The 143353-nt window shown below is 27.9% G+C and overlaps 19 protein-coding genes and 3 long non-coding RNA genes across 30 annotated transcripts in view; 12 read left to right on the forward strand and 10 right to left on the reverse strand.

The window, feature by feature from the left end:
- LOC112691541 overlaps positions 1 to 15 on the forward strand; it is a 1570-nt gene extending 1555 nt beyond the window's left edge. The window contains exon 2 of the mRNA XM_025565822.1: positions 1 to 15. This exon is cut by the window's left edge and continues 68 nt beyond it. Within this exon, the coding sequence (XP_025421607.1) occupies positions 1 to 15 (15 nt within the window).
- A 1468-nt stretch (positions 16 to 1483) lies between these two features.
- Positions 1484 to 2799, forward strand: LOC112691575 (odorant receptor 46a). The gene is made up of 5 exons (XM_025565870.1): positions 1484 to 1545; positions 1901 to 2000; positions 2067 to 2186; positions 2284 to 2442; positions 2745 to 2799. The coding sequence occupies exons 2-5, from the start codon at positions 1977 to 1979 to the stop codon at positions 2796 to 2798; spliced, it is 357 nt and encodes a 118-aa protein (XP_025421655.1). The 5' UTR covers positions 1484 to 1545; positions 1901 to 1976; the 3' UTR covers position 2799.
- A 2244-nt stretch (positions 2800 to 5043) lies between these two features.
- On the reverse strand, positions 5044 to 7031 carry LOC112691557 (NADH-quinone oxidoreductase subunit B 2-like). The gene is made up of 6 exons (XM_025565844.1): positions 6875 to 7031; positions 6230 to 6364; positions 6072 to 6169; positions 5806 to 5997; positions 5625 to 5748; positions 5044 to 5282 (listed from the first exon to the last, which is right to left on the reverse strand). The coding sequence occupies exons 1-6, from the start codon at positions 6879 to 6881 to the stop codon at positions 5185 to 5187; spliced, it is 654 nt and encodes a 217-aa protein (XP_025421629.1). The 5' UTR covers positions 6882 to 7031; the 3' UTR covers positions 5044 to 5184.
- A 5368-nt stretch (positions 7032 to 12399) lies between these two features.
- LOC112691576 (REST corepressor 1) lies at positions 12400 to 18356 on the reverse strand. 2 transcript variants are annotated; one of them, XM_025565872.1, is made up of 11 exons: positions 18075 to 18356; positions 17642 to 17757; positions 17223 to 17285; positions 17045 to 17119; positions 16760 to 16974; positions 16495 to 16671; positions 15344 to 15459; positions 15046 to 15229; positions 14814 to 14952; positions 13005 to 13189; positions 12400 to 12676 (listed from the first exon to the last, which is right to left on the reverse strand). In XM_025565872.1, exons 2-11 carry the CDS (start codon positions 17736 to 17738, stop codon positions 12542 to 12544), a joined length of 1386 nt encoding a protein of 461 aa, XP_025421657.1. In that variant the 5' UTR covers positions 17739 to 17757; positions 18075 to 18356; the 3' UTR covers positions 12400 to 12541. The 2 variants fall into 2 exon arrangements, with proteins under 2 accessions (XP_025421657.1, XP_025421656.1); XM_025565871.1 differs by having other exon boundaries at positions 12401 to 12676; positions 15025 to 15229; positions 18075 to 18355.
- A 2909-nt stretch (positions 18357 to 21265) lies between these two features.
- Positions 21266 to 23038, forward strand: LOC112691577. The gene is made up of 3 exons (XR_003149319.1): positions 21266 to 21337; positions 21464 to 21624; positions 22859 to 23038. It is a non-coding gene; the product is annotated as an uncharacterized LOC112691577 (long non-coding RNA).
- A 4634-nt stretch (positions 23039 to 27672) lies between these two features.
- LOC112691579 (40S ribosomal protein S3a) lies at positions 27673 to 30319 on the reverse strand. Of its 2 annotated transcripts, XM_025565875.1 has the most exons (6): positions 30225 to 30319; positions 30085 to 30166; positions 29851 to 29954; positions 28259 to 28581; positions 27940 to 28101; positions 27673 to 27861 (listed from the first exon to the last, which is right to left on the reverse strand). In XM_025565875.1, the coding sequence occupies exons 2-6, from the start codon at positions 30144 to 30146 to the stop codon at positions 27712 to 27714; spliced, it is 801 nt and encodes a 266-aa protein (XP_025421660.1). In that variant the 5' UTR covers positions 30147 to 30166; positions 30225 to 30319; the 3' UTR covers positions 27673 to 27711. The 2 variants fall into 2 exon arrangements, with proteins under 2 accessions (XP_025421660.1, XP_025421659.1); XM_025565874.1 differs by having other exon boundaries at positions 30085 to 30283.
- Positions 30320 to 33370: 3051 nt separating this feature from the next.
- Positions 33371 to 36986, forward strand: LOC112691551 (nuclear pore complex protein Nup50). Its single transcript, XM_025565837.1, has 3 exons — positions 33371 to 33621; positions 34781 to 35360; positions 35956 to 36986. The coding sequence occupies exons 2-3, from the start codon at positions 34805 to 34807 to the stop codon at positions 36933 to 36935; spliced, it is 1536 nt and encodes a 511-aa protein (XP_025421622.1). The 5' UTR covers positions 33371 to 33621; positions 34781 to 34804; the 3' UTR covers positions 36936 to 36986.
- Positions 36987 to 37101: 115 nt separating this feature from the next.
- Positions 37102 to 37519, reverse strand: LOC112691552 (ubiquitin-related modifier 1). The gene has a single exon (XM_025565838.1). It carries the CDS (start codon positions 37443 to 37445, stop codon positions 37125 to 37127), a length of 321 nt encoding a protein of 106 aa, XP_025421623.1. The 5' UTR covers positions 37446 to 37519; the 3' UTR covers positions 37102 to 37124.
- Positions 37520 to 37585: 66 nt separating this feature from the next.
- Positions 37586 to 41494, forward strand: LOC112691553 (DNA repair protein XRCC1). Its single transcript, XM_025565839.1, has 9 exons — positions 37586 to 38021; positions 38082 to 38273; positions 38334 to 38886; positions 39783 to 40011; positions 40566 to 40685; positions 40748 to 40864; positions 40934 to 41173; positions 41254 to 41314; positions 41374 to 41494. The coding sequence occupies exons 1-9, from the start codon at positions 37971 to 37973 to the stop codon at positions 41455 to 41457; spliced, it is 1647 nt and encodes a 548-aa protein (XP_025421624.1). The 5' UTR covers positions 37586 to 37970; the 3' UTR covers positions 41458 to 41494.
- Positions 41495 to 43321: 1827 nt separating this feature from the next.
- Positions 43322 to 47499, forward strand: LOC112691560 (myb-like protein X). Its single transcript, XM_025565847.1, has 6 exons — positions 43322 to 43692; positions 45263 to 46091; positions 46564 to 46850; positions 46927 to 47019; positions 47089 to 47207; positions 47273 to 47499. Exons 1-6 carry the CDS (start codon positions 43506 to 43508, stop codon positions 47444 to 47446), a joined length of 1689 nt encoding a protein of 562 aa, XP_025421632.1. The 5' UTR covers positions 43322 to 43505; the 3' UTR covers positions 47447 to 47499.
- Positions 47500 to 47977: 478 nt separating this feature from the next.
- LOC112691561 lies at positions 47978 to 50384 on the reverse strand. Of its 2 annotated transcripts, none has more exons than XM_025565848.1 (5): positions 49754 to 50384; positions 49336 to 49623; positions 49195 to 49254; positions 48815 to 48939; positions 47978 to 48294 (listed from the first exon to the last, which is right to left on the reverse strand). In XM_025565848.1, the coding sequence occupies exons 2-5, from the start codon at positions 49619 to 49621 to the stop codon at positions 48046 to 48048; spliced, it is 720 nt and encodes a 239-aa protein (XP_025421633.1). In that variant the 5' UTR covers positions 49622 to 49623; positions 49754 to 50384; the 3' UTR covers positions 47978 to 48045. The 2 variants fall into 2 exon arrangements, with proteins under 2 accessions (XP_025421633.1, XP_025421634.1); XM_025565849.1 differs by having other exon boundaries at positions 49198 to 49254; positions 49754 to 50382.
- Positions 50385 to 51014: 630 nt separating this feature from the next.
- LOC112691574 lies at positions 51015 to 56039 on the reverse strand. 2 transcript variants are annotated; one of them, XR_003149318.1, is made up of 4 exons: positions 55352 to 56039; positions 54704 to 54783; positions 53020 to 53233; positions 51015 to 52946 (listed from the first exon to the last, which is right to left on the reverse strand). It is a non-coding gene; the product is annotated as an uncharacterized LOC112691574 (long non-coding RNA). The 2 variants fall into 2 exon arrangements; XR_003149317.1 differs by having other exon boundaries at positions 51015 to 53233.
- A 2281-nt stretch (positions 56040 to 58320) lies between these two features.
- Positions 58321 to 63280, reverse strand: LOC112691595. The gene is made up of 3 exons (XR_003149327.1): positions 63245 to 63280; positions 63115 to 63176; positions 58321 to 58840 (listed from the first exon to the last, which is right to left on the reverse strand). It is a non-coding gene; the product is annotated as an uncharacterized LOC112691595 (long non-coding RNA).
- Positions 63281 to 65711: 2431 nt separating this feature from the next.
- On the forward strand, positions 65712 to 67399 carry LOC112691556 (endocuticle structural glycoprotein SgAbd-1-like). The gene is made up of 4 exons (XM_025565842.1): positions 65712 to 65821; positions 65902 to 66257; positions 66363 to 66481; positions 67169 to 67399. The coding sequence occupies exons 1-4, from the start codon at positions 65804 to 65806 to the stop codon at positions 67309 to 67311; spliced, it is 636 nt and encodes a 211-aa protein (XP_025421627.1). The 5' UTR covers positions 65712 to 65803; the 3' UTR covers positions 67312 to 67399.
- A 7641-nt stretch (positions 67400 to 75040) lies between these two features.
- Positions 75041 to 81265, reverse strand: LOC112691558 (vacuolar protein sorting-associated protein 16 homolog). The gene is made up of 16 exons (XM_025565845.1): positions 81030 to 81265; positions 80543 to 80735; positions 80322 to 80450; positions 80085 to 80229; positions 79669 to 79784; positions 79405 to 79604; positions 79070 to 79322; positions 78886 to 79011; positions 78677 to 78804; positions 78316 to 78460; positions 78111 to 78245; positions 76955 to 77116; positions 75846 to 75995; positions 75526 to 75773; positions 75349 to 75445; positions 75041 to 75280 (listed from the first exon to the last, which is right to left on the reverse strand). Exons 1-16 carry the CDS (start codon positions 81080 to 81082, stop codon positions 75164 to 75166), a joined length of 2397 nt encoding a protein of 798 aa, XP_025421630.1. The 5' UTR covers positions 81083 to 81265; the 3' UTR covers positions 75041 to 75163.
- Positions 81266 to 81401: 136 nt separating this feature from the next.
- LOC112691559 (mannose-6-phosphate isomerase) lies at positions 81402 to 84168 on the forward strand. The gene is made up of 7 exons (XM_025565846.1): positions 81402 to 81698; positions 81763 to 82112; positions 82165 to 82306; positions 82381 to 82551; positions 82851 to 83018; positions 83236 to 83438; positions 83515 to 84168. Exons 2-7 carry the CDS (start codon positions 81783 to 81785, stop codon positions 83716 to 83718), a joined length of 1218 nt encoding a protein of 405 aa, XP_025421631.1. The 5' UTR covers positions 81402 to 81698; positions 81763 to 81782; the 3' UTR covers positions 83719 to 84168.
- Positions 84169 to 88749: 4581 nt separating this feature from the next.
- LOC112691538 (metallophosphoesterase domain-containing protein 1) lies at positions 88750 to 91178 on the forward strand. Of its 3 annotated transcripts, none has more exons than XM_025565817.1 (5): positions 88750 to 89406; positions 89617 to 89943; positions 90028 to 90410; positions 90503 to 90729; positions 91030 to 91178. In XM_025565817.1, the coding sequence occupies exons 2-5, from the start codon at positions 89800 to 89802 to the stop codon at positions 91161 to 91163; spliced, it is 888 nt and encodes a 295-aa protein (XP_025421602.1). In that variant the 5' UTR covers positions 88750 to 89406; positions 89617 to 89799; the 3' UTR covers positions 91164 to 91178. The 3 variants fall into 3 exon arrangements, with proteins under 3 accessions (XP_025421602.1, XP_025421604.1, XP_025421603.1); XM_025565819.1 differs by lacking the exon at positions 88750 to 89406 and adding an exon at positions 89427 to 89490; XM_025565818.1 differs by lacking the exon at positions 88750 to 89406 and adding an exon at positions 89464 to 89552.
- Positions 91179 to 91905: 727 nt separating this feature from the next.
- Positions 91906 to 97242, reverse strand: LOC112691540 (engulfment and cell motility protein 1). 2 transcript variants are annotated; one of them, XM_025565820.1, is made up of 9 exons: positions 96928 to 97242; positions 96250 to 96722; positions 95639 to 96183; positions 95192 to 95401; positions 94693 to 94938; positions 94340 to 94618; positions 94067 to 94242; positions 93772 to 93908; positions 92340 to 92509 (listed from the first exon to the last, which is right to left on the reverse strand). In XM_025565820.1, the coding sequence occupies exons 2-9, from the start codon at positions 96692 to 96694 to the stop codon at positions 92340 to 92342; spliced, it is 2208 nt and encodes a 735-aa protein (XP_025421605.1). In that variant the 5' UTR covers positions 96695 to 96722; positions 96928 to 97242. The 2 variants fall into 2 exon arrangements, with proteins under 2 accessions (XP_025421606.1, XP_025421605.1); XM_025565821.1 differs by lacking the exon at positions 96928 to 97242 and having other exon boundaries at positions 91906 to 92509; positions 96250 to 96694.
- Positions 97243 to 97430: 188 nt separating this feature from the next.
- LOC112691581 (ubiquinone biosynthesis monooxygenase COQ6, mitochondrial) lies at positions 97431 to 99963 on the forward strand. The gene is made up of 11 exons (XM_025565876.1): positions 97431 to 97595; positions 97667 to 97814; positions 97885 to 98099; positions 98154 to 98405; positions 98502 to 98618; positions 98676 to 98744; positions 98804 to 98914; positions 98979 to 99208; positions 99294 to 99409; positions 99479 to 99660; positions 99729 to 99963. The coding sequence occupies exons 2-11, from the start codon at positions 97688 to 97690 to the stop codon at positions 99765 to 99767; spliced, it is 1458 nt and encodes a 485-aa protein (XP_025421661.1). The 5' UTR covers positions 97431 to 97595; positions 97667 to 97687; the 3' UTR covers positions 99768 to 99963.
- Positions 99964 to 100620: 657 nt separating this feature from the next.
- On the reverse strand, positions 100621 to 101630 carry LOC112691582 (magnesium-dependent phosphatase 1-like). Its single transcript, XM_025565877.1, has 4 exons — positions 101511 to 101630; positions 101184 to 101244; positions 100910 to 101125; positions 100621 to 100836 (listed from the first exon to the last, which is right to left on the reverse strand). The coding sequence occupies exons 1-4, from the start codon at positions 101545 to 101547 to the stop codon at positions 100665 to 100667; spliced, it is 486 nt and encodes a 161-aa protein (XP_025421662.1). The 5' UTR covers positions 101548 to 101630; the 3' UTR covers positions 100621 to 100664.
- A 218-nt stretch (positions 101631 to 101848) lies between these two features.
- LOC112691583 (U6 snRNA-associated Sm-like protein LSm8) lies at positions 101849 to 103579 on the forward strand. Of its 2 annotated transcripts, none has more exons than XM_025565880.1 (5): positions 101849 to 102058; positions 102196 to 102269; positions 102721 to 102761; positions 102832 to 102959; positions 103285 to 103579. In XM_025565880.1, the coding sequence occupies exons 2-5, from the start codon at positions 102239 to 102241 to the stop codon at positions 103373 to 103375; spliced, it is 291 nt and encodes a 96-aa protein (XP_025421665.1). In that variant the 5' UTR covers positions 101849 to 102058; positions 102196 to 102238; the 3' UTR covers positions 103376 to 103579. The 2 variants fall into 2 exon arrangements, with proteins under 2 accessions (XP_025421665.1, XP_025421663.1); XM_025565878.1 differs by having other exon boundaries at positions 101849 to 102049.
- A 1441-nt stretch (positions 103580 to 105020) lies between these two features.
- Positions 105021 to 107304, forward strand: LOC112691537 (PP2C-like domain-containing protein CG9801). The gene is made up of 6 exons (XM_025565816.1): positions 105021 to 105380; positions 105451 to 105662; positions 105750 to 105866; positions 105929 to 106221; positions 106431 to 106821; positions 106903 to 107304. Exons 1-6 carry the CDS (start codon positions 105268 to 105270, stop codon positions 107235 to 107237), a joined length of 1461 nt encoding a protein of 486 aa, XP_025421601.1. The 5' UTR covers positions 105021 to 105267; the 3' UTR covers positions 107238 to 107304.
- Positions 107305 to 143353: the final 36049 nt, after the last annotated feature.

Consider the following 143353-nt stretch of genomic DNA (forward strand, 5'->3'; position numbering starts at 1 on the left):
AAAATAATCGAGTGAGTATGAAATAACAGTAATCATGACCTTAGAAAAAAATATACATAAGTACCGGATATAGGGGAAGTTTAGGTCTGACCCACAATTAATTTTTTTTTTGACAAAATTAGCCTCTTGAAATGTTCTTAAATTTTTTAAGCATGCTGACTATAGGTTGATACTAGACTGGAGCAGATGTCCCAATTGCCATCCCTCCCAAATGACGCCACTGGTTTGATAATTAAACAATTATTGCATAGTACAGTAAGATCTATATGTTGGGCTCCATGTAAGATGGAATCCTCCGTAAAATAAAATGAATGTTAATATTTTCAATGATGATTATGAATAAAGTTAAAATCACGTTATATGATCATATTGTGATTTTTTTTTTATTACAAGGTATATACATTTATAATCCAATTTCAGCTCTCGGGTGGCCTTTTAAAATAGCCTGACACACAGTTCTTTAAAATCTCTAAATCTAACCTGGGCATGCGTGGAATAGTGTATTGGTGCATCTGCCGTAAAATATTTTACCATCATATGTGGTATTCATACATATCAATTGATGATTTGATCACGCAACCCGGTTGCTCTTGGATCGTATATGGTGCATTTGAAAAATATATTATTATCGATAGTATCGTCCCTTAGAGTCTAAGGCTTATACAAAACACTCACAAACGTTGGACCCGGCAAACAAATAATCCGACAACCTGTTAAAACGCATATGCAAAAAATCCGCCACGCCTCAATACTACTACAGTGATTTTCAGAGATAATGTAAGATCGATGTTTAACGCGAGATCCAGGTTTACGGCCGAAACTGTACGAGTCACGTGGACGTCCGGACGTCCGTACGGAGGTTAGACCAACGAGTCAGGGTCGTCGTCGTGGACCACCGCCTCGGCCCGTACCTGTCTAGAACGCGCATTGCCGAATCTAGGGGTCGGGGCAAGTGAGTACGCTTGCCCTAGGCGCTGTTGGTATATATGTTACGAACATATCCAGTACTTCCACCTTACATAGGGGTACTGAATTTTCATTAGCCCAGGGTGTCAGATTCCCTAGGCCCGGCGCAGCGGACACGAGAACCGTGTTGCGAATCTCCACACTCGTCAGTGGTTTTGATTACCATCCAGCACTGGCTCCCCGAAGTCACCACGTTTCAACCCAAACAGGCACTTCAAACCTCGGAGGGGGGGGGGGTCACACAATTTCCGGCTAGCCAATCCGGCATGTGGGGAGGGCACCCCGTCCTGTGGAACCAACTAGTTTTGCAGTTGACGTTGATTGATGACCTCGGGTCGTTGCATCCGCCTCTGCCATTATTTTGGCTTCTCCAGCCGATCCGTAGTGAGCCGCTTCGATGTTTAACAGTAAGCGATGAGAATAGAAAAAAGCTGCTTTTGTGTTTTGTTTTCTTGTCGCGTGGTTTTCGTCACACGGACGACAACATCATCAACAGCTTGACGATTGCGATTGCTAAGGACAAAACCATGAAACTTTTTAGAATAATACGCGACACGTGTACACCAAAAATAAAAACAAGTACGTAATGTATTCATTTCGTATTGTTGTTGAACGGAAATAAAAATTTCTCAACCGAATAAAACATTTCTGCTATAGTAAAAACGTTTACGGAATCATTATATCGTCTTATCTACATCACTTAACGGTGACCCACTTAAATCGGTTAGATCGGATCAACTCGGCGATCCATAAATTAATTATTAAATCGATTTCCCTCACATTCCCCCAACCATTATGATGTAAAATCCGCAGTTCTTCGGCCACGACTGAACGCAAAATCGTCTGGCGCACACACAGACGATGTGTCTATTTTATAATTTTCAAGAAATAAAACGATTTTATTGTGTTTTACTTTAAATTAATTAATTTTTAGAAAATACAATGAGTTTGTCGACGTTTTTCGGCCCGTGGTCTTGGTTCAGATAACTAGTGGTTCGTATACAGTTATCATGTTGGTGTTTCTTCTTTTATTGGTAAGTATTACACGACCTCGGCGAATTGTCTGCGGCGCTGAATTTTTATTTAGATTTTTTTTCAAGACTAATCTCAAGGGCCGTTCTATTATATCCGGGCCGTCTTTGAAATTGTTTAGCGGCGGCGCGTCACTCGCTATTGAGATCTTCATATACTGTTACATATTTGACCACATAGAAACCGCGGTAATAGCATAATGCATTATGGTTACATCGCACTGCACGCGGTATACGGAACTGCTTTGTTTAATAATTTGCCGGTTCCGCATGTGTATGTCACCAGAAGTCGAAGGTGAATTTCGGATTGTACAGTAGCGACTGGACCGCGAAGGATTTGAAGTTTAAAAAGACACTGTTGCTGGTCATGAACATGAACTCTGCACACAATCGATTGATGAAAATAAAACCCGAATCAGTTGTTAATCTAGAATTGTTTGCCAAGGTAATTATCGTAACTCTAAACGATAAACTTGTAAAATCTGTGTAAATTATGAATTAATAATTAAATTAAATAATAAGATAATACATAAAATAAAAAATTAAAATAACAAGTGATTTTTAAGGACATTTTTTTGGTAAAATTAATTGTTCACTATTTTATAGATCATTTTTCGATGGTTTTTAGGGCATTTAAATTCGGATCATGCCAATTGCTAAAAATGAATGGGCGGCTTTGTGTGCCGAGACAGAATAATTTTATTATTACTTGAATTGTTATATTCAAAAGTGTTATGATCATTTCAGGTGGTGAAACTGTCATACTCGATAGTGTCTGTACTGCTCAAGACGAATTCTTAAAGAAAAAAAATCAATTGCAACATGCATTTTATATTATACACAGGTTTAATTGATACTATTTTATTTGTAACACAAACGGGTAGCACACGCTTATGTACACGTTATACGTACAATAATAATTTACAAAACAATCAGAATTGAACGTATCGAAACAAATGTCGTAAATTTTTAAATTATCTTGCAGTAAAATTAATTTAACTCGTTTGTTTAAAATAAAGTTTGTGAATTCTTATTTTTTTTTAAAATTAACAAAAACTTTAAAGACAGAGAGAAACAAAAAAATCAAAAACAACAGTTAACAGTTGTATGATAAAAATTAATCCCAATAATCAAAATGGTATATATTAGAAATATATAATATACACTTTTTAATTGTTCGTGTATTTAGAGTATATCCAATAACTTTTTGTGTGTATAACATTATAATATAATGATCGAAAAAATATCAAAATACAGACAGATCAACTCACTACTTGGTTTAATGATTGCTTGTCTGAAAATAAGATTTATTCATGTCAGCAACTAATTTTATATAATTGTATGTAAAACAAAAAAATAAGAATTGTATATTGTATACTGTATATTCGTCATCACTTTAAATTTAATAAAATATCAAATCATACGGTTTATTTTATTTTTACATGTTAATTAGTGTATATAGTTGATTACACCTACAGCCGTGGAATTAACGTTGAAAAAATAAAGAAAATATAATAATAATAATATAAAGAAAAAAAATAAAGATACCAAAATGAGAAAAATCTATTATTATATTGGTTTTGTGATTTAAAAGTTTTCTCGGTCAAGTGAAAATACTACTCGTATTAATTTGTGTTTGAATCGATTTAATCATAATATGATTATCATTATATTATAAATATATATATTATAATTCGATCCAAACTTAAAACTTAAATTTATATCGATTGAAGTTCGAACTTATAATATTTCTTATAATATTTGTATAGCTTAACTATTATTTTATGTGATAGTGTTTTGCAATATAAGAATATATATATAAATAATGTATCATTTTAACGATATATTTTATTGTCAAATGGTTTGTAAAATATATCACGTAATCATTGATATAAAATAATAATATTCGCAATGCAATAGTGTTCTTATATTATTCACTGAATTATTTGTTGTTACAATGGAAACTAGGATGAAGAAAAACTAAGAAATCGAAAAAAGCCGTTGAAGAATTCCGGCCGGATATCCCATATCCGTCACTGACGGCATGCTTTTATAATACGGAAATTTAAAATTCTGGAATATTTGAGCAAATCAGCCCAGCCGTTCTCGATTGATAAAATGTTATACATTTTTGGCTCCATTTTTATATATATAGATATGGAAATTCAAGACCGTAATATTGTGCAATCATTGCGGTGTAATACATATAACGGTATTGTAATCGATGTAATCGAAATAATTATCGTAAACAATTTTACTCTCTCCACCACGACCCGCGAATAATACCGAGGCTTGAAATCAGGGACCTTGGTGCAAATCAAAATTCTTGGGCCTTTTTTGAAAAGAAATTTACTTTAGATCATTATATTTTTACTAAAATGCAAGTTGCATTATAAATATATAACCCTATTTTAATATGTTAAATAATAAATATCAAAACGAACCTTAAATAACTGGTATTAAAAATTAATTTTAATAAATCATTTATTTAATATAATCATTACTAAATCTATTTTTGGTTCTTGTATTTCAAGAAATGAAATTTCTAATTTTTGGAACCAATTTTAATGCTAAAATATGTGTAAGAAACAGGAATACATATATTATGATTTTTTAATGACTTCTAAGCACTTTCTTAGCTTGTTTAAGAGTTAATGTAATTTCTATTATTAGAAATGTTACACTTCTTCTGTTTCCAGATTTAAACAATTTAGATGTTACAGCATATTTTAATTTCGGAAAAGTATAAATGTTGTCTTCATGTTTTCTTCGATAAATTTATCAAAATATATTTGTTAAATATATATGACTGGAAACAAATTGAATATCACAGTTAAAGTTATTTGAATCGCATATTTATTTTTGTTGTTAAAAAAAAAAAAAAATAAATAAAATAAAATATTTTTAAATATTTCAAAGTAAAAATACTAAATATGTTTGATTATATGATTTTAAAATTTTACTGTACATTAACTTACTGTATATTAAAAGGATAAATGTTTTAATTTGATGACGAACAATTTAGGAATTGGTAATAACATGAAGATTAACACAGCGAATTGATATATTTCAATACACTAAACTAGTATCTAGAGTACATAACACGAAACTGTGCTATATAAACATTTTCAATTTAACAAAAAGTAAAATATGTAATACACAATACAAATGTTATAAGTAATTACAATTACTTTCTGTACCAGCTCTGAGTAAGCGTCATTCTCTTAATTTTTTTTTGCAACTGTAAGATACCATACATCAATGCTTCTGCAGTTGGAGGACAACCTAAAAAGTACAAAAATATCATTAAACAGGGTTAGAAAACTAAGAACATTCCACAATTTGTTATCAGTTGAAAATCTATAATATTATATGTATAAAACATGTAGAATAAAATATATTGATTAATTGAAATTGAAACTAGGTTAAACATTATTTTATATATAATATAATTTTGCAGTAAGACAATAATTATTTAACAAAAAAGTCCAAAATATAAATTTATGTTTTCATTAGAAACAATGTGAACTGTACATTTAATAAATTTAATAAACAAAATTATCAATTTAATATTATTTAAAAGAGTTATACTGAAAATATTGTATTAAAATAAAAATATCTATTTACCGGGTACATAAATATCAACTGGAATAATCCTATCACATCCTCTTACAACTGAGTACGAATAGTGATAATAACCACCGCCATTTGCACAGCTTCCCATTGAAATGACCCATTTTGGATCAGGCATCTAAACAAGTCTCAAGTTGAATAACAATCCTTGAGTATTATTCAAAGGTTGACTCACTTGATCATAAACCCTCCTTAGAGCTGGGGCCATTTTATTTGTCAACGTTCCTGCAACTATAATAAGATCAGCTTGACGAGGTGATGCACGAAAAACAACACCATATCGATCCATATCATATCGAGGAGCAGCTATGTGCATCATTTCCACGGCACAACAAGCCAATCCAAAAGTTAAAGGCCAAAGTGAATGCTGGAAATCAAATGAATATTAAATTAAAATAACAACAATATAGAAAAAAAAATAGTAATTGTTTCATTGGGTACCTTACGGCCCCAGTTCAAAATATCGTCTAAACGAGCAACAGCATATTCAGCCTTACTATTTGTATTTTGAAATGGAGAATACGGACGATATGGTCTTTCTGTAATAAAAATATAATTAAAATGTATTACAAACTAGAGAAATATATGTTACAACTAACCTTCTACTTTAGTGCTTTCTTGTGATACTGGTTGAGCATTGGAAGATCCATTTCTAAGACAAATTTGAGTGATTGCTGGATTCTTCAGAAGACTAGTTATGTTCTTAGAGGCCAATATAATTTGACTAGGACGTCCTAAATTAATTCATGATCAGTATAAGTATAAGCATTATTCCTTAAAAACTAACAAAAGAATCATAAATCTGTATAATATAACAATGTTGTAATAAATGAATTACTAATCAAATAATAACAATAAACAATACCTAACAAGTATAATTTTATAGATATATCATTATAATTTATAGATAAATGGCAAAATCAACTGATAACAAATACTAAAATATTTAAAAAGAATTAATAAAACACTGTACTTGTAGATTATTTAAATAAAAATATTATCTTATTAAAAATATTACAATTAATGGTGCAATTTTATTCTCTTAAAGCGAGAAAATTGAGCGTTTGGTAACAATCTTATCTTTTATTTGATTGATTGAAGTTAATCAGTAGATCTGTTTAACAAGAAAAATGATTTTGAATATAATAAACCTAAGCCATTTACTTTAACTGAAGACCAAAGTAATTATTTAACTTACAGAAGACGAAAAAATACAATAACGCAAATTGATATCGATTACTTACCAATCATTTTAATTTTTCAATAGAACAAATTAACTTCAATTAATATTCAACACGATACTATAAGGAAGATTTTACTTTAGTAGAAAAGCTAATACGAGAACCTGCGACAAGCAATGATACAAGATACAAGTAAACGACCTCACTAGGAAATAAGCTGTTATCATCACCTATTGTTTTCTTGATAACAATTTTAGTAAACAGCTGGAACAATTATAATATTTTGAGCGGGCATGACGTCATATCTCAAACAAGCAAGGAAGCAAAATTATACTATAAATATAAATCTGGGTTTCACAACTCTATTAGACAGAATTTATCGTCCCCAGACAACTTTCTAAATTGCCAAAACAGTAAAACGCGTGGAATCAGGGCCGCACTCAGCTTCGGCAGGCCCCGGACAAACTAAACCTTCTGGGCTCCCTATTTTTCAAAGGGGTTTTCCTGTTTTTCGTTAAGAAAATTTGTCTAATTATGTATAAAACTAATGATTAAATTATTTTAACATCAAATATTATTGCAACCATGCTATTTTAATATTTTTTATTTTTATCTAACCAATGTTGAAACTTTTTCAAAGAAAATTTAAATACTCAAATACATAAATGATAATGTACAAAACGACATAATAATATTATACGTAATATTAATAACCATAAATTATATAATTAATTACCCTAAATTTAAAATAGTGTTTTTCTTCTTGCGTTTCTCACTGCGAAATCATCAATGACCCCATCCATGTCAATCAGTTAAGCCTCAGTTGAGCCTCCACTGCTAAAACACCTAAGTTTGAGAGTCTGTTGTGTCATTGTTGATCGTAATACATTCTTCACTTTCTTCAATGTTGAGAAAGATCGTTCCACACTCGCAACAGTTGCAGGAATAAAGATTCGTAATGCAATACATAAATTAGGAAACATGTTTGCCATATTATTTTTTTGCAAATGATTCAGTTTAGTTGTTTATGTCCAGTTTAGTAGCATAAAATATATTAAGACTTTGTAGCTCATCTACTAAATCTTCTTGTAAATCATCATTTTACTTCAAAACCAGATTTCTAGATTTTAATTTAATTTCTCCTTTCATATATTTAAACTCCCAAAGAATTGAGAAAATATCAATAACTTTTTTCAGTCATTCAAATCGTTTGTTTATGTCTGCAATTACTTCATCCAAAATGACATAAAATACATTCCTTGATAAGATTAAAGTAGAATATAAGTATTCGGTCACTATAAATGGTTTTCAAATAATTGAGTTGTTTCGAATGTTTTCGATGTATCGAATGATTTACAATTATCATTTATCATTGCAATAATACACGAATATACAGTATTAATATATGAATAAAAATTTAACCAAGAGGTAATGACCATTGGTCGATACCTAAGCTCCAGCAGGGGCCCTTTAAAATTTAAATTTCTTGTAGATCCGAGCCAGTCATGATTTAAAAGGCCGTAACACGTTTGGGTATAGTAGACCCTAAACGCAACACGTTTGGGTACAAATGAATACACCGTTTGGGTACACCATATCTCTAAAAAAATAACACGTTTGGGTACATAGGACATAGGTATTAATATAACATTTAGAAACACCTAGAAAAATAACGAAAAACTTTAGTCGTATCTTTGTTTTCTCTAAACTCACTAAATTTATAGCTGTTAATCGCAACACACTTTTTCCCACGTCGGGTTTCAAAAACATCGGAAATGTTCACGTCCATAATTACAAAGAATAAAATAATCTTGCCGTTTGAAAATCCAAATCGGAACTGAACATTGAAACGTTGAAACATTTACTCATAAACCATAATATCTTATAAAGATAGTTAATCTTTTTTTTCGTGATAATTACAAAGAATAAAATAATCTTGCCGATTGAAAATCCAAATCGGAACTGAACATTGAAACATTTACTCTTAAACCATATCTTATAAAGATAGTTAATCTTTTTTTTCGTGATAACCTATTGGCCATAATATTAGTGTATGTACCCAAACGTGCTATGTGTTTGTGTACCCAAACGTGTTCCAAATTTACAGGTAAAAATAATGTAATGTACCCAAACGTGCTTCGCCCATTTAAAAGTTGTTTTTTTATAAACCCAGGCCCCTCAAAAATAGGTTCAGGGTCGGGCCCCGAACAAATGACCCGAGAAAACCGGTCTGAGTACGGCCCTGCGTGGAATTAGTATTCAAAGTCACGTGCTATTATTAATAGCGGTGACCATAGGCGCCAATAGGGGGGAGCTTAGGGGTATTAGCACCCCCTATTTTACAATTAACACCCTCAAATAATGTTTGTGTTTATGTATCAAAAATTTATTTTTGTCATCAGACATTTGACTATTAGAGTATAAAACTGTAATGAAATATAAATGAAAATAATGTTACTCGACAAAGGTCAATTCACATTTTGTCGAGTTCACTGAAACCCTAATTTAAATTAATTTTAAAACCGGAACCTTTATTTGTATTTATTTAAAAATTAGTTCATTAAATCCTTATAGTTTTAATATAAATTAAATACCCAATAAATACAGAGCTTAAGCTCCCTCAGTTTTTTTATTGAAATTGCGCCTATAGCGGTGACTTATTTTTAGAGAGGGAGTTTAAAATTTTTCTAAAAATTAAAAGTGATTTTATAATATTATAAAAATACAAATAGGTTTTGAATTAATAATTATATTATCATACAAATATTTTTATAAAAACATTACACAACCACATGATAAAAATTGATGTTCTCTTATTGTGCATCTTCGTAGCAAGTAATATATGAATTTTGAACCTTTTTTTTTTCTTCTGAGAGGTCGAGACCCGGAAACCCTCTTCGAAAATATGTAACTAAGTATTAGTATCGCGCGATCAGAGCGAGTGGCGTGTTTTTAACATATTCGCACTATCGACTTTCACGCTCACTTCCCTGTTTACTGCCACTGAAGTGGGCTGAATGTAAACGAAGTATAAAGAAAAAAAAATACATTGATTTGTACAACATAATGGTAATTTCCTATTAAACATAAATTGATTTATTTTTATTGTTTAATGATACTTTATTTATGAATAAATATATTATAAAATAATAGAAATACAGTAAAAATTAAAAATGATTAATTGGTTAATATTCTTACTTTACAAATATAATAATACTCCAGGTTAAGCTTTCATTTATTTAATTCAATTTATAACTATTTGTTTGTTCATTTATATAAGTATCAAAAATAATATATTGTTAATCGTTGTATTATTTAATGATATCCTGTATTTTTCGACTTACCTACGTTTAGTTCTGTAATATTTAATTTTTTCTGTTTGATAAAATTTATAAATTTTAAATTATTATTTGACATGTAAAACGTTATATTCAAGCGCAAATATAAAAATTAAAAATGGGGACGAAAAAATTTACTTTAATTACATAAAATCAAAGTTTAAGTTTTTAAAGTTAATAAAATAATAATTATATAAGGATATTATAATAAAATAACCTTTTATTGCATACATTATATAATAAAAGGCAAGAATGCAAGATATTTAGTAGTTAAAATTAATTTACAGTTTATTAACATATTAATTTGACCAATCCTATTTTTATCCTTCTATATAAGGACTATATGAATAATCACCATATTAATCACTTTTAAATGAAAATGAACAATATAAGTTGATTTCGGATTTAGTTGCATTAAAATATTTGTAATGAGTGTTTGATGGGAGTAAAAAATATGGACGTTTTTCGTAAATAAATGCATACGAAAAAGTTTATTTTGTATATAAATGCATATTTTAGGAGTGGCGATATATTTGAAGAATTTTTCATATTTAAGCATATTTTGTATAAAAGTTCATTAAACTAATTATTTTTTTTCTATATCACAGTAGAAATTAAATTATAATTTATCAAATACACAAAGTGAATAAGTTTCAACTATAAAAACTAAAATTCTTAATTGTACTACACAAATAAAGTAATTGAAGTATTAGAACAAATCGGATTAATTATATCAGGAAGCAATGAAATAACTTTCAGAAAATTTCATTATTTGCTCTGTGGCCAATATGAAATGTGTCACTAATATCAGAAGATGTGGAAAATTTATTTAGTTTCTATGAACATGTAATAAAGACAAATATAACTGAATACATGGAAAAATCAATTACTGTGAATCAATTTTAAAAAAGTAAATATTATAAATGATATTTATTAATAAATAAATTGTATTTAATATTTTTTATTAAATTTCAATATTTCTTATGTTTCATACATATTTACTAGAGAAATGGTATAAAACAATTTGATATTTTTTTATTTTTTTATTATTATTCCTAACTAAAATATTTGTTCTACTTGTTAAATATATATATGTATTTGCTATTCTTTAATTAATGTTATAAGTTGATATCGGTACTTGAGATATTAAGTTTATATAATTGAGTTGCATAAATATTTACTGAAGAAAAATATACATATGAACATATTTATTTTGATATGTAAGATGTATTCATGGATGGGACCATATTTTTGGACATTATTAAAAAAATAATAAAAGGATATCAAGTGCATATTTAAAGATTTTTTGATACATAAAAATACATACTATTTTAAGCTTTTTAAGTGTATATAATTCTTAACTCTATTTATAAATATGATATTGCTCCTCTTTAATTAATTGAAAATTAAGGTACTCTTTGAAATATTTTAAGTACCTAAGGCTAAGGGAGAGGGGGCTGAAGCTCTCCCATAGAATTCTTTTTTGTATCCGCACATGATTGTAACATTATTATAATGTTTGCAAACCCTGCAATGAAAAGATTGTCTTCTTCTTCTACTTCGTTTTTCTTCCAATTGGGGTTAGCCACCCTTGACCTAAACCTCCACTCATCTCGATTTTCTACATACATTACACACAACGGCCCTCATATCATTCTCGATGATATTCAACTATCTATTTAATGGTCTTCCTCTTCATCTTTTTCCAAAAAGAGCAAAAAAATATAAATATTGTGTTGTGTACCAATAATGAATCAAACTTGATCACAATTACTTCACAAATTCTACAAGACAATTGACGAGTTTACATAATTTACTATGGCTTTCAGAAACTTTACAAATATCTAATTGCCATCTTAAAAACAATACACAGCACTAATAAATCGGACCACTTTTATTTTTATTATTCTATGTTTAGTTTATCCTTATAATTCGGAAAAGAAAATTTAATAGCAAAATAGAAATATTTGACATTAACATTAAATCAATTATATTTGTTCATCTCTATAACAATTACTTTTGAGTATCATTAAAATTATTATAATAATTGATACAGTACTAATCCAAAAAATTATACATCAACAGCAGTAGTTATTTTAATTAAATCAATATTTACAATCAAAATGTACAAATTTACTTATTATTACATTATATAAATACTAATTTTTAACATACAAATTGAACTAATTAAAAGTCGTCATTTGTTAGTTAAAAATGCAATGAAAAAATAAATCCAATAATTTTTAATTAAAATAAAAATAATATTATGTTTTATACATAGCATTCTATGATGCAATTGATATTATTAATTAGATAAGTAGGGCAATAATAAGGTAAATAAAGGCAGTGAGAAATAATAAAAGCCCAATATGTTATGACCATAATTTGAGTATCACTTTGCAGCAGCAGCCGTTTGATGTGCTTTAGGAGTAGACAATGAAAGATTAATAAGTCGAGTTCCTGAAGCCATGGATGATAGTGTAGTGGGTCTAGATACGGAAGGTGGCGCTTCTTCTTTGATAGAGACCTAAAACAAAATACACTTAACTGTACACTAAAAGTTAATTAATTAAATTAAAAGTTGTATTAAAAAACTGTCAAATTCAGAAATTAATATTTATTTTTAAATGTTAATATCAAACTATTACAGAAACTACATAAATATTAGGGTGATCCTTTAATCATCTCAATACTTAACAGAGTTTGACAAAGAAAAATGAATAGAAAATGAATAATTTATTTACTGATTTACTCATTATAGAATCATAAAATAAATATATAAAATATATTAAACATAATTGTTAATTTCATTTTTATTAAAAAGAAAGAAAAAGCATAAATTTTAGATTACTGACCTGTTCGTCATCATCATCACTTAGTTCAATAATTGTATTGCATTGATCAGCTCTATATTGTTTAATTAAATCATCTAATTTATAACGTTTACGATATTGAGCATAAAATGTTTTCAAGTGAGTTTGACTCTTGGTTCCCATTGTTTCAGCAATAGCTTTGAAATCTTTTCCATACCTACGGATTCCTGATTAAGCAATACAAATAATTAATTAATATATAGTTCTTAAAATAATTCTAAATAAATACAAATTAAAAATAATATCCAGTTTTAAATTAATTTAATCAACATTTAAAGTAACTCATCTTTTATTTAATATTATATTATAATTTTTAACCAGACATCAGTGGCATGATTTAAAAACACATGAAAAATAGCATTTGTCTTTTTAACCGAAGAATACAAAATTATAAATTTTGATCTATTATCCGTCAACTAAAATGATTAATATTGTTATTTTTCATGCAAACATAATATTAATTTGATATGATGTATATTTTCCTTAGATCTAATTTTTTGCATTTCGTTTTTTAAAATTTAAAATAATGAGATAAGTTTTCAAAATCCCAAAACCAAATATAAAAATATATATTAATATATATCATATTAATAAATAAAAAATTATAAATAATTTCATTCATCGATACATTTATTTGAAATCAAAATTCTGCAGTTTTGAAATAACAAGATAAATTATTGAAATTAAAAATAGATTCGATTTAAAAAAAATATTATTTTATAAAATGAGTGACTTAACACATATTCGTTCGAATTTTCAGTTTCGTCTACTGCCATGCTTCTAGAACATTTGGGACATGCTGGTACAGTATGTTCTCGGTAGATGGGTGAATTACAATGAAAACAGCGGCTAAAATTTTAGTAGGTACTGAACAGTCAAATATCAATATAATCTTGGAAAGCGTAAACATGTGGTGACTGATAATACCTATTATCTACTATAATAAAAATAGTATAATATATCTATGGGTTGAGCCACATTGCTTATAAATAGACAAGTTATAACTGTGTATACAATACATTGATGTCAAAATTAAATATATTATAAATAAATAAAAATAATTATAAAACCAAGAAAACAATTTTAAAATCATATGAACGAAAATAGTGGCATCTGTGATTTTAACCATAATTTTATCAATAAGGGATACAAGTTCATGTTAACGATATAAATTTATATTAAAACACAAAACAACTACTCTTTATGGTTCAAAGAAAAGGTACTGAGTAGAAAAAAGACAGATATGGTTCCAATTATAAATTATTAAAGAAATTAAAAAACTGTCGGTCAAAAAGACTGAAGCCACTGAATGCCAGGTTAATAAATGTATTTTGCTCAAATACGCAATAGGTAAATTATGATAAAATCAGTTAAAATAATATAAATTTAATAAAATGTGTTCTATGTTCAAACATTTTTAAGTTCAAATAGACAAAACTTTGTAGTTTTGTATAACAATATATTTTGATAGTACCATTCATGTTTATATATTCTGATCCAAAATATTATTTTGAGTGTATGCAAGCACTAACTTAAATAACTATTACTAACAATTAATACACTCACTTTGATGTGGTTTAACAAGTTATGTTGTAATTTATTTGTTACAGAATATAAATTTATTTGTACTACATACATCATAAGTGAGTTTTTAATTATTTTAATAGTTGATAATTTGTTCATTTGTATAATAAATAAAACATAAATTATAAGAATATCTGAAGTTAATATCTATAATTCTTATATGAGATAAAGTACAAAAAATCATTAGAATTGAGAACACCATTTTACCTTCAATAGCTAGCATTATTTCATCATTGGACCATCGTGGAACAATACGAGGCGATATTGGTTCACTGTTTCTGTACTCATTGATATTTAGTTTAATCTTCTTTTGCAACTGTCCAATGTCTTGTTTGTTTGACTGAATCTATCATTAAAAATCACAGTTCGAAAAAAAAAAAAACAAAAAAATATAAAAATTGAGTAAATCTGCACATACTTTACATTTTAATGATACAACCTCATCATCCACTGCTGATAAAATATTATCTCCTTTGGCATCTGGACTAGATGCAATGGCTTGAAGATCATCATGATTAACATACATACCACGAGGTGGCAAACGTTTATTACGAGCAACATTTAAGTGACGATTATTTGGACGTGGAGGACCTAATGTTGGTCTAATACCTCCATTAGTTCTCCTAAATCAAAAAAAATACTCTTTATTAATATATTATATTTATACAAAATTATGAAATAGTTACTATCCACAACTAAATAACAATATCAATTTAAAATTATAATTAATCGTATACCTAAAATGTGTATAACATGTTCCACACATTGATCCTTTAGGTGTCTGTTGAAGCATAGTAACAAAAACTCCACAAACAGAACATGACTGTTTTGAACTTCCTTCTCCAAGATCCTTCTGAAAATAAAAAGTCTTATTGAAACTAAAATAGTTATTATAAATCAATAATTAATATTCAAATTTTTAAGTTCTGTACATTTTAGATAACTTACAATAAAAACTAATGTTATACTTTTACTACAAGAAAATTAATTTATCTTCATAAAAAATAGTCTCTGGCAAATTATTAAAATTGCATGAACAAATAGCTAATACATAATTAACAAATCTAATATATTTTTTAATGAAGATTAAATAGCATACATTTTATATTAGTAGAACATGTTCAATTTTTGTAAAACAAATAATTGCTATTTCCTTTATTATTTTTTAAATACTCAAAATTTATCAATATTATTATAAGTTTTAAATAAATACTTTTATACCTAAATAATTAGTGTTATTTAATCTAAATTGTTTTACATTTTTCTGATATATTATTAAAATCTCATTAATAATGCACCAATACCAAGATTGACCTAAAAATATTGAATTAAATGACTCACTCTTTTAAATATCAGTAAATCTTATTCAAATTTTCTAAAATAATCACTATTACTTCAAAATATAATTGAAAAAAATGATCTAATTGCCTATAAGATTTATATCTTTACAATAAAACCATTACAATGCCATCTACATCGTTCTGTATATTTATACAATATTTTTTTATACTTCCAATATTAATAAAAATTTATAATAAACATTTCATAAAATTATATTTTTTTTTTATTTTACATTTTATTTACAATTTGATAAAATAATTGAATTATCAGACATCAAAGTATGTATTATATTACAATTAACAAATAACATGATTTTAGCTTCATTAACTGAACTGAAAATAACATCTTGTTCTGTACAATATTGTTTACCCATAACCAATTAATTTGTACGATGTAGTGCAATAAGTATCACTTACTTATTAATATTTTATGTTGAATTCAGTTCAATAGTAACATGGTAAGATCTTTTAGTTTAATGTCTCACCCTACAAATACATGTTCAAATTCATGGTATGATTTTGGTGACTAAAAAAGCAATTTACTGTACCTTGTCATCAGGATCGGATTCTGCTGAACTAGATCCTTCTCTACTGCCATTTTGATTCTCATTTGCACGGACATTAGCTAATTTCTTGGCTTGTCGATCAATCACACTGCTCTTCTTTCTTTTATTTTTCCATAAATAATAATACTTTACCAATGATGCTATTGGCTTGTCAGGCATCTATAAAATAATTAAAAATGTTAACATTAATTTCAAAATTTCAAACATAATGTTAAAATTGATGTAAAAAAAAAATTATTGTAAATACCATTTGTTTAATGCGCAAGAAATTTTTCCCAATACTATTAAAAGCTGATTCAAATGTTAGTTTGTCTTCAGTTGTCCAATCATCAGGTAAAGGTGCAAAATTTGCTAGATCACTTAGGGCCTTATCCATATCATGATGGTGCCAGTACAACATTCCTAATGCCTGTTCACTATTGTAGCCATATTTTTCTTTAGAAAGTAATATATATTCATTTACTATAATCAAAAATAAGAAATAAATATTTAAATGATAAAAAGTAAAAAATTAATGATAAAGGATAATTACATTTAACTTCTGAAATATTTTCAGTAGGAGCCCAGACTAATAATGCTTTTTTGTTAAGTCGTTCACGCCTATGTGCTGAAATAAGAGACTTTAATTAAACACTTTTGCATAAAGACAAAATTGTAAAAAATAAATTTTAAAATTCAAGATATAAAACAGTATTAATTATGAAACATACTTGGGAGAACCAGTAATTTTGGAATAACAGCTTGGTAATCACGTCCTACTCTGATTTTTTCAGCTAGAAAATAAAAAAACAATAAAAACATTTTTAAAATCATATTTTAAATAAGACAAATGAGGAAAAGATGATCATAAATTCCATAGCTAATGACCTTTTGAGGAACCTTGATAGCCAGTACATTGTGTACAAAAACAAATACGCCTAAGCAAAGATGTTATCAATAAATGCCTAATATGGATAGCATCTTTGTTATTTCAACATCACATGCGTTTTAGAAACAAAATATCATAGAAAACAATATATGAAAGAAATTACTAATATTCTATTAAAGAATTTTAAGATACATTTGGTTAATTTATTCAGAAATATTTTACACTTTGTAAATATTTCCAAACCTCTAATACTATGCTTACCATTTTCCTGTATTAGATCATCAATGTCTGCAGCTATATCAGATGGAGCAGGTCGTTTGCCATTGCCGTTTTTCAAATCTGAATTGTCGTTAGCCATGTTTCCTAGGAAAAAAAAACTAACAACACATACTATGAGTATAAAATCAACAGCAAAGCTGACCGCTGGGCGAACAAATAGACATGGGCACCAATGAACGGAACAGCGGACGATAAGAGTTTGCCCGTGTAATAGTAAGCGAGTAACGAAGGAAAAATTAAAAATTAATTAAAAATATAAAATTTGAGTACTGAACGAACGGCATCATAATATAAAATATGGGATTTGGAAAATGGCACGTTTTTCTCCTCCATGACGGTATTTGAATTTTTTTCCCTTTATTAACCAACCACGGGCAAAAGAACGAGGATTTTAATAAAACAATGTCATACTTACGTCTAGACGTTAATTTTGTACCGCAGGAACGCGGGTACACAGGTGATCCGCGGCAGGCTCAACTCGGCCGAGCACGGCTGGGATCGAAAAATACGCGCCCGCGTCGAAACGGACAGCGAGACGTGATAGTTTTAAAAGGTGTATTTTCAAATTGAAATACTTGGAACAGAAAAACGACGACGGTGGGACGTCATTGCATCTCGCGATACGACGCCAACAATGATGTTCACGGCCAGCGAGCGGTGCGCGCGGACGTGCGCCGCACGGTGTGAGTTCGTCGTCGGCGCGGCTGCACTGGTTTTCAACATGCGGGGGAAAAAAAATCAAATCGTCAAACATGGCGTCTCCGGCGGAGGGTTATTAAACTTTTATAATAACGTTTTTGAATAACGTACACGCGCTGGTGTGCGTGCGTGTAAGTGTGTGTGTGTACGTGTGAAACCGCGTACATATGCGCGCTGGTGAGTGCGAGTGCGTACGGCAACCACTGGCGCGTCATACCCGTCGATGACTAACCCGCGGAGACCGTGTACATTGTACGTACGTGCTTAATGTTATGCATACAACATGCATGTGTATTTCACCGTACGCTGTACGTGCGATGCGGTCACCACGAACAGGTGAACGTGTGTATCGTACATACGCAATAACTTGTATACTCGTATGGCTACAAACTTAACTAATTAACCGTATATGCGTGCACGTGTGATGCGCGCAACACTTCGTTACAGGACTATAATCATCAACTGTTATTATTTTTGTTTTTCATATTGAATTATATCGCAATCGTTTACCGTACGTGAGAATATCGCTGGAGGGTCGTTTCCGGCTGACGAGGGTTTTTCGCCGTCGCTTGGAAATTTTAATGATTAAAAAATTGAGCCTCGTATAACGACGTCGAACGTTTATGTCGAACGCACGGGGGTGTGGAGGCTGTACGTGAGGACCGCGGTTTTTGGTTTCGGATCGTCCGCATTTCACGCCGAACCTTTTCAAACCGATGGTACGCTAACCGATACCCCTGGTTAAAGGTTTATACCACGAGTTTCGAACGCGCATAACCACGCCGATGGACAGAAATCGTTTTTCTTTTTTTCCCGCGGGGAGTACACGTGGCCATCGGTCAGCCGGTGAAACACGTTGAGGATAATTCATTGGAAACCAATGGCTGTCGATCTCATCGCTCCCTCAATCGATGTCTATGCGGAAAACTAAGCGAGCGGTGATTCCGATATCGTCGTAGTTATTGCGGTGACTGTGGGGGCTGCAGCCGTTCCCCCTCCCCCAAAATAAGAGAATGGATTGTTATGAAAAAAACAACAGTTATTACAGTACAGTTGTATTTTACCATTACCATTAAAAAATTAATATTGATAAAACTGTTTTGAAAAAATGTATTATGATTAAAGTATGATGTGTCTTTGAACGACTTTTTTGATAAACGATAATATTTAATGATTGTTTGAATTTAGGCATGGGTGTACACCCTCGCGGGAATACAACTGAAAACGCGCCTGACCCGTGATGCTGATATCTTGAGTTCCGAGTCTCCCTTCCCCTATTCTAATCGTCGAACGTTATATAACTAGAAGATAGACTAACAAATGTAGAATAGTGTAGAACAGACACACACAAGACATGCAACAACGAATATTTATTTTATTATGATAACCAAAGATTTTTTGTAAACAAATAGAAATCAAAACGATTTTTTATCAAAAAAGATGTGCAATTTGTGACGGGGCTCATGTGTTCGAGTCTTTTAGAACAATGTTTTTCAACTGCTTTTACCCACCGAACCTTTGCGGGACTTGAATATTTTTGCGGCACCCCCTATTTTTTAAAATAAGATTAATGAATACCAAATTTTAAATATCTCGGGCCACGGCCAAAACAATTATTATACAACAAATATTTTATAATAAGACACAGCATCGTCCCAAAGAGGAGAGGGTTAGTTCTCGTTCATAGTTCGAATCCTTGTTCATATCGAAAATGTTATTTATTTTTTCCCTAATTTATAACGGAACCCTTATCGCTGGCTTACGGAACTTACAGATTCTGCGGAATACCAGTTGAGAAACATTCTTCTAGAATCTAGACCGCCGTGTACGTGTATAGTAATTTTTAAAAAAAATTTCTGCTTTCGATCGCAATAAACTTTACCGTTTGCTTGAATGACCCATTTAATTGTATAACGTTTACATCGGTAATCATCCACATCTGTTGCGGCGCTGCTTATGCACACGTATATTTCTGAGATTAAAATCCCCCGTGGTGTCCAAAATCGTTAAAATAAAGTGCAAAAAAATATAATAAAATAAACGATTGAATACTGAAGTCCATACTGAATATATATAGTACATATTATATTTATGTATACACACCGCACGAATTATATTATATACGGCGCAGAACACTTAATGCGAAACGTCTGAAAGGACACATTTTATGTGAAACTACGTTTTATTTTTTTATTATACATTAATAATATGCTTGCGCTACACCATTCGCCCCTCTTATCACCATTAGGAAATCCGTACATGGGTGTAAATATAAAAATGTACACTTATCTCATTGTTGGTTTTAAAAATACTTTATTGCTTACGCTTTATTCTAAATACTTATGAATTTATAATATTATTGTAGAATCCATCAATGATTCAAACGAGAAGCAGAGTGGGAGTTGAGTTCACTTCTACGAAATTCTAAGCTGCTTGTAAAAATGCATTGCAAACGTTTTCCTTGGACCCGACGTTTTAACAAGTTCTACACAGTGCCGGATCTAAGTCTCAGAAGTTCGGGATAAAAATACCAATTGGGGGCCCTTTAAAAATGTTTTTCTGTATATAAATATATATATATGCCCATAATTAGTTTAATTTAAAAGCAACAAGATAAAATTAAAAAAATGTTCTTAAAATAGTTTAGATGATTCGTACGTATATAAACATCAAATAATTACTTATATTATAGAGATGCGTATATTATGTTTTTGCAACTGTTACATTTTGAGTTTAAAAATAATTAACCTCAAGTTTTAAGAATAAAAATATTAGTACCTACAATATTGTGTATGGAACAAAAAAAGCAACGACTAACGAGTGTGTATTGCACAACTGTATATATCTATATATATTATATATTATATGTGTACATTCACCAATCTCTCGCATTGTAACGCAGTTTCTCGTTTGAATACCTATCACATATGCAACATGCATAATCCATTGCATTTATTATTTCGATGTATTATTTTTCAGGTATTACATGTCTTACTCACCAATATGCATGTATAAATTTGTATGTGTATATGAATAATATATAGATATAAACTTGCACAAAAATTGGTAGCGTGTATGAACTATTTAATATTTATTTATTTACAGAAACGTTATTTCGCTTGTCTTAATGCTGAAGATTCACTACGACGATTGTAAAAATACAAATGCAGTGTTCCTACTAATGTACTATATAAATGTCGTTTGAACGTTACACGAACGTGAAAATAACTATTCTGGAGAAACTATATTGTCCACGTATATTGTAGGTATTTATCAACTTCTTGTTTATAGCAAAGTAACTGCTGTTATTTAAAATACCTTATAATTACAATACATACTAAATATGTTTGAAAAACCACCTCCTTAAATACTTGGTTTGACCCTCCTCTTTTAAATATCCTCATAATTTCAAATATAAAAAATAATGGTAAACATTAAAAATGAAAATATTATATATTTTATTTAAAAAAAAACCGCGTAGAACAAAAGTCGCCAAAGCTGTTCTCGAAATAGGTATTTGCTATAATAAAGATTATTATTTTAAAGAACTTGGGCTTTATAATTTATATTATTTATATTTAAAAAATTTAAAATGGTCGATACTTGTGTTCATTGTGGTGGCACAGCATCAAAATATGTGCCATTGATTTTATTATGTATTATATTTTTTTTATATATATTATTATAAAATCAATGGAAGTACAGAGGTACTACAAACTTGGAAATATGTAAATAATAATTATGAAAAAAATTATTTAAATATATGAGAACTTGTATTTTTAATTTTTTTTTTTTAGATAAGGCTAGACTATAGAAAGTAGACTAGGTACTCTTTAATAAAGAAATATATAACATAACCTCCCTTAAAAAATATAACTCGATCACTGAGTCAAGTAAGTTTATGTTAAAATATTATAAAAACAAATAATTAGTAACACGTCAATATCGCGAAATCAAAAGTAAACCGAATGTTTAGAATCTTAATGTAATATGATTAGGGTCATAGCGGAGAGTAGTTGATTTACGTAAAGCAAGTAATAAATTACTATATAAAATCATTGTGTAAATAATGGTAATGATTTGTCATAATTTTCAAGTTTATAATAAGGTTATTTTTAACATTTTGCGTACTGTACGTTTTTTTTTTTTAGAAAATAAAAGCTGATTGGTAAATATTATACATATAAAAGTTCTACATAAAGTATACAACTACGTTTGTTGGAAAAAAAGGTCTTTGATCAATTAATTGATATACTTATTTTATGTTAGTATATAAATTTTCTTATAAGATGATTTATGATATATACCTATTGAAATCCGTCGGTCAGTTGATAAAAGTAAATAATAATGGTTTTTAATATTTATTCGTACTCTATAGATAGTAAACAACTAATATTTTACGTTATACACTAGAATACCAAATTATATATTCATATTGACTATTATAGTGTAAATTATTTTTTGAATAAGCATTCACATATAAACAAATATAATTTGCAGGATAGTACAGGCGAAAAGATCCTTTCAAGACAAAAGCCACATATTAACTACCAATAGTGTCAGATTGGAGTTAAGGAAAAAATTCCTAAAAAATTATATATGGAGTGCAAGCAGGGGCGTATATAGACTTACTTTTAGGGGGTAAATCAAATTTTTTCTTTAATTCAGGATCCACTTAGGATCGACTTTTGTGTAGTTCTTTTTTAACACCTGTGTTTTGAAAGTTACGCTTGTGTTTTATTTGATTTTCACTAAGTATGGACCCGACAAAAAGCCCAATTCAGTATTCATAGCCACGCGTAATTTGATTTCGTTATAAAATAATCCACATTAAAAAAATTTGAAATGTGTATCTCAAATATAATCAATTCCTTAAATATGGAATCAGGGGAGGGGTGATCGCCCCTTCGCCCTTCCCCTAAAATACGCCAGTAAGTGTAGCACTTTTTGGATCCGAAACATGTACAGTAAAATCAATGGAAAAAAATAGGTTAGAAGCCTTTGAGATGTAGTGCTTCAGGAAAATACTTAAAATATTATGGACCGAGAAGGTAACGAATAAAGAAGTATAAGATAAAATAAAGAAACAATGAAAAATATGGAAAAGTATCAAATTAAAAAGAGGCAAGATGATAGGACACATATGTTATAAAGGCATGAAAGTTTAATAAAGAAAATAATTAATGGAGATGTTAAAGGTCACATTGCAAGAGGAAGACCAAGGGCGGAATACATGACACAGATAACGCAGGATACGAATAAGAGAAATTTCAAAAACCTGAAAGAATCGTGCTACGATAAAGAAGCATGGAAAGCTGCAACAAACACATCTACGAATGTATAATAAAAAAATAAATGCGTTCACATAATCATGACTAATATTATACTAAGCATAGTTAGTCAGGCAATCTGTTATCATCAAAATTGAATTACAAATTACTACACTAAGTTTTTTTGTATAGATATAATATAAAATAATAATATTTATCATTTTTTATAATAATAATAATAATAAAGTAACCACGATTATAACTAAAAACTGAAAAAAATTTAAGAAAATAAATCACTAGTAATTTTTTTTACTAATTTCACATGTGAGGACTAATGTTAATTCCTCTTTACCACAAAAAATGGAAAATATATACTTATTTTTTATTAGTGGATTTATGTTCATTTCAAACAAGTAACCTAATTGTACTTTCATGTTTATATACTACAACATACAATTCGTTGATATATGTAATCTTACTATAAACTCATAGAAAATAGAAGTCAAAATACTCCGACCTTTTTTTGCACTAAGTGATAGATCAAGTGGTTTTTTTTTTAATCGAAACGTTTATCTTTTAATATAAATAATTTTCTCTGTTAATTATACTTCAATTATATTAAACAAGTGAATGAAGAAAACAATCATATATTAATGAAAATAATTTCATAAAAGGACCGACGGTCTTTACATTACGCTCTTTAACCTTTAAAATGCACACGATTAAAAAGAAAAAGTGTTATCATTAAACACAGTTTTCTCTATAGGGGGTCACATACTGTGGGGCGGATAGGTATGTGGTGGATATTTTTTCTATTTTAGACATAATAAATAATTACCGAGTAATCAGCTTAATCATTCGTATGATTTTACGAAACGAATTTAACTTTTAAAGTAGAAAAATATTATAATTTTGGTCACGCTCAGGGACGCCCGAAGGGGGGTAGTTGGAGCCATTGCCCCCCAGCGATTTTTTATGTTATTTACAAAATGAGAAATTTCTTTCTATAAAGCCGTTTAGGTTAGCCAGATTCGATTCATATCGGATACTCAATGATACCTCTCCTCCTGTTACATTTCTGCGAGCGTCCCTGGTCACGTTTATTACACTTAGCACTAATAAGCAGTATTAAGACCTTTTAAATTAATAAATAATGAAAATAATATTTTATGCTTACGAGTTTTTTTTCTATCAGATTCAAAACTTTGCAGTTTCTTTAACAACTTGCAAATTTTTGTATGCTTAGCGTTTGTGAAATTATATTTGAACAGTTGGAACTGAAAAATATTAATTCAAAACACTCGATACGGATAAGGTAAACTACGTTCAATGTCAGAAATGACAAATTAAACATCAACACCTCTTACAAATACATATAAAAGATAAACAGTAACAATTCATTTGCCGGTAACCGGGCAACAGCTATACAGTTACTCATATAGTATTCTAGTGTATCAGTTACATATAAGCCAACTCTTAAATTTTCAAAAGTGATTACCTCTAGTTATTTATACTTCGTATTTATAACTAAAAAATTAAAAAAAAAATTTAAACGTTATCCCATAGATACCGAGGAGGTGGTGATGGTAGCAGCCTATAACCTATAGCCTATATATATATATATATATATTATTAACCAAATTTTACTCAATATCTTCCTGTTGTTGGCTATGAACCAGAAAAGAAATGAAGACGTTTTGTTTTGCAGCAATCTTTAATTTATAAAAAAACAAAGTGTAGTACAAAACTACATTCTTCAACACAACATTTTTTGTATTTATAATGAGCGTACTGCTGTTATATTAACTTAACAATGAAAACACGATTTTTTTCCATAAATTATTTAACATTAACAGTTCAAACTTTTCAAGAATATTTTTTTATAACATTGTTGGAATTTGGACTCTAAATTTATTCTTGTTTATATTGGTTATTTATATTCTATCGGGTCCACTAAAAAAATACTCTCTATCCTAGATGAATATTCTAAGAATTTAAGTATATTTCAAGGAAAACAGCTTTCTAGACTAATCTACTAGTGAATACATATATTAGTTTACCATAGATGATACATTATGATATATGAATATTAATATAAAAGTTAACATATTACATAATTTAAAACTCAATTTTTAGTGTTATAATAGGTCACATTAAACATATTTTATCAGTTTACAGATAGTGAATTCTCAAAAAATTACCATTTATAGAATTATTGTTTTACTTCAATAAACAGTATTTTAAATTGTTATAAGATTTCTGCAGCTGCAGTCATAATTGTTGGCTATCACATTTTAGGTGCAATAAGCCAAATAATTAAATACTCAAGTGATACACTCCAAGTACGTGACACAGATATAGTCAGTCACAGGCGCGTAGTTAGTTATTTCAAAAGGGGTTTGTTAATCAAAATGATACACACACAACAAAATGAATACTTTACGTATACCTACTTAATTTTACAAGAATACAATCACATAAGCACATTACATATGAATATCTATTCATGTGTAAGTACTATTGTATGGAAAAGTATTTAAATATTTTATTAAAATTTCAAATGTACATTTTTGTCATATGTACCTATTTTAAATCGCGCATATGACATAAAACCACAACTTTGGTTTATGAGACAAAACGATGTAATGAGAAGCAGAATCCCAGCTTAATTCTGGCAAAACGAAAAACTTTGACAACTGCAGTTCCAAAAATGTTAATGAGAAATACTTTTTAGTTTGTACATTACTTATTATGTGGAAAATAGATAAACATTAGGGGGCTAAGTTCTACTATCACCCATCTTAATGCACTAATGCATTTGTTAGAACCCATAGTGAAATTTCAAATTTAAGTAAATTTTATAAAATATTAACTTATAAAATAATATAAATTATAAGTAGGTGTCAGTGCCTTAAAAACTGAGTTGTTTGATTAGGGGGCCTCAAGGTTGCTATTCATACACGGAACTCGAGTAGTCTAGTTACGGAACTGGTAAGTACAAAAAAAAAATCCGATACAACATAATACAACATACATTACTTGTACATAGATACCACAACTGCAAATAATTCATGGAAATCGATTTTATTGTACAATTTATGGATACCGTATAAAAATTAGAAAACACTAAAATTGATGATATGCGGCATGAGTACATTTAAATTACTGCCGCAACACTGAATGCAAGATATAATCAAAACCAATTTAAAGGGCTTGAAATAGGTGTACAACTGAAAAATATTTAAGTATTATAGGAACTTCTATTGGTTTAATTTAAAAAAATTAAAGATATTTGAATTGGTTAACTATTTTACTTTGCGTCAGTCCGAGCACTTTTTTAATTTTGGCAAATTCTTGATGAAAATAAATATTTTACATTTTATAAATTAGTCAATTTTTAATGTTAAATGTAATAAAAAAATTAAATATATTCTCAGGCCAAAGCAAAATCGACTTGTTTACCAATTTAAACAGCTTTACATTTATTAAATTGAATAAGTAGTATCATAATTTTTGTCAAACGCTAAGGTTGTTTTGATAAAAAATTAATAATGAATGCTGGGGCCTTAAATACAGTTAAAAATATTTAATTACAAAAATTTTATAGCCAAATTCAAACTTCAGCAGTCACCACTTCCAAATTTGGAGACTAATATTATAGAATACTTAAAGGTCTTTAAGAACCTTTAATTTTTTTAAATTTACAGCCATTAAAAATGTTATTCAAACATTAAGAGCTCCTAGTTTAATTAATTTAAAAAAATATTCTTTAGTAAATGAATCATGTTTACATCAAATTAAGCTTTGTGACTAACATGAAAAATTAGAATTATATGTATACATTTTTTATAAAGTACATGTTTTTAAAATAAAAAAGTGGAATATTTCACTATTAAATAGTGAATTAAATATTTGTCATTCAAATATAATAATATAGGAATAAATTTGAATTAGTCACTTAAAACCCGGGATCAAATATACTAAAGAACTATTTTTTAACTGTAGATTGATAAAAGAAAATTGAAAAAAATAATAGAATAGAAATAATAGAACTGAATAGTTTTATTTATAAAAATCCATGAATTAAACAGATTCTTGGACTGGTGGTTCATAACCTTCAGGTCTATCTACTTGAACACCCGTTTCTTCATCAATAACTGTAGTTACACCTTCATCACTATGGAATTCCATCAGTTTACCAATATCCATACGTGGTTTCTTTAAAACTTTAACCTAAAATACAAAATAAATAAAGTAAAAATAAAGTATAATATTATAGATAAAAATCAACTGATAGGCAAATTTAAATACCTTGCGAATGAAGACATCGTGTAATGGATAAATATTCTGGCATTTCTTTTCAATTTCTTTAGCGATGGAGTCAGGTCGAAGCTTGTTCACTACTTCTTTCAAGTCAGATTTAACGATTTCTTCGGTGATAGTATCTACCATCTTCTTTCTGATAGCTCTTACCTAAATAAACAAATTACATATTATTTTAAAAATCAGAAATTATTAAATTTCAGAAAATCATAAAAATCATCAAATAAATTGTAGAAATGTTGGTTGAATTTATTTTTTTAAAACTATTACATTACATTTTATATTAAAATTGTTATAACATTCTTACTTGAGTATGTTGAGCGTAACATGTTTTTCTTGTAGATGATTGATCTTTGGATGTAAATCCAATACAGAATACACGTAATAAGTATCCATCAGTGGTTTTTACATCAACATTAGCTTCAATAAGAGTTTGCCATTTCTTAACCATTGAACGCAATTTGTCAGTGGTAAGGTCCATTCCGTGGAAATTTGTTAGAACATTTCTGCCCTTAACATCTTCAGCAATTAATTTGAATTTACGGAAACTCCTTTCAGCTCCATCATCTTCTTGCAAATCAGCAAGAGATACTTCAAAAACACGATGTTTTAAACCTTCCGATGCAATTTCTGAAGATAAAATAAAAATTATTATAATCAAAAGTTTTAGTGAGAATAGATACTGTATCCATGTTTATAATTTTACTGGTAAAAAGTTATAATCGTACCTAGATATGATATTGAGAATAGTACAAAAAGCTAATCAAAGACAGCTACAATATAAGGGTAGTAGAAAATGAAAACAAGAAAATATGTAAACCTACAACAACTGAAAGATAAACCAAATAAATATTAAAAATGTTAACAGGAAAAGACTGAGAATACCTCAGCAAAGATGGTACAATAGGAAAACATTTTAAGAGAATAGTACAACTTAAAATAGGGTGATGGGGTGGGGAGAGATGTGAAAGAATATATCAACTGGTAAGACACAAAAGAACCATTGGTATATACTATAATAAAATCAACAGCTTAAGTATTATATATACTCAAACACTAATGGTCAGAGGACTATTTAGAAATGAGATATTAATTTAAAAATATATGAACAGAAATGTTATAATAGTAGGATTTAAGCATATTTTTTAAGGTATAAATTCTAAGAAATGGTAGGTTTTAACCATATTTATAATGACTAATAATTAACTCAACATTCCAATATATAAGTAATATAATAAAGATGAAAAAACAATGAAATCAAAATTTGTAATAAGATCATTCCAGAAGCTTAATTAAATACTAAAGTACTACTATCAAATAAAACAAAGACATTTTGTTTTTGCTCATCTGAAAATTAGAAAACTAGCACTTGTTTTTAAGTATGTTATTAGCATTCCCTTTTTTTAACTTAATAGTTGATAAAGAAATAGCTATTATTCTAAACGGTCCATTAATAGATATGCTTAGTTTATTTATAATGGCAATTTAGAATTCACTAATAATATTAGGAAGAAAATAAAATAATGATTAAATAAAATTAACACTAGTAAAGAAAAGTGTTATTACTCACAATACACATCTTATGTACATTTATGTACACTAATTTTATTAAAAATGCAATGGATGATGGATGAAAACAATTATGGATTTAAAACTTAAAAATTGATACATAAAAAAATGAATAAAAATAAAAAGTGATTAAAACATATTCTTTTAATAAAATCGAGTTCTTTTTTGAAGTGTAATTACTTGATGCAACTTTTTTAAACAGTTTCATGCATCTAATTAACATACCTCGACGTTTTAGAGTAATTTTAAAATTACTACATTTTGAATACATACATACATATAAATATAGCCGAAAAAAAAAAATTGCATTTAATGTTCTACAACACTTACTCGTTCCCTGTGTACGATTGACGAGTGTTTTGCCGACATCGCGGTTTGTAAACATACATGGAGCACGGACATTGTACCAATCCTTGCGGGTGAACGGGTCGATACTTAACACATAAAGTTGAAAAGAGTTAAAATATAATACATACTTTTAACGTTCAGAAATAAATAAATTTCTTAATCAATCGCGTATGTGCGTAATCACACTACGGCCGATACGAAATGTTATGTACTTACATCTTCTTCTTTAATCCCTTCTTTCCACCTTTAGACAGACCTTTGTTTTTACCGACAGCCATAGTAATTTGGTTAAGCGATCCTGAAAAACCCGAATATCAACAAAATTATTTGAAAGAAATAGAATCAGAATACAGTACGGCGTTTCCAACGTGGTTTGAAAAAGGAAGATATCGTCACGCTCTCACTCAATGGCGAAAAGGAGTATTGCAGGACGTCATGCGCATGCGTAACAAGTTATAGGCCAAAGAAATTCTAAATATTTTGAGGTTACTTTATCGCTTATTTTATGAAAAAAGAGAGTATTTATTTTTGTTGATAAATTAATGATAAATTGAAGCGCCAAATAATGAAATTTGAAAATGAAATAAATAACAATAATAATATAATAAATAATATTAACATGAATAGTACTTTTTTAACAAATAAACGTTAGTCACCGACAAATATTTGTTTCCCATCCGATTCGGAAAAATTTGTCAATATTTATAAATATAGTAAACGAATATATATATATATATATATATTGACAAACCCAGTCAAATTTGATCAATGCACTTACAATACATTCATACTCCAGATCAATCGATAGTATCACGTTTCATATAAAATTCGCTTAAGATTCGAATTCAGTCATCATTGGTTTCACTTTCACTCAACGAGAGATGACCATTCTAAAAGAAGAAATTAATATCACATCACCTCTTGTCCCCTTTCAAACAAATAATTGTATTTTATAAAAAATTACTCTTGAAGTAATACTAGAGCGGATGCTTAAACTCCCAACATATCTCTTAATATATATCTCCAACAAAAACAGTACCTTTATCTTCAATAATAACTTACATTTTATTATGTTATTTATTAGTTCATAAAGATATTTGTTTATATATATATACCTATACATGTATAGTTATGTTAGAAGAGTTTACATTTAGATTATAATTATTTTACCATTAATTGTTAGAAAGGAGTTATAGTGATTTTTTTTTTTTATTTTTGAATGATCCCTGGGCCAGAAAGTGAAATGGTGATATTGTTTTTAGTTCTATTTTTTTTTTTTTAATTTTAATTTTAATGAGCCTTTGCTATAATATATATTAACTGATATATTTTACAGACATTTTTACTGATTGATCAAAGGGAAAATATGAGTTAAAATACAAAAACCAATCAAATTAATAGAATTTACTATTTTGAGTATTTTACTACATAATTAGTGCATTATATAATTAGAGGAATATTTTCGGAGGGGGCTGATCTCAAATCTCTCCCTCGAAAGAATAAAAGGTTCAAAAGTCATAAATGATTTGAAAATATCAATATATAATTAATTGAATGAAAGCAATCCTTCTAGGTTATTGCATTATTTTCTCATATCTAAATCATATTATGAATAGGTATTATATAATATTAGAGAGATGGCGTGACATATGTTTATCATTTGTTCTTAAAGACCATCAACTAAGAATTATGAATATTATAAAAAAAATAATATACAAATAATGTGCAATAGTTTTTTTAAAAATAAATATAATATTTATTTTCTCTTGTATATTATGTTTTTAATGATTAGATATTCTAGTAAACTAGTAGTTTTTGAACAATAACATTGGTACCTACCAGTATTATGTATAATAACTTAAGTAGAGTTTAATTATGTTACATTTTTTAACATTCCTTTGGTATAATAGTATAAAGTAAATTATTTATTTAAATAATTAATTATCATATTTATTTAGATATTAAGTATTGTATTTATTCAAACTTTTAAATTTAAAAAATCCGTCTCCCCTTTAAAAACTAAATTGTTTAGTTGTTATTGAAAAATGTAGGTATTATAATAAGGTGCACCAAGAATTTGATTTGCATACAGGTTTTAAGTATTCTAATTACGAACACTATCATGGTCCATCATGTTTACTAATGTAAATATGTATCGCCGTAAACAGTTTCGTCCAATGCCATAACTACCATAGGGCAAAGTGGGGTAATGCCCCGGAGCACAAAGGGCCTTGGAATCTTTGGACAATTCTGAGACTATAATTATTTCAAATAATTAAAAATGTTTATAATTTTAATTCCTAAATTATACATTATATGTCAGGGAAAATAGTGTATATAATGTTATAAAGAACAAGACGGAAAATAATAAGAGTAACTATAGAATATTGAGAATATTAATTATGGAATGTTAAGAATAGTAATTATTAAATATTAAAATTAAATAGTACGTGACAATTATTTATTAGAAATCAATTCTAGGATTATGATGGAGTATTTAAGTAGAATAATAATTTTTTATAGTTGATTTTCTTTTTACTTTGTATAATTATTAATTAGATATCCGTTAATTATTTTTATTTATCATTTCATAATAAGTATTCTTATTTGAAAGAGCTATGTAACGTATATATTTTGAATTTTTACGTTAAGATAATATTAGAGAGGGGCCCAATTATTTTTACTGCACAGGAGTTCTTTCCTACCTAGCTACGCCACTGTTTCCGTTTTTATCCTATGGACAGGAAGGGCACGTGCCCAAGGCCCCCCCCATTTAGCTGGGAGCACCAAATAATAGAAATTACAATTTTAATTTTGATGCAGTAACTTATTATTATGAATGTCAATAAAAAAAAAATAATTCTAAATTCTTGAAAAAAAAAAATCTTAGTTAAATGGTAATGTTAAAATATTAAATAAATTATAAATGCTTCATTGGCTGCAATTACATTAGGTATATTTTATACCATTATTTAAACAGGATTTTCTTTAAAATTAATAACCCATATTGCCTAGCCACACAAGTCATTATCATAAGCGTGCGCACGAGGTAGTCAGGGTGGTCACTCGACTACTTTGTAAACCTTCTCACCCTCGATAAAATATTTAATATTATCACAATAATAAATAACCATATTATGTTCAACCACTTCGAAACGCCCGTAAACGATAAATACATGTATAAGAATATTGGAAAAATATAGTTATTAAGTTAATCGAAATTACTCCATCCAAATTTGTTGTAATTAATGTTAATGTGTTGTATATGACTACCCTGCCAATAATGTCAGCACACGCTTATGGTTAAAAATTATATTTTGCTCAACTTATGATTTATTGACTACTTAAACATAACATCATAAATAACAATCTTTAAAGAGCATAGAACATTTTTAAGAAATAGGTCGAATATAAGTCATATTTAACGGAACAAAAACAATCAACATTTACAGTGCAACCAACTTATTTCATTATCATTTTCTATGTCACATTATCATTTGTTTTCGATTTTATAAATATGAGCATGGGAGTTGTGATTTTGTTGTTTGGTTCGTTTAGGGTATTGCACTATTGGGTTAATGCTGTCTTCCTGATGAATTGTGTACAACTTTGAAGTATTACTTAATCTCCCAAAATTTAACCGTTATTCCGTATTGAATACCTATTCCAATTTATAAATGATATATTGCTGCTTGAGTTACTATAATACGAACTGGACACATTAATCGGTATTCCAATTGTGTTACAAAAAAGGTGAGTAAGAATTAAATTTTTATGGTTTAGTCGCTAGATTGAATTTATTAACTAGTAGGGATTGTACCATTAAGAAATATACAAATACTTGTTCACTTATAATACTATATTTTTATTATTAGCCAGATTTGTTCAGTAAATATTTGTAAAATAACTTGAATAACCCTATTATGTCATAAATGCTATTGCCAATCACTAGATTATTAAATTAAATTATCGCTGTATGTATTTAAATCCTAGTACTAAAGTTTCTTATACAAACATACTAATCCTAACTAACTTTCAATAGTTTTCTTTATATTATACTTTCCACTTAATATACTGATAATGTAGTTACATTTTGAAACCAATCTGAATCAATTCCCAACTTCCAGTATTTAATAACATTTATTTTATATTTAGTGTATACTATCATCATCAACAATTGAATATATATGTATAATAAACAATTTAAATTAAAGATTATATGATGTAAATTAAAATAAAAAGCTTAGCAGATTTATCTAATGTTGGCTATTGTTTTCAAATTATTTATTTATTTTCATGTAATAAAAATATAGTATGTCCATATGTCAAATTATAATTTTATTAGTAATTTTTCATTATTTACTTATAGTTTAAGTTTATGAATAAATTATTCCATGTTATTTATATATAGATAAATCAAATGGGAATTGAGTTATAAAAAATATATAATTTCAGTTGAAATTAACTATTAATTTTTTTGTTCAACCAAATTAATATTTTTACTTTCATTCATAATTCGCTATTTAATAATTACAAATTTAACATTTTTGGAGTATAAATGTTTTACTATTTTTTAACTAATTATGCTATTATGGTGAAATCTGCAGTTGCTATAAATGTACTTTACTTAAATATGAAACACATGATACGCGTCATCACATTTTAATAAAACGTATTGTATTTTTTCTAATTTTTAAAATATTTTATATTTTTTTATACCTATACATATTAGGTATGTATTTTATTATATAAAAAAATATGGTATATTATTATATAATATATATATATATATATATATATATATTTTATTTATTATATTTATATTATTATTATTATATTTACATATTTTGATTTTGAAACTTAAATATCAATTATATAATGCATTTTAAAATTGTAATTCTGATGATTTTAGTTTAAAAGTATTGGAATATTCATCATGAGTAAGCGGAGGGCTGGTTCTGAATTGACCAGAGATAATTGGGATGAAGAAGAAGAAAAAGTTGAAACTGGTGTATTCAAAGTAGCAGATGAGACTGTGTTAAAGAATAGAGTTATGAAAAAAGCTAAAAGGACAATACAAAGAGATGAATCTGAAATAAAACCAATATTCTCTGGATTTTCTGGATTTAACAATATCAATAGCAATTCAAATTCAAAACAAGCATTTTCTTTTCTATCAAAATGCAATGAAATACCTAGTGAAAGTGGAAACCATCCATCAGCATCCACAATAAATTCAATGTCAGTATCAAGCAGTTTACAATTTTCAGATAATAATTATTCCAAAAGTTCAGCTCCAAATATTATTAATCCTGTTAAAGTGATGAAACTTAATGAAGCATTTGTTAAATTTGTTACTAATGCAGTACAACAAAATCCATACTGTGTGTTAACTCCAACATTAAAAGATTATGAAAAACAAATAAGCAAATTTGTTAATCTATTTGGCTGCAAGACAAACACTTCCGATTCTTCAATGGCTACAACTAAAAGTTTGTTTATTTATATATTTTGTAAAGTATGTATATTAGGTGATGAAAATTGGGGTTTATCTGCAAAAAGTAATGAAAAGTGTTGGGAATATATGTAATATGTGTATGCAGATATTATTATATTTAGTTCAAATGAATAATACCTTTTTGAATACAAAAATTAATTAAAATTTGATTTAATTTTAAAACTTTAAATTAATTCTGAATTAAATTTCAAATGTTTTAATATTATTAAAGTTTCCTTTATTAAATTTTACACTTATTTGAGATTTAAAAAAATCATAGCATTAAATATTCTCATTTGTATTAATATTGAAGGAGAACATTTTTTATGTAGTTGCTTCCGCTTCTTATAATCGAGATAAATGTTTTTTTTAAATATATTATTATTTTATAATTTTTTTTTCTTGATTACTTAAAAATAAAACTTAAATAATAATACCATATTGTTTAGTAATGGTTTATTTAAATTAAAGTTCTAAAGGAAAAAAATATGAAGACAATTTTAATTTCTAATGCAAATATTTTATAATATTATTGAGATTGTTAATATTTATTTATTATTATTTTAAAATATTGTAATTAAAATTTTCAGATTCTCCTCAAATATCATCATTTGAAAATACTGAAAAACGTGTTAAGGATTCTGATGAAGTAAAGAATAATTCTGTTAATGTTCAAAAAACTCCTACTAGTTTTACAAATCCAATTAGTAATACTTCTAACAATGGACTATTATTTAATTTTGGTAACAAAAGTCCAGTTACTGATGCCAATGAATCAAAAAAAAGTGATGTGAAACTTGATAATACCAATGAAAAACTTAAGGAAGAGAGTCTAGAACCTAAAACCCAAAATGTTTTATCAGAACCAATAAAAACCCCTACAACTGCTGGTGAATTTAAATTGAGCAATTTTAAATTTAATCATGAACAGTCATTTTCATCTACGCTCAATAACAAGTCTTCTGATTTTGTATTTGGTGATAAAAAAACTTCACCTTTAAGTAAAACGCCTGAAATGAAATTCAGTACACCTTCATTTAATTTTGGTACTAATGCAACATTTTCATTTAAACCTACGGAGCAACAAAATGATAACAAGCCTTTTTTTTCTTTTGGTTCAAATCCATCTAATACAAATTCTGTACCTGATTCAAGTAAAAATACTGAAATTCAAAAGCCAAAAGATGAAGAAGAAGATGAAGATCAACCACCTATTGTGAATTTCACACCTGTTAAGGAAAACGATGCAATTTTTGAGACTAAAAGTAAACTATATTGCTTGCAAAATGGTAAATACGAAGAACGTGGAGTGGGCCAGTTGTATTTGAAACCTATTGATGATAAAAAAATTCAATTGATCATGAGAAATGATAGTGCCTTGGGTACTATTATGGCTAATACATTACTTAATGAATCAGTTAATTTTACTAAGCGTAATGCAAAAAATGTTCAACTGATTTGTGTTCTTGATGCTACCAAAAGTACTAAACCACAAACTGTTCTATTCAAATTTAAAGATTCACAAATTGCTGATGCATTCGAAAATGAACTTTTAAAATTAAAAAAGTAAACAAAGTGAACCCTTGAAATCAATGAATTTTCCATAATTTATAACTAATTTTTTTTTTAAATTATTTCGTTGACCATGGTAGGAAAAATATATAATGTGTATAATTGTATTGTTCCAAAATATGTAGAAGTATCAATGTATTAATCTTCAATAAACAAACATGAAATTAAAACTTATACATTGTATTTATTAACCACCATGTAATGTTGATATAAAGGTTATGTTATCATTGTTCTTAATTTGGTATTTCACATTGCCTAAAAGTTCCCAATCTTGGTCATTGACTGCTACTATAATGCCAGGTCTTACAGTATTGCCTTTCAAAAACAAATCGCATTTCTCTTTTTCGACCAACAAATTGTCCTTGATCCAGATCAGGAGTAAGCCCAGGGTCCAGGGCTCATCTGTTTCTGGCAATACAACGTTGTGTTTCTTAACATTGTTGAATAAGATCTGAAGTCCGCTCGTAAACTCTGCAGTTATGTTCAGACTTTTGCTGCAGATATCCATTGTATATTATTTCTAAAATATCACATAAGATAGAAAAAAAACCAAGCAAAAGTAATCGTAGTATTAAATTTGAAACAATATAACAAATAAAAAATCAATTTTTCAAATACTTCAGTTAATATAAAAAAAATAATAAAACTAATTTCTTTAATATCTGTGCAGGAAAAAAATGTTAACTATGCGTGTTATGTGATTATACGTGTTTGTGATGTATATTGCCGTTTGGAAATTATGGATGATAAAGAATGGTTGAGAATCGTGTTCACGCGGTATTTAATGGTGATAACAGAACAATATACCAACAAAGTTGGTCATTTTTTATCAAAATTTGTATTTGAATTTTAAAGTTGACCATCGTCTTATTTGACCGTTTTGCTATTACTTAACATGTGAAAAATCATGGTAATTGTGTGCAACCGAATGTAAAATAATTCGTGGCAATTTATTAGAATTCTGTATTTATTTTATTTTGCATGTGACATTATTAAATCTGTATAAATTGTTAGTTTAAACAGAACAACAGACATGGGACCGATTCTTGTCGATCGCATTATAAGCATAAGTAGTGAAGATCAAGTCAGTATTTTTGCTTTTCAGTTTTAAATTCGATTTAACCATATTAAACTTTCCAAATAGGCTCATAAGGCAGAAAACATTCTACATAATTCGGATTCGCATCATACATGGCGTTGTAAAGCTGGAGAAAAACAAGCTACGGTAATTCTTCAATTGCTTAAATCATCAGTCATTAGTTCCATTGACGTGGGAAATGACAATTCTGCTTTCATTGAAATACTTGTTGGAAAATCTACTTCAGATGAATTTCAAGTAAATTTAGACATGAATAATTACTTTTGTTATATTATACTAATTTTATTAATTATATAGGTTCTATTGGTAACTTCTTCTTTGATGTCTTTGCACGAATGTAAAAACGGACTAAATGTAAACAAAGTTCGTTTTTTTAACTCTGATCAATTATCACCTGCTTGTAAGGAATCATGGGATAGAGTAAAAATTGTATGTACGCAACCTTATATTAAGCAAGCAAAGTTTGGCTTATCGTTCATAACATTTCATACTAAAGATGAACCTAAAAAAAAACCTATTGAACCAGAGTCTATTCAACTGGGAGCATTTACATTAAGAAATTATGATGATCCTGATGATTTAACATCTGTTGGTAGATTGTTTTCCAAACGACATGAAAATAGAGAAATGGTCAGAATGCCAGAATCACCGGTTAATCGTTTACTTGCACTTCATAAAAGAAACTTAAATGCTGAAAAACACAAAAATACAGATTATAAAACTAATATTAATTCACCTTCAACAAGTCAGAAGATTTCCAAAACTCCAAAAGATTCTTTAAAAACTAATAAAATTGAATTAGACGTTAAAAAAAAACCCTCAAGTACTTCACTAGCTATTCAAAAAAAAGGTATGGTCAATATTTTCACAATGCAAATTGTTGATTAGGTGTTGCAATAAAAATAAAAAAATTATTTTCATTATCACTTATGAAAGTATTTTTCATAAATGATAAATTAGTATATTAGAGTATATTTTTTTGACTTATGTGTTTAACAGAGCCATTAACCCATAAATATAAGGGTTAATAATTTTACTGACTTTTTTGTTATACAACAAAACAACTTTAAATTACATGTTCAAAAAATAAATAAATAAAATATGTATTTTTGTTAGATGATCTGCATTAAAAATACATATTTTATTTATATTACCATTACTAATATTGTTATTTCCAATCTACAATAATATTTTGTATATTACTAATATTAATAAAATAATTTTAATTACAAGAACTAACACCTAGTAAATTATCATCTATTAATTGTCCAAAAATTCAAATAAGTTTGTGGTTTACTGTGCTTACCTTGACAGTCCATGCTTATAGATGTAAATTATTGTAATCTAATTATAAATTTTGTATTATCTTTTATTTATTACTTCGTAAAATTTTCAAAATAATTTATTATTTAATTACATACCAAATAATTTAACTCATTCATTATTACTAAATTAAATTCTTAACAATTTAATCTTTGATTTCAAAAATTGATATTTTCATGAAAATGGTATATCATTGATGTTAACCAATTTATAATAATAAATTATTTGAATAACTTTTTGTTTATTAATTGTTTTATGTTATGTAAAAATATTAAAACTAAAAAACTCAATTCTATAATTAAGAGTAAAAATATTATGCTTGAGTTGTTACACAATTAACAATTAATATTAGTAATTATCTTACATAATTTTGAGCAATGTAGAAATTATAAACTTATTTATACATTTATTTTTATTTTTTAGTTGACAAAAGAAAAGAGTCTGATTTGTCAGGCTCAGAACCTGCCAAAAAGAAAATTAAGTTGAATAAAAATCCATTACCAAACACAAAACCATTTAGTAAATTATTTAACGATGTAGTATTTGCTATGAGTGGTTATGAAAATCCTTATAGAGGTATAATACGTTCAAAAGCTTTAGAAATGGGTGCAATTTATAAACATAATTGGGACCAGTCATGTACTCATTTAATGTAAGTAATAATGTTTTAATTATTTACTCTACAATAGCTCAATGTTTAGTAGTATAGTTTATATAATTTTTATTATAGGAAGATACTAAAATAATTCTTTTCAAATTTTATATATTAACTAATACAGCCCTAGATTACGATGCTTTAAAATAATTTATAAAAAAATGTATTTGTTAATGACGTAAACATTTAAAAATTTCTCATAATACTATTAAAGTTATAGATAGATTTTTAGAAAATGCAGTTTATAAGGCACTAAAAAAACAAAATTAAAAACAATACTCATACTAGATACTTGATATGAAAAATTATAAACATCACTTAAACTATTACTGTCAAATCTAGATATTACAATTACCAGCATAATTTATATCAATAAAGATTAAAGAAGTATTAGATTAAAATGTAATTCACCTATGAAAGATTATCGGTCTTATTCTTTTGTTATTTTCACTGAAATTATAATGGAATTATGCAAAAGTTAGGTGTAGAAAGCTTGACTTAAATCCGATTTTTAGTTGTTTTTCACAGAATTTTTTTTTTATGTTTTATAGATGTGCTTTTATTAAAACACCTAAGTATCAAGAAGCCAAAAAACAAGGAGCATATCGTATTACAACGAGTGATTGGATTGATAAATGCTATTCAAATAGATGTCGATTTCCATGGAGAAGGTATTATTAGTCACAAATGTGTTTCACTTCATTTATTTTATATACAATCAAAATTGTTATAGATTTGCTCTAGATAAACAGGAACAAAATAAACCTGAGAGTGAAGATGAAATCCATGAAATTGTTGAATCAGTTCCTGCTGAAAACTCCGATGATGAATGGAACAATATTCCTTCGAAGTAATTTAACATAATATTCTGAAAATTTTATTTACTAACTTTTGTGTTCTTATTTTTACTCAACATTAGGTCGCCAGAACCATCAACATCACAAACAAATATTTTAGAAACTCAAGAAAACAGTATTTTTGATGCGGATACTGATATTGATTCAGATTTAGATGTTCCTTCTGATATATTAACTGACAAAAGCAATGTACCATTACCTTTTCTAAATAATGTGTTTCATAATTATTCATTTTATTTATCTAGCAGTTTAAAACATTCACTTAAAAAAGAATGTTATCGCTATATAATAGCACTTGACGGGTAAATATATTATTTTTATTTTCAATCATCAATTACTTTTTTGTGGGTATCATGGGTATCATTTTTTTTTTTTTTTTTAGAAAATTGAGTTCAAGAGATAAATGTGATTATATTGTTTCATCTGATACAAAAGATTTAAAGGTAAACCATTATTTCCTTTGCATCTCATATTTTATACTTATTTTAATATATATTTTTAGTTGAAAAATACTGTTCCTCCACAGTGGATTTGGGACTGTTATGATGCAGAAAAAATTCTACCTCTGAAAAATAAATTTAATTAAGTTCTAACTTTTTAATATTAAACAGTTTTCAACATTTTATCTATTCTATTGTGTATTTTTAAAATATTACATAATACCTTTAAGGTAATTCAAAATAAATTGTTATGTAATGTATCATACATTTTACTCAATATTGTTCATTTATTATTCTCTAAGAATAATTAAAGTAATAAATGATAATAAAGCTGTTTTGCTTTGCTCTGAACATTTAAAAAAATATCCTACATAAGCAGTTATTTTTTTTATTTTCATTTTTTTGTATAACTATTTCAATTTTTCACCGACCTTTATTTAGAATTTTTTTTACTAAGTAGTTATTAATTTACTCATGATACATTAAAGTTTTCAAATTCGAACAAATGTACCAGTAACATCTGATTGCAATACTCTGTCAGCTAATGATCAGACAAATTTTTATTTCTCCTAATAAAATAAATAAAATGGTATTTTATTATTATTAATATTATTAGTATTAATTTTTTATAACCGCTCGGTAGGCATAAACTTTTAAAACTTGATAATCAAAAAAAAATAATTATTTTAATAATTTTAGAACTTTTAGAAGAATTGTTTATTTCTAGTAGTTTGTCAATATTTGTGTCTTATTGTCATAGTCATTTATATTAGGTAATCAATATTTTCATGAAATGTTTATTCAGTTAGAGAAAAACAATCAGATTGTGTATTGGCTATCACTTTCAAAGTTATAAAATACTTGCTCAGTTCACTATCATAAATTAATAATTATGACCAGTGGTGTATTGGATAGTATACGGCGGTATATGGCGTATACCCAATACACTATTTTTATCCATGGCGTATAGCTTATGAGAAATTGATGATACGCGGATATACGGCCGTATCTATCGTAAAGCTTGAAATTTGACAAATATAAATAATAAAATTTGTGATTATATGTATGACGTGATTCGGTATCGGTTATATTACTATTATTTTTCTTTTTTTAATGAAAAATTCAAATTTGTTATCAATTAAAATCAAGTTTTTGCTATCAAACAGTTATAATTAAGAATGTGTAGTTCATGAATGAGTTTTTTGGATTTCTACCATATGACGGTTAACTACATGAAATAAAGCGTATTCATATGGTTTATTTTAGTAATACATCACTGATTATGACCATAAGACTGGACATGGTTTGAAATAATGGTTGAAATAAAATTATATTACGAACACATAGAAGCAAACATGGGTGGATCCAGAGATAGGGGTTAGTACCATCGCTGTTGGAAAAAAAAATATATTGAAAAATAAAGTATATTAAAAAAAAACTAAATAATAGACAAGAAAAATAAATGTTGACAGTCTTAGTACAATATTGTCACATTTGGTGGGGGAGGGTGTAAGTCCTCAAGACATCCCTACGTATGTCTATGAACAGCTTTATTGTATGATTTCTCCTATAAAATGTCCCAATCGTAAACAGATCCGCCCTCGGTAGCAAATCTATATTTCCATAACAAATGGCTCGGCGGGGTCTCCGGAGGAAGTGCACGTTTGCAACTTGGGTGGGGTGCTAATGCCAATCACCCTCCACTAACGTGCATCTACGATTCGTAACGATAGGTGTGCAACATCGCGCGAGGTACGCGTCGCCGGCGAAACATTTTTGCGCAAGAGAACGGGAGGCAACGCCACACCGCTGGTACATGCCTAACGGACATCGTGTACGTGTGTGCGATTTGTGGTTTTCGTGCGATTCGTCCTCGCCTAACACCGTGTGTCACCGTAAAGCGCGCGCACGTACATGGTACACAACAGCCGAAGTCCCCCCCCCCCGCCATAGACCCTGCGGTACTGTGCCGGTCGATCCTCCGCCCCACGGGTAGCGCCCCGAGGGCACGAGGAGATCGTCTATTGATTTATTCCGCTTCGTGCGCAGTTCGTTCTCCGTCCCATTGCCTGGCAACCACCACCTGTAACGTCGTCGTACCCTTTCGGTTTCTCCGACGGGATCTTACATGCGCTGTTCGTCGTTCCGAAACGGTCAGTAGCCCGTGCCCCGCCGAGACATTCACCGCCGGAAAATGAAACGGCCCGTCGCGCCGCCGTTCAACGTCATCAACGCTCGCCGTGCGCTGGCGGTGTGCGTGGTCGCCGCGATATGGACGCCGGGCCGCGTCCAGTGTTCCGACGACAGCCTGCGATCCGCGCTGGAAGCCATTTCCGACAAAATTGGAGCGACGCCGTCCCGGGTGGTTTACTTGGGCCCAGGTAATGACTCCAGCACTACGCGTCGATGCCCGCCACAGGCTCACCTACCCCCGTTCGATAGGCGCAAAATATTGTTACGGTGACGCGTGCCTGGACCGACGACGAATGATGATTTCGACGTGGATCAGCTACATCGCGATCCATGGGTGCGACTAACAAGGGCATAGTCCCAGTGCTCGACTTGAGGGGGGACGCAGTACCTCAACTAATTTTCAGACATTTTAGCACCCCTCTACTATTATTGTTATAATTATAACGCTTAACAAGTTGTGGGGACGCTTTTTTTTTTAAAAGTAAATAGAGTCCCCCAATATTGGCGTTCAGGTGTAGCGATTTTCATAATCTAATGCATCCCGAGGAAGCGAAAATATGTACGAATCTAAAGTCATCCCAAAGACAATAAGGCGCAGTAGGTGTGATCTATAAGATAAGTAATATAAAGGTGCCCATTTTCTTATTGCAGTAACGATGAAACATTTAATCTTAGTTCGCATGAACTGAAATTCAAAATATTATATCCATGCGCCAGGTTTCTTTTTCCTTTCAATATATTGTAACGTAATATGTTGAACTTTTTAAAAGTATACCTACGCTTGTTTTTGTTAGAATTATTATGGAGATTCTAGGGGGCAAAGTTCCCATTAATAATTATTCGGCTGGTGTAGTCAGTCATGTGTGCCAAACAACGCCTACGATGCGGCTGTTCGATAGTTCTTCGTATTTGTTTTTTTTTTTACAGAAGTATACAATATAATCGACCAATTAAATTTAATATTATTCCCGATTTTCGTTTCGTCATAAGTGTCTACGGTGAAAATCGAAATAAATCATGGTACTAAGAAGGTATATAGAATATCGAGTATACCAATACAGTAAATACTTACGCCCAAATGTTTTCGTTGAAAACTACGCGTTAAAATTCATCGCTCAAATGAAGAATATTCTTACAATTAATAGCTAATTTAATTGCAGAAAACAAATAGTAATTTTTTTTAACAATGCGTATAATGTTACACTGGTTTTGTTTTAAAATAAATGTAAATAGATAATAATAAAGTTAAGCTTTTCTTGCTGTAATGTGCGAACAAATGCAAATAAAAAAAAAAAAAAAGTTAAGCTAGAATATAAATCGAGTAATAAGAATGGAATCACCTATTATAATTTACTATTTATTTATTCACGGACAGTACCGAAGTCAGTTAAATATCAATGTTTGATACATAAGACCATCGGGCAAGTTTATAGGAATAAATCACAATTCATTATCTGAGATAACTGTAACTCTTTTTTACTAATAGTTTTATTTGTTCCAACATACCCTTTCAAACATTAGCAACACATTTATACTTTAGAATATTTGAGCCTTATTTATATTATATACCTATACTTATTGACTGTTATTTACACTGCGATTAAATATTACCATTGATAAACTATTAATTACAATTAAAATGAAATCAACTAATTAACGTATAAAATATATAAACATATACTTATGTATTGTGTACAAACTATTGAATTGTACAATATTACTTGAAAATTAATTATTTTATTGATTTTTTATTTTTAGATGATGGCCAACCCGAAGACATTGGCTACGGTTATCAGAAGAATTTAAGAAATTTAGAAAATATATTCGAACAAGGAGCGCCGTCAAAAAGCAAGGTATCTAAAGATGGAATGGCTGAAAAATTCCTCAGCTATTTATCTAGAGAAAATCCGCAATACAATCAAAAACCTTGGAGTAAAAAATCGATTTTCCGTGAAAGAGAAGATTCCGATGTGCCGGATAATTTACAACAATTAAAATACGATCGATATGCAATGCCTTCTGCTTTCCGTGAACGATACAAGACTGATCCCAGAATTGTGCAAGATTACAAGAACAATATGGAAGAACAAGACAATTATTTGTATGCGTTGAATTCACTTATAGACAAATACATCGAAGAAAACGTGCAAGGGATGTCGGATGAAGAACTGGAGAATTTTCTCAAGTCCCGAGAAGACAAACGTAACATACCAGAAGAATACCAACATTTAAACGATCCTTATAAAAGATCGCACTCAATGAAAAGGCAATATTTGTTTATCCCGAGATATCAGGCGAGGAAGTACAACAAAAACCAAATCAAATGGACAAAACCGAGATTAACGAAAAGGTCAAAAAAAAATATTTCGTTGAACGAATCGCACACCGACCCAAAAGTAGCCGCAGAACTCAACAATATTTTTCTTGGATCAGAATCAGACTCGAATGCCAATGAAAACGCCACTGTAGTCATAAACAATAATAATGTTAATAAAACATTAACGTCGGGAGAGGATAATATGGAGTCCAAAATAGAATTGAAGAAAAAGTCTATTGATTGGAGTAATTATTTTGGATACGATCGAAAGTATGTTAACATAATATATAGGTACACTACGTTAACTGGAAATTTGCACTAACTTATGATCTTGTATCAATTATGTATTCAAAATTTCGATTTGGTTATTCTGTAAAGTTGTATAGCAATGATATTTTGGAGAAAAAAAAATTTGAAATCATTTTAATTTTCAATGAATGAGGGAAATTCATAGTTTTAAAAATACAGTCAATTTTATAATGTTTATTAACTACGGGACATTATGCTCGTAATGCTAAGGACTAGTTCCTTGAAAATTGATAAAAAAAAAAATGCCTGATTACAAGATTTCACTTATGGATTTTAATTTTTGTATAATTTTTAAGAACTTCACAAGGCCATAATTATTAGCGTGCGTGAGATATTCAATATAGATCATGAATTACAAAGACCAATTTTCCAATTAATTGATATACTTGTATATTTATAATTTATGAATATTGTGCTTTTTAATTATTTTCAGAAAAAAATCCATTGAAAACATTCCTTCTGACGACACTATTTTAAATCAATACATGCGTACCTATGGTAAAGAAATTGAAGTTCCAGAAAACAATGTGAACAATTTAAAGGACGATACATTAATGTGGTTGGAAGATACATTGATAAATGATGCATTAAAATATACAGGAGCTAATCAAGGAACTAATGACCCAGAAGAAATAAATAATGTAAAAAATCAAGTAATAGAAAATTTGAACCAAGCCTACAACATTGAAAAGCTCAGACAAGAAAATAATGAGATACAAGGTATCCATTAAAAAAAAATTACCAGCATACAATTACTATTTTATAATATTAATTTTATTTTATTTATTTTTAATAGAAAAGCAATATGAAAAATCTGATTTTGTTATACCTACAGAAAATAACAGTCAATCAATAAATTCTTTAGATACAGCAGACCTACATAAAGAAAGTAATATATTGAGTCAATTTAAATAAGAAAAAATAAAACATGTGTAACATATGTATTATTTATTATTAGCTGATCACAAGGAATGTACTCAACTTATGCAAATAACTCAAGACTGTTTGGATCTGGGTGGCTCAGCAGGGGATTTGATGTTACCTGTCTGTACGCTTTATCGTGTTTGCCGTACTTGTGTAAGTAAAATTGAACTTGGGACATTTTATATAGCCTTTAAAATATAAATTATATAATTTTTTAGGAATCTGAACGTTCGGAATGTGAAGAAAAATTTGTGCAAGGTTCTCATGAATTGTGCAGCAAAGCTCCATTGTGTAGATATTTTTCACGACGTATGTTACAACTTATGCAGGATCATCCATTACATATGGAATGTCATAAATGCATGGTTAACTTTTTACAGAATGAAGATTAATAGATGAATCTAATCTAACTATTACATTAATTAAAATTAACTATAAAAGGAAATTTTGCGTATAACATTATATACATATATATATATATATATATATATATATATGAAGTATATATTAATAAATATATATTTACCTAAGCTTACGGTTATAGTAACTTAGACGGTGCTAATCTGTCTCAGAGTTACCAACTTTTTTCTTGCGACTATGTGCAAGTTAAAATTATAAATAAGTAGTTCAATACATCTGTTAAAAATAAATATAGCATTATCATAAATATATATATTATATATTAAAAAAAAAAAAAAAATTAGTTAATTTATTATTGTCATTAATATTATTCTAATTATAATAAACTTAAGTTGGCTCTATCTTCTTTAAATGTTTTCTAATACTATTTATAAAATAAGTATAATGTTTATATAAGAACAAATGTATACTATAGGATATCTCCAAGAAAATAAAAAATAAAAAAACAACCTTGAAATATAACAAAAATTATTTTTAACTTAAAAATAATACTGGTAGTTTAAAATTTTAGTAAACAATAAAAATTAAATTATAACATACACTATTGATCACAGATTAAAAAAAAAAAAAATTACAATAGTTTAACTAAGCCTAGATATGTATGAGAAACTCTACGGCTAAGGTTTATGTTTAAAGACATTTCCCTGAGCCTAATTAAAATTGAATCTCCAGTCTTGAAATGTTCCATTAAAGATGTAAAACAAGAAATTTCTGTTCCATAAACACCCATTGCACTACATACTGATAGTGTTTCATTTACATCAGATGTTATTTTTGTTATAGCAAAACTGTTTCTCTTAGAAGATGACAAATAATATACCTAATAATTAAAATTTATTAAATTCAAAAGTATTGTTTTTGTCTTTTTTTCACTCATTTATATCATAAAAAAATTACAATATTTAACTGTTACTAAATTATAAAACTTTAAGACTAAAAATATATTGTTATAAAATAATATTATTTTTTATTAATAGACAATTTACAATATTAATTAAATTTTCTTTCAAATAAACGATCATTGAGATTTTATAAATTTCTAATTAAAAACAAGATCATACATATCTGATGATATAGGAACACACATACAAATTTTAAATCACTAATAATCTTAAGTTTAATTTAAAAAAAGAAAATACTATTAATATTTTTGCAAATTGAAAATATTTCAAATATAACCATTGGTTCTGGTTAAACTAGATTGAAAAATTATATAGGTATAACAGTATTGCTCTGAAAATGAAATATTTTGCCAAACAATCTAAAAATGTTGATCCAAACCATCAACTGAGACAGTGGGCCTTTTAATCATTAAGTTTATCAGATAGAAAATATATTACCTGTATGTAAAGTAAATAAAACCCTTCATCAACAATTTCAAGTAAAGTTCTTCTTGAAGTCAGCTTAATGGGATGATTGTCAACTGATACACTTTTGTTAGACAAAATCCAAGGTCCCAAAATACCTATTACAAAATATACAATTAATTTCTAAAATATATGAAGTATTATGTTTACACTAAGGTTGTTATTCGACTCATTAAAGCAATAAAAGTATAAAAAGCATCAAATTATCTTTTATGACTTATCCTATATACTGACAGCATTATATTGAGATGAAAATTACAGTAATTATTTAAATCTCAATTTCAAATTGTGGCAGAGGTGTAAATATAGTAAATTATAAATTGTTATGTTATATTAAAAGTAATTGTACAAACTACCATTTTGTTCAAAATCTGTGTTTGGTTGAGCCAAAAAGAATAAAGACGAATGTTGAACTAGAAAACAGAAAATTTTACTTGAATTATTAAATATATACAACAATATTTTTATAAGAATTTAATAAAATTATAAATCACATTTGACAGAATCACTGGACCGAGTGTGTCGGCTCTTTACATATTGATTGGCTGATTTGAATTTATCAAAATAAAGTTCATCTATATTATCATCAGTTAAAGTTCTCATTGAAGATGGTTTTAACACACACAGCTTTTCTTTTGAAAATAGAGTTCTCAATTCATCAACAACATAATAAATATATACAACTAAGAATAGCACCGTAAAGTTAATAAATATCACAATAATATCTTTCTTCTTCCAATAGTTCTTATTATTCATCTTTTCCTTTATCTGAATACCCATAACTGAAAATTAGCACAACTATTAGTTCGTTCGACCGGTCAAAATGCATATAAACAATGGTAATAATTATTGGTTAATCGCTGAAGATAATGACAATTCAGCAACGAAATAACGATAAAACGATCCAATTACCTCGACAACGAAATTCACATTCGATCCTATATGTTAATTAATATCAATCTGCAATCATCCAATCGGATTTCTAACATTGAATACAATATTGGATCCGTTTCATAATTAAATATTGGAAAATCGAATTGTCGTTGTCACGAACACGTGTTGTACGCAACGATGGAATAAACGTACATCATAACCGTGAGATAGGTACTCGTGAATTGAGACGACGGTTGACGGTTCACTTAATTACTAGTCCGGATCCTGGAAGTTTTAAGATGTCACATGTTCGAACGTCCGAACGTTTTGACGAAATGAACATTGTGCTGATAGCACCGGATGAAAATCGTCATTTTATCGCCGGGTCGGGGTATAATGTTTGAAAAAAAAAAAAAAAGGTTTATTATCATTTATCACGCGAAGATGGCAGCTGCTGACCCCCAAAGACTCGTCCGGTGACAATGGGCGTCAATGTGTCGCGATAAGACAATGGGAGCGGGCGCACAATGTGTTTTTATTATCTACGGACGGAGCAGAGCAGCTGGTGGTCGTGTACACAAACCGGCCACAATGTTTCGGATGCACCTGCATGCTGTTGGATTTAAGGAATGGTCCGCACAACGACATAAGGCTAATAATTACTGATACGAAGTAAGAAAAATAATAATAATAAAAATGGTCGCCCCAGTGATCCCGATGGTAATGTCTCCGCGGGTATTACATTTTTGTTGTTAAACTATTTGCTTTGGTAAAATGCAGCACAACAGGGTCCCTTGAACGGTCGGTAAACCAAGTTTGGTCATTTACACTTAAAGATTACCAAATGGCCAATATTCGGTGTACAAGTGATCGTGAAATATTTCAAATTGAAAATCGAACGACGGTTGGTTTCAAATTGTTAGCTATATTATTAGTTCTGTTAATGTTCATTGGAGAGGGTAAGCTTATCTGGTGGCGATATTGGCTAATTAAAAACGAATGAATTAAATGAACAATATTAGCTATATAAACACAATATAATATTTTATGTTGTGAATTATGACTTAATTGTTCGGTATGTTACCGTAAATAATAAATTGGTAAATAGTAATAATAGTATGTAAGTAATGTACACTTCAAGAACGTAACTGGGGGGGGGTCCTGGGGTCCGGAACCCCCCGAAATTTTCAAAAGTAGAAACATTTTAGCGATGAATATAGGTTATTAACTATAAATTGTATTAAATAATAATGTTTGGCCCCCCCCCCCCCCCGAAATTTTTTTCCAGTTACGGCCTTGGTACACTTATATAATTGTGGATATAAAAATATACAATAATGATAAAAATTCTGCAAACTGTACAAAAGTAAGGTATTGTTTGTTTAATATTTTTAGGGGGACTTTAACTTCAAATTATTTATTTTGGGGGGGCAACTAAGCCCCCGTGATCCCCCCACCTCCACCTATGATGGGATGATTGATTTATGTAAACAAATCCTCCACCACGCGCGCGAACCATTTTACTAGAAAATAATTATTGTTCGATACCAGTTTTTTTTTATCGATTTGAGTAAAGTATCGAAACCATGGTATTGATACAATAAGTATCGAAAAAAAAAGTATTGATACTTTATTGGTATCGGTAGTATCGCAACGTCCCACAAGGACGATGTGGAAAAAGACCAGGTCGGAATTTTAGTTTTCGGGGTTCACAAGACACGACCAACGACTGAATTGTATTAAAACGATTGGGGAACATTGTTCGTTTAGCTTTCAATTGCTTTTCCCGCTGAATTAGTCAGGGATCAGATCAGACTTGACCGACCTAAAACACCATACGCGACAACTCACAATTGCTGCGGCCAGTCACCACCGTCCTTCCGTGAGCAAACCGGATCCGCGATTTCGATCACTTCCATTCCGTCTATGTAAATTTGAAGGGTGTCTGAGTCCGCCGGCGGCCTTTTGATATCCAAATCGTTGTCCGTCGCGTTTTGCTCTCCGATTGCGTTCAGACCTTCCCATAGGTATTCGTCCCGCGACGACTTTGCAGCCGTCCATCGATTTCACCTGTAATCCAATAGTAATAATAAACAAATACCATATATAAGAACGCTCCAGGCACGCTCGAATATTGACGCTTTACTAAAATTGTACTCTATAGCACCTGGACATTTACAGTTGTACGTTTTTCAGTTTCCATATAATGCCACTTTGTCAAACCGTGACAGTATATGATCGTGAAGCGAATTGCGACATCTCATAACGATATCGGCGACATTTGTTAAATCAAGAAGACGATAAATTGTAAAAGAACTGTACTTGTGTCAGTTTACATCTCTTCGAATACAGCATTAGAAAGAATTTTCCGTCTTAAATCTAATGACGTACACTGTACGGCGTACAGTCCTAAATTAAAATTAATGTTCGAGATGCTCGAAAAGTATAATAATCACGATTTACCCATGCTTGTTGGCGGAGACGGAATTTATCGAAAAATTATGCGTACCGAACTAGGATTACAATTAAGTAACGTTCTCGTAACAAAAAAACGGCCTCGCGCAATTCGACTTGTATTAACGCCGTATTTTATCGACACATCGAGCAGCTTGAAACACATGAGTACGTTTCGTATTTCAGTACACACCGTCCTTTATTATCAACACTAAAAGTGTTGTAAATGACGATTCTGTCATTTAAATTAAATTCAAAAAAAAAATTATATTCAATAAATAATTATCATGCGGTCATTGAAACATGTTTATTTTTTACGCGAGTTAAAAAAGTTACCTACAATTTAATTCTCGTCTCCTTGTATCTAATAACTAATAATCGTCGTCGACATTCTTATGTCAATTTTATTCAAGTAGAAACAAGACATATACATGTAGCCTATATACTCTTTGAATTTTTATTATAAACGAATACATTTGTAACGGTACAGAATTGTTTATCTGTCGTTAACCATCAACCGTGTCATCCTCACGGCATAATAATAAACCAAAATGGTCATGGATCCAATCTCAGCACTCATTGACTGCGCCCGGAGTTTTACGCTAGAGTCTCATTGAGATTACAATCGAAGGGTAGTATAGACTGCTACCACATTGACGACGACGACAACGACGATTGCTGCGACCGCGACCATCATCACTACTGCGACGAAATCGACCACGGACAACGATCTTTGCTACGACGACTGCGGCAACACGGTTACGGTGACGAAGAATATCTGTCACAGTTAAATATCCAACGTATATATAAATTAAAACGGCCCTTGTTAGGGCCACCAAATTCCCATCCACCTCCAATGATTTGATCGACGAGGTTCCGGGTCCGCGTTGGCATATTGACGAAAACTCTTTTGAGTTCTTCCGATTATTGTCAACGACCATCCCTTGCATGATTGTAAATATAATAATCAGCCCCACTGTATTCTCGGAACCCGATGAGCCGCTTATTTGAGCCTGTTGATCGGGATCCAGACATGGAAAGTATACCCCATGATCTCAACATGTACTATTGGAATAAAAACAATGAAGTCATGCGCAAAGATAGTTGACACTTTAATCTAAATCGACTTATCGATCACACATTTTACTTCTAAAGGGGTTCCTATGCTAAAATAGATAAAGAAAATCAATTCCCGGTTATATTACTCATGTATCGTTAGCATAGGCGCAATTTCAATAAAAAAACTGAGGATGCTTAAGTTCTGTATTTATTGGGTATTTAATTTATATTAAAACTATAAGGATTTAATGAGCCGATTTTTAAATAAATACAAATAAAGGTTCCGATGGGGTTCCGGTTTTAAAATGAATTTAAATTAGGGTTTCAGTGAACTCGACAAAATGTGAATTGACGTTTGTTGAGTAACATTGTTTTCATTCGTATTTCATTACAGTTTTATACTCTAATAGTCAAATGTCTGATGACAAAAATAAGTTTTTGATTCATAAACATGAACATTATTTGGGGGTACTAATTGTAAAATAGGGGGTGCTAATACCCCCTAAGACCCCCTCTATTTGCGTCTATGATCGTTAGAAATTTCAGACTATATATTTTTAATAAAAATTAGAAGAAATGTAATTTGTAAAAATTAAATTATTTAATAAACATAAATAGAATAATACGAATAAAATTGGACATAGATTATCTGTCTCATCGTTGCTCCTGCTACAGTTTGCCACCAAAAAATAATATTTAAATGTGAATGTTTTTTATTTACAATAATTAATTTTAATTACCTATGAAAAACATTAACCCATGAAATTCTAAGGTCTGTTAAAGTTGAAAAAGTTTTTATACACCCTCATTTAAGTTTCAAAACGATTTTTACTAAAATTATTATTCTATGGTGCATGTTAGAATATAACTATCTACAAATACAACAATGTATTTTTATTTAAAATATGGATTAAATATTGAAAATATGCTCTATTTTATAACGTGAAAATCATATTTTCAATTATTTTTCAGTCGCAATAAAAGAAGTATACCTAAGAAAGTTTCCTTATGCCTGGAGGCCGGGGAATATATAAATTATGTCATAATTTTAAACATTATTTATGTACAAAAAAAAAAAATAAATAAATAATAATAAATGTTATTAAAAACATTATACTTTAAATTGTTAATAAAAATGAATACTTTAATAACAAAAGAAAAAATGAAAAGGGGTCTAGAGATTACCCGTGCAGATGAAACACAAATATATATTTAATAATAAAAAAAAAAACTTATACCAATTTAAATTATAAATTTAGAGTATCAGTATTAATAATTTAAATAAATATAGAAAGGAGAAAAATTGATTAAAGTAATGGAAAATATTATTTACATAACAGAGAATATTTAATTATCATATTTTAAGTTTAATAAGTTAATGGATTAAATATAAAAAAATTAATTCGAAGCTTAAAAACATAAATTTAATCAATTTTATTTTAATTACAGTTGTTATTCAAAGTAAAAACGACGTACTATTATTCCTGGGAGTAAGTAGATTGTCACTCATAAGTTTGTTTCACTCTGGATCGGTTCATAGATTTCGGCTGTTTACTCTAATGAAAAGAATAAATACAATATTTCAATAATTAATTAAAATAATTAAAGAAAAATAAACAATAATTTATTATTTTATATTAAATATTTATATATTTAAATATTTATATTTTATATTTTATATATTAATACTAATATTAATATATACAATGGGCAGGAATTATAAAAAATATAATTTGTAAGAATAACAATATTTAACAAACATGATTAGAATAAGGCAAGTAATATTAGATATAGATTGTCTGTCTCATTGTTGCTCAGACAATATACAAACGATTAGTAAGTAAATGGTATTAATTTAATTAAATAATTTTAATCTGGATTATGGCAAAAAATAAAAATCTATGCATGTAAATTTTTTTTAATATTTACAACTCTTTCCCACAAATACCGTTTAAATTATAAAAAATTCTAAATTCAGACACTTGTTGGTATAGTATACTTTCAACAAAATATATGTAACAACTAAAATAAATTTTATAAAGATAAACAAAATAGGTAAATAGGTATTTCATAAATTGAATTAGGTAGGTAGTTATTTTTATTTTTATTATTATTATTACGTACTTATTATTATTAATTCTTCTTCTTCTTCTTCTTTAGTTTCGGCCCTTAAGACCATCCTGAAAACGATAAACTTTGTCACCTATCCCTGTCCTTCGCTACTTCTCTTCATTTGACACCAGGCTCTATCCTTTCCACTTCTCTTTTCACACCATCTTCCCATCTTAGTCTAGGTCTACCTAGGGTTTTCTTCGATCGCCCGTTTTACTAAAGTACTCTGTTTGCACCAAGCATGTCCTGCCCAACATAGTTTTCGTTTGGCAATCTCCCTAACTATACTCGGCCTCTGAAAAAGTCTTTGGAGTTCCACATTATGAAGTTTTTTCTATTCATTAGATTGTTTATCGAATATGGAGCCGAAAATTTTCCGTGGAACTTTTCTTTCGAATATCATTAATCTTAATTCTTCTATTTTTCTCAACGCCCATGTTTCCAAGCCGTATAGAACAACTGGTCTTAGTAGAGTCATGTACATTTTGATTTTTAGGTTTTTGGATAAGACCTTCGACTTAAAAACTTTTTCAAGTCCATAATATCCTCTATTTGCTAGTTGTATCCTTGTTGACACCTAGGGGGGTTAGGGTTAACCTATGGCTAATTATTATTAATTATGTATTTTATAATTTGTTATACTCGTGCGAATAACATAAAACCAAGTTGCTTTAACTCGGCCAATTTTTAACTTAGAAAAGAAATTTCAACCACTAAAATTCATTAAAAAACACAGAAAAAAAATAATTTGTGGTCAAAAATAGGTCATGTCATTTAAAAAAAAAGTTTTTGTGCGCATATGTGAAATTAGTTGTGACAAAAATAGTTTAATTATCTGAAAATGTGTATAATAATGTTTATTAGTAAGCCAAAAAAGCAGATTTGAAATATATGGAACCTGCACAAAGTTATTGAGTGTTTCCACTTATCGTGATCACGCTGTATTGTATATCATGATTATAATCATACAGTAGAAATTATAATTGAATCGTTTTCAATTTGACGTATTATATGTACTCAGTGCGCACTTGAAGCGGTGCTGTATGTAGGAAATTTAGGGACATAATTTAAAAAATCGAAAACAACATTTGACGAATAGAATACTTCTATAGAAGTATAAGTATATTCCATGACATAAATGTAATATATAGATTTTAAGCGATTAATGTAGAATTATTAGGATATAAATGATTACGTATACTTAACTATTGTACTATTATAATTCAACTTACTGTAGGTGAAAATAAAAATAAATATTAGATTAATATTCATATAGTCATTTTAAATCGTAATAAATTTGTCTAAAAATGTTACCTTGCTGATTTCATATGAAGCATTGAAACGCATATTATTCACATTATTGTGTAACTGCGTTGTGTTGAAAGAATATTGGTTCTGTGCCCATAATACTATACATACATAAGCGGTTAATTAAATTTCATAAAAAAGAAAAATTGCTTGCGACAATGGTTTACGATTTCCAACATTCTATGTTAAGCTTATACTAAATAATAGGACAAAAAAAATTTATAATTGTATTAACTATTATCACTTACTTAATAAAATATACTCCCAATTTTTTTTAATATTGTCTTAATCGAAAAAAATACCAAGAAACAATTGTAAATTATACCTACACTTTAAATTCAATTTTAAATTTGAGAAATTGTTGCTTGAAATTTTTGATAAAAGTTAATTATTTAAAAATAATGTTTGAAAACTTAAATTTACATTATATATTGATGAGGGAATACAATATCATTAAGACCGGTTTTTTGATTAATAATTAATTTTTAAAATTAAATTGAAAATTACAAGGTTTTTTTTTGTACTACCCGAAACATATGCAAGTCTGTACAGTGCTTATCCTTATACCTGTAAAAGTGTTTAAAAATACGCCTCTTGACCTATAACTGTCTTCAATTTTTTGTAATATTCATTTTGTTATTTAAAGTATCATTTGGATATAATTTAAAATTTATGACATACTGTACGAGAATTTTGGTGGAGATATTGTGTGAAAACTGTTAACGAAAAAATAAACGTCATTGTAAAATCAATACATTCCTTATTTCGCTCGGAATTTAATGTTTGAAAATTCCACAAAAATTAGTAGATGTCTAGCTGTAGTACATGACAATAAAGGATTTAATAAAAATTATAATAAAATTAAATGTTGTATTGGAATTTCAATATTCAACGAAAAATCATATAAAATAGAATTTCAAAACATTTTAACTAAAAAAATGTGAACACGATTAAAATGTAGAATCCAATTTTAAATTGTATCAGAATTTCGGTGAAGTCTTTGAAGTTTATTTATATACTTGTATTACTTTGTATAAAATGTTATACGTATGTATTACTAAGATTCGGTTCAGATTTGATATAATTTATTTGCCGTATTTTTCAACTAACTAGTTATTTTGGTACCTATGTTAAAAAAGTGTTCAGGCTGTTCTTGTCTATAACCATTATCTTTTAAAAAATGATCCGGAATTTTCAGTCGCCTTAGGAAGTTTTTCTTATTTGTGTCACAGAGAATATTTTTATTTCAACAAAAAGATCTATAATTCTCTCCTATTCTGTATTAAAGCCATAGTTTCAATGCAAGGGCCCAGAAAATGTACATAGAAAATTAACCAAAATATATCGAAAAAATAATTAACTCATATGTAGAAAATATAGTATGTACAATGTAATATGTTACAGTTAGTAAATTACGTAAGAAAATTAACAACATTAAATGTAAATAGTAATTAGTGTTATACTTAATTTTTATACAATAAAGTTTAAACTATTATATATAAATAATTATTTAAAACTTTTGGATGTAGACATTTACATATTTTACAATACATAGGAAAAAGTATTAAAATCATTTTAAAATTAAAATGTTTAATCCATTTACCATAATACATATTTGATGGGTATTGAGGTATTCAGGCAATATTTCATTATGGTATCGCTGTATGTATAATGTTAAATTTTACTAAATTCCCGAGGGTAAATGACCCAAGTCAAACGCATGTATGAACCTTACTTATACTTCTAATGTATTGATATTTACCTCATTACCTGGATATGATGGCAAGTTATGTGTGTGGCCGCAGCAATGGGATTAGAAATTAAATGAAAGAAAGAGACGATTATGAAATATTTCCTATTGTTAGTTGTTTCACATGTACGTAAATCGAATTTGGAGATAACCTGTTCGTATTTCTGTTCTATGTTCGGATGAATGGCACGGTCCAAAAAGAGTGTACGGTCATAGGTAAAAGGCAATTTTTGGACGTGCAGGACAAGATTAAAAACCGGTATACGTTTAAGTATAAATATTATACATACCTAATGAAAAATTTACATTGACCAAAAATCGACAGTTAATCTAGACATCACGTCATAATACACGGCTGAAACTGTAATGTTGGATAATCCACATAGTATATAAAGTTCTCAAGCTACTTTTTCATCGTACAAGTATAGAACTGTTCAAAATATCTAAAAAAAAAAAAATTTCCTTAAAACATAAAACTCAGTATAAAATAATATTATAATTCTTATAATTTCTCAAACATAAACAAATTAAAACACAAATTAAATTTATTTTCTGTACTATCATGTAGTTTTCCACGTATTATCGTGTAGCCTCTAAGCTTTACATTAAAGCTAATAAACAAAAATATGTCTTTTCAAAGTGTGTATTTTCTATATTTGACAGACCTGCATGCACTATGTATTATATAAGTATAATATATAATTGACTAACTTGTAGAATAATGCTATAAGTATATAATATACGAGTATTAATAATATCTTTAGTATAGAATATCTTTAATATAGAAAACGCGAAGTCGTCATTCTATGTAAACCGATGCATGAAAAATTTCAATTAAGTCTGCAGATTGGTTTAAAGACAGCAAGTGAAAAGACGAGCATTCATACACTAACCCACTTCTTCGCTATGTGTTTGTGTAATAGCTATTATTGGATGATTACTTTAGATATTCTTGTCATGTTTGACTCTGGAAACGTAAGTGTAAAAAAAAAAAAAAAACACTTAAAAATCGGTATATAACAACATTTACTCACCACGCATATTATATATGATATTTAACCGTTCAAATTGAAAAACGAGTTTTCAAGCCCTCGGTATTTATAATTTTTATAGAAAAATAGTTTGTATTATATTGGTAGGTATATTTCACGAAAACATATTTATAAACATAAGTATGTATAAATAATAAATAATAAACTATCTTAAATCCTATAAATATCAATAAGAAATAAATAATTGCATTTGAGTCAAGAATTTTAAAATAAAAACTGTATAAGTTTGAAAATTTAAGTCACAAAGTTTTCAAATTAATATTATTATTCGAGTTTCCGATAATTTCTGGTTGTTCGGAATCGACTGTTGGTAATATTTATACTATAATTCATGTTCAATTACCTACTAAATTTCAGTTTCTTTGTGAATACTGTTTGTCTATTAATTTATTTTATTTTATTGAAAATAATTATTTTCTATAATAAATGTAAGCTTGAAAATAATAAAAAATAATCCAAAAAAATAATGTAGGTACGTCAGAATCACTAAAAAATTAAACAGAACCAATTACCTCAAGATGATGATTTAACAACAACAGTATAAGATTAGGTTTATTATTTGTGTTTAGATATTTTTTATTATTATTAGAATCTTTATATTTATGAGGTTTATTTGTAATCAAGATCTGATGGTGATTTAGAATTTTAAATATCCCTATTGATTAAAATATAGATTTTAGGTTTTACAATTTTAAATAAATCGAAGAAACATATTTTTATTGGTCTTACAATAATTGTAATATTTAATGTTTTTTGTTGCAGTGATTAAGCTTTCGTATATAATAATTCAAGACCAAGTTACTAACAATATACTAAATGTATATTTTACATCAATATTCACCAAGGATTATTTATTAAATGCGTGGATTTATCATTCCTTTAAATTTACATATATGATTAATCTAGAGTCTAGACCACTGAATATTACTGTCCTATTTTAACGTATAGCCATGGCATTTATGTTAAATGTTAATGTTAAATGTCAGGCATATTAAAGGTATAAAGTGAGGGAAGTTTATAAAAATTTGTAAGGACGAAATTCTAGCTTACGAATGGATGTGAATTAATCAAATTTAAGTAAAGAAAAATATATATAATAACATTAAGCATAATCATAGGTCAGTTGAAATAACATAAAATATTACTTTCAGTTATATTCTGTACAAAATAAAACTAGCGAAAATTTAAATTAAATTTCAACAAATACTCGTTTAATTTTTTTGAGTAAGCCCCACTTGAAAAATTCTTATGTATGAGCGTGCTTGTAACTTAAATTGGTTAATAACATTATTACTACTGTTATTGATAAATATTGGTCAATATTAATTAGAATCACTAACTTGAATAATTTGACTGAGTACAACATGAGTTTGTCATTAAAACTACTATAACTGATTTAGTATTCTATGTTTAAGTTCAAATGTAATCCTAATACTTTTAAATAAGTAATTAAAAAAAAAAACAGAAACCAATTAAATATCTACGTTTTTATGTGTTCAGTATTTTTATGTGTACGGTGTGAACTGAGATAAAAACAATTTTTCGATACAATTTGAACTGAAACAACAACTATAATATGAATAGTCAATAATGCAATATATTTTTGCAATTATCTGTTACACAATATTTTTTGTGCGCTTTGAAGTGCTAACTGATGATTGTATGATGTTCGTAGTTCCTACGAGTTTGACAGTTGTAGAAGTGTCGGGTTTCGGAACCGGTTATGAATTATCAAAAAACTGAAACTTGATTTAAATTCAAATGCTTGTTTTATTTTTGTTCGAAATTAGGGTAGGAAATTAAATTTATTTATTTTAATAAATATACTTTTAATGAATTCTCAAATATATAAATCAAAAAAATCTAAACTAAACTAATATAAAATTTCCCCTACTAATTTTTTTGGCTATATAATTATTTTTTTGATAAATCGTCATTTTGCAGCGTCTATTCGAACAAAGTAAACTTTACAGTTATCTTTATTACCAGCCGGTATAGATTCTATAAATGTGAGTAATATCATATGAAAAATTGTTCTCTCAGGGTCATTAGTTCAAAACTAAGAAAAAAGTATATTATAATAAATATTGTATAATACTTATCTGACAAAACGATATATTATATAGGTATTCATAAATCATAATAGTTAAAAACGAGTTTAAAACAACATATACTTCTACCTTTAGGCTGTTATGTATGTATTCATCATCTAAAAAAACTGACGATTTATATTAACGAACTTCTCTACTTTGTGTATAATTGCTGTTCATCAATAATTACCAATCGAATAATTAATTTACCGTAATGCATTCGGTTATAAGAAAAGTATTAATTATTTTGTGAATCTTCATTGACGGCTATTTAAACTTCTGCACATTATATTTTTTTATGATTTTATAAGATGTACACGTCATTTGCGTTTTCTACTAAATTATTTTAATTTTCTGAATAGTAATTAATATATTTTGAATAGCATTGCCGGTATTACGGGTTGGTAATATAAGAAAATACAACAACTTTAGTGTTGAAATAAACCAGATTATATAATTATAATCAATGTTCCCATAAACGAAAACTACAGCTATCGGTATTGTCACTTTTATGTTACTTTTTAAAATCACAATCTCATTGTAACCTACGGGTCATCCCGCCCAGGTACAATTTTTCATATGACACTGTAAATACATTATAAAGTTAATTTCTTTGATTATAGGATAATCACAAACTGTCAAAAAATAAAATGTAGAAATACTGCATTTACTATTGAACAGAACTCGAGAATACGTAGTAATACGTATATATTATATAAATAGGTACCATTTTACCATATTTATGTTAAAATTACTTATTTTTAACTCATTACAATAATTATCTATGTTTTTTAAATATAATTTATCAAAAATATCATTTGGGACAGTTAACGTTTACAAATATACCAGTAAAAAAATTGGATATTTAACACTGATATACTATTTACTCGTAAAACATTTATAAATTATTAGATTAGTTTATGATTTGCATCCATTGTTTTCGAGAACACGCAGAGATTTGTGGAACTTATATTTCAATAAAATCTCGATGTTTTTAGGATAAACTCAGTTTTCTGTTAAAAAATATTTTATAGGTATTATGATTCACTTTAACTTGTGTATTATTTACTTTACACTGATAATCATTTATGATTACGTTGTTTAAAATTTTCAGACAATACGTATTAATAAAAGAGTATCTTTTGTGGTTAAATATTAATCCTGTACACCTAAATACGGGTAAAAAAGTTAAAAAATCACTGTTTCGCATTATTGTACTGGTGTAACATATAATTATTATTATAGTTAGGTATTCTCACTAAACTTTTTGCAGTTAACCTTAATGCGTTTCAAGTAAGCAACAGATAAAACGAAAAATACCATGTCATCTCATTGCTGTTATATAATGTGTTCTTAACGTTTTATAAGATGCTAGATGATCGATGTAGGTATATAATCACGCGGCTAGTTGTTATAAATTCCATTTTTAAGCACGCATACGGCAGAATACCTATATTTTTTTTTTATAAAATATACATATATAAATGACATCACCTTCGCACTAATGCAAACCATTAAATATGAATTATTTTTTTTGTAATTTTCGGTAATGATTCTATAAACATAGATAGGTACCTTTTTAGTATCTGCGATGTTTGTATATACGTCATCTTCAAAAAGTTTAAAAAATGTTTCTCCTTATAAACAAATAAATGTATAAATAATAAATAAATAATATATTCTTATATTACTAGCGAAAATTTACATATTTTTCGTTGTCGGTTACGTTCAATAGTTATTTTGAAATTATATTTGTTGAAATATATAACATACATAGTTTAAATATATGTAATTAAGACACAAATTTTTAGCAATTGATAGTAATAGAAAATTATTTATATTATGATAAAAAAATAAATATAAAATAAAGTAAATGGATTACCAAGTGAAATAAAATAATTGGACACACTGCCTTTAAAACTATGGTTCTCAAACTTTTTTTTCATGTACCACTTGAGTATATTATCAATCAATCAAGTACCACTAATAATTAAAAATAGAACCATACAAATTTTGTACAGTTAAATATATTTATTTTAAAAAATAAAATAATAAAATAATACAATTAAATTATTATTTATTTATTTACAAAAAATTATTAGAGTTTTTAAATTAATATATGAATTAAATACCAAATTTTTAATTTCTGTTCTACCACCATTCTTCTGTCCGCGTACCACCATGTAGTATTTCGCATACCACAGTTTGAGAACCACTACTTTATAACAAGTATGATTTAATACAATTTTTATTATACAGAATAAATTATTGTAAAGTAAATATTAGTTATTTTATAATATATATTTTAATTTCTTAAAGTATAACTGAATAGTGGTTTTTATTACTCGAAATGGCTGATGGGCACGCGATACTAAATGTACTTATCGTACATATGTGTATAAATTGTTAATAAAATGATAGCCTATATTATTTTTTTTTATTATTCAGACCCACACTAATTATTTTGATATATTTTATGTTCACTACGTTGCAGTAAAACGTAACGACATTGGATTTCAGTTGATTGACAGTTGATAACAGTAGCCTTCCCTGAAAACTAACTTGCAATTTACTTGAACATTTAATAACATTTTGTTATATTTTCATGTTACATTTTCATAATACACTTCGATCATTCAAATCAGTTTAGCAGTAAACAGGTTTTCATGTGTATTTTGTTCAAAATACGTCCAAAATCATATATTAATTATAAGTATTTGAGCACTTTCTTTTAAAATATTATCCAAGTATATTTTATCAAATTATAATATATATGTATAGACGTGCACAGACTTGTATATCAAGGGGTGCCTATAATATTTTTGGGTTCTATCTTAACAAAACGTATAGATATATTTAATAAAATATAATGTATAAATAACTAAATAAACATAGCTATAATTGCTTATTTAATATTGTGGTAAACTAGTCCTAATGAATATGTTCTGTTTGAATCTTGCATATTTTTTTTAAATAGTTTCAATTATTTATGATTTGTACTTTTTTAGTCGATTGTAGCTGTTTATTATCAAAAATGTATGCACGAATACTTAAAAAATTTAATTTTCTATAACGAAACACAATTTATTTTAACCAAATATTTAAGAATAAATTACATTTAATTTGAATAATATTAGTTAAAATATGGGTCCTTTACTCTTAGACTTAAATTGTATTTACATTTATAACATTTCGGAGGGTACCCGGGTATACCCGGCTCTAATAAAATAGTTGTGTTTTAATTCTACAATCATAATAATGAATGTTATAAGTAAACCGAAAATAATATTATAAACATTTAAATATGTGATAAATAAATGTTAATATTATATACGTGTATGTCATACGAATATTGCGTACATTTTTTCAAAATTATAAGCTATGAAGTAAAATTAGGAACATGTGGATAAGATATTATCATAAGTTATATTTTCTTATGTATACAATAAATATTTTCTGAGCAATGGATAGTAATGTAAATTTCAAAACAGAAATTATTATTTAATTTAGAAAATAATATGAAAAATGTATTGCAAACATAAAATAAGTATGAAATAAAAGTATAAATGAAGTATAAAAGTACCTTTTAGGTATGTAATTACCATATTTATCTGTAGTATTTAATTAATACTATTCATGATACTTCAAATCTATACATATATATTATTATTATTATTTATTTACCATACATGTTAAAATAGTCTTTGTGTACTCAATTTTTTAAATTTATTTCTAATTATAATTAATCTAATTTTATTGAATACCGATGATGTCTATAATACATTTAACCAGAAGTATAAATGATGTGTAGCACCGTAGACTCATATGTAACCTTTTATTTTATGCCTCCGAGTCAAAATGGTTAAGATATGAGATAGAGTAATACAGTATAACAATATATAGTAATAATAGTAGTATATATTAGTAGTATGACAGTATAATGAACGTGTTTTATCGATTTAAGTATAATTTGTTTTGTGAAGTAACCCTTTCACATCTTCCCATAATAAAAAAAAAATGAATAAAGTTATTACATCTTGTGTTCTGTAGTTCTTGCTCAATAATAAATGGTTTTAAGTGAGGGTTAGGTGTGTATAGGCAGAATATTTAGGGAGTAGGTAAAGCGAGTGATTGTTACGAGACAAAATGTTTATAAACTACGGGTTTAGCCATCTATAATTCAGTATTCATCTAACATTTTTAGCAAACAGATATCCTAAGCTGTAGCAAAATAAAAGTAAATAACCATACTTCTCAGTCCAACATGTCTATCAACAAAGTAGTGAGTCGACTTGAAAATTGCATTTATATTCTATTCTAACGATATTATTACACGTGTGTTTTTTCGATATTTTTCTCCAGATAATGAACTTTGGAGTTTTGGGACTTTTGTTCGTCGCAGGATGTTCTTCACAAACACTCCAACCAGGAGTTTCGCCAGCTGTGTCCATCATACCCTCGTCGACACCGTTACCTCCAGCAGCATCGCCATCAGCTATACCGCCTTACTTTAATGGATATAGATCAATTTACCCTCAGCAATATGTCGGTGGACCTAACGTGCCTCAACAGTTTATCGGTGGATATAATGTTGCTCCGCAATTCATCGGTTCACCTAATGTCCCCCAGAGATTCGGGCCAAATCCATATGTTGGTCAGTTTGTGCCAATCTTACAGCAGAATTTCGATATAACTCCAGAGGGAAGTTATACTTTTAGGTAAGAAAATTCACGGCGTGTCCATTTTGTATAAATATGTAACCGTGTAGTAGTTATATATCAAAAAATTGATTATAAATTACAATAAAATATTCGTGTGTACAGTTACCAGTCTGCTGACGGAACACAAAGACAAGAATCAGGAGGTTTGAAGTACCCGTCTGTACAGGGACTGCCACCAGTAATGTCCGTCCAAGGATCGTATTCTGCTATTACTCCTGAAGGTAAAATTACAATTTTATCAATGTATATAAGTGTTTTTTTTTTATCACGGTAAACAGAACAGCTGCACTTTTATTACAATAATCCAAAACTTGAAATAAAACGTTGAAAACAATTATCTCAACAAAAGATGTACAGTACTATATATTAATTTTCTAGAAATACAATTCGAATACAATAACTTTTACTTTTTAACTAGTTTCATTACGAACGCCGGACAATATTGGAATCACTTGTATCAACACGTGTACGTAAGACGATCAACAATAGAGAATCAACACACACATATTTATATATTAATGTGTGTGTGTGTGTGTGTGTGTGTGTGTGTGTGTGTTTGTGTGAGCGTGTATATACACATCTATATTATGTTACACTGCTACTTTAGAATTCGATCAATTCGATTTAGATTTTTTGTCGTAATAATATTAGACGCGTATATGAAATTGCTAAATCAATTAGATTTCTTTTCTCACTGTCAAATTATAATAGCAACGCAAGTGCACAATAAAATGTTACATTAATAAAATACTTAATAAGACTCATCAATAATCTTTACACTTCACAGATACAATATTTCTTATAATCTAATATCATTTCTGGGCGCGTGTTTTCATTGTAGTAGGTCCGATCTTTTCGCGGAATACTTTTATATATTATCATGTTATAAACTGTTATTATTATTTTAGGAGTCCCAATTGAAGTTGGTTATTTAGCTGATGAGAATGGATACCAGCCTACCGGACCCGGAGTACACCCAGCCATCCAACGAGCAGTAGCCCAACAAGTAGCACAGGCTAAACAAGAGCAACAACCGCAATACATCAAATAGTTTTTCAACAAGTATATATAACCCACCGCCCATTTCCAACAAGTGTAAAAATAAAACTTTCAATAAAGTCATTTTTATTACAACATAACTAAACGTGTATAGTTTTATTCCTAACTCCTAATCTTCTTCAACATATATCATAAAATGGACCAATAGAGTCGAAAAAAGTATGAAAACTAATAAGAAAATTGTATCCTTGACTAAATATTGTAAAATCGTTAACTTTTCATCTTACAGACATACATTTTTAACGGTTCACTAATTGAGGGTATAAAAGGTATACCTTTTAGTTCGTTTATTCATAAAATGTCTATTATATCATATTAATAAATACTATTAGATGTCTACATCTAACTAGAGGGCAGAGACACAATAATTTCAATACAAATACTTAATGCGTTAAAACCTCGATACTATATGTTGATTATAGACTATTTAGTATACAGTAAGTGTTTTTGCACAGTTCTTTCTTTCATGATGTAACAGCTTCACTAACACATGGGTTCGATAAAATGAACATTATAATTTTTGATTCGTAAATTATTGTTGTATCAGTTTTTCAAAATAATTTTTCACGTACTAATAAAAAGATTTTATTTTTTCAAAATGAAGAACAGCATACAATGTCCCGTTTGATAAGATTTTGGGATACCATCTATTATTATACAATTAAATTTAAATTAGATTATTGGTGTAAAAAAAAAAAAAACCATATAACCTAGCTAGATAAAATTTATTTTATGTAAATTAATTTAAGTATTTAAAAATCTTTTTAACCATACTTAGGTAATATTTTAATGTATCTTCAAGTTTAATTTATAATTTAGGTACTATTTATAGGTATTTATTTTTACAATAATAATTACAATAAAAATGTTTATAAATAATTCGAGAGCATTAAAATTTTTACTTTTTTGTAGGAAATAAGTATTTAGCTTTCATTGCAAAAGAAGATTCAAGATATATATTTAAAAAATGATTTAAAAATAATATATGATATTAAATAATTTGTAAATATATTAAGGATATTTTTCAATCTATTAGTTTCGTAGTAAGATAATATTCAGAACCATATGCAGCGGAGGATTTCTAAATCGTAGCAGGATTGTACCTACTGGAGCAATATTTAAAAAGCATAACATTTTTCTTTCGTACAACTTTATAAGAAAATTCCAAAATAAAAAAAAATGGTTCTAAAACATATTTATTAAAATTTATTTTTCGTCCAATATATGAACATTTATCGAACGGTTTTTCAACTACATGCTCTTATAAATTCATTCAGTTTCATTATAAAGTCAAAATAATTTGAGGATACTTTCCTCTGAAATTGCGTTGATGACAAGGGGATATAAAAATCGAGTGCCTTTTATGGTGAAAAGTAAAATCTCATACTGATGGAGATACAGTTGAGTATTTCGCCGAAGTCGATAGAATAATATCCGTAAAACGCCCACATCATAACTGAAAGTATATTAGATATTTACTACAATATATCACGAGTTTATGTAATATGAAAAACGATATGAGTGAATGGGATAAATGAATACTGTAAAGGACGAAATTACATTTCTAGGCCAACGAGTTAATCGACATTTTATGATAACGATTTTACATACACACACTCATATATACAAATATATGTGTAGGAAGTCAGAGGCATTTACATTTTCCGATGTAAGTATTGCCAAAGACCTAACCATAATAAAGCTTCTCGCGATCCTCATCACCTGCAATATACGCCAAGCCGAAATAATATCATTGATACGTATATGTAATAATTACTGCACACACTATACAATATAATATTGTACACTTATTGTACACTAATCAACAGTGTTTAATAACATTAATAACTGAATTAAAGTTGTACGCTTAATACATATGTGTACATTGGAAATTAATCGAGTAGAAAAAAATCGAGTGAACTCAATCAATATGTTATTATATGGACGAGAAAGAAAAAGTTCTCGACCAGACTACAAATTATATTATTGTTGTCTTACATGTTGAAAATGACGTAACGCGATTATGTTGTGTGGCATACCCCTATACGGTTTCGTACAAACAAAAACATTTTATTGTTACGTACCGTTAATGTCGACATTTACGAGGTGCATCCAATGATTTATTTTTATAACAGTGCATAAGTATAGTTTATAAATAGTCATTTTATTATTTATCAACCCCTAAATTAAAAAAAGTGCCATCATTATAGAGTGCATATTTATTTTGCGTTCCGGAGAAACACTACAGTCCAGCAGTGTTCTATAATATTAACATATCTATATTAATCAAACCTTAAAAACTTCAATGTGTAACACATATTTAACACATTCTTAAAATGGACGGAATTACATGTATGGTGTATTCGTGTTTGTTATGTGTTCACAAACACATTAAAAGTATACGAAACAATACATTTACTAAATTACTTCAAATTAACAGAAGAGTTATGAAAAAACATTAAGAAAACAGGAATTGAGAGAACGTATAATAAACACGTTTTAAATTTATTTTAAGTATTCTTACAATAATAAAATAACAGTAGTAATAAGTAAAACAGTATTATTGTTCATAAGACAACAATAATTGGGTAATGTATTCAAAGTACTATTACATGCAAATCTTCGTATCGTTGAATCAATTACATTTTCTATTTAATTAAAAAATTAAAGACTTCTACAACTATGTATTACAGTGTAACTGAAATAGAGCCTACATATTTGGTGTAAATTTAAGTTCAACGTTTATATGTTTTAATGTAAAAGTACAACATTTTAAGAAGTAAATCGTTTATAAAGCTTATAAAGAGTTCAATTAATTATAAAGTACTGATTAGCAGTGGCGCCCAGATAGGTTACCAAGGCATGCAATTGTATGTGCTCTCGTCGGGGGTGGGTGTATGGGTGGTTATATAATTGGACAACTTGGATACCAAACATTATGGAGTATGGTAAGCAAATAACATTATTATAATAACACAAACATTATACCTATACGGCACTGGGTGTAGGCATCTTAATTTTAATTAATTATAATAAATCTTAATTTCTTAAATTTATAGTTATTTTAAGAGTTAATTATAGTTACAGACAAAAATTTAAACGAACTTTTTTTAGTTGCATGTGCTTTCAAAATACTTCTGTGCGCCACTGCTAATTAGTATTATTTGAATTTATCCATTATTAAAATTTTAAACAAATCGAATCAATATATAGTATTACTAAGCTTATAGAGCTTACTTATCTGGGGTATTCTTCCCCCTCTTCCCAAATTCGACTAATTTTTTGATTAACTCATTTTTATATTGTGCATTTGCAAAATCTAAATTGTATATAAAGCAATGTCCACTAGTGTGATTCCGTAAAAATAATAAAAAACAGTAATTAGTTCATTAATTAGATCCCTCGTTTGTTTTTATTTTGATTCTCAATATTAATACCAATTGTATGGCTTAAAAATGTTTTGCAATATAATCCCAAGTGAATTCATGTATTTAAAAAAAAAAAATATTCAATGAAATCAATTTTTATATTAACATATAAAATGTATTAATATTTATATAACATAGAATTAACTCAAAATAAAGTATGTATACTATTATACATATCTGACATAGTACCTGTTTAGATAATTAGTATATAAGTATAAAGTATTTAATTCATATTATATTATACATAAATATATGATATTAATTACACCGACCACCGATAATTTTTTGAACCACTGGATTTTTATTATTTAAATTAATGACACAGACACAAGGTTTCAAGTCTAGATTAGACTAACGCATTTTTGGTATATATGTATTATATCAATTATTAAATATTGTTATTATTATTATTATTATTATTATTATTTATTATACATTTACATTTAGCACATATTTTAATGCCATATTCTACATATACTTATTAGTACCAATACATTATTTCGATAGTAATATTATTAGTTTTGATGAGTCAGAAATTTAAATAATTATAATTAAATATTCATAAGTTATTACTGCCGTCGTATAACCAGTAGATTTTTCCCTTCGTATGAGATACAAAATTAAAATAGGTGCCTCAACTATAATGTATTCGTATTTTGTATGCTTAATTTACATAAAAATCATAATATACTTAATAGCCAATCAATAATCAACTGAATTCTGTATTTATGGTAAAAGTTAAATTTTTTATTTAAAATATTAAAAGTTAAACAATACTTTTAGTGTTTATGTGTTTAAATGTATATTTATTGGTATATAATCGAGTCTTGATGAATCGAACCTCGATAACTCGAATTTTTTTCTCGTCCCTAGGAAATTCCTATACACGCAAAGTAATTTTTGTCGTGATAAGTCAAATGTAAAAAAATATAGTTGAGTGTAGATAACTCGAAGTCAGTTATGACAAATATATTTTAAATTTTATCATTAGAATAACCGGTTTACAATTATAAATGTACAAATAAAACTATCACTATGTACTATTATGCTATAAAATAGTCGACAGTTGCTGTTGTGTACCGTGTATAATTTGTAGTTATGTCTCTTAAACGTAAATTGGTTACATTAACATTTACCAAAAAAGTGAAAATTTTAAATAAAGTGACCAAAAATGGTAAACCAAAAATTGAAATTGCCCAACAATTTAATATACCACTGAGTAAACTTTCAACCATACTGAAAAATTAATACAATATTTTATGAAAGTACGAAACTAACAAAGGGAATAGGAAAATAATAAAGATTTCTGAATATCTTGATATAGAAATTAGTCTACTTAATTGGTTAATTCAATTGAGAGATCTAAACATTCTAATATGTCGTGAGCCGGAATGTCACGACACGCCACACAATAATAAAGATATAATAATAATAATAAAAAAAAAAGATCAGGGAGTCCGCGTCAAATAAATGGACCAATCTTAAAGAAAAAGGACGGATTTTTTATTACTAAACTTGATAACAAACAATTTAAAGCTCATCAAAATTGGAAATAAACTAGAAAAGTAGGAACAACGTAATTTTTTGTAAAATATGGTGTAAAAATGCTTTAGTTGACCAATCAATAAGTTAGGTTAGTAAAATACGTACCGATTATTAATCAATATTTCCTTGATGACATTTATAATGTTGATGAAATCTGTTTATTTTTTAAATGTTTACCGAATTAAACATTTGATTTAAAAGTAGAGTATTGTTTAGTAGGAAAAAACAGTAAAAACAAGAATTACAATTTTTTTAGGTTCAAAGAAGGCTAACACGGATAAAATTAAACCACAAGTAGACTAAAAGTTTTAAAAGTATTAAAACATATAAATTAGTTTATGAATTAAATAAAAAATAAAACGAGGAAAACGAGTGAAGTTTTTTTAAAAAAAATCGAGTTATGTTATTCAAAAAATACTAAAGTCGAATTAATTTTTATCTCCTTTGAAATTTTAGGTATCGAGACTCGACTGTATATCATAATATATACAGAATTAAACAAGCATCACGAATGTGTATTATTAAGTTATTATACTTAAAAACTCGTGATTACCATTTTAGTTGTGGTTTTTTTTATTGATTCATATAATAAATTACCTGAGTACTTAAAAATAAGTATATTATGCCATACAAGTTAGTATTACTCATAATTGTACAATTATATCGTTATGTACTTATTTCATATATATTTAAAAATATATAAAATGTATTAAACGTATTATAACCAAATATTTTTCATTGACCCTAGGTCAAGAACAGAAAAATACTTTTACTTGTGATGAGGATTCACCTGTTATTACCATGTAAATCATTATATTATATATATATATATATATATATATATATATATATATATATATATATATAAATAGCTGCATAAAACAACCATTACTCTGGTTTTTATAGTAGGTATCATAATGATGTACATCATTCTGACAACATATAATTATCTATTATTTGTTTCTAAAAGAAAAGTAATAGAAAAACTGACAGTTATAAAATATCATATTATATTTAACACTATTGCATGTATTATTGCATTATATTCCATTTTTTGCGTTAAAATCGATTATTACATAAAACCTTTAGGGGATTTGTTTCGAAATTTCACAATTAAAATAATATATTATACATAATAGACTAAATGGAACAATTACAGTTGTTAGATCCCACATAATGTTTTTAATTTTTAATTGTTTAACTCATGTACACCAACGTTCAAAACGATGGTGCAATTCAAAATCACGGCGAACTCTTAATATTGAAGTGTTTTGAAGTTTATGGTAAACGCACCGTTAATTAAACGCCTCCGTTTCACTCCACAAACCTAAATGGTGTAAACCAGTGCTTCCCAAACTTTTTCGACTCACGGCACCCTTTTTAATTTAAGGTTTTTTCAGGGCGCCCTTCTCTAAGTCATAGCATGACTAATCATAAGGAAAATGTTGGACCCGATAGTATTTCATGACGGCGTGGCGCCCTTATACAGACATCGCGGCGCACACTTTGGGAACCTATGGTGTAAACAGTTGACGGGTAACAAACCGAGTATCACCAAACTTCAGATCACCATACCATCTAAACAGGCACAGATACAAGGAGGAGGGCTATAGGAGCAAAGTCTCCCCCCCCCCATTAGACCTTAAACAGAACCATATCGGATGTAGGTACTTCAAATATTTAAAAAATTAGATGTAGGAAAGACCGTACAAATCGACATGCGCAACAAATTATGGAAGTAACTCACTTTACTAGCCCTCCCTCTCTATTTTCATTTATAAATCCACGTGTGCCTCTTAACCATGGTCTTGCTACAATTTAAGAATACACCATCAGTTAGTTTAAGAAAAAAAAAATTATAAATAACATAAGAGCTACTATTGGCTATATTTAAGAACTAATGATATTTGTTAGTTCACAAATTATTTTTTTATGATTATTTTAAATGTCAAATAATACTACAGCGTTTAGAACCAAATAGATATAAAAGCTATTTGAAGAAGCAATGAATTAACAGAACCCTCACAATAGTAGGTTTGACTAGAGGGATATGGGGACGGGGTATATAAATGTCTGTTATATAAACGGCTACAATTTTCAAAAAAAGTTTCATTTACGGATAATCTGAGTTGATCACAAAGGTGCCATTTAGTGATGAGTCCACATGACTTAAAAAATTAGAAAATATTGTTCATTTAACAAGAATTACCTTAATGCCACTTTTCCAGTTTTGAGTTTTTAAATAATAAAACTTTTTACAAAAGTCAATACTAAAGTAAAGGGAAAGACAAGATAACTATTTTGTAAGAAATTTTAAAAATTACCTAATGTGCACTAACAGTAATGATATGCACATTTTATTGCAAAAATATTAAATTTTCATAACTATTGAAACAACTAGCTACTGTGTGTCTTCTAATTTAAAAAATATGATATCTTAGAAAAAAATATGATAATAATATTGGAAAGATTGATATTCAAAACAAAAATAAAACGGTATTAATTAAATGAATTGTATTACATGCAATGATAATCTGTAGAAGATTTTAATTTGTTTCTTCTAATTATTAAGAATTGTCGTAACATGTGAAAAAATAAAATGCTTCTATATTTATTTTAAAGTATATAATAAAATATTCAACGCAACTCTTTAAAAATAATTAACAGAAAGTAAAGTCATTAAAATCCATTTTATGGTAATAATTAAAGAACAAATTGTTCTTAGAAAATATATATATATATATAAAACAGTTAAGATTAATTGAATAATAATAAAATTAATAGTAGGATGTAAGGTCTGATGGTTTACAATTTCCATGGAATATAATATTTACTATTTACCTAAAAATATTTATTATATTAGGAACTAGTTTAAGGCATTGATGTTACTTTTGTAGTATAATTTTGTTTAAGATCATCTCTTATTTTTGGCAAATATTTTAATGCTTCATATTTGTTTCCATGTTCAATACAAACATCTATGAACGGCTATATAAATTATGAAGAACACATTTAGTACTATACAAAAATAATATTAAATAAAAATCATTATTTACCTCGTATCCAATTGGAGATTTTTTAACTTTAGATAATTTATCAAGTTCGTTCCAATCTTCTTGTTTAGCTAATACAGTAACTCGTGCCCACCAATATCTAAAATAAGATAAAAATAATATTAAATTATCATGGTAAAATTATCAACTAAATTGAATTGCCAAGTATAAGACAATAACCTTCTTTCAGGTACTTTGAATTCTGAACGTAATTTATCGGCAAGTTTCAATTCATTGATTTCTAGTAACTTTACTAGAGTGTCGTGTAATGTTAAATCACGAAAATTATTTTTTAATTTTTCTTCTAAACTACTTTGATATCTAATTAACTTTAATTGACTTTCACAAGTAGTTAATGAAAATTCATCACGCGTTCTTTTATAACAATTAATTGCTTCATTAATTGATACAGACATTTCTTTGGAGTTCTAAAATGAATATACAGTTAAAAATAATAATAAATTCTACTTGATTAAAAACTGATAAACATAGTAAAATACATTAGATTTTATTGACTCTGTGACATGATAAAGTGCTAATTGTTCATGATTATCTTCTTGAGTGTACATATCCAAAAGTGAATAACCTGAATGCTGATGACAGTATTTTATATACAAAGCTTGAGCAACTGAACTTTTCTTTATTTCCATCTAAAAAACGATATTATGTTTAAATTCAAATTAGTGCTCTTGATTTGACGTGGGTAATACCCGATTTTATGAGTAGTCAACGTTTTCGGATAGTGGGCAGCAGCGTATTTTAGGGGGTGGCGAAGGGGGCGAACGCCCCCCCCCTCTTGAATTCGTATTAAGGAATCGATCATATGTGAGATACACATTTACCAAATTTTTTTAATGTGGATCATTTTATAACGATACTTAGTGTCCATACTTAGTGAAAAATCAAATAAAACACAAGCGTAACTTTCAAAATACAGACAGGTGTAAAAAAAGAAATACACAAAAGTTAATTCTAAGTGGAGCCGGCATTAGTTTAAAAAAAAAACAACAAATATTAAGGATTCACCTGATTTAAATATTACCAAAAATTTTACTTGTCTATTTTGAGCCTGAATTAAAGAAAAAATTTGAGTCCCCCCCAGAAAAAAGTCTAAATATGCCCTTGGTAGTGGATACCCACTACCCAAAATTTTCGGGTACCGGATGGTTTTTGATATACATAAACGGTTTAGCTAAGTTTTAACTGCTAAAAGGTAATCATTATTAAATTATACATTACACAATTATTCGAATAAAAAATATTAAAATGTTTCCTCTTTTAAATTAACAAAATGACTTTTTAAAAATAAAATCTTTAGTATTTTATGTGGGTGTTATTAATAATATTATATTTCAATAATTAGTTAATTCAAGTTGAATAACATGTTAAAAGCTATTATAAAGCCCATATTTAAATCTTGCAGATAACGGATGTAGTGGCCTTATTCGTTACCTTTTGAGTATAGTTACGCAGATAATAATAAGTAATCACAATCAGTGAAATTCCTATAAAATAATACTATTTCTAGGGTTATATACTTTAGATTATACTATAGATTATAAAACTATATTATAGTTTTCATTTTTATTAATTTGTAATTTATACTAACTTGAAATTTTCCAAGTGGCATAGAAGTTTGCATATGAAGTAAGACCATATAAATAAGATCAGTATTTCCACTTTCTATAGCTTTTTTCAAAGCAATGTTGTCTTGTTGGTATTTTAACAGTAAAGGTATTTGCAAATTAACTTGTGTTTCATAATCTAAAAGCTATATGAAAGGAAAAATAAATAAATATTAAATATAGTAGGGTATAAAATTTATATTACTATATTATATTTATTATTTTATATTATTGCTTTTTAATAGCAGTATAAAAAATGGTGTGTAAATATTTTTTTTCGACAGAATACTTGAGTAAACAATTATATTTATAAAATACATTACGGAAAGAATATTCACAGATTATATATCAACATGCACTATGCAATATGCAATTCCATTATAGTTAGAACACTATACAATTAACCTTGTATTATATTTATGGTTTCTTAATATATAAAATAAACAAATAAGGAAAAGCATAAATACTTTCCAATTTTTTGTACATGTAATTTATGGCTAAGAATTGAAGTTAACTAAAAACTAGATTAAAATCTCATCAAAGCTTAATAAAATTCAATATTATCCTATAGAACTTACTAAAATAATCAAGGCATCTTAATATCATATACAAGAAAGTTATTTACTAAGAAATAGTATGTAGTAGAAAATTTTACCAATTTAATATCAGAATTGTATAATATAAACAGTGGCATAGCAAGGGTATGGCGAACTGTACCTACGCCAGGAGCGCGAATTGCAAAAGGGCTCAAAATTGTGCAAAAGTCGTACTTTTATCCTACTATAAATTCTAAATTTTTCAATTATACTGTTTGAAATACATAGATGTTGTTTATTTGAATACGCTACATGTGAATTTAATGATGAAATTATGAAAATAGTACTTAAAAATGAGCATTAAAAAAAAAAACTTCATATAAAGAAATTATCGATGAACTTGCCATTCATAAAGCTAGAAAAGCAAGTTTTTTAAATTTAAAATTAAAACTGTAATAATTACTTATAAATATAAATTGTATACTTAAAAAAATATCATAACATCAAATTTTAATTGGTTAAAAAGCGTTTTTTCTAAGTTTGCCAGGAGCGCTAGCAAGTCTTCCTTCACCACTGATTATAAATAATAATTGTCTATACGCACTCTTATAGCAAGTTGTATTCTGCCACTATTTGCAGCCATTTCTGCGATACTGTGGTACGATACTCCAGAATATTTACCAAGTTTATCAGCAATTGTAATAGCTAATTGTTCTTTATCTACATGTGTTTGTTTCACCTAAAAATAACAAGATTTAAAAACTAAATATTAATTTACTAATAGTTTAACATTTTTTTTATATACTGACCTTAAATTTAGCCCATTGAGTTAAAATATGACTAGATCCTATATTGCTAGATACACGAATAAAAGAAGATGCTTGCAAAGCTAAGTAGTAATGTCGTTGTCCAACAAGCTTACTCAATAATGTTTGTAGAGATATTTTTTGCAATCTAGACACATAAATATTATTTATGTGTTATAAATTGAATAATTAACTAAGAACAGCTTTTTTATTTTCTAATAATTTATTAGCATAAATATTATAACGGCAAAAATTATATTATCTTGAAGCAGCTATTAAAATGGCACTGAATATAAAGTATTTTATACCATAGATTAAATACACATGTATATACAATGTATATTTAATTAATGCTTATACTTACTGAGGATATGTTATAGAAATACCAATTTTTGGATCACGAACAGCATTTAGAACCCTAAGTAATCTACACATACTTAGGTACTGATCTGGATTAAAATTTTGCAGAAATGTTTTTCCAAATTGAGCAGCCTATTAAAATTATTAAAATGTATTTATAATTTTTAGTTTATATTATTTTACAATTAAATTTCTATAAATATAAAAACTTACTTTCATCAATAATTTCTGTGTTGAAGGATCAATTTCATGTCCAGCAGCTTTGATACATTGATCTACTGCAGTTTCTAGCATTTGATTTACTAAATGTATATATTCATTAGCTCGATGATTCCGCTTCTAAAAATACATTTTTATTTTAATATTTTATAATTAGATTTGTAATTGTATAAATTACTTCAAATTGTTTGAAAGCTTCAACTAAATAAGAACTAGGACTAGTACTATTAATACGAAAAATATCTTGTACACAATTAGGTACTAATTGCAGCAAATCATTTGTAAATGCTCCTATAACTCTAACGCAATCAATTTCTGACACCAAACAAATGGGATCAGTATAAATAAAAGTCACTTGGTCATCAATTTTACCAACAATAATCACTACTTCTTCTGCTTTGAAATATAATGCTACACCTTCCGAACCACACCTATTTTTAATTAAGTTATCAAATTATTTATAAAAAAAAGTATTTATAATTATAAAGTAATAATAACTGTAATTATTAATACCATGCCATCTGATCAATTGAACTAGTAAAAGGTTTTTTATAAACTCTATACACTTTTCTTAAATCAGAAGATCCAATCCAAATCCTATTATCATTATTTAATAGAGCAATATGTTTGTGATCAGATGAAATACACATTTTTTTAATTGCATTTATAACATTTATATCATTACTATAATCAGTGTCATTAAATCCAATAACCTGTAAAAATATAAATTTAATTAAATTAAATTCTGATAAATTGTTCACAATTACATTGACACACTTGTTGTTTGCACTCGGCATGTGAAACAGAATACAAAGAATGTTGAGTTGAAATCAATACACTTGTTTGTCTCTCTTGTAATATTATTTCCCATAAATTTGGTATATTATTAAAATCTATAATATAAGATAAAACTATTAATTAAAATATAACTTGTAAATTTACAATTATATTGCTTAAATTATTATACATTTTTAAAGAATTTTATTAATTTCTTAAAAAATTAAATACAGATCAAAATACATGAAGTGTATAATAGTTTGTTCATTTAATTTTTTTTAGTAATTTTTTTTTTTTTACTAACTATACAGCAACAAAATGATAAATTTCAAGAGAAAATTTAGATATTTTATACATGGCCAAATGTGACTTTAAGTATTACTAAATATTTTTATTCATAATAATTATAAAAATACCGGGAATTTCAGGTAAAATATGAACTTTTACTTTTGTAATATCATTCACTACATAAATATTATATGTTTCAGTTAATACTGCTACTATAGTTCTTGTAAAGTTACTTGTAATTCTTGCATCTAATAATTTAACATCTTTTCGATCCTATATTGAACAAGTTTAAAAACAGAAAAGTTAGTTTTTTTTTATGTACTTTATATAATGATATTTAATTAAGGTATCAAAAGTTAATCTACCTTCATCATACTAAATGTATGCTGATAATTTCCAAATAAATCATAAATTAAAACTAAACCATCATCTTGACAACATAATATTTCTTCATTATTTGACCATCCTAAATTTATTAAATGGCCTGAATTCCACTGTAAAATTATATCATTATAATTTTGTAATTAAAAAATATTAATATAATTAATGGATCAACTAATAAATCAATTTAAAAATTTAAACGCACTACAAAAGATGAAATAATTTTTCCAGATGATGTATACACAGAAATGATTGGTTTACCACTTGTTTTTACAGAGACCAATTTTGTTCGGTCTCTAATAATAATGATTGGCCCTCCACACGATGCTGCAATTACAACAGATGTATTGATATCTATTTCATTACACCAATACATATCGGGATATATTTCAAGTTTTCTGAAATAAATGAAAAACTAGTAAAAAAATTAATATTACTAGATAATACTTAACAATTAAAAATAAATTAAGTATGACTAGTATCCATAGATAAAATGTGAAGACCAAACCACCGATCATATGCAGGTGAATGATAGACCTCATAAAGTAGAAAGTGATAGATAGCGCAAAGAATTAAAATTAAAACAATTAAAAATCAACGAATAGCAACTAAATAATTTAGTTTTTTTTTATGTTACAAATTAAATATGAGTCAAAATGCTTTTAAATATAATATTATTGTATAATAAATACCTGAAGTAATTTTCATTTCTATATGGAACCCATTCAGATGTAAGCAAAGACATGGTGATGAAACAATTAACAATTCTAAATAGAATGGTAAAACGAATGCTAAAATTAAAAATATTATGATTTAGACGATTTCATCATTTATATTAATTGTATCACAACACTCTAATTTAATAAAATTTTTATTTTATTTATAGTTTACTGTTCGTAAACAGAAAAAGAGTATTTGATATTAGAATTATTCTGTGTTCCTCTGATTTGTATTATTTTCTTATCATGTTGATTTCAGTATTTTTTTTTACCAGTTCATTGATAATTTTTATCACATTTTTTTTATCAGCTCTAAATAAAATCTTAACAGAGATTACAGTTGTGACTTTCAAAAAAAAAAATTAAATGTATGATTTACATAATTATTAATAATTAATTTGAATACGAGAGTGAAATTATACTTCAGTGTTGGCACGCCTTAGACTACAGCTGATGATCTGTTATACGTATTATGTACCTTCTTCTTGGCGCCATGATTTAACATTTATTTATGGCACTATGTTCTATGTTTATGCTGGGGATGCAATAAAATATTCCTTGAATTGAAATTCATATCAATTCTCATTATTTTACGTGTACTTTAACCTTTTTAATTGCGTTCAGTTTTTACTTCTGGATAAGGTATAATTATTATTATTATTATAAGTATGATTGTTCAATAATAATTGGTTATTTATTTTTATAGTTTTATAACATATTTTCACTATGCTTGAAGTTTATGAATTAAAATGTTTCATTCAAAATTACTTATGGGGAAAAAGGGGTTCCGAGAGTGAAGTCAGTCGTCTGAGTTTGGCTGGCCAACATATAGAATCTATTAATGAAGAACAATATTACGCTGAATTATGGATGGGTGCTCATAGCAAAAGTCCTTCGATACTTAAAAATTCTGAGCAAAAACTCAGTGACTGGATCAATGACAATGAAGAAATATTAGGAAAATCATCTATTTTGAAATTTGGTAATAAATTGCCATTTTTAATGAAAGTATTATCCATAAATTCTGCTCTTTCTATCCAAGTACATCCATCAAAGGTAATAAAATATTTTTAAATATTGGCAACATTATAATTCTTACCAAATTTAGGATCGTGCTGAAGAACTGCATAAGCAATTTCCCGAATTATATCCAGATTCTAATCACAAACCAGAAATGGCTATTGCACTGAGTAATTTTGAAGGGCTTTGCGGTTTTCGCCCATACTCTGAAATTAAATTTTTTTTGAAAGGTGCTACATTTATGATTATCTCTTATATTTTGTAATACAACAAAAATGTTAATGCACATTCTTATGTCATTTAGAAATACCAGAATTTCAATTAATGCTTGGATATGATCTCATTAGACAATTTAATGATGACATTAACAATTCACAAATTTTGTTAAAGGACATATTTTATAAGTTAATGACATTAGAAAAAGAAATTATAAGCCAAAACGTAAAAAGTCATAAAAGTAAACTACAATCACTGTGTAAGTAAATATTAATAAAAACATATGAACTTTAATTTCAAAATAATAATTAATTCTTTGAAAGTGTTTAATTTGAACTATTCTACTTTATATGTAAGAAATTATTTGGAAAATATTATACAAAAGTTCATTTTTCTTATAATGTTAATAAAAATATTTTAACTTAATTTCTATAGATTAATACTATTTTAACATATTTTTATAATATTTAATAATCAAAAAATTTTATAAACAATATTTTACTTAAATTTTAATAAATATTATTTACTTATCAATGTTATTGTTAAATTGTATTTCAGGTGATGATGAAAAAAAAAAGTTCTTAACAGTACTGTTTTATCGACTTGATTGTTGGTTTCCAAATGATGTGGGTTGTTTTTGCATTTATTTTCTAAATTATATACAACTCTTACCAGGCCAAGCAATCTATTTAGGAGCTAATGAACCTCATGCTTACATCCATGGAGGTTATATTTCTTTTATTTGTTTTCATTTTTACTATAATTAAAAAAAAAAAAAAAAAAAAGATTGGTCAAAAACCCAAAGTTGAATTAATATTTTCGATTATAACTCATAATTGTCAGCACACGTTAGGGTGAAGAGATAACTATTTATGAAATTAATGACTTTGATTGATAAATCTTATTCTACTATAATATGGTTAAGTGTAAATATTTTCTTTAGATTGTATTGAATGTATGGCTTGTTCTGATAATGTTATAAGAGCTGGGCTGACTCCAAAGCATATTGATGTAAAAACTTTATGTAGTATGTTAAATTTTAATGGTGCTCCTGTCGAATCAAAGTTATTTTACGGAATTCAAGAAAATTCTTATACAACCCTTTTTAGGCCACCTGTACCTGATTTTGCAGTTGCTCACATTAAAGTATTTAAAATTCTTCAAATATCAAAACTATAATGAAATTTAATTAATTCACTTTACTTTTTTTTTTATTCTTTAGGTTCCTGCAAATAACATCTATACACTATTAAAAAGAGATGTTGCTTCTATAATCCTTATTGTTCATGGTCAATGTAAAATAGAAGAGTCATCAGATTTAATCTTTTCAACAGGGAAAGTGTTCTTGATACCAGCCAACAAAGTAGTTCAATTACATGTTGAAATTGAATTTTTAGAATTATTCCAAGCATTTGTTAATTTATAAACCCCATTTTAACGTGTTTGCTGTGTCTTCAAGGTAATGGTAAAATACTAAAATTAGCAAAATTGGCATTAAAAATAGTACAGAACTTAAATATCAAGATTTAAAAAAAAAATCAATCAAACTATAATACCTATAACTATTTATTAGTTCAAAAAATATTTATTTAAAAATCTAACTATTTCAACCATGCTATCATATTTTAGTAGATGTATATAAAATAATTCCATTATTGATTGTAGTCAACAACCACAGCAAATGTGTTTAATAGTCAATTGGCCAATAGATAATTTTAGTCTATGTTAAATAATTACATTTCAGTGTGTTCTTTTACATATACAATCATTTTGTATAGTATTAAATTCTTACTGCCATTTTATATGACATAAGTATACCTACTCTAAATTATTACATTTTAACTGTATTAGTTGAAAATTTTTTAATTCTATTCAATTAAATAGCTATTTAAAGAATATTTGGGGAGTATTTTTGTTAAATTAAATAATTTTTATATACGCACATAAAGGTGAACCAACATATTTTTATGTCTTTTACAATGTGGGTACCTATTGCATTTTTCACTTAAAATTCTATGAAATTAAAAATATAAACTAGAAGTCAATAGTTATTTTTCTACCAAAATCAATATGAATAGACAAATTTTTATGTTTCTGAAATATTCCGGAAAATTATAATATTTAATTTACAATTTTATAATTTTTTAATAATGATTTAGATCAAAAGTGATTTTAAAAGGTACTTTTGTATTGAATATAATATAAAATTGAATTTGCGTGATTAAGTTACCAAAAATTACGGATGAGGTACCTATTAAAGAAAGGTGTGAAAGTATATCTAACCTAACCTATGTATTTTTCCAGTGTTCAAAAGTAACATTGGGTTCTGTTATGCATTTCCAATCATGTTACTAAGGATCATCATTGTGGTTCATTAGCACTGTTTAATTTAAAGTAGTGAGATAATGAAATTAGATTAGTTGATGCCCATAAAATATGTTAATATAAAATAATATTCAACATTAATAAAAAAAATCAAAAAAATCATTATTAATTATTTTTTTTATTCCATTTACACGATTACACGAATCTTATGTAATATGTAATAGTATAGCTATATGTAATTATTTATTCTTGAAAGCATTTTGAATGAGCTATATTAGTAAGCAAAATTGACTTAATCAGGAAAATTGCAAATTTTAATAATTTTGAAATGAAATCACTTGTACTGATAACAATTAACTTATGCAATTTATAGTAATTTATATTTATAACAAATTATGCAATCTATCAGAATACGCAAATATTTGTATTCTTCTGAAATGACGTCACATTGTTGTTGAGTTCTAGATAGATATAATTATTTACTATATTAAAAAATACTAAAAAGTACAGTTTTTTATTTTAGATAATGTAACATAATTAATCTTCACAAATAAATGGAAAAATTTACAGTTATGGCTTGTATATATAAAACTGTAGCAGATTAAATGAAACGAAAAAAAACTGCAATTACGAACCATTGAAAATTATTTATCTAACAACAAAATATTATGTAAATATAATCAGTGGCGACAAGATTATTTGTTTGGGGCTAACATGCATTTTTGGTAACCACCCACCCTTTAAAAATTGATATTGTCCTTATATTTAATAGAACGTCTTAATTTTTTTAATTAAGTAATAACTTTTTTTTTCTGTTTGAACCGAGGACGGAGCGGGTGCTATTTGTCACATTACTGCCACTCGGTATTATTAAGTAATAACTGGACAACTGGTACCTGGCCTAGTGTACTATACCTTAAATAATTAAAAGCAAAAATATTTTACTGTTCGGTACTAATTTTCCATTTACCATTCAAATGTTTTACTAGGGGTAACCGCCGCAAAATAACCGCTTCGACACGCCACTGCTTATATTGATGTTGAACAATGGTTAGCAATACATTTTAAATTTGTTACTGATCGTTTTAAAAATGAAAATACATGGCAGATTTATTCGATGTACTAAGAATAGGTACCCACCATCCCTTTAATATTTGATGGACGATTGGGAGTTGGTAAATTGGGTCCTAAATAACTTTTTCTCGGTAAATTGGGTCCCGGGAAAAGAAAGGTAGTAGGTAAGTTGGGTCCCGAGAAAAAAAGGTAATAGGTTAAGTCCAAGGTAACCAATTTTTTTTTTAAATATCTAATAAATTTTATTAGAAGTCAATTTTAATGTCATTGTGTTTTTTATTAAATTTTCGGTATAAACTTAAAAGATACGAATTTAACAAACTCAAATCGACGTACAGTACGCAATGCACGCTACGAAAAATATAGTGAAAATGCTTAGATTTCGTACACTCATGTCTGTGTGTCATCATAAGAACTATCATCAATATTGGTGTTAACTGATAACTGACACACGATATACGACTAACTAATGTACGTATATGTCTATATACGTATCTTAATTAGACACAATCAAAGTTACGACATTACAAAGTTATTTGATCACAATGGAGTCGATAACTGATAGAAACGGTGTGAATTGTCATTTGAAAAACGACTACGGCGAGGTAGTATAGTTAGTAGTTGAGACTCAATTTATCTACTACGTTTTTTTCCCCGGGACCCAACTTATCTAATATATTTTTTTTCCCGGGACTCAATTTACCGCTTTCAAAATGTACACAAAATATCGCGGACTGAATTTACCTAGCCCCGGATGATTGCCCGTTTTAGACCCATGTTCACCACGTCACAAGAGTAGAGCGGTTCAATGTTGAAACAATACAATTTATTAAATTTATATTATTATGGATTCGTGATTAAAAAAATTATACATCAAGTGTCGAGGTCCAGAATGAATATGGTTCGACCATCCTACTACGATGTTAATGCAGGTTTAGTGGCGATGTACAGTCAAAACTTGCACAACATTTTTAAAAACGGATGGTGATGACGACAGAATTACAGAACATAATATAAACCATAACCATTAATCGCTTAAGTGATCAAAACTTAGCTTCTAATTCTAGCTTTTATAAAACTTATCCATATATTTTCATGTTTATAGAAAAATTAAAAGAAATTAAAATAGAAACAAATATTAAACTAATTAGTATAAATGAACCCTTTGATACCAAAATTCTAAAACTAAAAATAAAAAAACGTGATAAAGTACAAAATTAAATATAATAGAAGTCAAAATTCAATCATTGATTTTAGAATATACGAATATATAATATATTATATAATAATATTTCAGTATATTCTAAAATAAATGCTTCAAGTGATGAATATATATCAACAATATGTTATTTTTTATCTTAATTTTATATTTTTTTTTAATTTTAAATTAATTTTTTTAATTATTATATGGCTGTAACGAATCAATTATAAATCAAAGATTGTAATTATATAAAAATATAGCTGTTCATTTTTTAAATTTTACCTTGGTGCAATTTACATAAAAGTTTATTGCACTAGATGAATACTCGGGCGCAGTTTACTTATCACCATATTCCACTGATAAAAAATCGTGCGCTTCCTTCATATATGATTTTATGTTAACTTGTATATTGGGTGCAGTTTACAATCCTCGTACAATTTATTAAATAAAATATATAAATTTTCAATAGGTACTTTTTTTCATATTCAACTGAATCGATACCTAAACGATAAATGTAACTATGTCCTATTAAATTTATTAGAAGCAGCCAACCCTATTACCCCGTTAAAGTTTTTTTTCTGTTTTATATATGTATCCTTGATGTTCCAACATCTTTTATTACAATCTTTATCTACAAAAAAAATTAACTCTTTAAATTTCCATATGTTAAAAAATTTGCATTTTATTGCATTTATAAATAAAATTAAAATCATTTTAATATAAGTTAAGTAACTACTTTAAATAATATACATTTAGTAATCTAACTGGAAAATATAATATTTAAATACAATTTTAATTAATTAGTGTTAATATATTTTGAATATATCTATATTGACTTTTTCTGAAATGTGTTTCCAAATTTTTCTTTTAGATAAATAATTTTGTGTTTAGGATGAAAACCGTCAAATATCTCTCTATTTTGTTTAACTAATTCAATATTTCATCCTCGGTTGATGAAAACACAAATTTTTTGCACATTTTTAATGTGTAGACGTAGGACAGCACTAGTTCAGATTTGTAGTGCATCTGGACGCAATGCGTCATTTACCGACGCACTGCATTAAACGTAAGTAGAAAAACGGTCATATGTAAAATGCGTGTACCTAGTGACAATGCGTTTGGCGTTGCGTTTGGTCTAAAGATCGAGAAAACGTAGCTCTACAAATAAAGATGGAAAAACGGGAAGTTCATCCCTTACAACGCCGATAGTCCATAAAAATTATTTTAAATAAGAATAAGTATTCACGGTATACATATAAAAAGTTCAACTGTGCAAAATACCGCTCGTACCTACACGAAAAAAAGTTTTGAATTAATATTCAAAAACAGCTTAATTTTTTCATCTTTATAACTACTATATAATTTAGAAATGAACATTATTCTACGAATCGTACTTGCTATTATATTATGGGCTTTGGAATTATTTTTAATTTGTGAACATTATTAACACATACTGAGTATATTTTAAATTAAAAACCATAGGCTGGATCGAAGGGCAGTTTGATTCGAAAATATAATTTGAGGATAAATTTCCTTTCTTTCTCCTCCAATAATGTTGAAATCATCCACGGTATTGCCATGGCATGATTTAACTATAAATTAACTTGGTCTAGACGTACTCGGTTCTGAGCCAAATGACAATGTGACGTTTAGTCAGAGGTATGTAATGGTGCCTATACACATTTCTATTTTGCGTGTTCTCACTAAAAATACAATAAGACACGTGTGTACCGTTCAGTGTAATTCCGTAAGCATATTAAATTTTTTAGATAGGTACGAGAACAAAATCTATAGAGTTAAAATCATATATAAACATGAAATCAAGTACGAAGTACATTACCTATAGTACCTTCTACCGATATTTATATTCACTTTATGGTAGATGTATTCTCAACTATCCACGTGTGAAAAGCGTTTAGTTACTCGGTTACCCACAATTTTTTTTTTGTAATACATCACTCTACTTGAACCAATCGAGGACATCCAATTGTACTAAATATTGATGTACATGGAACATTTTTTTGTTATGTACGAGCAATTAACTAATTTCATACTTGATTTTATGCGTTTTTAATACAATTTTTGTACGATTTTAAACAACATTGCATTCGCAATAGAAATTGTAATTTTTAAAAATTCTTTACAGTAGGTATTCCCAAATTACGTATAGTAAGATAAACATATGTCGTCATGTGAAAACAATTCGTCCGATAAACACTTACCGGCAAGATAAATATTAAAATGTGCATTTTAATAATTCTTATATCGTGTTTTTCTTAAAAAATCATTATAATATCTACTCAGTGTGTTTGTTATCTCTATCCGCGAGTTTAATTATTCACGATCTTTTATCTTGGTTGAATGCATTAAACTTGAAGTATCAAAACATAAGAATATTGTTTATGTAATCCTTATTCTGTGATCGGATTGGCAAAACAATAAAATTTATCGAATTATAATATATTGTTATTTTTTGCACGAGCATGGGCAACCATACAAGTCGTCTTGACAAAGGTAAGTAATTGAGTTTTTCTGTTCGCGCAGCAAGTGGATAATGCTTCAGTTGTCTATAGTATAGTATAGTATAGTTGACGTTTTGTAAGTAGTAGACAAGTAACGAGTAATTTAGCAACTAAACGTGTGCAAACTGATTGTTTTTAGTTAGTAAATTAATTTAGTTATATTGTTTAAATATATTTAATTGTTTTTGTTCAATTTTTGTAGCCCAGTCACCATTCTACTAAAAGTATGCAGCAGCTGCAGTGCTCACTAATGCATCAATATCCAGATACTTAAACTACTAAACCTTCTGCTACTTGACTGAACTACTGATATAGTTTGAACTTCAGTGCCTGTGCTTAACTGTGACCTTCCTGCTTCAACTGTTGTAACGGAACAGAATATAACATGAATTGTTCTTTGAAAGATAAGTCTGTGGTAGTGCACCCCTTGACTAATGACCCAACAATGGCTTGGAATTGCATTAAAAATTCTCAGAAGGTCTTGAAAATACAGCCTCCATTGCCCAAGGGTCCGGTAAATGATAACAAAGTATGTCTTCGTTTTACTCAGTACTTTAATCTAATTAGCACTACAGAATTCCCTATTATGTACGTTATGTGTGTATGTAAATAGGTTAGAGTTGTGTGCATGAGTGATACCCATTCAAAAACACATCTGATGAAGTATGAAATTCCTCATGGAGACATATTTATCCATGCAGGAGATTTCACCAGCTGCGGAGAAATGAAAGAAATCAAACAGTTCAATGAGTGGCTCAGTCAGTTGCCTCACACTTACAAAATAGTGATTGCTGGTAATCATGAGCTTAGTTTTGATCCTAAATTCACACATCCAATCATGGAAGACGGTATAAGTACTTCTTCTCTCGGATATGAATACGATCTTATTAGTACTGTAATCCAGCAGAAAGACAATAAGAAATATTTGACCAACTGTATATACTTAGAAGATTCTATGACAGAGTGTTTTGGACTGAAAATTTATGGTTCTCCGTGGTAAGAATAATAAAAATGTTGTGTGTTCATTTTTTATACATTTTTCTGTTTTTTGAACGTTTTTCTAGTATTTAAAAAGTATGTTTTTACAGGCAACCAGTATATGGTGGATGGGCATTTAATATTCCTCGTGGTCAAGCATGTCTAGACAAATGGAATAAAATACCTGAAGGGATTGATATACTTGTGACACATAGTCCACCATTAGGTCATGGAGATCACTGTTATTCTGGTATAAGAGCAGGATGTGTAGAGCTTCTATCTACTGTCCAGAATAGAGTGGTTCCAAAATATCATATTTTTGGACATGTACACGAAGGTATTATTTTTAACTTACTGTTAACAGTTTATTTTTGTTTTGTCTAAAAATTTTTTATAATTTAAGATCTAACTAATATGTTTTTGTGAATGTTCATAGTATTCATTTTCATACAATGGACAGACAATTGATTAATAATTATAAATTTTTAGTGTTAATAATAAATGCATACATGTGATATGTTCATACAATTTATTTTAATATATTAATAAATTTGCTTAGCATAAGTTACTGATATTAAAATTACTGACACGAGTGACATTAAATAGTTATGTAAATATGTACATTTTTTAATTTCAGATTATGGAATCACTACAGATGGAAAGATAATATACATTAATGCATCAAGTTGTAATTTACAATATTTACCAGTTAATCACCCAATTATTTTTGATATAGCGTTACCAGAAGGTTTTACCAAAACTTCAAAATAATAATTTTTATTTTATATTCTATATTATTTATTTTTGTTTTAGGTTTGTTATTATTTAAAATAAATATTTTTTAGTGACTTTTATAATAACCTTTTTAAGAAACTTTAAAATGTATTGTCATTTTCTTCTACAATTTAAGCAAGTATCTAAGTTATTAATAATGATTAAAGTAATTATATATTATCTTTAATATTAAAATCTTTAAATTTCATAAATTTTTAATAATTTGAGGTACTCTTTTTTTATATATATATAACTAGAGTTAATATTATTTAATATTAAAAGGGAATCTTATTTAAAAAGTATAATTTAGTCAAAGGGGGTTAAATAAGTCATAGTAATAGTAGTATATAAAGGTTCACAATTAATATAGTACAATTAAAATGTTTTCTACACTAATGAATATATATATATATTTCTTATCAACACAAGTACAAAAAAAACTTTCATGACATACATTTGTATGACTTATATAATAATATTTATGGCTAACTAAGCTTGACTCAAAAATAATATTTATTTTAGTTAATTATATAAAACATTAAAACTAAAGTACTTGTACAATACATTTTTTTATTTATACATAGGTAACTTAAAAATAAATATTTATTGTATATAATCAATTCATTGAGTATCATAGCTCATAATCTATTTTTACTTTTTGCAGCACTAATGAAAGATTGTGAAAATTCAATTGAACTTATGCTCTAAAAATAAATTAAAAATAATTCAGACTGGTAAATTATAATAAATAAATATATTTTCAATTGTACAGACTAGAATGAGTATAAAAAAATAATAAATTTATTCACGAACACTACTATAAATGTCAGTAATGGAAATAATTTTAAATACTAATTAACTAGTATAAGACACAAATTAAATATAAAAATATATTTCCCCTATTTAGATCAAAATATTCCACACACTGCACTCTAACAGTTTTGATTCATATAATGTTCTTGTTGACAGCAAATTGAATTTTATTGTTAATATCTGTGTAGTACCACAAAATAATATGGTAGTACGACCAAACATACAACTGCGTAAATCATAATTAAAGCTAGAACTAGTGGTTATGGTTATAATATGTGGGACCACTCCAATACTAAAAGATATTAAATAGCTTAATTTATACACATTTACATATCAATTATGAAATAGTTTTTAAAAATTTCATTTAAAATCATAACAAAATTCGTAATTTGGTGGATCACTGGGCACAGGAGGTGGATCTTGAGGAATATCTACACCAACCCCTTCTGCATCTAAAAGTCTAAGCTTTATTTCCATTGACAATAATGTTTCCAAATCATTTTCCGCTTCTTTACTTGTCATTTTGTTTCCTAAACAATCATTTGATTATTTAATGGAATTAATTCCTACTTGTGAATAATCGTAATATGTAAATTTGTTCTATGCCACTATTTTTAGAATTAAATTTTTAAAAACATGATTATCACTCGCTAACGCTATGATAATTTGTATTTTAGAAAAATTAAAATTCATTAAACCATTCGTTATTAAATATTTCAAATATATTTTAAGTTAATGGACTAAATTAATGGAACACATTTATATATGAACTATTATTTGATTAATATTTTACATATTAATAAATGTTTTTTTTTAAATTGATAGGTTATTTATTAAAATTATATATACAAAACGATACATTTGTAAAAACATCTAATATGAAACACTTATTACTAGGGCTCAGATTTTAAAGTGTATGCTATTTTTTATACATAAATTCTTTCCATGTCACTCTAATTCTAAATAAACTAATATTTTTCTCCTTTTTTCGGTTGTTTTGCAATTATTCTAGCTATGGAATTTTAATATGTTTTTTGTGGTATAATAATAAAAATTTTATATTTAATTAATAATAAGAAATGTAAAAGTACGCTTCTTAATTATGTATAACAGTAGGTTATTTATATCAATTTAACATAATAATTTACTCCTCGTAAGTAAAAGTTTCTATTGGATGTGAGAGGTTCTAATTTTGTTTTTGTTTATCGGTTTGATTATTAACTGTATCAAATGTTTGGTTAATCGTAATGTTACTACAGCGAGTAGGTCATAACATCAACCATTTCAATTATTAAAAATGTTCGGTAAATTAAATTGTGTTTTTTCAAAAAACAAGAGCTGGGAAACAATTACAAGATATTAACAACATTCTGTGAAGTTTCACATGAAATATTGATTATGGTGAGTTTTATTTAAATGAAACAGCCCTTATGAAGTATGCACCAATCACTTCAGTAAATGTGAAGTATTTATTTTTGATGTACAAAAACCTTTTGTCTGTTAATAGAGTCAGTTTTACAAATGAAAATTTAAATACATGTATGATAGTTAATTTAATAATTAATTTTTCAATTTTTTTCTATTCAATTTTTTTATTTAATTTAATTATTGTTTAAGCTTATTTTTTTGCTTTTTTCAAACAATTTTATATTATTTTTATTATTTATTGTGCTTTAAAATCCAAGCCCTACTTATTACTTATAAAATTAAAAAAGAAACAGTTTTAACAAATATTAATTTAAGGAACTTTATATGTAACTTTTATAGTTACTAAATATATAATTTTATTCACCTAGTAATGCATTTATTCCATCAACCCAATAATCATAAACCATGTCATCTGGAGCGACAAAATGAAGGGGAGTCATTTCTGCAGAATCTAAAGTCAAAGAAAAAGCAAGTTGTTGTGTTGATGTAGATTTTCGACTCCTATAAAAATGAAATAAAACCATGGAATCAAACAAAGAAATGTATTTTCATAAAAGTATTTTTTATTTAGCTGATCTTATTATTATATAGGTGTTAGATAACACTTATATAGGTTGATATTCTTAAAATAAAATAATATTTAATATTCATCAATTTACTTGGCTTCTTTCATATGAGGACAGTCTTTACCAGTAAGTAATGCTTTAATATCAACTACTCCCAACTTATTTGGAAGTTCTTCAATGGTAGGGACACTTTTATCATCACAATCACCATAATGAAGAACTTTATGGTTTTGAGATAGCCTTACAAACCAAAACTTATCTTTTACTCTCTGAAAAAAAAAAATTATAAAATAGAGAATTTTGTCTAAAAATATAATTAAAATTTATTTGGCTTATTGATAATAATATATTTAATGGAAAATTAACCTGTCCGCGTTGAGAATATTTAGTAAATCTTGTGCCATCAACCATGTAATTAAGTCTTTGTTTTTTGATAAGTTGTACAATTTCTGGTGTAACCAATTCTTTAAGTTGTACTATAGGACGTGCATGGCTTTCCCATTGTTCTCTTGAAGTACGTTCTTGTTGCCATAAATTAGTAATTTCAGAGTAAGTAAGAGTGTATAACTTTTGTCGTAACTTTTCTAAATTAGCTGGCTGCGAACCTAGAGCTCTAGTTATTTGTTCCCGAACTACACTTAATACCTACAAGTAAAATAATAAATATGATAATATTGAAATAGGATGTTCTAAGACAGAATAAAAGAATTAAGTTTTACTTTTACAAAATCCTCTGTTGTTGCTCTCATTTCTTTCCACGTTTTATTCAGTAAAACAATACAAACACAATATAATTCATGGAAAGGATGATCATGGCTAAAAAATATTTGATGGTATGTAGTAGTTTGTTCACTTGGAAGTTCACCAATTCTAAGTATATTACAAAGTAAGCGTACTAATTCTATGGAAGATCGACCAAAAGGACATTCATGTTCATCTGCTCGACATGAATTTTCAAGAACAACCTAATTAGTTTATAAAGAGCCAATATTAATATTTTATCATTTTTAATAAGTTTATATACTCTATTTAAGTTGAGAATACACCAGTTTGGGTGCAAACGATAGGTAATGATAGTTCAATGGTGGTACTGAGCTATGAGTAGGTAATTAGAGACAGCATTTTCAATAATCAGTTGTAGGTAAAGTATGCATGGATACAAAATGTTTTTGTCAGTCACCTAGTGTACTATTACCTTGAATAGAGTATAGTTCTTACTTTTGTGTAAGCATCAACATGGTTACGGGCAAAATACACCATACAATCTAAAGCTAACATTCCGGGTGGAGTTTCAGTAAAATCCAGTGCAGGGTTTATATCATACTTAAAGCCCAACTTTTTATAATCTTTTGTGAAAGGTCCAAGTTGTCGTCGATTAGCATCTCCACCGCTAATTGTATCCAATTCAAATGCAATTTTACGTAACTCCTAAAATTATAATTTAATTATTTAATAAAAAAAACAATTTTAATAATTACTTTTAGTGAAATATTTAAAAATAATATAAAATATTTGTAATTTAATTAAAAATCAAACTAAACAAGTAATTATAGAAATGTAATTAATCAGATAGAGATATAGAATAAATTTATTAATGAAGGTTAGCCTTGGTCTAATTTTTAGATATCTGCCTAATAGTTCATAAAAATAGTTATTTAATAGCACCTTAATTTTTTCATGAGCATCTTGATCCTGTGGGTCCATTTTGGTATTCATTCTTTCTTCGAGCAATCCAAAGCACAATGTTTGCATAACATAAAGCTGATGAGCCATTTCAGACCCAACTTCATCAGATGATGTTTGTATGATATTTTGTAGTATAACATTACGAACTTGTTTAGAACACAAAGTGCTAGCAATAATTTTTCGTTTAGCTGGATCAGCTTTCAAAAATAAAGCATTAATCAAAGAAAGGGCATTTTGCTGTATAATGGGGTTTTGATTTTCAAGCCGTAATACTAGGTTTGGAAATCCTACTTCTTTTTCTACTTGACCATACTTAGCAGAACTATTTAAAACAATACTTTCTAATATAGATAATGAAGATTGAACAACTTTTGCTTCTTGAGGCCTGGATGTTTGATTATTAACATAGCTGGCAACCATATTAATGAATGGAGTTTCTAAAATATCCCATGATACAATCCCATGATCCATTAACTCAACAAATGAAGCTAATGCACTAGCTAACATTGCTCCTTGACATTTACCTGAAAAAAAATGATTTACATGTCAGTATTTAAATGAAGATAAATAATAATTAAATGTAATCAAACCTCTTTCGATAAGACTAATAATGAGAGCTAGTCCTTGTTTATTAATGAATTCAAGAGCAAATGTTATGTCAGTACTGCATTTGGCCAACTTTTGTAGAGCAGTAGTTCTTTCATTTTTATCATCAGACCCTTCAGAATGAAGAGTTTGCAATATTTCATAAGCAATCTTTGAAGGAGAAAATGCCAGTCTTAATACAGAACCATTTTTAATTTCATTTCGATTTTTTTCAGTAACATAGTTTTCATTGGTTTTTTCAGAAAATTTTAATGCATATTGTTCAGGATCATTCAAGTCCCAGCCATTACACAGATCCTGAATTATGTTTGATAAAGGTATTTTTTGGTTGAATTCTTTAAGTTGTGGATTTTCAGATTCCATTTCAACCGCTATTTTAACAACATTTGAATCCAGTGAAGGCATTTTGTCTGATTTATTTAAACTCATCAAATGTATAATGCTAGAAAATTAATGTCTGAAAAATATAAACAAGTAGACAGTTAATAAGTTATAATATAATTGATTTTATTGAAACAATATCTACCAATTCATTATTTACAATGAAATATTAAATTATGCATTGGTGTTTCATTTTAAAAATAAATTATAAGATATTTAAAAATAAATATATTATTATATTTAATAACCTTTATTTCTCCAAAATAATTTCAATCACTTACCAACAATTTGTTAATAATGTTTGTAGATCATTTTTAGAACACAACTAAATTCATTATTAGATGCTTATTTGAGGTTGAATTTGAATAAATTAATTTAATACAATGTAGATTATTAACACCTTCAAAATATCAACACCAATTTGTTTTATAAAGAACACTAAAATTGAAAAAGAAAATATTTTGTGACAGATAAGTCATAAACATTAATTAGTAATACTCGACGATTTAATTACTACATCCGTAGTCACACATTCAATAATCCAACAATTAAAACCTATTGGTTTTTGGACAAATTACAAATATATTAAATAGATAGTAATAAACATTTTTTATTACGATGATTATATCATAAGATAACAGTTTTTTTTCAATTGATTGATAACAGAAGAAAACATATCAAACATCTTACGCTATCTGTTGAAATACCTATTTCACGTTAGAATAGGTACGATTTTTAAATAATATTATTTTTTATCACACATCAGTTATTTTGTGATATTTTGGCTATTAATTTTTTATTATTATGCATAATTGTTTTAGTTTTGAGTCGAATGTTGTTTAAGTACATATAAATGTATGACTGTCATCATGTTCAATTGTTAAAAGCTGCGTAAAATCGTGTAATTCAAATCTTTTTTTCTATTGTTTTAGATTTTAAAATTTTTGCTGTGAGTATTATTGGAGAAGTATTATTGTATAAATATTTGTTTGCTTGTTATTGATTTATATTTTCGTATAGTCTTGCTAAAGACGTTTAAAGATGAACATGATGCCTATGAAATTATCTGCTGTCCGATTATACTCGTCCCTTTCTTCAAACAAAAAGTACTATGATGTCATTATAGCTGGTGGTGGTATGGTTGGCTGTGCCATGGCTAGTAAATTATGTAATTATTATTACTGATTTTTCAATCATATCTTACTTGATCACTTATTTCCTAATTTTTGTGTTTTTAGCCCAAGAACCGTCAATGTGTGGTGCTTCTATACTTTTATTAGAAGGAGGTTTAAAAAAAGATTATGCACTAGACACAAAGAAAAATTCTCCAAACAGGTCTTATAGCAATAGGGTTTCTGCTGTAAGTAAGTCAAGTGTACAACTTTTACAATCTGTTGGAGCCTGGCAAATTATTGAAGACATTAAAGGTTGCAATGCAGTTAAAGAAATGCGGGTTAGTTATTTAAAAACAAAATAAAACAAAATAGTTATCATGTCTAAATTTCAGATTTGGAATTCTGGTGGAGGTCAAAGTGGTGGCGCAAATAATGTTTTAACATTTAATAATGATAATGATTTGGCATATATTGTTGAAAATGACAACATACTTGGTGCACTATATAAACAAATTCATGATGATCCAAATATAACTGTTCATTACGATTCACGTGTGAATCAATGCAATTTGCCAGAAACACCAAGTGAAATGGCTACAGTAAAAGTGGCTAATGCAGAGACAACCTATGAAACTAGTCTTTTAGTGAGTAGAATATATTAGTTTTTCAATTTTTTTATCAACATCTTGTTTACTATTCCCTTCTAGAATTGAGTACGACTATATGTGTTACATTTATAGATTGGCTCAGATGGATATGGTTCAAAAGTACGTTCTGCTATAAATGATCAACAATATGTTAGTTGGGAGTATGGGCAACGCGCAATTGTAGCGACATTAAACATACAATCTGATGAAGTAAAATTTTTACCTTATGAAATATTGAAAGTTATTAGTATTTTAACTCTTTTGTAGGATGATATCTACAAGGGTCATGTGGCTTGGCAAAAATTTGCTCAATTGGGTCCAATTGCCTTATTACCAGTAAGTTGTTAATATAATATATTATAATTTATTAATATTATGCAATGTCTTGAATGTAGTTGGATAATCAAATATGTTCACTAGTATGGACTACTAGTATTGAAGAGGCGCAACGTTTAATCAATTTGAACGACAATGAATTCATCCAAGCTTTAAATGATGTTTTATCAGTAATCTTTGATGCAATTAAATTTATTAATTATTATTTTTAATAATTTATGTTTTATTGATTAGGAAGAAAAAGAATTGAACAAAAGTAGTATGCTTTTAGCAGATGATGTAGTTCGAATGGTGACAACAGTATTAAGTAAATTTAGCCAATCAAACAACAATAATGAATTACACAAAGTAGTTAAATCTGTACCACCTATTATTACTGGAGTGACAGAAAATAGTAGAGGATCTTTTCCATTAGGTTTTGGTCATGCTTGTCAGTATGTTGGTCAGCGTGTTGCATTAGTTGGGTAAGTGACTAGTTACACTTTATTTTCTATAGTATGATTTTTAATTAATTAATTTGCTTGATTTTTTAATTTTTTTTTTTATTAGTGATGCTGCACATAGAATACATCCTCTGGCTGGTCAAGGTGTTAATTTAGGTTTTAATGATGTTATAGAACTTAGTGATCAACTGAATAAATCATTATTGACAGGCGCTGATATTGGTGTGTACTTGATCTTTTTGTACTTGATTTGTACAACAACATTAAAAATATTTATGTTATTTCATTCAGGAGACCTGAATGCACTTTTAAATTATGAAACCGCTGCACAGCGTCGTAATGTTCCTATTATGTTGGGTGTTGATGGCATTCAAAAACTTTATGGTAGCAGTAACAATTTTATACCACCTGCTATTATGACATTAATCCGCAATGTAGGTATTGCGTTTTGTCAATCAGCTTCATCGATGAAAGTATGTATAATACAAAAATTATCATTATTAATATAAAGCATTTACTTAAATATTTTATTTTTAAACAGAAAGCGTTGAGTGATAAAGCATCTGGATTGCCTGTATAATTGAATATATGATGTGTCTTATTATGTGGTTTAACATATATTGTTGATGTTGATATTTACCTATTTGTTTTATTTTTGTTACATTGTAAGTAGTAGCTAATTACTTTATGTATAGTTAAATATTTATGTTATGTATAATATATATATATATACACCAAATAAATAGAACGGAAAAGTATGATAGATGTTTACAAAAATAATAATTAACTTTTATTTTTTTCACAATAAAAAATGCAATGCATGCTTAAAAATAATTAGAAACTTTTTTACACATAATTCTGGTTTTCCATGTATGTAAATTTAGGTAACCATTGCTATTGATTTATGTTACAAGGGTGTATAAGATGTCGTGAAAAGTAATGGATAGATACTGTTGGGACCTAGGTGTTGACTTGTTGAATGAATGATACAATATTGATGATAAAGAAGTTTTAGTTTTTATTTAACTTAATAATATAATAAAACAAGAAAGTGTGTAAGGGCCTAGACAAAGATTCCAATGTACATTCCTACTTGTAATAGAGGACTTGGAGCAATAAACTTCTAAGTTGTAATGGTTAGGTAGTGCACATTCAGACATAATTAGAAGAATCTCTGGTGACTGATCTCCACCTGTGATTAAATCCAACTGCCTTCTGTCTTCTCATCCCTCAATATATATGCTGGTCCTCTACTTTTTAGGTCACCAGTTCTTGGTGAGGGACTATTCCAGATGTCGTGTATCTTTTGTTGTATTTCACATTTTATAATTAACAATTTGTATTCGTTTGAGGGTAACATCACAAAAATATATTATATTTGGTTAAAGTAGCACATCTTGTAAAAATACCATTAATATTATATTCATTTTTTTTTTCAAAATAAGTTTATTTATAGATATAACTTAAAGTAAAAACATTAATTAATTATGTTATAATTAAATATTTGACGTACATTTTCAAGTGAAATCCCTTTATTATCTTTCAAATGATATGAATGCACTCCTAATTTAGCTACAGTATGAATATTACGTTTATCATCATCAAAAAATATCATTTGACTATAAGGTATGTGGCTTTTCAAATTCAACCTGTATTAATTACAATTATCATAATCAATTAAGAATTAAAAAAATCAAAATATTTTATAAACAATACTCTTACCATTTAAAATGAATTATTTTCGAGCCAGGATAAATTTCTTTAAACTTAAAAAAATCTGATATATTAAAATAAATTAGCAATAGATAAGCAGTAGAAATATCTTCAATTCTTGATGCTATTGCTAATGTATAATTTTTTTTTTTTAACTCTGATAATATGTCAAGTACTTCAGGATACAATTCATATTCATTTCCATCATTATCTTTTATTCTGCCACTGTAAATTGTAAGTTTAGTAGGTATTTTAATTTTTATATTTATATTTAATTTATTACAAAGAAACAAGTTTAAAAGGTCTTTGACAATGATCGGTACGAAATGGCCATAAAGTTAAATCTGTAACAAAAACATTGTATTATAAACACAATGTACTACCCTATGTTAATTGATTTATACTTATGTTCTTTCGTTTTATAACATCAGCTTTATAATTATGAATTTATTAAAAATTATTAATAAAACAGATAAAATTGTATTCCCTAATAAATGTTTTAAATGCAATTAAATAAGGATTGATAACTTGTATTTTATTATTAACATAAATTAAATCAATTTTTGTTAAATTTTCTAAAGCGTGTAAGATAAAATAACCTAGTACCCACCTAAATCAAATACAATCAACTTTGGTAACACTTCCATTGAATATTGACAATAAAAAAATAAAATATCGTAATAACAATCTTATAAGTTTAAAAAAATGTTTAAAATAAAAAACTATTTACGTTTAGTATCTTTAATGAATATAAAATACGATACACTTTGTAGAATATTCACTTATATTAAATTATTTACATTCTGAATAATTTGTAAATTTAAGACCTCTGAAATATTCGTAATTATCGTGATAATTACATATTATGGAGGCAGTTACTGTACTGCACGATTTAAGATTTACGTATATATTTATACAACTGCAGTGATAACAGCGATGGTAATCACTCTTATCACCGCACTAACACTGCAAACAAGTAAACCGCGATTTGATTTTAAGTACCTAAGTATCTATTTAGAAATATTATGTTTTGTGTTTGAAGCATTTCAGAAAATAGTTATCGTATTATGTTCTTGTGAACGTGATCTTATTTTAATTTTATATCTAAGGTTTATTTATTTTTCGTCTCAAATCATTTCGTCCATTTGTGTGAGTGAAGTAAAGTATCATCCACATAGTTGATATAATTTAATTGTTATGTTAATACATTGTGTTGTAATTTAAAAGTTTATTGCTTATAGGATTTGTGTATTGTTATTATTATTAATTATTGTTTAAAATTATTTTATTTACAGTTTCAATTCTAATTGAGATTTTTTTGTATTTCTGAGAAATACAATGAGTTCGGGATTAGAGAGCTATGTTAACCGTATCCTTTGATTGAAACTAATGCATTATAACATTGTTATTTAATGATTGAAAGAAAATATAAATGATGAATATTACAATATATATATTAACACAGTACAACAATATTATTAGTAGATAAGTCGTGGTTGTTTAATTTAAAGATAACTAGTGACACTTTGAACGTGGGAATAAATAAAATATACATGATTTTTTCTAGATATACTTTGTTTTTTATTATTTTACCTTTTTATTTAACTAATGAAAAATTGTAAAAAGTAATTTTTTGAATATTATATGAGTTGAAGATATATGTTACCAAAAAAAAGTTATTTCCTTTTAACTCAAATTAACCAAATAATAATTATATTATTGATATAGGATAAGTCAATATATTTAAACAACAAAATAAGTAACTGAGCATTAATTTTTTTTGAAATTATGTATTATTATCCTTATTGTTGTATTAATAGATACAGTTTCTATTATAACATCTGATGGCAGAAACTTTGTGGTAAATAAACTATTAAATTTAATTAATAATATGCATTTTTGTACAATCAATTAATTTGTTTTATGTTTAGGGAACACTTAAAGGATTCGATCAGACTATAAATATAATTTTAGATGACAGCCATGAACGAGTTTACAGCCCAAATCAAGGTGTTGAACAAATTGTGTTAGGTTTACATCTTATTCGTGGTGACAATGTGTAAGTTATTTTTACGTATTAGTTATTAATAATGTGAACTATTTGTAAAATTACAAATTATACAACTTCTGTTTAAAATTGTTAAGATTAAGAATAAAATGTAAAATGGCATATAGAAATATTTTAAAGTATTTCCAAATTAATTTACAAATAAAAGGCATAACTTAAATTGTCTATAATAATTAAATTATTTTTAATTTTAGTTTTCACTATAATATTAATTTTTATTATATTATATTTAAAAATAATAGATATATTTATCATAAAATATAATATAGATGTTTTACTTATAAATAATTGTAGATAAACAATTATAATGTTTCAGAGCTATAATTGGTGAAGTAGATGAAACAATGGATTCATCAATTGATTTGAGTGCAATCAGAGCAGAACCTATCGGATCAGTTGTATTTTAAGAAATTCATCAAAATTATCATACTTATTATGAATGATTTAATAAATCGATTCTTTTATATTAAGTTACTGCTACTATTATAATTATGATAGTAATATAAATGTAAGGACAAATTTGTGTTTTTTTATTTGACTAAAGTAACATGTATTTCACTATTTTCACTAATACTGTTTTCATTGATGTAATGTGTATGTACTAAAAACTTAGTTATGTTGATAAAAATAATATGTAACAAAAGTTATTTAAGACAGTTGCATTATTTCAAAGTTAAAATATAGTATGATTGAAGTTATAACATTATATTTTTCCTTATATAAAACTATGTTTTTAGTTATGATATAATCATTTAAGTTAAAAAAAACACGGGTCTCAACAAAATTTGTATTCTGTAACTGATTTTACATTTTATTAATACTTTTTAAATTTAGAAGAAAACTGTCAATATCAAAGATTATTAAAAAAAATATATATTTTATGAGTATTAAACATTTTCTAATGTTACTTATATTTCTAATTAAATAATGTGAAAATTAAATTACTCATATTAACTATAAGTTATTAAGAAGAGGTTTGATTTTTTGGATCATCTGAAACAATCAAAATTAATTGGAAATATGTTTCTATATATATATAGAACCATGTAAAATGTTGATTACATGTTTTTGAATTTCCTAAACCTATATTTAGTTGAAAACAGAAAAAAATTTGTGGTAGAGGAAGCAACACCTGCAAGTATACCATGTATACAATAGATTAGGTTACATACAAGGTATGTAACCTAACCTATTGTCTTTTAACTTTTGATTTTTACTATTATAATTTTTTTTTTTTAAACTGATGGACTACTATATTTTTATTTTTAGCTTAGAGATATTTTTCAACTATTTAAAAGTTCCTATCAATATGTGTACTTTGGTAATTATTTATTTAAAAATGTTATCTAGTCAATAATAGTGTTTTTTATTTTATAATTATTTTAATGTGTTTTACTGTACATTAATATGTACTTTAGAACTGTACATACGTAAGAAATAGATCTAATGAAGTAGGTCAGTTGAATAAAATGCAATGTAAAAATCAATTTTTAGTAGGGATTAAGACTTTCGTGAAATTAATTTTTAAGAGAGAATAAAATACCAGCTCTGAAGTAGGTTTCCTTTTAGAGGAGAAATTTTAAACAACGTAAATAACTCAATTTAATAACAGTATGAATAAGTTTCAAGTTAAGGAATTGGTAGAAGTTGAAATACATACATTATACATATAATACCGCTAAACTTTGTTCTTGTTTTCAAATCTAATTGAATTAGTCGGTAGTCAAGTGGTTCAATAACATAATAATGAATTATATCAAGTATGGTATTTATATTTCGTTGCATCAGTTTTAATTAATAATTTGTTGATGACTGAAGGCGATAAATTGTTCCGTATCTCGTGGAAAAAAATATTTGGTATTAATAACACCGAATGACGTTCAGTAATCATCAAACTTCATCGGAAGACTATGCATAAACATATTTTCCTGGTATAAATTAAATTGATAATAAAACGTTTTCAAATGTTTACAGCTTATGGCCTACTTTGAGTACCCCTACTCTTATAAGGAATAATATCAATTGTATTTGTATATCGTCTAATCAGATTCTGTTTGATAAAGAATACCATTGAACCATTCAGTAGTTGTTAAGTAGTCATTACCTGTGTTCGAAAATATTATTATTCTATAAGTGTGAGTGCTTACTGAAACGGAATGATAATTATTATCTAGTCAATTTTTAATGAACGGAGAGGGAAAAATTTTTTATAAAATTGTTGTCTTTTTGTTTATATAAACAAAATAATTCGTTATAATTATGAAATTAAAATTTTAATCTCCATAAATATAATATAAACATGCCATCCTTCAGGCAGAAATTCTCTGGATTTTTCAGACAATTCTCTGCGCCATCTGAGTCCAGAAATGACGAAAATTCTTCAAATCGTTTCATTAAAAAATACTTAAGCGGGTAAATATTTCTTAATTAAATGATAATATTTGATTGAAATTTCACTTTGTTTTTCTTTTTCAAAATTTAGCCATGGTATTCAAAAGTATGAACCTGTTATATTGCATGGGAGAACGCCACAAGAAGTGCCACCCCAGCAATTAGGTACCATTAAAAACTTTGATGTGATATCATCGTTGACTGGACCTCATGGTGGTCTTGTATCTGTCAATCAAACTGAAAAACATTTGTCAGCAAGTGATCCAGAAATTAATTTTATTGATAATCTTGAAGAGGAATGTGGCAAGTTATTTTATACAAAATAAATATGGCTTATGTGTTTTACTTATTTTATAGGATTTATTTTAATCAATATTGTTTTGCTGTTAGATAATGGAGAAAAAAAAGTTTGTACATCAGATAGTGGACAAAAGAAAGTTGGTGCATCAGCTATGACTGATGAAACTTTGATTTCCGAGTCCAAACCTAATATTTTAAAAAAGCTCAGTATGTTTTAATACATATTAATACATTTATTTTATTCTATTAATTATTTATATAATTTATAGGACATCCATTAGTAGCTGGTGTTGAAAATTGGAATGTCTCAGATATAAATGCATATGGCGCAAGTTGTTCTTTATATGAAATGCATCCTATAACACATCGTCACACTGGTGATCCAATTGCTGATTGTTTTGCAATTGTTGCCAGAGTAAATTCTGCAATTATGGTATTAGCTGATGGCGTTAATTGGGGTGTCAAGTCAAGAACAGCAGCTAGGTCTGCTGTTCATGGTTGTGTGGAATATTTAAACAAAACATTATTTCCAATAAATAAAGAAGTGCCGAAGAACACTACAGTAACTATTTTATTTATTAAATTTTAAATAGTTTTAAATGGCAAAATATAAAAAATAAATAAATATCCAGAATATTTAAAAGAAGTATTATTCCTCCGTGCAAAATGTATTTTAACTATCTAATTTAATTAGTCACTTAATTATGTTCAATTTTTATCTATTCATTTTTTTTAAATTTAATTAAATTAATTACATTTTTTCAACTATAGGATGTACTTATTACATTACTGAGATCATTTCACGCTGCCCATAATATGATATTACAAGAAGAAGGGACTTTGACTACACTTACAGCAATCGTAGTACTTCCGTCTACAGTTGATAATCATTATGTAGCTTGTTGTTGTAATGTTGGTGATAGTTTGGGTTACGTGTACAGCCCGAAGTATGGTGTTAGAGAACTCACTCAAGGCTCACATGATATTCATAGAATGAGAGACATGAGGGATGTTATGGGAGCATTAGGTCCCGTGGATGGGCATAATCCAGAACTGTCAAATTTAACATTGTCCATAACACAGGTTGATTTAGATGACATTGTTTTTATTACTTCAGATGGTGTATCAGACAATTTAGATCCTGTTGTTGGGCATTTTACTGGTATGTATATATATATATATATTTTTTTTTAATGTAATATAATATATTCTTTTGACTAAATTGTCATAAACATGAGTATAGGACTTCCCAACGTAGAAGCCTATCAGAGACACAAGCTTTCTCTTCTCAGAACTGAAGATTTAATTCGTAATGGAGTATCTGGCAAAGGACCAGCTGTAGATACAGCCAAAGACTTAGTGACATTATTATTAGATTTTGTGACCAGATTAACTGCAGCTAAACGTCGTATATTAGAAGATATGGAAATATATGCAGATGCTAACGGAAAACCCTTAGCACAGGGAGAAGTCAAACAAAGACGAAAAGAGATTATTAGAAAAATGTTTGGTGTACCAGGTAAATTAGATCATGCTACAGTAGTTGCCTACAAAGTATGTTCAGGAAAGAGGAATTAATTAAAAAATGTTACACGTCTACATTTTTTTATTGTTGATTTTTTGTTTATTTTGTTCATTTTTATGTTTTGTTATTTTTATTGAAAAACATTTTTAAAAATGAATTATTAAATTGGTATTGTTTTCAATTTTATTAGTAAATACTGAAATATAAGAAAAATGTTGACATAAAATATGTAGATACCATTTACCAAGTAAGTAACTTACATAATTACCTACGTGAAACATATTTCTAGTTTATACTTACATTTAAACTTAGTAATTTACCAAAAATCTATTAGTGCAATATTGTTTCCGTCCAATGGTAAACTGTTGAAATTAAACAACAAACTATAATGTAATAAGTCAGTTTTTATATATTATTTTAATTTTATGTTTTATTAAAGATATTATTTGTTACATCATACTTTATTGTTTTAAGTATTTAAGATAAATATAGCTAACATTATAATAAAACTATCAATATTTTATGAGTATATTATAAATATAAAATAAATTAAATTTTTTAAACCAAAGTTAATTGGTTGGATTGAATAAGAGTATTTTATAAAAATGTATTATTGAATAATTAATATTCTTGTACTATTTTTTTCTACAAATACTTAGTTATAAGTATGCTTTTTTTTTTTACCAGATTTTTAAATAATAAAATAAATGAAACAATTATACTTATTATAAAGTTAGTATTATACTTTTTAATGATTAGTTTCTTTAATAGAATCGTAACCCATGTTTATTTTAGAAGGGTGACCAGGGGTATTACCCCCTTATTTGTCCCTTTATTTTCCTCCTATTGTGAGGCAAAATTTTAATTATATCTTTATGGATATTGTATATGAGCCAATCCTGTTAATATTTCTTCTCCCATTCTTGACTTAAATCAAGTGTTAAACAGTTAATAATAGTAGAAAAAACTTCTTTCTGCTGTTGTGACAGAAATTGGCAATGTCACTAAAATTTTTTAAAAAATTATGTATGTATTAGATAGTAATTTTTATCTAAATGATTTAATGTATCATGAGCAGGATTTATATTTTTAAATCTAGGATTTATTAATAAAGAACTATATTTTTTTTTCATGTAAATAATCGAGATGATGTGTGACTTGCGATAGTTAATATCAACGATTTCCTCCAATAACGAAGATAACGTTTCAATAATTTTTATTACAATGCACTGAATAATATAATTGTTTGAAACAAAATACAACACAATTATTGGTGTGGGCCTATATATGCACAAGAAATTATAATCGTTTTTGTTCGATGTAAATTGTTCATGTTATTCTATTGATAGACAAAAAATGTAAGATTCTTAAATTATCAATAAAAAATAATTGAATTTTTTTTTGTAATGTATGAAAAACTTTTGCGGGCACCCCCTTTGAATCTAAAATAACGGTATGGTATGTGGTAAGTCATAGGAGTAAATAATTAATAAGTAGGTAAATACATTTTTTCAAGGGTTATGTATTTTTAAACCAGGTCGTCCCCTGAAATAAACACTGTATCAAATGGGTAACATGCGTTCACGTATTACGCGTATGGACGAGGTGAACATAGCCGCGTAATATCATAAGCAGGGTTCGGATTTAATAACACCGAAAATACTAAAATTTTTGCTATAATATGATCAAAATAACCTTAAAATATGTTTTATAAATATGCCCTAAAAACAACAAAAATAGCAAAAAAAAAAAATGTAAGTCAAAATTTTATTAAATGTATTATATTATTTTATGAGGTAATACATTAATAAAAAAAACTAAAATAACCATCTTCTGTTAACAATTTCAAAAAACTTATATGTACGTCTTGTTTTACCTGTTTTACCTTAAATGGTGATATCGTTTGTATGTAACTGTTTCTTCATTTTTAAGTGTTGAGTTACGTTAAACTTTTTGTCACTATTAACTTTAAATTTACACAATTTGCAAAATAGAATAATTGCATCAATTGTAAAAACATCATCGCCACCAAACTCAGACACAAAATATCTAAGTTTCGAATAGTTCGATGTTTTAATTTTCGGCATTTTATGGTATCGAAACAGAAAAACAAATAATACACAATCGAGTATTAAACGAATATGAAATAAAATTAAAAAACACGCAGAAATGACACTGAAAGCATGAAATACGTACGTTAGACGACAATATATTGTAGAACAATAATAAAATTAAAATAATAAAACAGATAAGAGGGCGTAAATGTAAAAATATATTTAATATCGCCAGGCTACTTAAAAATAGATTCTAGTAAAATATTAAATAAAAATGTGGGAATTTTTGGATTCCCATAAATGAATACTATTTTTCATTCGATATAAACGAGATTTATGAAGAATAAAAAATAAAGCATAAAATCATGTATATTAGCAAAATATATAATTAAAACTTCAAAAATAGCACTAAAAATCTAAAATACTTCAAATATGCAAGAAATAGCAAAATTAAATTTCTAATTTGGAGTTCCTGTTTAATATCACATATGAATAACTCATTCTGCTATCTTTATCTATATCCTATAATAAGTAGCAAATGCTATAAAATACGAAACCTGATTATAAGAATATAGTACTTACACAGTGGGTAAACGCTAAATGAGAACATTTTGCATAGAATCCTGCAATTTGAATTCTGTTTTTTAATTATTTGTTATACCATAAAAAAACACATATGATCTATGATTTTTATTATTATTTTTTTAACAGTTTTTACAGCATGGTAACTAATAAAATAGTAAAATAATTTTTTTCTCTTGGTGTTTTTTCTTCCAGTGTTTGTTTGCATATATGTAAAAATTGTCAACTACAAAAGCTTGAACCACTCTACTCTAGCTCATCATTTTTGTTTTCTATTCATACCAAATCTGATTATTTAAGGTTTTAAGTGCCTATTTAATCTCGAAAATATTCTTAGCCGTGTCAAGTATAATAAAGTGAACACATTTAGAAAAAAAAAATGCTCAACGTAAGTTTATAGTCTGTATACAATTTTTCGGTATTGATATTTTTGCGATGATAGAATTATTACTCCGCTTCACTTACAGTTGGCTAGTTCTTTATCTAGGTTATTGTATAAGATCTCTTATATTATCTAATTCTGATTTAGATTGAGCTATTTTTTTATCATCGTGAAATGCCATAATGATGATTAAAGTGACATATATCGTTTCATTTTTGTAATAGTCAACAATAAAAATTCGGTACCTAGTCTATATAGTTGAAATTATTCATAGAAAATTTATTATTAAATATTAAATTTTATAAAATGTTGATATATAAAAAAGTTTTATTGTTTCGACTGATTAATTGAGTTTATGTACATGGACAATTTTTCCCCGCCAATCCGCCAATGACGATATACTTAATTTAAGGTAACTAATGTTATGTAATGTTATTACATGGACGGGAAAGTTTTACAATACCCGTATTTTAAAATAAGCTGTACATTTTAAATACTTATATTACAACATATATTATATTAAACATGTTTTTATGTTTAACGAAAACATTTTTGGAGATTTTTAACTTATATTTTCTATGGCAGGTAAGTACGGAAAGCAGAGAAAAATTCGAGAGAATTAAGTGAAAAGTTGAAAATGGAAGATTATAATTAAAGATTAGAATAAAACCAAATATTTAGGAGTCATTTTCGATCAATATTTACGATTGAACTTTCATATTATAAAAAAACTCTAAATTATATATCAAGTAAAAATTTAGTACAACCAACCGCTCATACATACAATACGCGATCTATAAATATAGTATATCCTAAAATAAACACATCTAAATTATATGATAGCTTTCTGATAACTGGTTTGAAGTTATATGAAAAGATTCCTTATTACTATAAAAAATTGTCGATCATTTGATATTTTCGTACTATTAATAAAGATATGGTTATTGACAAATGAAACAAATCCTTAGGCTAACTATACAAATATGAATTGTTATATTATTATCTTTTTTTTTTATCTTTCTTTTATCCATAATTTATAATATATTATATTATTATTATTATTAACAAGCTATTCTTTTTGTTATCATAACACACAGGGACGCCCACAGAAATGTAGCTCAGGGGGGGGGGCAAAAAAATTGTAAGTACCTAAATACTTATAGGAAGATTTACTGCTACATATTTCATCTACTCATATTTTGTATTACTATCATTAATAATTTTAATTAATGTTAGATACTTGTTAGATACAAGGATTGTCGAATAATCACTGAATACCTAAGATCAGCTTTATGTAAAATAACTTTCAATTTTGTAAGTGACGCGAAAATCTCAGGGGGGGTAATGGCCCCCACTGCCCCCCCTATCCGGGCGTCCCTGATAACACATATAGATATATTAAGATATATACTTATGAATTATTATTATTATTATTATTATTTTATGTATTCATTTTTTTTTTTGAGACTCACGTCTATAAAAACAAGGAAATATCCTTAGTGGTAGACGTTGCAATGTAACTTTAAAATATCAATATTATGTAAATAATTCCAAACTGCTAAATAAATATTCATTATTATTGGGTATTATTATTATTATAACATTAAAAAATAAAATTTTCTTCTTCAATGTTATAATCTTCGTTAACGAGCGAAAGTTAGCTATTAATTAATTATTAGTTCGTTTTTAATATTTTTATATAATGCATAATTATCGTAAGTAATTAACTGTTCAATAATTTGGTGTAGGTATTAAGAGGAAAACTTTAAAAAGAAGAGTTGGCCAAAAAAGAGAAAAATCTCGGAAGATAATAAAAAAATGTTTGAAAAAAAAAGTCAAAAGGAAAAAGGACGGTTGATATTAAGTCGTCGGTGGGAACAAGAAAGAATGTAGCGATAAAACATGATGTTGAGAGATCTCGAACAGTTATATAAAGAAGCCAAGATTAATGAAATTAGTATTTATCGAAAAATTCTAAACGACTAATGTGTGAGTTTGATGACAAATATTTAATCTATAGATATAACATTTCATAAAAACATGGTATAAAATAATGTTTCAATATTTGAATATATTTTATATGCTACTAAACAAACAATTTATTTTGGGTAATCTACAAGCCAAGCGTACAAGTTGATTACGATGCGTATGTAAAATTATGGCATCAAGATGAAGCCAACAATGTCGCAATAACCGGATGTGTTAGCCTATATAAGGTCCAATGATAACATTTGAAAAATATGTAGAAAGCAAGAAAATAAAACAATTTTGTAATAATAATTATTAATGGAAATTGAACAATATTTGATCGATTTTATATAGTACATATTATCGTGCATAAACGTTTCTTTTGCGGCTTGTATAATAAAAATTCAAAATAATTTGGTTACAAATTATTATAATTACGGTTTCCCCGCAGAGTCCCGATGTGGGGGGGAGGGTCAGACGGAGTAAAGGTTATATCACTTCTCAAAACTATTCAGGTGAATGATTATAGATTTAAAGTTCGTATTTTCCTAGACTATCATTCGAATTCAGAATTACATATTAACTAAATATTTGTAGAACGTTTAAAAACGTTAATAAATTATACTAATGTATCCAATAGTATTTATACGATGTACTTAGTACATCTATACATGTCACATACATATTGATTGTTATAAATAGATGTAATTGTAAAATTAATAAATATTTTGTTTTCAGGCGTATACAGCAAATAGCCGTAAATAATAATTTGTTTCGTAATCCGTATCCATATCAATGTATATAACAATAAACATTGGCGTAACGTAGACGATTCAAATAAACCTCTGGACTTAAATCATTAAGAATATACATTTTACAAAAAATATGATTATTTATCAGATTAGTCAACATTAGTAAAGTTCAGTGACGTAGGAAAACTCCTTAGTGCCCCTGGCAAACTTAGAAAAAATGCTTTTTAAACAATTACAATTTTATGTCACGATATTTTTTTAAACCTTTAATTTTACTAATTTTTTTAAATATACAATTTATACTCATAAGTTATTACAGTGTTAATTTTAAAATTTTAAAATTTACAATTTTCGTTTTATGACTAGCAAATTCATTGATGATTTCTTTATATTAATTTTTTTATTTGAATGTCCTTGCGCTATTTTCATAATTTCATAATTAAATTCACACGCAGTGTGTATATATGGGCAACATCTACGTATTTCAAAGAGTACAATGAAACAATTTCGATTTGATTGTAGGATAAAAATGCAACTTTCACACAATTTGGCGCCCCTTTGCAATTCGCGCCTTTGACGTAGGCACAGTTCGCCATACCATTGCTACGTCACTGGCAAATTATTGCACTAGTTTTTGAGTTTGGCAAATACTGATTATCATTAATTTTTCATACTTCATAAGATACTTTTTTTTGCTTTTTTTGGTTTGTTTTTTTTTAAGATTTTCAAACATGATTTTGCTCGTACACAAATAATATTATTGTATTTTATTTTCCAAATGAAAATCATTTATTTGTTCTCGAAAGGTTTATCATATTTAGATAAGGGGACATGTAAAAATCTAGTAGGTCTAACGTGATATAAAAAAATCGGTGATGTATTATGCATCGAACTGTCGTTGTCGAAAAACGTATGACATAAGTTAGATTGCGAGGTCCCGGTTAAACGTTTGGTGCATACGTCGCCGTGAGGCAACACTGTTGATCTTTTGTGCGTACACTAATTCCAAATTAATTTCTTGTTACTCGCGCACGGAAGGGGTACCGCCGCACAGTGGGATGATTCCAATATTTAGCTAGCCAAAAGTCCCATTTTTAAAACCTAAATAATCCTAAATTTTATTGTTTACTATTTTTCATTTGAACATTTGTGGATAAATTTAAAAATTTAGATCAATAAGTTGAACACCAAGTGAAATAGAGCGGTTTGATTAGAAATATTTATATGTATTTATATTTATTTACCTTTTTATTGAATAATTCCGATTTTTACATGAAATATGTTAATTAATTTTATTTAGTCAGAATAATAAAAAAATATTTTTTTGCAGAATTCACATTTTTTATGTTAGCTTACATAGAAGTATGACAAAAAAAATTTCCTCACACCTATTTATAGTAACAATGCAATATTTAACAGAAAACACCCTAGTTTCCCATCATTTTTCCGCTTTTAAAGGGGTTTTAGTAAAATGTACGCAATATTATGAAATTTTAAATGCATACATGTTATGGTTAAGTAGTCAATAATAATTAAAAAAAAAAAAATTGTTTGTTCAAATGAAAAATAATTAAGAATAAAATTTAGGATTATTTAGGTTTTAAAAATGGGACTTTTGACTAGTTAAATATTGGAATCATCCCACTGTGCACCGGCACGTTCGTCGAAACCGCACGGAACGTGATATACGAGCGGCGGGCAGGTATTTCCTATTGCGAGAGCATAGGTGCAATTAAGGGGGGCGCAATAGAGTTTTTAGCACCCCTGAGATCAAATAAAGCATTCCTGTTTTTATTTTTCAGATCTATATAATCTATAGTAATTACAGTTGAAAACAATTTAATTTTATTTTCAGCAATTTAAGCACCCCCAATATTTGGGCTCTAGATGCGCCTATGCGCGAGAGCAGTGCTTGGATGTTTCAGTTCGTACGCATTTTAATGGATCGTGAGTGCGAAACGTAAAACATGACGGGTAGGCCGTTTCAGAGGTAAGGCTTGGTCGTGCCTGGCTCGCAACAGGAATGTTATTCAACATGCGTGCGTATAGAAGTGGGAAGTTAAAATTTTTTATTATTTTTAAAACAATTCCGTGATTCCGTCGGAGCGTGTTATTTTTTTAGAACCATGTGTAATACCACGCCTTTTCCGACGATAGGTACGCAACTTATTTTACAGTAGCGTTTCCCAAACTGTAGTTCGTGGACCTCTAGGGGTCCGCACGTATATGGCGCGAGCCACAGTGATCACAGACTCATTAGACTCGGTATATCCAATACCGGACCACTCCCGAGTCTGCCTCTCGTCGCGTATCGGTTTTGTGTCATTGTTAAATTTTCAATTGGAATTTTGTTAGACAAACAACCGAGAGAAATTTCAATTACTGCGGCGTATAAGACGTATAACATCACGGCGCGCAATGAATTATTTAAACTTTTATTGAGGTTTTATGAAATGTTATCCCGCGAATCGCACACACCGCTCTAAACCTTATGTTTTGTGTCTTTAGGATTCCATATACAAGGTTCTTGTTTGTATAACTCGAGGAGCTCCGAAATAAGTTCGATTTCTCCATATTTTTATACAAATTATTTAAACAAACAAAAAAAAAAAAAAAATACGAAAAATAACTGAAAAAACACGAAAAAAAATGACTAATACTTTTTTTACTCGTACCCAGTACCGTGCTTACCATAATTAGCACCCGGTACCAAAAATCATTTTTAGCACCCTCACCCCTCTACAAAATATTTTTGAACCTATAATTATAGCTAATCTTAAGACTACTTAAGAATAGGGGGTTTTATATAACTATCTATTTTGTATTTATTAAATGAATAAAAGAAATAATCAACGACTAAAGAATAATATAACTAGTATAACTCAAACTGATTCTTCGATGTCATGTTTTCTCACCCTAGTCTACCTGCTTGAACAAATTATCCGCAAATTTCTCCTCTAGATTTAAATCTATAGTTCCCGCTACACCAGACAAAGTATGGTTGAACAATTTTACTTTATCCGGATCCCTCATAATAAAATATAACCAATTACGCACTGGCCATCATCTCTTACCTTCTTACTTGCAAATTAAATCTTATTGATTCCCTTCCATTGGTGCAATTATCAGGAGTATTTGGTTTACAATTTACAGAGATTCGCGAGATCTCTTCTGATATTATTTTTGTCCCTTACAATATTCCTACTATAATCTGTAATATTCACATATTATATTATTTGTTTTAATATAATAAATAATAATATAAATCTGGACGTTTTCACATGAGCTCTTTATTTGTAAGTTGCGCCACGGTTCCCTTCTCTGCACACTCCATTTAGAAGAAAAAATTTGTATTCTATCTTATATTTTCTTTGATTATCGTTCCCTACCTACCAAATGCAATATCTTAATTAAATTCTCTATTCTAAATTTCAAAATCTGCTCTCATTCTAATTATTTCCTTCATTCCCGAGGCTAGTTTCTGTATATAATCTTTTATTATTTTAATATTTTTATCTCATATGTTTTATCTATTGTATTTTAATTAATAAATCGATGTATTTTATTATAATTGTTGAGCTTAATAGTATTTCTAAAAACTTTATATTTAAAAAAAATAAAAAAACTCTATAAAAAATAACTTTATAGGTAGAACAGAACATGTAGATAATAACTTATCATTCTAAACCAGTATAATTTATTCGATCGCTCGAAAAATAACTTACGTTTTTAAATAATTGCCGATGAAAAATAATAAGGTACTAATGCAACTTCTGCGTTCATGAACTATAATGTGAACACTATCATAGACTGGTTCAAAATAAACTCGATCAACTCGATCAAGTCGATGTTCGTTAATGTTATTAAATTAATTATATCAAGTAACAATAGTAATAGAATATAAATGGTATATTATTGTTAATTCGTCATCTCGCCGATTCCGAGGCAAAAATAAATACCAATACTACAAATGAATTAGTAACACCGCCGATGAAGGTAATGTTAATGATACCAACTACGGGTCGAGACCATGGCGTTAAACGTGTTAAACATTTTCAATTAAATAATATGGTTAACTTTTAGCAATATCACTTGGATTATGAAAAAGCTTTTGGCGCCCCGATATACGCGTACCTCTCGCACCCCCCTAAGCATGGCCCTGTTCGTACCCAATATGCACGAGCTACGTACATCGGTGAAAACGCGTTAGATAGGTCGGCCCTTTGACCCGGGCACCGAAGACCGACAACTATCGAGAAGACACGAGCCACGTCCCGCCGAGCTATATTTTACATATGTTTGACATTTTACCATAATAATCAATATGTCCTCGACTACTGTGTGTACGGCTACAAAGGCACGGCCACCGAACTCGTCGTGTGTGTGTTGATGTGCGTCTGCGTCGCTGATCGCATGAGCCGTTTGGCGAAATGAATAAAACGATTAACGGCCAACTGGAACGGTCTTTTTTAAACACGGAATACTGATATGATCCTCGACAGCCAAGGTTTCCTAAGCTGTAAAAATAAAATATGCTTATGATGTTATGTAAGGCCAGTCTCACCTAATCTGCATGGCGTAAAGCTCAACAATTTGGTGTACGTTCCTTATATGTATAGGAAATACTATAGACTTTAGAATAAGCTACGGTAATATTAACTTTTAGCATTTCTACTATTTAGTGAATTAATGCATGGAAGATTTATTTGTACATGTACGACACCTGTACAATTGTTGCCATTACTAAAATATTTGGACGGAACGTATGTTAGTGGGAAGTCAAAGAGCCTAATATTTTCATATTTTCCTCAAATCTATGGAATGTACACTAAATCGCTTTAAATTATGGCAACAGAACAAACAATTTTTGTAAAGCGTGCAATTGACTTTCAAGTGAAAGGAGGGAGCTGATGCAGATACTTAATGCTTTGTGGCGGTCAGGTGGAATACAGAAAGGTGAATGATTATGGTCAATATTCTTAAGCATTTGAAATCAGAATAGCATTCGAAAAAGATTTTAAACCAAGGATGGAGTTAGCGGATGAACTTCTTGTCCAAAGATACTTAATAATACTATGATAGAACGAGTACTTTATAATTTTATTATCAGGTTAGACAGTTAGACTTTTACAAAAGAAAAAAGAATTATACGTAAGAAAGCTTAATGGACTTTAGTTTAATTAATTTAATAACAAATCAGTTGATGTATAATTATAATAATTTTTATAATGATAATAATTGAATTAAACTTCGTTCAAATATTCGGATAGTTCAATGAGTACTGCCGAAAAGTTCAATTTAGTCAAAGTTAATTATATTCTAAAGCTTTATAATTGTTTGTGGTATTCTGGAGCATTGTTTTTATATTAACTACAAAAAAAAAAAAAAAAAAATGTAGGAAATATCTTGTACTTCATTTTCAAGCCTAAAATATAAAATTGAAAGTCTTATGATTATTTAAATATATACATGATGCAGATTTTCATTATTTTTGTCGAGTTTTATTAAAATTTAAAATTCAAAAGAAACTATAAAAAGTAAATTGTTAGTAAGGACTTTCCATGTCTTTACATTATATTAAGATCAACTTATTTTTAATCTCGTATAACATTTTTGAAAATTGAAATCAAATATTAAAAATGTTTTTGAACTATGATCAATTACAAGATGAAAAAAATTAACATTATTAAGTGCTTAATGGGAAAATAGTAAAAATCTTTTGAAACCTATAGTATTATTGGAAAGCGATGATATTGCATTCAGTGCACATTTCACAAAATTGTTATTAAAAGTGTATCTCCATATACTTTTGTTCGATATAAAGCGTGCCGAGTCGGCACGCTTTATATATATTATACGAGTAGTTATATAAAGGCTAAATGCAATTTTAAGCAGTTGCTTATTTAATTGAATATTATAGGTCATTGACAATGCCAATGGGTTATGTAACATATAGGTTAGGTATTCATCATTTAATTTTTATTATATACTTTGTACTTATATTTTTACACGATTACTTTTTTATTAATATAAACTGAGTATCAATGTTTTACAATGTATTATATGTTTATTAATTTTATCGAATTTTTATTAATACGCATAAATGGATATATCAAAATTTTAATTTTTTTTTATTGTATAACGAGTAGATACTCTTGGAAACATCTCATATAAATTGGAAATAGTTAATAAGCTAACAAGTGATATTTAATACATTGAGACTTTGGTATTTTGAAAAAGCTCCGTTTATTATTACCCAAAGTCTAATTGAACGCACAACCGTTTCAACTAACAGTCTCGTCAAAGGATAAACTTTACATTTTTTTATAGAAAGACGGAAGTCATTGAACATGGTTAGGATCGAGGTATGGATCCGGTTCCGTAGCAAGTCGGACATGTGAGAGTTCACGGCTATTAGTATTTTTAGGTTGGGTTGGGAGTAGTTCGGTGTGACAGTACATCGACATTTATAATAAACTAATCCGCGATGTTACGTTTATTTTAACTGTATATTATTATTGATTATAAATACTATTTATAATCAATGATATTATATATTATTTACTAGTCAAATTAAATTTTCACCGGTAAGAATAACTTGCATGCATTCACATGCATTCATAGAGGCTCGTTTATTTCTGATCAAATTTTATAAGTGCTATGTAAATATTCAATAACTAAGGCTATTTAGACATTAGTTTCTAAAAGGGGATTTTTGAAATTTCGAAAAAAATTGTTTTCCTTAGTTTCAGTAAGTACTAACATAAAATTATCCGAAATAATATACTAGTTTTGTATCTATTTATATCCGTCTTGGCATCAAATTCATTTAATATTCTTATAATTAATTTATTAACATTAAACTTCTTACGTCATATAGAATTTAGTGTTAGCTACGTGTTATTATTAAATATGTTTTTATCATTTAAATAATATTCATTTTAATATTGGGAGTTATAGATTAGACGATGAAATATTAATTATTGATTACCATATATTTTAATTATTCATATATTAATTATAAAAATATATAGGATATGATATTATTTTCCTTGTTCATTTATATTTTTATATTTACATTATTATTTTCAATTAATAAAAAAAGAAATGTATTATAATGTGTAATACTATAATCATACTATTATGTTCCAATTAAAATTCAAGAATCAATTTTAAACCTGACGAAAAGAGTCTAACCCTCCAGCACCAAGTACATCACAAAGATATGATTTTGGTAAAACACCCATAAGATAGTTTATTATTATCAGGATTACTGGAGCCTCTTAGATTTTATACGATTTTAACTATTCTCAAAATGTTGAAATAAACTATATAATGGTATAAATTGTTGAGATTTTGAAGATTTAGAGAAGATGTTAATGTTTTGGGATTTTGACTCAGGCCCATAAAATACTACAGTGTCTTATATTTTATATGCATTCGGTTTATATCATTGTTAATTAATTTAATTTTGTATACACATATTATTTTCATTTATAACGCAGTTCTTTATTATGACTAAGGTTAAAATTCGCGTCCCATATATAATTATTAAATATTTATAAATTTATATTTGATCTATTTAATATTAATTTAACTGTTGAATTTTTATGTTGTGTCATTTCCTGTATTTATATTATATGATTTTGAAAAATGGTTCAGATATTTATATGAATAATTACAATGTAAAATCAATTTTTTTCTCAACAAATAGTTAATCATATTTATTTATATTATATTTATATTATATTTGGCTATACTTATAAATACAGTTAAAAATAATTGCTAGTGATAGCTACAATTACATAAGTTTGGAGTTAATTTAATTATGAGTAAATTATGAGTAAAAAATCATTGTATTTTAGTTTTGGTTTTGATTATTCTGATGGTCTTAAATTATAGAACTTAATTATTCCATAAAGTTTAAGACCAAGAATAAAATGCATCAGCCAAATAATGAAAGATGCTGGAGCCACTTTCTACAGGAATCCAAGAGACATGACGAAGAATAAAGAAAATTGGAGTAAGCATTTGTCGTAATTACATTTGATAAAAATCAATATTGGGATTGAAAAAATAGAGTTTAAAAGGATTTTAGAAGTTAAAAAATTGATAAGATATTAAACCGAATGTTTGTCCTTCATCGTATACTATTGGGTTGTTCGGATATTTGTATTTGAAAGCAAAAATAAATCATTGCATTTAAAAATTAATGCAAGTGAAGATCATTGTAAAATATAATTGTTATTAAAATGTAACTTATAATAAAATAATACACTTGTATAAAATCAAAAGTCGTAGTATTCAAAATCAGGTAGATATTTATTTTATTATACTTAAAACGTATTACCTATGACATACATACATACACATTAAGATAAAAAAAAAAATTAAGATAAATAGAAATAAATTCATAAGGCACAGGATCGCGATTTTATCGTTCATCGTTTTGATTCTCAGCCTGGATTGTATATCCTATATATATATAATATATTTCCATATTAAAAGATATTATATATAGTAAATATTTTACACACTGCTTTATTTATTTACATATTCTTTAGGTATATGCCAGGGATGGGTAACTCAAAGTAACTAGAGGGTCAATTTTTAGAACTTTAAAATCTAGCGACCATAATAAAGAAAGTAAAAATGAAAAAAATCATTAAAAAATTGACGATTAGCATTTTTTTAAATTAATTTAATTTTACGATTGAATCAATTCAATAAAATTGAATTTGTAATATAAAACTTATGAATATAACTTTGAATATAAAACCTATAGCAAAGTATGTTACAAGGATATGGATCTAAATTATATTTAGACATTTAATGATTTAGCTAGAATGCAATGTTAGAGAAAAATATAGTACCTAAATTTTATGATCAAATTGAAAAATTAGATACTGATATCCACTAAAATGTAATGAAGTGATTTGAAAATGTAGCACGGGCCAGATAAAAAAAGTACGCGGTCCGCCAGTTGCCCATCTCAGGTATATATATAGATATATATACGATCAATATTTTTATAGAATTAATCATGAAAATATAGCGTCAATTGTACTATCGGCTTTGTTGTACTGTAGTGTATTAAATTATTTTTAGCGTTTTCATTATCAATACACAATAATTTGCGTTTATTATGTAATAATGTTATTAAGTAAAATATAGGTTTATGTATATAAAAAACTAAATAATTAAAACATTGGATGCGCCTGTGGACTTATTGAACTCACGTTTCTATACGCGCAACATTGTATGAAACATAATGTTCTGCGTGTTTGCATCAACTAAGGCACTTAGGCGATCATCAATAGTATCTTAACACTATTATAACGATATCATTTATATCATATAATATACGTTACACACACACTTACACAATGTACAAAACGCTATTTTTAACTCGAGTAACACTATTTTCCTTGCTTGTTAAAAATACCACCTATACATTGATATAAATCGGCTTGTAGCGTATTTGGCACATCTATCTCTCTACAATTCTAACTAACGAAAAGCGGCGAATTAAAGGATGTCGCTTGAGTTCGTAAAAATAATACGGTATTAGTGACAGTTTTGTGTCAGTACGGGGCAGTCGAGGCGTAGAATGGTACTATTTTTATTTATTTTCTTTGTCAATTCGTTCTAAGAGTTAGACTTAACTAAAAGTTATTTTAGGTTTTCCATAATACCCTCGAAATGACAGTGAAAATTGTTTTCTATTTTTCGACTAAAAATTTTTTATTTAAAACGTTTTTTTTTTCCACACGATGCCGAGCAACCTTTTTTAAGGTAAAAATTAAAACTAAAAATTAATCAATATAATTGATTAGGTCTGTAAAAACAAATATTTTTATTTTTCGTATGCAATGATTAATAACAGTTTAACAATGTGATAATATATTGTGTAGAATCTTAGACAAAAGCAGGATCATATTTTTTCGATGTTCAGATTTCATCCTATGGGAGCACGGGGCCTCTCATGTCTTACACGTGTGTGTATAATCTTGGCGGTGTGGTGGTAACGTAGGAGGAAACAGTGTTGTAAAAATGAAATTTACACAAGTTGATGATGGACAAACACAATAACGAAATGTTTAAGACACCTTTATTACTCTCATCATTCGATCACCATGACCGTACATGTATCTATTCACGAAAAATACAATAATAATAGGCAAGGTAGAAGTAATAACATTTTTAATTAACACGTAAATAATATGGTACGTTACACATGCAAATATTACGTAGTGTTCGTGTGCAATTCATCCTTGATTCGTAAAATATTTACATTGCGGCGAAAAATAATTATTGAATAAATTGTGGAATGTTTCGTAAACGAATCTTTTTCGTATATTGTTCAATACTATTGTGATAGTTGAGCGCAGCGTGTTGTTTTATTCCGCTGCAGTGGACGTAATCATGTGGACATTATAGTTCGGAACAATGTACCTGTATCAGTGGCGTATATAGGAGAGGCCTAGTGGGCTACAGCCCCCTCCGAAACGTTTTAAAAAAATCAAAAATTATTTTAAACGTATGTTATATTTTAATGGTCCTTTGTGCTTATTTAGAATTCGCGTCCAACGTCAAATCGTTTTTGGACATCCTGTAAACGAAATGTACATAAGTACCCAATGTGTCTTGTTGGTGATTCATAGACAGCAGTGGTAATTTAACTCTGCCCATAGTAGCTCTTCCCGAAAATATTTTCCGTACACGCCACTGACTTGTATGATACGTCTACGTTACAGATTCCACGGAGCAGTTTACAGATTCGATATTTTTTCCCCGACGAATCGCCGAAACGCCCGAACGAATAATGTCCGCACGATCGTATAGCGTACATGTTGTCCGAACCAATTGCGATGCGGTAAGTGAAGCCGAATGTTCGTTCGCGGTGCGATTCGCAAAACATACGCAAACGTATGTAAACGGCGATTTTTTCGTGTCCCCCTCTCCCCCCGAAACGCGCAAAAAAACGATAAAACGTCGGTAGCGCAGTAATACCGAGGAAAAATTGTGTATAAAATTGAACATTGCGGTCGATCGCGGCGAAAATACCGCCCGGCAGCGTTACGTAACAGTTTAAAAACCACTCGTTGGACCGTAAACAATGCGACGAACAACGTAACGTTCATCCGAAGCGGGAAAATCCGAGTAGCGCATAAACGTCGCACCGGTGTCGGTCCACGGTCAGACTGGACCCGGCATCGGCCGAATACGGACGAAAAAAACAAAATATTTTGTTTTTATCCGACATCGGCCGTAAACGACCGAATTTCTTGTGACCGGGTACAATTGAGTTTTACACTTTTATTTTTTTTTCGTCCGTATTCGGCCGTTTTCGGCCAATTGTTATTTCGGGTCTAGTCTGACCGTAGACTTACACGCGCGCACGATTATCATACGTCCCCCGCCGATAGTAATTATCGTGACACGCAGATCGCTAATCTGCGCCGGGTCAACCTATTCTGTGATCGTTCATCGTTCGAATCGTCTTTATACGTGGCATTGCGGTGATTCTTCCCTCGCCCCTCTAGCGTAAACCACCTGTTCGTCGGCCATTCAAGTCGACCGACGGCGTTATAGATCCGCGGTAAGGTTTTGCACCCGATCCTTTACGATTCGTCTCGAATTTCAAAGAATTTACGATCCCGCACCCGTTACGTGAAACGTTGTTATTCGAGGTTCGAGACTTGGCGAAATCCGGACACGCCTCCGCATAATACGCTTTTTATTGTGTTGTTAACGCGCGCACATTGAAATATCGTCTAAAGTACACGGTCATGTGCGCACAACTCTCTGTGTAGGCAATAATAACGCAGGGATAGCCAAACTTTTCTTTATTCCACGCGGAACAACAGCTATGACCAACGCCAAGTAAATCACTATTGAAATAAAAATTATTGAGAGAGGGCAGAACAACAACAAGTTCTGTGAGTTACACTACATATTTCGAGTGATTTTTTTTTTTTTTAGTTCGATGAAAATGTTATGTCGAAAATTATTGATTCTGTTGAAAAAGTGGGTTTATTGATTAATATTACAATAATATACATTATCCTGTTCCGAACGTGATTACATACATTTTATTATCATAACCTCAGCGCGTTATTTTCAAATCAAACGGAAATAGTTAAGCGTATAGAAATACTACGACCACAACGGTTTAACGGACAAACGATGTGGTTGAGGAGTAACGTTGAACAAAGGCGAAAAGTTGAAATTAACTGTTCGAATAATGAATTTGTGGCACTGGTCTGTGCCCCCTTCGTCTTCGCTTTGTTACGTAACAATAAAACAAGATGTATAATTATATGACCGTGTGCGTGGTAACTGAGTATTGCGTGCTATTGTGCCACGCGCACACGCATATGGGGATTTGAACAAGCGTTCCCCGAAAGGTATTGCATAAATACGTCCGTTAATCCTGTGCACCGGGTTCCAGGGCGCTGTTACGACTAGGGCTCGGAAACGTACGAAATAAAACGCATTGCGAATTCGGTACACTCGTGAAAATATGTGCAATGTGCGTTTACGCCATTATCACGCGGAAAAATGCAGGCGAAAATCGTCGGAAGTACACAAGTACACGTGAGAAGATCCAAAGATGGTGGTGGTTTCGATCGCGTTTTCATTTCCGTTCGAAACGTTTTCGACGACATTGTTCCGCATTACGTTTCGCGACGACTACGCTGCGAGGATTAGATTTTTAAGGAAAAAAAAAAAAACCCCAAACGGCCTACCTAACACGGGCTTAAAACGTCAAGCGTGATGCGTGCGGTATGTGTTTTTAATAAAACCGCGCATTTCCCACCGGGGACAGATCTGTGTACGCGCGTGCAACGTCGTGACAAAGTGCTCAAATCCCCGTAGTCTCGGCAGTCCGTTCGGCAGGGCCCTGTCGCACTTCGGATCGTTCCTAACCGGCACAGCGGTACGACTTGCGCGCGTTGTTCCCACGACGCTGCGACGGACGTTGGGAAATCCGCGTGGTGTGTGTTCGGACGAGAGCGGCGGGCCCCCGTAAACGTAACCGGCTCGCGACGCCGTTACGTAACGCGTACGAAATAATACGAACGTTACGACAGCACCACCGCGCGCGCTCGTCACCACCCGGCCGGCGGCGACCTTGAACGCGTTGGTTCCGAAACGCACCCGTTGCGTGCGCGTGTCCCATCGGACGGATCGTGCGCGTGCGCGCCGAGAACTTGGGCCCGGCGACAATGACGTTCGGTGCACCGTGACCCGTCGTCGTGCTAATCGTTTCAGGTCTTATTCGATTTTCGTTCGTTCGTTTTTTTTTTTTTTTCATTCTCTCCGTTTCAATTGTTTTCGGCGCATCACGACCGCCTTGCTCGTAAGTTCCCGGATGACCCCGTCTACCGCGTCCCCGTACACCGATTTACGGCCGTCGTTTCCGAAGAATAAAAAAAAAAAAAAAAAATAACACTCCAAACTTCCGTGCGCTGAAATCACTTAACTGTTGTTCACACGTTTTCGATTGCTAATTAATAGTTATCTCGTACGTTACATAATATGTGTATATTATTTTCAGTTTTTCTCGTTACATTCAATTATTGTTATCAAGCCGCTCCTCCGGCCGTGCGCGTATTTATTATTTTACAAAACACACGTCCCGATATGGTAATTAAATAAAATATGTACAATAATAACACACAGAATGTGTACGCGTACGGTGCGCTTTACAATTTTATACGCACGTTGCGCGGTCGGTGTATGCGCGTTCGGCGTAAAACGTGAACATGTATAGACTCACGTTCGCATAGAAGAATGTGATGTGAAATATACTAATTATAGCTATTTCAGCAACACTAGACTTCAGGGCACCTTTGCAAGTCGGTTCGTTAACGCTCCACTTTAAGTGGCGAATGATGCAAAGGGACGGTAGAAATATTATACCTATAGTTTTGATCAGTATTTATATCAGTTACGTGATCGGTAGGGTTTTCCCTCCCACCCGAAAGTTTATGATACCCTTCCTAGGATAGAAGGACCCAATATTGTATTGTTATCTCTTTATTATTGTGTATAATATAATATTGAAATCGAGTCTAGGAAACGAGCACCCCATCTATTTTAATGGGTTATAGCGTTAAAATTATTTAGTAGTTAGTTTGAACTATAATAAATGTTATGTGTATAGTTTAACTTTGGTAATCTTTGTTATTGTTATTTTCTATATCCTAGTACAGTGATTCGTCTAATTTATGGTATATCATGTAAATGTACTGTATGATTGAATTACTGTACCATATACTAACACAAATATTTTATACTTTCCATAATCTGTTGGGTAACAAATTTGTTACTATAACAGTTGTAAAAGCTGATTGGCATTAATTTACAAAGATACTATACCAATACCATGTACTAGTGACAGACTTAACTACACTATTTTTAAAGTGAAATAAAAAAAACTGGCCTTATTGTAATCTTTAATCCTAAAGTAAAAATGATTATTGTTATTTCTTATTTTTACAACACTATTCCAAGTGCTTCCGCATCAATAAATGTACGGTACAAATAGCTCGTATAATCCGTTGTCCAACATCTAATCTTATTTTATAGCACGCATTACGGATCGTATTTATTTCTTCTGCCTTCGGTCATAGGTATTTATACGGTTGATGTTTTCGTTTTGTTATTAATTTCTCCGTCCTAAGATTAACGTTATTTAAAATACTATATTAGAACACAATCCCGACGTTCGAAAACCGATCCAACCACCTGACTACACGATATTTTCCGCCAGTATCCAGTGCCGCGACGAACGTACGAACGACTATTATTACGAATATCTGGTACGGTGATGACGTATCGCGCCGTTGAAAACGTACACCCGTGCGCAATAGTGCACGTGAATATTATGTGTACACATAAATGTGTACACGTTTCAATTGTGTTCGGGCGGTGGAGTGTTACGTAACGCGGTGACGACGACGCGCATAATAGGTGTGTTCGTGTTACAATAATAACGTATTATTACGATGCGTGTACCGGGGTCCGCGAAACGTTGCGCCCCGGTGATCGACGACCGGCGACCGGCAACCGAAGACGACGTTTTCACGTTTCGTTGCCGTGCCCTTGCTACCGCTTTTTCCAACAGCCACACGTGGAGGAGAGTGTCAGCTGTTCGCGGGCGCGGATCGCTGACGTTCAAATCAAGGGCGTATTTGTGGGGGGGGGGGGCATTCGCCTCCCATGGCTTGTATTCTTTTTTGAAAATAATACATTGATTTATTCAAAAAATATAATGTATAAATAATTAAGAATATAAATTACTTGTCTATCATTATAATATGTTATCATTATAACAGGAACATGATCTGTAAGTAATGAACTGTAAATTATTTTTAAGTTTGTATTGAAGAAAAATTAGTTTCGTCCCCTCCCCCATGGCCTCAACTCAAATACGCCCTTGGTTCACGTGGAAAGGTGTCGTCCGGGCGAGAGGAAGGGCTATCGTACGTTTCGCAACGTACGCGTGGTCAAGGGGAGAGGTGCATCGGCTGGAAAACGAGCGTTTTCTCGACGGGGGAGAGGTCCCGGTCTTTCGCGTGGGACACGTTTGTTATCCGCCACTTCTTTTCCGTGTGACGATGACAATTTTTCGACGAAAAACAATACCATCGCCGCTGATTCGTCGAGATAACTCGAGAAGACGTCCAGTGTTCGGTGGGGGGAGGGTCTCGAATTATTTTAGGTCTTACCGGAAATCGGAGTACGGCACACACATCTACTATACCCTCGAGACTTTGTGCACTCCCTATAGGTACGCGTCTACAAATAACATAATTCCCGGGAAAATGGTGCCCGGCACAATAGTAGGCGACCCAGAACGGGTCGGAGGAGATAGGGTTAAATTTTTGTTTCTGAATAATAAAATAATAAAAATTTACAATAAACGAACGGTCAATACTCGTTAGTTAATATACAAATAGTTAAACAAGTAGTTTACGTATGGAATTAAATGAATAAAAGATTAGCCTGGAGTATTACTACGTTTGTAATGTTCGTCGGTTTCGGATTGAAAATTCATCTTCAGGTGTGTACAGATATTAATAAAATTGTAATCGAATACGAGTTGCGATTTTATTATTTCCGTATTCATTCGCAATTTTATTAACTTTGCGTATACTTGATGACGAATTTTTAATTCGAAATCATTTCTACTTTACAAATATAATAAAACTCCGAGCTAAGCTATTTTTATTTGTTCATTTATATGTATAAACTATTTGTTCATTCATTTATATATTTTATTTCTAGTCGACCCTGCGGCTCGCAATAATTTCGGTTTATTATTTCTGAACAAAGCCCTTGAGCTCTGATTATTTTTTCTCCATAATACATGCATGGTTTTTCCGACCAATTGTATAATGACGATGCGCGCTGTAATAATATTCGATACTAGCCGGTACTACACAATAAGATGTAAACGTACAACGTTATGTAATAGTTATTTAAGGACATATATAATTATGTGTGGATTAATCGATTTGTCATTTCAGTTAAAATGTTGTTGTCATTTTAAACGTTCCCGAAATTCTTGTTTATAATATGTCATACCAGGAAATTTTCCTATTAAATATTGCTATCGTGGTTTGATATTAATAATTATTATTATAAATGAAAATTTTACGAGGAATGTTTCAATCTTCTTGCGAAACCGAAAAACGTATCTGAAGGTAGTGCTTTTAAAAAATGACTGGTTGAGCTTCTTGTGAACGTTTATGGTCGGAATGTCGTCTGAACTATTAGAAAAATGAGATTTTCTTCTTTTTCCTTTTTTTTTTTTTTTCAAAACCTATTGTCTCGCATTTATTTTTCTAACTTATGTCTTAATCGCTGGTTTGTGATCGATTAATTTGAGGTGATGCCTATAAAATTGTTTATGTAACATGTTTGTAATCTTGAATTCTGGATAATTCGAGATTCAATGCGTCGACATTTTTATTGAATAGAAATAAAACGTTTTTCACATATTAAATTAATAAAACAACTCAAAAAATGTTTATTACCCTTTTCATGCAATCAAAATGAGATGATTACATAAGCTTATATAGCTTATATAATGCATTTTGCGGTGACTCATTGACTGTAATCAAACTTTTTGCTAGTAAATTTTACGTACTACGAAAACGGTAATTTTTCGATTTCCTCAATAATTTCTGCATGCATACAATATAAGTATATAATAATGAGTGCACTAATAAATACGTGTAAAGTGTTATCGCGTGAAGATGAATAATTGACCTGATCTATGCAATATGGTGGCCCGCAAGTATTGAATCACGTATTTACGCGGTTATCTTTATTTCACTGTACTATTGCAATTCGATACGTCTGTGTATTATACTACCATTTATGTATAATATATTTAAGTACCATTTAACCACAGACGACGCGTTACGTCGGTGATGGGTTTCGTCCAATTTAATTTCCCACAGCGACGATAATGTTACATATTATAAAAAATAAATGTCAAAATAATACTTTTAAAATAAAATGTTTAGAAAAGAACAATATTCTCTGTTGATATTACTTAAATCGCCCATAAACGTTCTCGACGAAAAAATATTTTGGATATGCTTTCGATGCGTTTTCTTTGCCGTTTATAATCCAACAAGCAACATTTGTTTAAATTAATAACTCATTTTTGACTAAATATTTTTGTATCAAAATATATTTACATTTATATTTTAATACAAAGTACGATCTTTTTAAATAAACCGTTTTAAATCAGTAGCTTATAGCCTTATTGTGCTGTATATTGCTACAATGTAGTAATAAACTACTGATTTAGTACCCGTAGTATGTTTGTAGCATATTTTTAAAAAAAATTTCGAAAAAAAATTGCACGTTTTTACCAACTAAAAATGTATTTATATTTAACACTTATTTTTTTTCGTTCTGGTTTTTTATCATAATTTTATAACTATACGTGCAGACTGTATCAGCTTGTTTTTGTTCCTTGTTTTTAACACTAAACTGTATAATAAATAATTAATTAACATTAATCTTGTTTATACGTAATGCTATACAAAAATACGTAGTTATATTTAATTACATAAACATTTTAAAAAAGTAGTAAGTTAGTTAAATAATAAATATCTAATCTATTAAGTAATAACTACAAAGTTATACTTTAAATTTGAAAAAAAAAAAAAATTCATCAGTTTGTGTAAAGACAAGACAAGACAAGACAAGACGTGTATGTACTCAAATATTATGCTTTATAAGTTTAGTTTTGCATTGTTTTTTTTTTTTTTTGATAAATCCTAAATAACTTTAATTACAACTGTAAATAAATAAAAAATTGAAGATATCCTTTAGTATTTTTAAGATGTTTGCTAATTCAATGACTTTTTTTTTACGGTATAATAAATATGATTGTGCGGTGATGATAAGACATTTCGCATATCTTTTTAAGTATTAAATCTATAAATATACATTATTTATGTAATATTTATTGAATAATTATTATTATTTACAAGGATTGATATAAAAAAATATAGAAAGATGCCGTTTTGTGGAACGAATGATATTATTGAAAAATTGTAATGGTTTTTATTTTTATAATATTCAATACCTTACCGAAATTATTTTTATTCGTTTTACTAATTGTATGTACTATAAGTTTGAAGTTAACCTAAAAATAATGAATATTTTTATAACTATCGGTGTATTTTCAAATATAATAAATTATATAACAATATTGTTTGCAAGAGTGATGTAATTGTATAATTTACAATTACACACTTAGTTTATCGTCAACTGGTTTGAAGCATAATATGTATGTGGTCCCGAACGAGAATACAAGACGATTATGGTGATTTATCTTTCCATGAGTAAATATACGAATGTATGTAGTATGCATGTCGTCAACCATAGATCAATGTTTTTTTTCATTTATATAATGTAATACAAAGTAATTTTTGGTGTACAACTATTGTATTACATAAACTAGGAATGCACACAATATATAAAACCATATCATAATATGTTTATTAGGTTAACAAATTGTCAGCTCGAATTATTTCATAATTTTTGTTTATTTTATTAATGAATATGTAGACTGGCGGGATTCGTGTATTTAACTACGAAACAGAAATTTATTTGAAAATAAAAGAAATATATTCTGCATCGAAACTGTCTGCTTTTGTTGTTGTATAATACCTTTATTTCACTATCTTTTTGATTGTTACTTCTTTATTATTTTTGTCAATAGTATGTAATCAATATCCGAACCTGTTATTATTATTTGTTAACTGTCAAAAGGGCTCAGACCGTAAATATTTTAAAATAAAAGTATCATAGTATTAATTTTAGTCGCCCATGTTAATACATATGGTATATGTATCTATGATAACTTTTCAGTAAAATAATATTAATATTATTTTTTAATAAGACTATTTTAACCGTTAAATTTAAAATAAAATCTCAATATGCGTTGTCTTATATTATACAATCATTTTGAAGTATTTTATTTAAAAATTAATAAAAATAATTTTGCATAATTATTCATTTATTTAATTTGTTGTATCAATATATCTAATGTTTTTTACAATGTTATTATAAATTAGAATAAAAAAAAAAATCTTAATAAACATATGTAATAATAATAACAAAAAAAAAAACATTGATTGGAGGGGATTTTACGATTCTTGGCGGGCAATTTTTCTATCTATGGGTATGCTAAAAAATTTTATTTGATTTTGTGTATTATATACATATTATCTTTCATCCGTTATAAATTAATATATCCTATTATATTTTTGTCAATATAATACGTAATGTCTCATTTTCATGTAATTATTTTTGTGGTAGGGGTAAATTTTGCGTAATAATTCTTTTGGATGGACTTTTAGATTTAGATTTTACACCTATATTAACTCCTACTCCGATACTTCCATTATGTCTTCAGTATATGTATGTGTAATATAAAGTGATAATTATTAACAGTGTATCATTATAATAGTTGTTGATATGTATGTTTCTCGACTTCATATTTTTACTCAGTTCTATGCGTTTTATTCGTGTAAATTCATTACCAAAATCCATGCAAATAAAATCATCTAATTAATATATTTATTAAGTGTTACAATTTAAATTATAATAGTTGTATAACAAATATTTAAATTTAATCATTTTTCTTTTCTTTAGTTTACTATTCTTAATAAATACAACAAATACATATTACAAAAATTTAAAATCAAAATATTAATTCAACCACCCCTTATATATTTAGATTTATCAGGAATAATTTATTGAGAAAGAACAAGTATGTACATATTAATTTATATATACGTAAGTATACATAGATTTAAGAAAAAAAAAAATAGTAGTACTCGTATAATTATTTAAGCTTTAATAATGTATTTATCATTATAATTTAATATTAACCAGAAATGATTTACTTTATTTATACTCTTTAATATATTAATTTTTTATATACGTTTAGCTGATTTACAATTAAATTATACTTATAATGTATTTTAAATAGAATAAAAAATTCAAATTTCCATAAATAATTGAGTAAAGATTACGTTATTGATATAATTAAATTAGTATTATAAAAATCCATAATTATATTTAGGTGCCGATTGTTAATTTTGCATTGAATAACTTCTGCTATTTTATGCTGAAATTGGTTATGAATTGTTATATAACTCATATTATTATCTACACTGAATGTATTTATATGAGCAATTTTATAGGTCATATTTAATATTTATTATAAAAACATCCCAGAAAAACTTTTATTATTTCTATAATTATAAGAATATTAAAATTCAAGATAAAGCCGTAATTAAATTTGTTTACAATTGATTGAAAATATTTTAAAACTATAATTATTTTGCAACAGTCGATTTCAATTTCACTTGTGCGCTTTTTTTTTTTTTAATTTCCTACTAAATTTTCAAAAAAATTTTTTGTTTATTTTTTTATTTATAACATTTGAGAACCGGTTCAAAATATTTGGATCATAGTTCCTACGCCAAAAAGTATGCTTGTAATTTATATGAGTATAATTATATAAAATGAATTTGGTTATTTACAATGTTTAAGATTTAAAATCTGAGTGTATTCTTACATGACAGTGTTGGGACTATCTAAATAAAATCATCCAAAAGATAATCTAGATAACGTCCAAGTTATCTTTCATCTTTTATCTAGATAAATCCAGAGTATCTTTATCTTTTACTTATATTTTTGCGTTTTTTCTGTCGATAGAAAATAGATGCTAAATCAAGCAAAGTAGTTCTTTTTTTTTAATTAAAATAAGATTTTATTATTTTATTTAGCCGTTTTTCATAATTTGTCATACAATAATAATTGAAATATGTGATCTGTGACATTTATATGTATTTTAAAATTTAAATTATTACATTAAAAAATATTTTAATACAAATTATAGTACAACCAAATTTTATATACTTATATACTAGTATATTATCTTCATACAACTTAATGTTAACTTATATAACCAATATTAAATTTAGTTATAAAAATAAAAATAATGAAAAAAATATTAATAAAAATAAAAATAAAAAAAATTGTGACTAATGTAAGGCTACCTAGTAATCACTACTTGTACAGATATTAAAATATAGGTAGGTATAATAAATAATAATTTAAATTAATCGATATCTGTTATTAACCTATTATTAATAATATTAACTAATATTAACCTATTTACTTTTAAGAATAATAAAAATATTCTATCAAATTTTAAGTCATTAAATAAAAGAGTTATTTTAAAAAATACAGCCATGAGTCAAACCTTAAATGTTATTTTAAATAAATCTCTTTTATCTTTTTATTTCATCTAGATGACTAAAAGATTATCTTTTATCTTTATCTTAGATAAACCTTTAGTCATTATCTTTATCTTTAATTTAGATAAAAATATTGGTTATCTTTTTTCAACACAGTTACATGATTATTTTTTTCATTATGTAACGTAAATCGCTTTAGTGAACAACACCGTATTCTATTTTCCAAATAATATAAGAATTTTGTCAATACAATCTATTATACATTACAAAGATTTATTACACAAGTTAAATATATTATAATTTATAAGTGTCTATTTTTTAATGTTACATAAGTGATAATTATGATGCATTCATGATTGATGCACTACTTTGCTAATGGATTTATCTTACTGGGTTTAGTTATAATTGTATTTATTATACAAAGTCACCATGATTCTTTATACTTAAATTATTTGACAATTTTAAATGATAAACTATAATTACTATAAGCAGCTTCATATAAAAGTGAATACATAAAATTATTTCTAATAATAAATATAATTTTTAAATAGATACGAAAGTCTTATTGCTTTGTATAATCTTAGATGCTTTGTAATTTAAAAATGATATGTTAACAGTTGGTTAAATATAATACGTATGGTTTATTTAATGAATTTCGAATAAGTAAAGAATTAATTGATTTAAGTCGTTTTTTTCAAAGTTAAATATTAGTTAAACATTTACTATTTAATAGTTATAAATAAAAGGTAATTTTTTTAAAAAAATATTGAATATAAAAAACCAAATTTTAGTTATTGAAATAAAAATAATAATACTATTTAAAAACAATCGCTTTTCTATAAAAATAATTAATATAAATAATATATAAATATTAAATTATTAAATTTATTAAATAATTAATAAAAAAAAAGTAATTTTGATTTAATAAAAATGTACTACAATATAATTTGTTTATTAATCATTATTTAGTATTTAATATGTAATTGAAAGGTATTGATGAAAGGTGATAATTTTAAAAAATCTGATATTTTTGGATTTGTTTTGATATAAATGTCGAATTAATTGTTCTTCTATAGTATGATTATTATAAATTTTAAGCCACATTTTTTTTATGACCACTAAAAAAGGTTGAAAATCGAGGCAACATAGGACGCTAATAATAAACTTGTTGTTAGAGTGTATTGCAGACTTGTTTTTTTATCTTAAAAAACCGGATATCTGCGTTCTGTATAAATATAGTTTTATAATTTTTAATTTAAGTAATTCAATGTTAAGATAACTTTTTAATTCTTTGTTTCTATTTACCTTTTATGAATAAATTGCATTATTATTCACAAATTAAATTTGAATTCAGTGTAGTTCTAAAAATTTGTAAATAATAGTTGTACCCAATTTTCTCGAACAAAATTTTTTACTTTTAATAATATACTCGTACAATTAAAATTAATGACAGTTTTTACATAGTTTGTTATATTTGGATATGTCCTCTTTAAGAATTTCAGATCTGAGTTGGTAATAAGTAGTTAAAAATTATACAACTCCAACAAAAATTAAAGTAAAAATGATCTATACTGAATTAATTGTAAACTTGATAATAGTATTTAATATGAATGAATGTTTAGTCTACAAGGCTACCTGTATAAAATAACATAATATACCAAAATATTATATAAAAATTTGAAATAACTATCAAAAAACAATATCAAGTTCTCATTAAATTTGAATTCGAAGAAACGAGGACATAATATTTATGTATTATCTAGATCTTAAAAATAGGAGTTTCGAATAAGCAATGTATTGGCGTACGTATTTGGTGACGCCTACATAATTATTAATTATTATGTTGTTCAAATTTCAAATAGTGATTATGTAATATGGAGTACTATAATGAGTCATTGTAAATTGTTTCAGTATTATTTAGTTAATTGTTAAATTTAAAGCTCTTAATTTTAAAGCAAATAGAAATTACTAAGTTACATACGAGTATAGTATAGATATTTTGAAAAACACGGTGATAAACTAAAAAATAAATAAATTTAAATAAAATTTAATATCCAAATAGTATACAATATTTCTCTATCGTCTAGTGTTCTGGATTCAACTCGAGACACTGGTTGTATTTGCCTAAGGTTATTTTGAGTATGAATTTTATTATTAGGTAAAAAAAAATTATTTTATTATAAATTGTGAATGTAAAAATAATGTAATTAAAATTCAAGTTATTTAACCTCAGTTTAAGTATTCTTTCATTTTAAATAATAATTATTTTCACTACAGTTTTTGCATAAAATGTATATTAAGTCTTTAAAATAAAAATTAAGTTACATATTCAGTTTAGTATATTAATATAAAACTATATAATTTTATAATTCTGTATTCATTCTATATTTAAATCGGATATTAGAAGTTAACTTAAGATATTTGAAAAGTAAATGTAATGCAAATAATTTGTGAATAGTTATTAATCTTAATATATAAATTTAAAAACCATATATACTATTAGATTTATTAAGATTTACTGATAATTTAAAATTTTTAAGTTGTTACTGACCTATGTGATGAAAATAATTTTCTTTAAACAAATTGTAAGTCATTTGATTTTATTCAAACAAGAATCAGTGTTGGGTAGTAACTTAAAACTGTTATTAGTGCAAATGAAAAAAAAAGAAAAATTGTTGGAGTACATAAGACCACAATGTTATCGTCATATCAACATATATATACGTCTCAACATTTTACTTATTTTCAAAACACCCTCCCCTATCCCCGATATTTTTTCCTGCGTTCGCTGAAATGTTCAAAACGTACTTTGTATCGTACGTCAAGAGATTCTTGGCCATTAACCCAATTTGTTTTTCAATGTAACAATCAAAACACCCAAATAATGCAATGTATACATGACTGAAAAAAATATTTAACGCATTTGTTTCCGGTATCACTACGACCGGACACCGTGATTTGATGTCGCGCGTTACAGCGATCGATTCGATTGACTCAGGCTCCGTGCAGCATGATCGGCACAGAAATCCAAGGTCTCAGGATAGCTACTAAAGAAGCGGCTTTTTAAGGACATATCGACAAAAACCACGTTTTTCATACATTCGACATACGTTGATTAGAGACCGTTGTACATAAATCATTATCATCAAATGAACACGTGTAGGCTGTGCGCGAAAATTGTCTTCCGGTACCCGGACAGGAGTGAGACTAATTGCCACTACGGACTGCGGACCGACCAGCTGTCTGTTGTGCCTGGATAGGATTCCGTCCCGATAACGGCCCTGGGCCCCCGTTCCGTTTCGGTCACGTCACAGGACACGCACGACCAGTTGACGATGTTCACCGAAACGCTCAAGGATGAACGTAAATATTTATCGTCCAATCGTTTTCGTGAGCCACTTGCAAATGTACGGTCGGATGGAACCGCGATACAATTCTTCACCTCGATGTTATGGTGCGTGTACGCGTATATGGGGGAAGGGCAGTAATTGAATAATGAACAATCGTTACACCGACCGCACGTCGAAAAGTCTATACTAACTAGCTAGTCGTATCTTAAGCTCCCTTGATAAAGATCTAGATTCATAGGCACAATTAGGGGTGGTTGGAGAGGCTAAGCCTCCTCAAAAACATTCAAATCTCCCTCAAAAACCATTTAGAACTTTATATTATTATATTGATAAATAAAAAAAATATGTGATTACTACTGAATAAACGAATAAAATACATTTTTGTTATTCTTTTTTTAGTAACAATATTATAATCATAGTCTTAAATAATATATCTATTATTTCTAGAGTTTATACCGTGCTTATTATAGTGCACCGCAGAATATAATTATGTTTTGAATAATATATATAACATAAAAGGAGTTCATAACTATTTAACTAAGAAAATATATCTAAAGATACGTTTCCAAGTCTTTTTAAAATTATTTAATTGGCTATCACTCTTCCGGTCAGTTCGGCTACTTGCGAACGGTCATTTTCTGGAATAATAAGAATTAATAATTTATCAGGTCAACTATGTCACAGGAACGGTTTTCGAAATTTGCAATACTTAATAATGAGAGAGATATTATTATTGACACAGAAATTATTTTAAATATATTTGCTAAAAAAAATAATAGAAAAATAAGAATATAAAATTTAAAAAACTATATTAAATCTGTTATCCATACTTAAAAGCGAATTATTGTTTTATTATTTATTTTTAAATTTTACTTGCCTTCCAATAAGCATATTTTTTATACATAATGATGGTAAAGGGTGGAAAAAAACTTCTGAGAGGCAGTAATTGAAAAATTTATATGAGGAGCTGAAGCCCCCCAATTTTTTTACTTTAATTGCGCTTATGTCTAGATCCTAGCAGTTTTGCCAGTCTATTGAAAGCTTTATTGCTCACAAGTATTCTAACTAAAATTTCCTTAACTATCTTATTACTTTCCGTTATACTTGACCTTAAGTATTTAATCGGCTTGGCTCTGTTGAAAACATTGTTTTGGTTCTGGACAATCTTCTTTATTCCAAGTTTCTAGGTTTAAACTGAATACTGCGTCCAGCTTGTCACAGTTTAATAGCTCATCAACTTACTTATTCCATCTTTTAGTTATCTCCTTCTCTTCTTCTAATTGTGTCCGATACTGAACTTAATAAATATTAATTTCATTAAGATATAAAAGTGTTAAATATTTTGCTTGGGCCAGTGGATGGCTATTGATAAAGCGTTTTCATTTGCAAGCGCCAAGTTGTCAATTGTGCAGCCTACGGGACATTTTATTAGGTTTTCATCTGATTGTCTCGCCACATTCACAAATGTCTTTTTTGGTATCCCCATTGCACCATGTTGACTTTTGTTTTAGCTAATCCGGCTCTTATCCTATCTTGGTCCGGCATTTTGTCACTTAACTTCTTGAAGCGCCACACACTTCATCTTGTATTTTTCGTCTTTTCTTACTAAATTTATAGTCGATCCTTCTTTGTACAAGATCCTTACGTTCCAAATACCACACAATAGTTCCAATTTCCAGTTCCCAATCTTTTTTATATTAAATCTAATCCAAGGCATGGTGTTTTAATCCTGAACGTAAGTTTTTTTTTACGCGGGTGGGTCATTAGCCCTGCGCATAACCCTCAACTTGGAGGACCAGACACCTCAATCACTTAAGGTCAGGGTAGGGCTATTGCAGTCCACTTATTAAGTGCACTGAGCGATGGGAGCGCCAATTTTCCCTACGACACTATATATATACTTATATTTACACTGTAATTCTCAGACGGTGTGTCATCAATTAATATGGCACAATAGCAAAAACCATACATAGAAAAATCAATATCAAAGATGATCTTGTGCCATTTACTAAAATAAATCCAGTACCTATTTAATTTAAATACTATTGAACATTTTATTTGTAATTTTTAAAGAAGTAATTGGTATAATAATTTTTTTAAATAAAATAATAACGGTTAAATGTACATACCTTATAAATGTTTTATTTATTTAAAAAAATCCATTAATTGTTTTAAGTATGATGCTATTCTTATGGAGCTATATATTAGTGTGTCATCATGAAAAAAGGTTGAGAATTACGGTATAGTATTATATACATAAGTCGACCTTGATTTCTAAAATTTCTAAAATTTAATTTAAAATATTAATTCAATTCTATTGAAATAAAATTATATTATTGAAAACAATTAAAAAATAATGCTTGAACGATTGTTAAACAAAATTAATAATATGGAAGAAAAAACTAGTAGACTATAAAGCACATTATATATTTGCAGTGCAATGTATTGATGACAACCAAATTATAAAGTTAAATGTAATTTGTTATGTAACTTAATTAAATTTCACTAAACTTTAACTTTTAACTCGTCGTAATATTTGTCAATTATCATATTGTAACAATCATATTATTAGTAATATTAGCATAAGCATAATTATTATAGTCATAGTTTACAATTTTTAATATTGATTATTTGAACTGTAAATAAATTAATTATACATTTAGATATTAGAAAAATAATTGCAATCAGAATATTTTTCTCCGTTGGTTTTTATAAAATGTATTTTTTTACGTTCATTAAATATTTTAACTACAAATTAAAGTATCAAATACAGACTGTTTACGATATAAATAATTTCGTTACTTCGTTTGTTGTATTTCTTTTTCAATAGAAATCATTATTAGCTGAGGTTTAAGATTTGCAAAGTTAAAACAAGATTATTTCAGTTATTACATTTTAAATATCTTGAGAATCTTAACCAACAATTTTTTAACGAACATTTAAAATTGTAACAGTAAACCGATTTTCGCTAGCAATTGGTATTTAAATTTAACGATATATCAAGTTTTGGGATATTCTTTCTAGCAGTTTATCACTCGCAATGTCAGTAGGTACATATATTACCCAAAACCTGTGACCAAATTTATTTTTAATTACGTTTTAAAAGTTTTATAAAACACGATGCAGAAATTCTGATTCATTTTTAAATAATTAATAATGGAGTATAAACAGTTTTGGTCACACTATTCAAAATATCATTTATTTTTATTTGGGAAACAAAAATGGAATAATTTCAAGGTAATATTGATACTGCTTTTAGATATTATTTAATTTAAATTATAATCTGCAGTTTGCAGTTATTAATTGATTATGTTATTATTATTTTAAATGTTTCACATTTTAATTATAATATGGGGTTGCAATGTGTATACATTTCTGAACTAGTTTATTCCACTTTTGTAACAATTAATTGAATATAAGTACATAAAAAATATAATTGAGAATAATATATTGCGTATACCTGTATTTTTAAGGCATTATGTTTATAAAACCATGAATTGATAAAATACTTGATTTTAATATTACATAGAATTAAAATAATAATTACGTAATAATATTATGCATATTAAGTGTACTTTAGATTCAAGAAAGCTTAAAATATCGATTTCATCACATTAACTACATTTTAACGAATATCGTATCATTATAATTATACTTTAATTAATATTTTTCTTATTATAATATTGCTATTCATTTTCTTCGTAGTTAAAAACAGACGAGTCTTTCTAATAAAGACATATTATTTTCCGAGTTGGTATTTAATGAGTTGGGTGAAATGTTTATTAAAAACTAAACTAAATACAGAAATTAAGTTATGTTATAAAACATTTTTGATTTAAGATCAATTTTGTTGTATTTACATTTTAGATACTTCATCATTTTATTGAATCACAACAATATTATATTTAATAGTGTTTATGTTTTAATTTTCAAAGCTTTTTTTCCTTTTTAATATTTTTTTCTCATTAGTTTTGTACTAAAATAGTATTAATATTATGCAAACATTAAAATTAAATAAATAAATGTTTATATAATTATATATTTTGCTATAGATTAAAGGGTATAAACATCGGCCAATTCCGAATTAAGCTTTTTCCGATACCAAATATAGTTTTTATATTCTGCTTTTTTATTTCATCAATAAAATAAATATATATTTTGTACATAATTAATTTCGTTTTTAATACAGTTCGTATGAATAATTTATAGATATTTAATGTATTCATTGATGTAGATTATAACGTGATGAGTTATATATGGAATTCTTTAAAAATAAACAGAAAAAAAGAAAATAATAATGATCCATAAGATATAAATTATAATGATAAAAATCTCCGAGAAGTTATTTCATATATTATTGGTCAAATGTTATATATTGTGTCTTGGCACTAGGTATAAACTTAGTTCTCGGTTCAATACAGTCCCCCGTAGTTTATAAATTGCTGTAAACGCTAAAATTCCAGTACTCAATTTATTTGTTTTAATAATGCTGTTTTGTAGATTGTATAAACATTATTATTTGAAAAAAAAAGCTGTTTCATAAATTTTAAGTTTCATGTAGAATTTGTGTTTTGTTGATGAAGAATAATAATCGATAAAACACGGTTTTTTTTTTGAATTTAAAAGCTCTTAAGCGTACGATTATTTTATGCATTGTGTAGAATATACACAATGTAAATTTTTCATGAACATCAATAGTTATAAATAAATAGTATATATAATAATTTTTTTCAGCGATAACTGTAGGTCTAGAAAATAGAAAATCAATAAATACGTATTTCAAATGAAATGCATGTATCAATTTATGTAACACATAAATTATTTGTGTAATTTAGTAATATTTATATTATAAAACTAGATCATGAGCATAACAATTAAAATAATAATAGGTAAATAATATGAAATTTTGATAACCTTCTTGAAAGTTGTAGGTAAATAAAAAATTATAATTTGCCTTTATTCCATATCGACGAATATCAATTGCTATTACTGATAATTAATGAACAAGGATACGCTTAAAACAATTACAAATAAAGTACTTATTAAAAAATTTCACTATCAATGCTTTTAAATAATTATTATGTAATAAGTTATTTTATTAATATTGAATTTTCTTCCGTTGTTCTAGACTGGGATAATTTTAACAATCGTACGTGTAAAATAATTTAAACACATACCAGGCAGTGTTCAACCTTTTTCGATCCACGATCCACAAATTAATTTATTTCGATGTTCCCCATTCCTATCAAGATTATGTAATTGTATAATG

Source organism: Sipha flava, unplaced genomic scaffold, assembly GCF_003268045.1.
Source record: "Sipha flava isolate LNK unplaced genomic scaffold, YSA_version1 64_pilon_pilon, whole genome shotgun sequence".
Taxonomy (NCBI): domain Eukaryota; kingdom Metazoa; phylum Arthropoda; class Insecta; order Hemiptera; family Aphididae; genus Sipha; species Sipha flava.

Coding starts and splice junctions, on each gene's coding strand:
- LOC112691575 (XM_025565870.1), top strand. CDS start 1,977: ATGTTGGTGTTTCTTCTTTTATTG. Junction 2,001..2,066: donor TGGTGTTTCTTCTTTTATTG/GTAAGTATTACA, acceptor TTTTTTTTCAAG/ACTAATCTCAAGGGCCGTTC. Junction 2,443..2,744: donor ATCTAGAATTGTTTGCCAAG/GTAATTATCGTA, acceptor TGATCATTTCAG/GTGGTGAAACTGTCATACTC.
- LOC112691557 (XM_025565844.1), bottom strand. Junction 6,170..6,229: donor AGAAAGCACTAAAGTAGAAG/GTTAGTTGTAAC, acceptor TTTTTATTACAG/AAAGACCATATCGTCCGTAT. Junction 5,749..5,805: donor TAAGGAGGGTTTATGATCAA/GTGAGTCAACCT, acceptor AGACTTGTTTAG/ATGCCTGATCCAAAATGGGT.
- LOC112691576 (XM_025565871.1), bottom strand. CDS start 17,738: ATGGCTAACGACAATTCAGATTTGAAAAACGGCAATGGCAAACGACCT. Junction 16,975..17,044: donor AAATATTTCAGAAGTTAAAT/GTAATTATCCTT, acceptor TTTTGATTATAG/TAAATGAATATATATTACTT. Junction 12,677..13,004: donor GTGATGATGATGACGAACAG/GTCAGTAATCTA, acceptor ATTTTGTTTTAG/GTCTCTATCAAAGAAGAAGC.
- LOC112691579 (XM_025565875.1), bottom strand. CDS start 30,146: ATGGCTGTCGGTAAAAACAAAGGTCTGTCTAAAGGTGGAAAGAAGGGA. Junction 28,582..29,850: donor CAATCGTACACAGGGAACGA/GTAAGTGTTGTA, acceptor TTTTATCTTCAG/AAATTGCATCGGAAGGTTTA. Junction 27,862..27,939: donor ACGATGTCTTCATTCGCAAG/GTATTTAAATTT, acceptor TTTGTATTTTAG/GTTAAAGTTTTAAAGAAACC.
- LOC112691551 (XM_025565837.1), top strand. CDS start 34,805: ATGAGTAAGCGGAGGGCTGGTTCTGAATTGACCAGAGATAATTGGGAT. Junction 35,361..35,955: donor TTCAATGGCTACAACTAAAA/GTTTGTTTATTT, acceptor TAAAATTTTCAG/ATTCTCCTCAAATATCATCA.
- LOC112691552 (XM_025565838.1), bottom strand. CDS start 37,445: ATGGATATCTGCAGCAAAAGTCTGAACATAACTGCAGAGTTTACGAGC.
- LOC112691553 (XM_025565839.1), top strand. CDS start 37,971: ATGGGACCGATTCTTGTCGATCGCATTATAAGCATAAGTAGTGAAGAT. Junction 38,022..38,081: donor GCATAAGTAGTGAAGATCAA/GTCAGTATTTTT, acceptor CTTTCCAAATAG/GCTCATAAGGCAGAAAACAT. Junction 41,315..41,373: donor CTGATACAAAAGATTTAAAG/GTAAACCATTAT, acceptor ATATATTTTTAG/TTGAAAAATACTGTTCCTCC.
- LOC112691560 (XM_025565847.1), top strand. CDS start 43,506: ATGAAACGGCCCGTCGCGCCGCCGTTCAACGTCATCAACGCTCGCCGT. Junction 43,693..45,262: donor GGTGGTTTACTTGGGCCCAG/GTAATGACTCCA, acceptor TTTTATTTTTAG/ATGATGGCCAACCCGAAGAC. Junction 46,851..46,926: donor AGAAAATAATGAGATACAAG/GTATCCATTAAA, acceptor TATTTTTAATAG/AAAAGCAATATGAAAAATCT.
- LOC112691561 (XM_025565848.1), bottom strand. CDS start 49,621: ATGGGTATTCAGATAAAGGAAAAGATGAATAATAAGAACTATTGGAAG. Junction 49,255..49,335: donor GTCCAGTGATTCTGTCAAAT/GTGATTTATAAT, acceptor TCTGTTTTCTAG/TTCAACATTCGTCTTTATTC. Junction 48,295..48,814: donor TTTATTTACTTTACATACAG/GTAATATATTTT, acceptor TTTAATTATTAG/GTATATTATTTGTCATCTTC.
- LOC112691556 (XM_025565842.1), top strand. Junction 66,258..66,362: donor GAGGGAAGTTATACTTTTAG/GTAAGAAAATTC, acceptor TCGTGTGTACAG/TTACCAGTCTGCTGACGGAA. Junction 66,482..67,168: donor TTCTGCTATTACTCCTGAAG/GTAAAATTACAA, acceptor TTATTATTTTAG/GAGTCCCAATTGAAGTTGGT.
- LOC112691558 (XM_025565845.1), bottom strand. CDS start 81,082: ATGTCTTTGCTTACATCTGAATGGGTTCCATATAGAAATGAAAATTAC. Junction 78,246..78,315: donor CTCAATGGGCTAAATTTAAG/GTCAGTATATAA, acceptor TGTTATTTTTAG/GTGAAACAAACACATGTAGA. Junction 75,774..75,845: donor CAGAGTCAATAAAATCTAAT/GTATTTTACTAT, acceptor TATTCATTTTAG/AACTCCAAAGAAATGTCTGT.
- LOC112691559 (XM_025565846.1), top strand. CDS start 81,783: ATGCTTGAAGTTTATGAATTAAAATGTTTCATTCAAAATTACTTATGG. Junction 82,113..82,164: donor TCCAAGTACATCCATCAAAG/GTAATAAAATAT, acceptor TACCAAATTTAG/GATCGTGCTGAAGAACTGCA. Junction 82,307..82,380: donor AATTAAATTTTTTTTGAAAG/GTGCTACATTTA, acceptor TATGTCATTTAG/AAATACCAGAATTTCAATTA.
- LOC112691538 (XM_025565817.1), top strand. CDS start 89,800: ATGAATTGTTCTTTGAAAGATAAGTCTGTGGTAGTGCACCCCTTGACT. Junction 90,411..90,502: donor AAAATTTATGGTTCTCCGTG/GTAAGAATAATA, acceptor ATGTTTTTACAG/GCAACCAGTATATGGTGGAT. Junction 90,730..91,029: donor TTTTGGACATGTACACGAAG/GTATTATTTTTA, acceptor TTTTAATTTCAG/ATTATGGAATCACTACAGAT.
- LOC112691540 (XM_025565821.1), bottom strand. CDS start 96,694: ATGAGTTTAAATAAATCAGACAAAATGCCTTCACTGGATTCAAATGTT. Junction 96,184..96,249: donor TATTAGTCTTATCGAAAGAG/GTTTGATTACAT, acceptor ATTTTTTTTCAG/GTAAATGTCAAGGAGCAATG. Junction 95,402..95,638: donor ATGCTCATGAAAAAATTAAG/GTGCTATTAAAT, acceptor TTATAATTTTAG/GAGTTACGTAAAATTGCATT.
- LOC112691581 (XM_025565876.1), top strand. CDS start 97,688: ATGAACATGATGCCTATGAAATTATCTGCTGTCCGATTATACTCGTCC. Junction 98,619..98,675: donor TAAACATACAATCTGATGAA/GTAAAATTTTTA, acceptor ACTCTTTTGTAG/GATGATATCTACAAGGGTCA. Junction 98,745..98,803: donor GTCCAATTGCCTTATTACCA/GTAAGTTGTTAA, acceptor TCTTGAATGTAG/TTGGATAATCAAATATGTTC.
- LOC112691582 (XM_025565877.1), bottom strand. CDS start 101,547: ATGGAAGTGTTACCAAAGTTGATTGTATTTGATTTAG. Junction 101,126..101,183: donor CCTTTTAAACTTGTTTCTTT/GTAATAAATTAA, acceptor TACAATTTACAG/TGGCAGAATAAAAGATAATG. Junction 100,837..100,909: donor AAAATAATTCATTTTAAATG/GTAAGAGTATTG, acceptor TAATTAATACAG/GTTGAATTTGAAAAGCCACA.
- LOC112691583 (XM_025565880.1), top strand. CDS start 102,239: ATGAGTTCGGGATTAGAGAGCTATGTTAACC. Junction 102,270..102,720: donor ATTAGAGAGCTATGTTAACC/GTATCCTTTGAT, acceptor TTGTATTAATAG/ATACAGTTTCTATTATAACA. Junction 102,960..103,284: donor CTTATTCGTGGTGACAATGT/GTAAGTTATTTT, acceptor ATAATGTTTCAG/AGCTATAATTGGTGAAGTAG.
- LOC112691537 (XM_025565816.1), top strand. CDS start 105,268: ATGCCATCCTTCAGGCAGAAATTCTCTGGATTTTTCAGACAATTCTCT. Junction 105,867..105,928: donor TAATATTTTAAAAAAGCTCA/GTATGTTTTAAT, acceptor TATAATTTATAG/GACATCCATTAGTAGCTGGT. Junction 106,822..106,902: donor TGTTGTTGGGCATTTTACTG/GTATGTATATAT, acceptor ACATGAGTATAG/GACTTCCCAACGTAGAAGCC.